The sequence below is a fragment of the Heptranchias perlo genome, chromosome 2 (assembly GCF_035084215.1).
Source record: "Heptranchias perlo isolate sHepPer1 chromosome 2, sHepPer1.hap1, whole genome shotgun sequence".
Taxonomy (NCBI): Eukaryota; Metazoa; Chordata; class Chondrichthyes; order Hexanchiformes; family Hexanchidae; genus Heptranchias; species Heptranchias perlo.
In genome coordinates, this window is record NC_090326.1 from 160,433,649 (window position 1) to 160,577,827 (window position 144,179).

Sequence of the window (144,179 nt, forward strand, 5' to 3'; positions counted from 1 at the left end):
GGTTAGACTGACTGGCCTGTAATTACTCGGTCTATCTTTTTCTCACTTTTTAAACAACAGTACAATGTTAGCAGTCCTCCAATCCTCTGGCACCACGCCTGTAGCCAGGGAGGATTGGAAAATGATGGTCAGAGCCTCTGCAATTTCCTCCTTTGCTTCTCTAAACAGCCTGGGATACATTTCATCCGGGCCTTGTGATTTATCTATTTTCAAAGATGCTAAACCTCTTAATACTTCCTCTCTCATTATGTTTATTCCATCCAATATTTCACACTCCTCCTCCTTAACTACAATCTCTGCATCGTCCTCTTCTTTTGTGAAGACAGATGCAAAGTATTCATTAAGAACCATACTCACATCTTCCACCTCCACACATAGGTTACCTTTTTGGTCTCTAATAGGCCCTACTCTTTCCTTAGATATCCTCTTGCTCTTAATGTATTTATAAAATATTTTTGGGTTTTCCTTAATTTTTACTGAGCAGTATTTTTTCATGCCCTCTCTTTGCTTTCCTAATTTCCATTTTAATTTCTCCCCTGCACTCTCTATAATCCTCTAGGCTTTCTGCAGTATTGAGCTCTTGGTGTCTGACATAAGCTTCCCTTTTCTGCCTTATCTTACCCTGTATGCTCCTTGTCATCTAGGAGGCTCTAGATTTGGCAGTCCCACCCTTTTTCTTTGTGGGAACATGTTTACTCTGAACCCCTTGAATCTCCCCCTTGAATGCCTCCCACTGCTCTGACACTGATTTACCTTCAAGTAACTGTTTCCAGTCCACTTTTGCTAAATCACTTCTCAGCTTAGTAAAATTGGCCTTTCCCCAATTGAGAACTTTTACTCCTGTTCTATCTTTGTCCTTTTCCATAACTATGCTAAATCTAACTGAATTATGATCTCTACCAGCAAAATGCTCTCCCACTGATACTCATTCCCGAAAACTAAATCCAGAACTGCCCCCCCACCTCTCTTGTTGGGCTTGCTATGTACTGGCTAAAAAAGTTCTCCTGAATGCAATTTAAGAATTCTGCGCCCTCTATAGCTTTTAAACTGATTGATCCCAGTTAATATTCGGGTAGTTGAAATCCCCTACTATTACTGCACTATTGTTTTTGCACTTCTCAGAAATTTGCCTGCATATTTGCTCTTCTATCTCCCTCTGTCTGTTTGGGGGTCTATAGTACATTCCCAGCAGTGTGACTGCCTCTTTTTTGTTCATTAGCGCAACACAAATGGCCTCATTTAATGATCCTTCTAAACATCCATCCATCCTCACAGACGTAATTGTTTCTTTAAACAAAATTGCCACCGCCCCTCCTTTTTTATCCCCCTCTCTATCTTCTCAGAAAACCCTGTAACCAGGAACCTTGAGCTGCCATTCCTGCCCCTGTTTAAGCCATGTTTCCGTAATAGCTAAGATATAGTATTGCCACGTGTCTATCTGTGCCCTCAGCTCATCTACCTTATTCACTATACTCCTTGCATTGAGGTATATACCATTAAGCACTGCCAAACTCTTTTGTTCATAGAATCATAGAAAGGTTATAGCACGGAGGGAGGCCATTCGGCCCATCGAGTCTGCGCCAGCTCTATGCAAGAACAATCCAGCTGGTCCCACTCCGCCCCCCCCCCCCCGCCTTTCCCCATAAACCCTGCAAATTTTTTCCTTTCAAGTACTTATCCAGTTCCCTTTTGAAGGCCATGATTGAATCTGCCTCCACCACCCCCTCGGGCAGTGCATTCCAGATCCTAACCACTCGCTGTGTAAAAAAGTTTTTCCTCATGTCACCTTTGGTTCTTTTGCCAATCACCTTAAATCTATTTCCTCTGGTTCTTGACCCTTCCACCAATGGGAACAGTTTCTCTCTATCTACTTTGTCTAGACCCTTCATGATTTTGAATATCTCTATCAAATCTCCTCGCAACCTTCTCTGTTCTAAGGAGAACAACCCCAGCTTCTCCAGTCTATCCACGTAACTAAAATCCCTCACCCCTGGAATCATTCTAGTAAATCTCTTCTGCCCCCTCTCTAAGGCCTTCACATCTTCCCTGAAGTGCGGTGCCCAGAACTGGACACAATACTCCAGTTGTGTCTGAACCAATGTTTTATAAAAGTTCATCATAACTTCCATACTTTTGTACTCTATGCCTCTATTTATAAAGCCCAGGATCCTGTATGCTTTTTTAACCGCTTTCTCAACCTGCCCTGCCACCTTCAACGATTTGTGCACATATACCCCCAGATCTCTCTGTTCCTGTACCCCTTTTAGAGTTGTGCCCTCTAGTTTATATTGCCTCTCCTTGTACTTCCTACCGAAATGTATCACTTCGCATTTTTCTGCGTTAAATTTCATCTGCCACGTGTCCGCCCATGCCACCAGCCTGTCTATATCCTCTTGAAGTCAATCACTATCCTCACTGTTTACTACCCTTCCAAGTTTTATGTCATCTGCAAATTTTGAAATTGTGCCCTGTACAGCCAAGTCCAAGTCATTAATATGTATCAAGAAAAGCAGTGGTCCCAGCACTGACCCCTGGGGGAACACTTTCCTCCAGTCCAAAAAACAACCATTCACCACTACTCTCTGTTTCCTGTTCTTTAGCCAATTCTGTATCCATGTTGTTACTGCCCACTTTATTCCATGGGCCGCAATCTTGATGCGGCACTTTATCAAAGGCCTTTTGAAAGTCCATATGCACCACATCAACTGCATTGCCCTCATCTACCCTCTCTATTACCTCATCAAAAAACTCTATCAGGTTAATTAAACACGATTTGCCTTTAACAAATTTGTTGACTAGTTTCTAACTTTTTTTTCCTCTGCCTTCCAAATTCACTCACTAATTTTCTGCCTTCCATTTCCAGCTCTGAATCTCTCCCTTCTGAATCTACGCTCAGGTTCCCATCCCCCTGCCAAGTTAGTTTAAACCCTCCCCAACAGCACTAGCAAACCTCCCCACGAGGATATTGGTCCCAGCCCTGCTGAGGTGCAACCCATCCGGCTTGTACAGGTCCCACCTCCCCCAGAACTGGTCCTAAAGCCCCAGGAATCTAAAGCCCTCCCTCCTGCACCATCTCTTCTGTCACACTTTCATCTGCACTATACTCCTATTTCTATACTCTCTATCGTGTGGCACCGGGAGTAATCCAGAGATTACTACCTTTGAGGTCCTGCTTATTAATCTCTTTCCTGACTCCTTAAAATCTGACGACAGGACCTCATCCCTCTTTCTACCTATGTCGTTGGTACCGATATGGACCACGACCTCTGGCTGATCACCCTCCCCCTCCAGAACGTTCTGCAGCCGCTCAGTGACATCCTTGACCCTGGCACCAGGGAGGCAACACACCATCCTGGAATCTTGTTTGCGGCCGCAGGAACGCCTATCTGTTCCCCTAACTATAGAATCCTCTATCAGTATTGCTCTCCTGACCTTTCTCCTCCCCTCCCCCCCCATACAGCTGAGCCACAGATAGGAACATAGGAACATAGGAACAGGAGTAGGCCATTCAGCCCCTCGTGCCTGCTCCGCCATTTGATAAGATCATGGCTGATCTGTGATCTAACTCCATATACCTGCCTTTGGTCCATATCCCTTAATACCTTTGGTTGCCAAAAAGCTATCTATCTCAGATTTAAATTTAGCAATTGAGCTAGTATCAATTGCCGTTTGCGGAAGAGAGTTCCAAACTTCCACCACCCTTTGTGTGTAGAAATGTTTTCTAATCTCGCTCCTGAAAGGTCTGGCTCTAATTTTTAGACTGTGCCCCCTACTCCTAAAATCCCCAACCAGCGGAAATAGTTTCTCTCTATCCACCCTATCTGTTCCCCTTAATATCTTATAATCTTCGATCAGATCACCCCTTAACCTTCGAAACTCCAGAGAATACAACCCCAATTTGTCTAATCTCTCCTCGTAACTTAACCCTTGAAGTCTGGGTATCATTCTAGTAAACCTACGCTGCACTCCCTCCATGGCCAATATGTCCTTCCGAAGGTGCGGTGCCTAGAACTGCTCACAGTACTCCAGGTGCGGTCTAACCAGGGTTTTGTATAGCTGCAGCATAACTTCTGCCCCCTTGTACTCTTGTCCTCTAGATATAAAGGCCAACATTCCATTTGCCTTCTTGATTATTTTCTGCACCTGTTCATGACACTTCAATGATCTATGTACCTGAACTCCTAAGTCCCTTTGGACATCCACTGTTTTTACCATTTAGAAAGTACCCTGTTCTATCCTTTTTTGATCCAAAGTGGATGACCTCACATTTGTTTACATTGAATTCCATTTGCCACAGTTTTGCCCATTCACCTAATCTATCAATATCGCTTTGTAATTTTATGTTTTCATCTACACTGCTTACAATGCCACCAATGGTGCTGTGGCCTTAGCTCTGGCTGCATTCTCCAGAGGAACCCTCTTCCCCACTAGTTTTCAGAACTGAATACTGGTTAGAGAGTGAGATGTCCTCAGGGGACTCCTACACTACCTGCCTGGTCCTCCTTGTCTGTCTGGCGGTCACCCAGTCCCTCTCTGCCTGCACTCTCTTAATCTGCGGGGTGACCACCTCCTGAAACGTGCAGTCCACGAAACTCTCAGCCTCATGAACACGCTGTAGTGACACCGACTGCTACTCAAGGTCCCAAACCTGGAGCTCGAGCTCCTCCAGCTGATGACACTTCCTGCACATGTGGTTATCCAGGACATGGGAAGCGTCCTGTAGTTCCCACATGGCACAGAATCTGCATTCAACGGGACTGAGCTGCCCTGCCATGCCCCGATTTATTAGATTACTAACTAAACTTAATAGAAATAAACTTAAAGTTTAAAAAAAAACTCACCAGAAAAAGAACATTCACCAGATACAAACCAATCAGCTCCTTCCCTTGTGCTGACGTCACTCTCTCCCCTCCTTTTATCGCTGGTCCCGCGCTCTGCTCTCTCTCTCTCTTCCTTTTATCGCTGGTCCCGCGCTCTGCTCTCTCTCTCCCCTCCTTTTATCGCTGGTCCCGCGCTCTGCTCTCTCTCTCCCCTCCTTTTATCGCTGGTCCCGCGCTCTGCTCTCTCTCTCCCCTCCTTTTATCGCTGATCCCGCGCTCTGCTCTCTCTCTCTCTTCCTTTTATCGCTGGTCCCGCGCTCTGCTCTCTCTCTCCCCTCCTTTTATCGCTGATCCCGCGCTCTGCTCTCTCTCTCTCTTCCTTTTATCGCTGGTCCCGCGCTCTGCTCTCTCTCTCTTCCATTTATCGCTGGTCCCGCGCTCTGCTCTCTCTCTCTCTTCCTTTTATCGCTGGTCCCGCGCTCTGCTCTCTCTCTCTTTTCCTTTTATCGCTGGTCCCGCGCTCTGCTCTCTCTCTCTCTTCCTTTTATCGCTGGTCCCGCGCTCTGCTCTCTCCCTCTCTTCCTTTTATCGCTGGTCCAGCGCTCTGCTCTCTCTCTCTCTTCCTTTTATCGCTGGTCCCGCGCTCTGCTCTCTCTCTCTTCCTTTTATCGCTGGTCCCGCGCTCTGCTCTCTCTCTCTCTTCCTTTTATCGCTGGTCCCGCGCTCTGCTCTCTCTCTCCCCTCCTTTTATCGCTGGTCCCGCGCTCTGCTCTCTCTCTCCCCTCCTTTTATCGCTGGTCCCGCGCTCTGCTCTCTCTCTCCCCTCCTTTTATCGCTGATCCCGCGCTCTGCTCTCTCTCTCTCTTCCTTTTATCGCTGGTCCCGCGCTCTGCTCTCTCTCTCTCTTCCTTTTATCGCTGGTCCCGCGCTCTGCTCTCTCTCTCTCTCTTCCATTTATCGCTGGTCCCGCGCTCTGCTCTCTCTCTCCCCTCCTTTTATCGCTGGTCCCGCGCTCTGCTCTCTCTCTCTCTTCCTTTTATCGCTGGTCCCGCACTCTGCTCTCTCTCTCTCTTCCTTTTATCGCTGGTCCCGCGCTCTGCTCTCTCTCTCTCTTCCATTTATCGCTGGTCCCGCGCTCTGCTCTCTCTCTCCCCTCCTTTTATCGCTGGTCCCGCGCTCTGCTCTCTCTCTCTTTTCCTTTTATCGCTGGTCCCGCGCTCTGCTCTCTCTCTCTTCCTTTTATCGCTGGTCCCGCGCTCTGCTCTCTCTCTCTCTTCCATTTATCGCTGGTCCCGCGCTCTGCTCTCTCTATCTTCCTTTTATCGCTGGTCCCGCGCTCTGCTCTCTCTCTCCCCTCCTTTTATCGCTGGTCCCGCGCTCTGCTCTCTCTCTCTCTTCCTTTTATCACTGGTCCCGCGCTCTGCTCTCTCTCTCTCTTCCTTTTATCGCTGGTCCCGCGCTCTGCTCTCTCTCTCTCTTCCTTTTATCACTGGTCCCACGCTCTGCTCTCTCTCTCTCTTCCTTTTATCGCTGGTCCCGCGCTCTGCTCTCTCTCTCTTCCTTTTATCGCTGGTCCCGCGCTCTGCTCTCTCTCTCTCTTCCATTTATCGCTGGTCCCGCGCTCTGCTCTCTCTATCTTCCTTTTATCGCTGGTCCCGCGCTCTGCTCTCTCTCTCCCCTCCTTTTATCGCTGGTCCCGCGCTCTGCTCTCTCTCTCTCTTCCTTTTATCACTGGTCCTACGCTCTGCTCTCTCTCTCTCTTCCTTTTATCGCTGGTCCCGCGCTCCGCTCTCTCTCTCCCCTCCTTTTATCACTGGTCCCGCGCTCTGCTCTCTCTCTCTCTTCCTTTTATCGCTGGTCCCGCGCTCTGCTCTCTCTCTCTCTCTTCCTTTTATCGCTGGTCCCGCGCTCTGCTCTCTCTCTCTCTCTTCCTTTTATCACTGGTCCCGCGCTCTGCTCTCTCTCTCTCTTCCTTTTATCGCTGGTCCCGCGACCTGCTCTCTCTCTCTCTTCCTTTTATCGCTGATCCCGCGCTCTGCTCTCTCTCTCTCTCTTCCTTTTATCGCTGGTCCCGCGCTCCGCTCTCTCTCTCCCCTCCTTTTATCGCTGGTCCCGCGCTCTGCTCTCTCTCTCTCTTCCTTTTATCGCTGGTCCCGCGCTCTGCTCTCTCTCTCTCTCTTCCTTTTATCGCTGGTCCCGCGCTCTGCTCTCTCTCTCTCTCTTCCTTTTATCACTGGTCCCGCGCTCTGCTCTCTCTCTCTCTTCCTTTTATCGCTGGTCCCGCGCTCTGCTCTCTCTCTCCCCTCCTTTTATCGCTGGTCCCGCGCTCTGCTCTCTCTCTCTCTTCCTTTTATCGCTGGTCCCGCGCTCTGCTCTCTCTCTCCCCTCCTTTTATCGCTGGTCCCGCGCTCTGCTCTCTCTCTCTTCCTTTTATCGCTGGTCCCGCGCTCTGCTCTCTCTCTCTCTTCCTTTTATCACTGGTCCCACGCTCTGCTCTCTCTCTCTTCCTTTTATCACTGGTCCCACGCTCTGCTCTCTCTCTCTTCCTTTTATCGCTGGTCCCGCGCTCTGCTCTCTCTCTCCCCTCCTTTTATCGCTGGTCCCGCGCTCTGCTCTCTCTCTCCCCTCCTTTTATCACTGGTCCCGCGCTCTGCTCTCTCTCTCTCTTCCTTTGATCGCTGGTCCCGCGCTCTGCTCTCTCTCTCTCTTCCTTTTATCACTGGTCCCGCGCTCTGCTCTCTCTCTCTTCCTTTTATCGCTGGTCCCGCGCTCTGCTCTCTCTCTCTTCCTTTTATCGCTGGTCCCGCGCTCTGCTCTCTCTCTCTCTCTTCCTTTTATCGCTGGTCCCGCGCTCTGCTCTCTCTCTCTCTTCCTTTTATCGCTGGTCCCGCGCTCTGCTCTCTCTCTCCCCTCCTTTTATCGCTGGTCCCGCGCTCTGCTCTCTCTCTCTTCCTTTTATCGCTGGTCCCGCGCTCTGCTCTCTCTCTCTCTTCCTTTTATCGCTGGTCCCGCGCTCTGCTCTCTCTCTCCCCTCCTTTTATCGCTGGTCCCGCGCTCTGCTCTCTCTCTCTTCCTTTTATCGCTGGTCCCGCGCTCTGCTCTCTCTCTCTCTCTTCCTTTTATCGCTGGTCCAGCGCTCTGCTCTCTCTCTCTCTTCCTTTTATCGCTGGTCCCGCGCTCTGCTCTCTCTCTCTCTTCCTTTTATCACTGGTCCCACGCTCTGCTCTCTCTCTCTTCCTTTTATCGCTGGTCCAGCGCTCTGCTCTCTCTCTCTCTTCCTTTTATCACTGGTCCCACGCTCTGCTCTCTCTCTCTCTTCCTTTTATCGCTGGTCCCGCGCTCTGCTTTCTCTCCTTCTTCCTTTTATCGCTGATCCCGCGCTCTGCTCTCTCTCTCTCTTCCTTTTATCGCTGGTCCCGCGCTCTGCTTTCTCTCCCTCTTCCTTTTATCGCTGGTCCCGCGCTCTGCTCTCTCTCTCTTCCTTTTATCGCTGGTCCCGCGCTCTGCTCTCTCTCTCTCTCTTCCTTTTATCGCTGGTCCCGCGCTCTGCTCTCTCTCTCTCTTCCTTTTATCGCTGGTCCCGCGCTCTGCTCTCTCTCTCTCTTCATTTTATCGCTGGTCCCGCGCTCTGCTCTCTCTCTCTTCCTTTTATCGCTGGTCCCGCGCTCTGCTCTCTCTCTCTCTTCCTTTTATCGCTGATCCCGCGCTCTGCTCTCTCTCTCTCTCTCTTCCTTTTATCGCTGGTCCCGCGCTCTGCTCTCTCTCTCCCCTCCTTTTATCGCTGGTCCCGCGCTCTGCTCTCTCTCTCTCTTCCTTTTATCGCTGGTCCCGCGCTCTGCTCTCTCTCTCCCCTCCTTTTATCGCTGGTCCCGCGCTCTGCTCTCTCTCTCTCTCTTCCTTTTATCGCTGGTCCCGTGCTCTGCTCTCTCTCTCTCTTCCTTTTATCACTGGTCCCACGCTCTGCTCTCTCTCTCTTCCTTTTATCGCTGGTCCAGCGCTCTGCTCTCTCTCTCTCTTCCTTTTATCACTGGTCCCACGCTCTGCTCTCTCTCTCTCTTCCTTTTATCGCTGGTCCAGCGCTCTGCTCTCTCTCTCTTTTCCTTTTATCGCTGGTCCCGCGCTCTGCTCTCTCTCTCTCTTCCTTTTATCGCTGGTCCCGCGCTCTGCTCTCTCTCTCCCCTCCTTTTATCGCTGGTCCCGCGCTCTGCTCTCTCTCTCTCTTCCTTTTATCACTGGTCCCACGCTCTGCTCTCTCTCCCTCTTCCTTTTATCGCTGATCACGCGCTCTGCTCTCTCTCACTTCCTTTTATCGCTGGTCCCGCGCTCTGCTCTCTCTCTCTTCCTTTTATCGCTGGTCCCGCGCTCTGCTCTCTCTCACTCTTCCATTTATCGCTGGTCCCGCGCTCTGCTCTCTCTCTCTCTTCCTTTTATCGCTGGTCCCGCGCTCTGCTCTCTCTCTCTCTTCCTTTTATCGCTGGTCCCGCGCTCTGCTCTCTCTCTCTCTTCCTTTTATCACTGGTCCCACGCTCTGCTCTCTCTCTCTTCCTTTTATCGCTGGTCCAGCGCTCTGCTCTCTCTCTCTCTTCCTTTTATCACTGGTCCCACGCTCTGCTCTCTCTCTCTCTTCCTTTTATCGCTGGTCCCGCGCTCTGCTTTCTCTCCCTCTTCCTTTTATCGCTGATCCCGCGCTCTACTCTCTCTCTCTCTTCCTTTTATCGCTGGTCCCGCGCTCTGCTTTCTCTCCCTCTTCCTTTTATCGCTGGTCCCGCGCTCTGCTCTCTCTCTTCCTTTTATCGCTGGTCCCGCGCTCTGCTCTCTCTCTCTCTCTTCCTTTTATCGCTGGTCCCGTGCTCTGCTCTCTCTCTCTCTTCCTTTTATCGCTGGTCCCGCGCTCTGCTCTCTCTCTCTCTTCCTTTTATCGCTGGTCCCGCGCTCTGCTCTCTCTCTCTCTTCCTTTTATCGCTGGTCCCACGCTCTGCTCTCTCTCTCCCCTCCTTTTATCGCTGGTCCCGCGCTCTGCTCTCTCTCTCTTCCTTTTATCGCTGGTCCCGCGCTCTGCTCTCTCTCTCTCTTCCTTTTATCGCTGATCCCGCGCTCTGCTCTCTCTCTCTCTCTCTTCCTTTTATCGCTGGTCCCGCGCGCTGCTCTCTCTCTCTCTTCCTTTTATCGCTGGTCCCGCGCTCTGCTCTCTCTCTCCCCTCCTTTTATCGCTGGTCCCGCGCTCTGCTCTCTCTCTCTCTTCCTTTTATCGCTGGTCCCGTGCTCTGCTCTCTCTCTCTCTTCCTTTTATCACTGGTCCCACGCTCTGCTCTCTCTCTCTTCCTTGTATCGCTGGTCCAGCGCTCTGCTCTCTCTCTCTCTTCCTTTTATCACTGGTCCCGCGCTCTGCTCTCTCTCTCTCTTCCTTTTATCGCTGGTCCAGCGCTCTGCTCTCTCTCTCTCTTCCTTTTATCACTGGTCCCACGCTCTGCTCTCTCTCCCTCTTCCTTTTATCGCTGATCCCGCGCTCTGCTCTCTCTCACTTCCTTTTATCGCTGGTCCCGCGCTCTGCTCTCTCTCTCTCTTCCTTTTATCGCTGGTCCCGCGCTCTGCTCTCTCTCACTCTTCCATTTATCGCTGGTCCCGCGCTCTGCTCCCTCTCTCTCTTCCTTTTATCGCTGGTCCCGCGCTCTGCTCTCTCTCTCTCTTCCTTTTATCGCTGGTCCCGCGCTCTGCTCTCTCTCTCTCTTCCTTTTATCGCTGGTCCCGCGCTCTGCTCTCTCTCTCTCTTCCTTTTATCGCTGGTCCCGCGCTCTGCTCTCTCTCTCCCCTCCTTTTATCGCTGGTCCCGCGCTCTGCTCTCTCTCTCTTCCTTTTATCGCTGGTCCCGCGCTCTGCTCTCTCTCTCTTCCTTTTATCGCTGGTCCCGCGCTCTGCTTTCTCTCCCTCTTCCTTTTATCGCTGATCCCGCGCTCTGCTCTCTCTCACTTCCTTTTATCGCTGGTCCCGCGCTCTGCTCTCTCTCTCTTACTTTTATCGCTGGTCCCGCGCTCTGCTCTCTCTCTCTCTTCCATTTATCGCTGGTCCCGCGCTCTGCTCTCTCTCTCTCTTCCTTTTATCGCTGGTCCCGCGCTCTGCTCTCTCTCTCTCTTCCTTTTATCGCTGGTCCCGCGCTCTGCTCTCTCTCTCCCCTCCTTTTATCGCTGGTCCCGCGCTCTGCTCTCTCTCTCTCTTCCTTTTATCGCTGGTCCCGCGCTCTGCTCTCTCTCTCTCTTCCTTTTATCGCTGGTCCCGCGCTCTGCTCTCTCTCTCCCCTCCTTTTATCGCTGGTCCAGCGCTCTGCTCTCTCTCTCTCTTCCTTTTATCACTGGTCCCGCGCTCTGCTCTCTCTCTCTCTTCCGTTTATCGCTGGTCCCGCGCTCTGCTCTCTCTCTCCCCTCCTTTTATCGCTGGTCCCGCGCTCTGCTCTCTCTCTCTCTTCCTTTTATCACTGGTCCCACGCTCTGCTCTCTCTCTCTTCCTTTTATCGCTGGTCCAGCGCTCTGCTCTCTCTCTCTCTTCCTTTTATCACTGGTCCCACGCTCTGCTCTCTCTCTCTCTTCCTTTTATCGCTGGTCCCGCGCTCTGCTTTCTCTCCCTCTTCCTTTTATCGCTGATCCCGCGCTCTGCTCTCTCTCTCTCTTCCTTTTATCGCTGGTCCCGCGCTCTGCTTTCTCTCCCTCTTCCTTTTATCGCTGGTCCCGCGCTCTGCTCCCTCTCTCTTCCTTTTATCGCTGGTCCCGCGCTCTGCTCTCTCTCTCTCTTCCTTTTATCGCTGGTCCCGCGCTCTGCTCTCTCTCTCTCTTCCTTTTATCGCTGGTCCCGCGCTCTGCTCTCTCTCTCCCCTCCTTTTATCGCTGGTCCCGCGCTCTGCTCTCTCTCTCTTCCTTTTATCGCTGGTCCCGCGCTCTGCTTTCTCTCTCTCTTCCTTTTATCGCTGATCCCGCGCTCTGCTCTCTCTCTCTCTTCCTTTTATCGCTGGTCCCGCGCGCTGCTCTCTCTCTCTCTTCCTTTTATCGCTGGTCCCGCGCTCTGCTCTCTCTCTCCCCTCCTTTTATCACTGGTCCCGCGCTCTGCTCTCTCTCTCTCTTCCTTTTATCGCTGGTCCCGCGCTCTGCTCTCTCTCTCCCCTCCTTTTATCGCTGGTCCCGCGCTCTGCTCTCTCTCTCTCTCTTCCTTTTATCGCTGGTCCCGCGCTCTGCTCTCTCTCTCTCTTCCTTTTATCACTGGTCCCACGCTCTGCTCTCTCTCTCTTCCTTTTATCGCTGGTCCAGCGCTCTGCTCTCTCTCTCTCTTCCTTTTATCACTGGTCCCGCGCTCTGCTCTCTCTCTCTCTCTTCCTTTTATCGCTGGTCCAGCGCTCTGCTCTCTCTCTCTCTTCCTTTTATCACTGGTCCCACGCTGTGCTCTCTCTCCCTCTTCCTTTTATCGCTGATCCCGCGCTCTGCTCTCTCTCTCTTCCTTTTATCGCTGGTCCCGCGCTCTGCTCACTCTCTCTCTTCCTTTTATCGCTGGTCCCGCGCTCTGCTCTCTCTCTCTCTTCCTTTTATCGCTGGTCCCGCGCTCTGCTCTCTCTCTCCCCTCCTTTTATCGCTGGTCCCGCGCTCTGCTCTCTCTCTCTTCCTTTTATCGCTGGTCCCGCGCTCTGCTCTCTCTCTCTTCCTTTTATCGCTGGTCCCGCGCTCTGCTTTCTCTCCCTCTTCCTTTTATCGCTGATCCCGCGCTCTGCTCTCTCTCACTTCCTTTTATCGCTGGTCCCGCGCTCTGCTCTCTCTCTCTTACTTTTATCGCTGGTCCCGCGCTCTGCTCTCTCTCTCTCTTCCTTTTATCGCTGGTCCCGCGCTCTGCTCTCTCTCTCCCCTCCTTTTATCGCTGGTCCCGCGCTCTGCTCTCTCTCTCTCTTCCTTTTATCGCTGGTCCCGCGCTCTGCTCTCTCTCTCTCTTCCTTTTATCGCTGGTCCCGCGCTCTGCTCTCTCTCTCTCTTCCTTTTATCGCTGGTCCCGCGCTCTGCTCTCTCTCTCTCTTCCTTTTATCGCTGGTCCCACGCTCTGCTCTCTCTCTTCCTTTTATCGCTGGTCCCGCGCTCTGCTCTCTCTCTCTCTTCCTTTTATCGCTGGTCCCGCGCTCTGCTCTCTCTCTCCCCTCCTTTTATCGCTGGTCCCGCGCTCTGCTCTCTCTCTCTCTTCCTTTTATCGCTGGTCCCGCGCTCTGCTCTCTCTCTCCCCTCCTTTTATCGCTGGTCCCGCGCTCTGCTCTCTCTCTCCCCTCCTTTTATCGCTGGTCCCGCGCTCTGCTCTCTCTCTCCCCTCCTTTTATCGCTGGTCCCGCGCTCTGCTCTCTCTCTCTCTCTTCCTTTTATTGCTGGTCCCGCGCTCTGCTCTCTCTCTCTCTTCCTTTTATTGCTGGTCCCGCCCTCTGCTCTCTCTCTCTCTTCCTTTTATTGCTGGTCCCGCGCTCTGCTCTCTCTCTCTCTTCCTTTTATCGCTGGTCCCGCGCTCTGCTCTCTCTCTCTCTTCCTTTTATCGCTGGTCCCGCGCTCCACTCTCTCTCTCTCCTCTCTCGCTCTTCCTTTCATCGCTGATCCCGCGGTCCATGCTCTCTCTCATCTCTCTTTCCCCTCTCCTCTCTCGCTCCTCCTTTTATCGCCGATCTCGTGCTCCACACTCTCATCTCTCTCTCTCCTTTCTCGTTCCTCCTTTTGTCGCTGACCCGCGCTCCTCTCTCTCTCTCTCTCCTCATTCGCTTTTCCTTTGTCGCTGATGCCGCACTCTGTATTTCTCATCACTTCTCCATTACTTTAGGTTGCTTTGGCGATAGTCGAGTAAAATCTCCCTCATTGGGCTATGGTGGAAGACTAGCAGAACCACCTCAAAATTTCAGTGCCATTCCCATCCCTTCTAAAGTACCCTACATGTAAATCACATGGAAAGAGAGGTGATTACCAATGCTCAAATAACCAGGTCCAGATTGGTGAGCTAGTGGGTAGCTCGGTGTAAGTCTGAGATACCTCCAGGAAACAATTGAAGTGGGCACTAATTTACAACAACATACAGGATCCTGGGCTTTATAAACAGCGGCATAGAGTACAAAAGCAAGGAAGTTATGCTAAACCTTTATAAAACACTGGTTAGGCCTCAATATTGTGTCCAATTCTGGGCACCACACTTTAGGAAGGATGTCAAGGCCTTAGAGAGGGTGCAGAGGAGATTTACTAGAATGGTACCACGGATGAGGGACTTTATTATGTGGAGAGACTGGAGAAACTGGGATTGTTCTCCTTAGAGCAGAGAAGATTAAGGAGGCGATGTTATAGAGGTGTTCAAAATCATGAAAGGTTTTGATAGAGTAGATAGGGAGAAACTATTTCCACTGGCAGGAGGGTCGGTAACCAGAGGATACAGAGTTAAGGTAATCGGCAAAAGAACCAGAGGGGGCGATGAGGAGCAATTTTTTTTAAGCTGTCATTTGTAATGTCTGTAAGGGCAGTGGAAGCAGATTCAATAGTAACTTTCAAAAGGGAATTGTGTAAATACTTGAAGGGGAAAAATTGCAGGGCTATGGGGAAAGAGCTGGGGAATGGACAGCTCTTTCAAAGAGCCAGCACAGGCACGATGGGCCAAATGGCCTCCTTCTATGATTCTATGAAAAGGCTAGTGGACATCGAGTTGCCGATCTCCCGGTATCATTAGCACTGTGAAATTTGTCAAGTGTCCCACTATGTACTTGTACACGAGAAGCTCTATATAAAGGTAAGTCATTGCTGCTTGCCCATCTGTCTCTCTTTGTCTTTCTTTCCCCCATTTTGTCTTTCTGCTTCCCTTTGCACAGTCGCTGTGTCCCTCCTTGTCATCCTCGCCTTTGGCCAACCCCTTCTCCGTCACAGTTTTGCAATCACCCCAAAAATGTGTGAGATTCACAATAAAGAGGATTATTGCTAATAATAAAACAAATTCCAGGCCCTGGTAAGTGTCTGGTATTAATAAACAAAACTACAAAAAAAAAATTAGTTTCATACAATATATATATATTTTCTTCAGCAGGTTGGAAGCCTATCTTCCAGCCCTTGCAGCTCTGCGATGGGGTGAGGTTAAAATTCCTCTCCACACTTTGTGCCGCGACATCGGGGTTAAATTCCGCCCGGGGAGAGGGGGAGAGGGCCCAAGTGCGTGGGCCCCGATGCATTTCCGGCACACAGAAGGAGACCTCCTGGGTTTTCCGAGACTAGATCTGTTTCTTGATAATTAGAATGAAACAAAAAGCAGAGGTGGGAAAACCACAGCCTGCAAGTTAGCATCTGAAAGAGGAAGGTTGGTTGACATTTTGATGGGGCTCTTTCATCAGAACTTAGGTAGTGATGATGAAACCTCTCGTTTCTCTTTCAGATACTGAATGATCTGCTGTACATTTTGACCATGTTCTGTTTTCCTTTTTATCTCAGCTGCCTTTTTTTGGCACTGATCTCCCCTTCTCTTCCCTCCTTCTCTCCTAAAGGTGTTAACTCCCGCTGATGTACAGTCCCACGGGCACTGGACCACCCCCCTCTGGTACCTTGCGCAGGTGTTTGTTCTCTGCGCTCGAGCCTTATATCCCTCCTATAATGTCAGCAGGCTCGTTCAACCATCTCAGCGGGCTATTCCTCTGTGAGAGGCTTCCTCTCCTTGCCCGTTGACCTTATGCGCGGGTTTTCCGGCGAGCCCTCGCTGAATAGTGACCAGGAGTGGAAATCAGGGCTGAATTTTTCTTTCTTATTCCAGGAGTAGTGAGGCCAACTTCAGCACCCTGATCGCCATCATCAGAGAGACCAGCTAACTTAGAAAGTGTCTGACTAACTTGATTGAATTTTTTCAGCAGGTAACAAGGAGGGTCGATGAGGGTAACGCGTTTGGTGCAGTCTACATGGATTTTAGCAAGGCTTTTGACAAGATCCCACATGGCAGACTGGTCAAAACAGTAAAAGCCCATGGGATCCAAGGGAAAGTGGCAAATTGGATCCAAAATTGGCTCAGTGGCAGGAAGCAAAGGGTAATGGTCGACGGGTGTTTTTGCGACTGGAAGGCTGTTTCCAGGGGGGTCCCGCAAGGTTAAGTACTAGGTCCCTTGCTTTTTGTGATATATATTAATGATTTGGACATAAATGTAGGGGGTGTGATCAAGAAGTTTGCAGATGATACAAAAATTGGCTGTGTGGTTGATAGTGAGGAGGAAAGCTGTAGATTACAGGAAGATATCAATGGACTGGTCAGGTGGCAGAAAAAAGGCAAATGGAATTCAATCCGGAGAACTGTGAGGTAATGCATTTGAGGAGGGCAAACAAGGCAAGGGAATACACAATAAATGGACGGATACTGAGAGATGTAGAGGAACAAAGGGACATTGGAGTGCATGTCCACAGATCCCTAAAGGTAGCAGGACAGGTAGATAAATAAGGTGGTTAAAAAGGCATATGGAATACTTTCCTTTATTAGCTGAGGCATAGAATATAAGAGCAGGGAGGTCATGCTGGGACTGTATAAAACATTGATTAGTCCACAGCTTGAGTACTGCGTACAGTTCTGGTCACCACATTACAGGAAAGATGTGATTGCACTAGAGAGGGTACAGAGGAGATTTACAAGGATGTTGCCAGGACAGGAGAATTTTAGCTATGAGAAAAGATTGGATAGGCTGGGGTTGTTTTCTTTGGAACAAAGGAGGCTGATGGGAGATTTAATTGAGGTGTATAAAATTATGACAGGACTAGATAGAGTGGATAGGAAGGACCTATTTCCCTTAGCAGAGGGGTCAGTGACCAGGGGGCATAGATTTAAAGTAATTGGTAGAAGGATTAGAGGGGAGCTGAGGAGACATTCTCTCACCCAGAGGGTGGTGGGGGTCTGGAACTCACTGCCTGAAAGGGTGGTAGAGGCAGAAACCCTCAACTCATTTAAAAAGTACTTGGATGAGCATTTGAAATGCCGTAACCTACAGGGCTACGGAACAAGTGCTGGAAAGTGGGATTAAGCTGGATAGCTCTTTTTCAGCCGGCACGAACATGATGGGCTGAATGGCCTTCTTCTGCACTGTAACTTTCTATGATTCTAACAGGAGTTTTGGCCCCTCGAACCTGTTTGGCCGTTCAATGGCTGACCTGTACCTTAACTCCATTAACCCGCCCTGGTCCCGTATCTCTCAGTATCCTTGCCGAACCAAAATCTATCAAGTTCTCCGATGAAGGGGCAGCTGGAATTATTGACATCAGTCAATATTTCACCTGGAGCTTGCTTGGTAGGCTGTGGTGGAGGAGGATGGATTTCCCAGTGTTTTTTCCCCCTAAATTGGCCCTTTTTTTGCCTCTCCCAGGAGATTGTTTAATGGAGGGTCCCCCGTGATGAAGGTGGCTGTATTGATGGTGCCCGTAAGGTTTATAAACATTCATTCATGGGATATGGGCATCACTGGCAAGGCTGGCATTTATTGCCCATCCCTAACTGTCCTTGAGAAGGTGGTGATGAGCCGCCTTCTTGAACCGCTGCAGTCCGTCTGGTGAAGGTTCTCCCACAGTGCTGTTAGGAAGGGAGTTCCAGGATTTTGACCCAGCGACCATGAAGGAACGGCGATATATTTCCAAGTCGGGATGGTGTGTGACTTGGAGGGGAACGTGCAGGTGGTGTTGTTCCCATGTGCCTGCTGCTCTTGTCCTTCTAGGTGGTAGAGGTCGCGGGTTTGGGAGGTGCTGTCAATGAAGGTTGTACCAGGTTTGGATGGGACAATCTTGAACTGCCAATTGTTCCTTTCCTCTCCCCATATGCTTGTACGTTCGGAGTAAAGGTGTACGCTGCTGAGCGGAATACATCTCCCGTTTAAAGCACTGTGCCTGCACTCCAGGAAATTCCGTGCCTCCAAGAATTGATGGATTTCCAATGTGTTTAATGCACCGGAACAATGTTATTTTCCAAATGGAAGCGGACTTGGCGCCGACAATTATACAGAACCACGTCAGTTAATGACACAAATACCGAATGGAGCATTAGATAAAAGGGGAACCAGTGGCTTTGGAGCCAAGTTATAAATTATCTTGACCCAACTCCTTCCTGAACTTATCCCGGCTCCGGGGGGGAGGAGAGATGTCGGGGATAGCGGTGTGCCAATATATTTAGAGCAGCAGCAAAAGACCAGAGTGGAAATTGTGACTCCTGCGATGGGCGGTGATTTTTGACCGGCTTCCATTAAAAATACTCAACAACAGGTCTCTCTCTCTCTCCACCCCCACCCTCCGATGTAATTTCATGTCAGTTTCTTCAACAGCCTGTCGATTTCACCAGTCTGGGCAGCGTTCAGAACAAGCACCAGCTCGGGAGACCAGAGCAACAGACCTTCATCCAGAGAGGCTGAGGGAAGAGATTGCCTCTTGCAGTTGAATTGCCGACTCACTCCCGGCGCTTAGAGCGCACGAACACGGCGCAATGCAACCCTTCACTTCCCTTCTCTCACTGTCCCTGGTCTTTTTCCCGCTGGTAAGTTACTTTTTAATACATTATTAATTATTGCTACGCCCTGGCTTTGAATGTGACCCCCCTTCTTTCTGCTGATTTCCACTCTTGTGTGGCGGTTCGGCCCGTCATTTGCTGTATATTTAACGAGCGAGTCAATACTTACAAAAAGGGAGCAAACATAACGGCACTTAATGCAACCTGGGAATAAAAGCTCACGGTGCCCTGACCCCGTGTTTGCCAACCTGTGCTGGCCTTAGGGACCCAAAACAGTGCAGGAATGTACCAGTTACTTTTGACTGCTTGTCCTGCGGTTGATAACTGCACACGCTGTAGGGTTGAAGCGGGGGAAGATTGGCACTACTCTGTTTTCCCTCTGTGACTCCTTTTGTGTGGGCTCAGACCCGAAAGATCAGAAATACCAAAACAAAAAGATGCGACTGGTTCTCCAAGAGGAGAGCCGGTTCTCCTTGTGTATCCGTAAGGAGTTGGTGTTCACACCGATGGCGCCTGTAGTAGTTAGGGTCAGTGCTAGCGAACTCTGCACATCGAGGATTAACCAACACCACAAGAGGCTTCACCGAGTCAGTACAGGCAGAGGCAGTGTTTCACAGTCAGTGGTGGAAGACAACTCTCGACTGGGTAAACTGACAGGGCGTCGAGGCAGAGCACAAACTGTAGTCTTGTGTAGAGTTACACAAATGATTAAGGAGGTAGTAACAGGACACTTAGAAAATCATAATATGGTTGGGCAGAGTGAACACGGTTTTATGAAAAGGATTGACAAATCTATTAGAATTCTTTCAGGGTGTAACTAGCAGGGTAGATAAGAGGGAACCAGTGGATGTAGTATATTTGGATTTTCAAAAGGCATTTGATAAGGTGCCACACAACATTAGGGCTCATGGGATTGGGGGTGATATATTAGCCTGGATTGAGGATTGGTTAATGGACAGAAAACAGAGAGTCGGAATAAATGGGTCATTCTCAGGTTGGCAGGCTGTAACTAGTGGGGTACCGCAAGGATCAGTGCTTGGGCATCAGCTATTTACAATCTATATTAACGACTTAGATGAAAGGACCGAGTGTAATGTATCCAAGTTTGCTGATGATACAAAGCTAGGTGGGAAAGTAAGCTGTGAGGAGGACACAAACCAGAGGACACAGATTTAAGGTGATTGGCAATAGAATCAGAGGTGATATGAGGAAAAGCTTTTCTACGCAGCGAGCGGCTATGATCTGGAATGCACTGCCCGAGGGGGTGGTGGAGGCAGAGTCAATCGTGGCTTTCAAAAAAGGAATTGGATAAGTACTTGAAGGGAAAAAATCTGCAGGGCCACGGGGAAAGGGCAGGGGAGTGGGATTAACTGGATTGCTCTTACAGAGAGCCGGCACGGACTTGATGGGACAAATGGCTTCCTTCTTGCGATAACTATTCTACGATTCTTCTAAGATTCTAAAGAGGTTAAGTGAGTGGGCAAGAATGTGGCAGATGGAGTATTAGTAACATTCGTGCCAGACAAAAGTGCCAGGCAATGACCATCGCCAACAAGAGAGAGTCTAACCACCTCCCTTTGATATTCAACGGCATTACCATCGCCGAATCCCCCACCATCAACATCCTGGGGGTCACCATTGACCAGAAACTTAACTGGACCAGCCATATAAATACTGTGGCTACTAGAGCAGGTCAGAGGCTGGGTATTCTGTGGTGAGTGACTCACCTCCTGACTCCCCAAAGCCTTTCCACCATCTACAAGGCACAAGTCAGCAGTGTGATGGAATACTCTCCATTTGCCTGGATGAGTGCAGCTCCAACAACACTCAAGAAGCTCGACACCATCCAGGACAAAGCAGCCCACTTGATTGGCACCCCACCCCAAACATTCACTCCCTTCACCACCGGTGTACCATGGCTGCAGTGTGTACCATCTACGGGATGCACTGCAGCAACTCACCAAGGCTTCTTCGACAGCACCTCCCAAACCCATGACTTCAACCACCTAGAATGACCACATAGAATAAACTGTCACTTGGAAAGGCATGGTTTAATCAGGGATAGTCAGCATTGATTTGTTCAGGGAAGGTCATGCCTTACAAATCTGATTGAATTCTTTGAGGAAGTGACAAGGAGGATTGATGAGGGTAGTGCAGTGGATGTTGTCTACATGGATTTTAGTAAGGCATTTGACAAGGTCCCACACGGCAGACTGGTCAGAAAGGTAAAGGCCCATGAGATACAGGGAAATGTGGCGAATTGGATCCAAAATTGGCTCAGTAACAGGAAACAAAGGGTGAAAGTCGATGGATGTCTTTGTGAATGGAAATCCGTTTCCAGTGGTGTGCCACAGGGCTCAGTGTTGGGTCCCTCGCTGTTTTTGGTATTTATTAATGATTTGAACTTGAATGCAGGGGGCATGATTGGCAAATTTGCAGACGACACAAAAATTGGCCGTGTAGTTGATAGTGAAGAGGATAGCTGTAGACTCCAAGAAGATATCAATGGGTTCGTGGAGTGGGCGGAAAAGTGGCAAATGGAGTTCAACCCGGAGAAGTGTGAGGTAATGCACTTAGGGAGGGCAAACAGTAAAAGGGAATATGCAGTAAACGGGAATATATTGAGAGGGGTAGAGGAAGTGAGAGACCTTGGAGTGCATGTGCACAGGTCCCTGAAGGTGGCAGTACAGGTAGATAAGGTTGTGAAGAAGGCATACGGAATGCTCTCCGTTATTAGCCGAGGTATAGAATACAAAAGCAGGGATGTAATGATGGAACTGTATAAAACGCTGGTAAGGCCACAGCTGGAGTATTGTGCGCAGTTCTGGTCACCACATTACAGGAAGGATGTAATTGCTCTGGAGAGAGTGCAGAGAAGATTTACAAGAATGTTGCCAGGGCTTGAAATTTGCAGCTACGAGGAGAGATTGGATAGGCTGGGGTTGTTTTCCTTGGAGCAGAGGAGGCTGAGGGGAGACTTGATTGAGGTGTACAAAATTATGAGGGGGCCTAGATAGAGTAGACAGGAAGTACCTGTTTCCCCCAGCGGAGAGTTCAAGAACTAGAGGACATAGATTTAAGGTGATTGGTGGAAGGATTAGAGGGGACATGAGGAAAAACTTTTTTACCCAGAGGGTGGTGGGTGTATGGAATTCGCTGCCAGAATTGGTGGTAGAGGCAGGGACCCTCAACTCTTTTAAAAAGTACCTGGACCTGCACCTAGAGTGCTGTAAGCTGCAGGGCTACGGACCGGGTGCTGGAAAATGGGATTAGAATGGGCACCTGGTTGTTCTTCAAGCTGGCGCGGACACGATGGGCCGAATGGCTCCCTTCTGTGCTGTATCTTTTCTATGGTTCTACAAGGGCAGCAGGCACATGGGAACAACACCACCTGCACGTTCCCCTCCAAGTCACACACCATCCCGACTTGGAAATATATCGCCGTTCCTTCATTGTCGCTGGGTCAAAATCCTGGAACTCCCTTCCTAACAGCACTGTGGGAGAAGCTTCACCACACGGACTGCAGCGGTTCAAGAAGGCGGCTCACCACCACCTTCTCAAGGACAATTAGGGATGGGCGATAAATGCCGGCCTCACCAGCGACGCCCACATCCCATGAACGAATGAAAAAAAATGTGGGCAAGTGTGAGGTTATTCACTTTGGTAGAAAAAATACAAAAGCAGAATATTTTTTAAAAGGTGAGAGATTAAGAAATGTTGGTCGTCAGAAGGGTTTTGGATGTCCTTGTAAATGAATGACCCAAAGTTAACATGCAGGTACAGCAAGCAATTAGGAAGAGAGAGAATACAAACTGCAAACTTGTGCAGAGTTAGACAAAGAAGACAAACTGCAGTCTTGTGCGTAGTTGCAGATAGAACACAAACTGCAGTCTTTTATGTAGTTAGACAAAGAACACAAACTATAGTCTTGTGCAGAGTTAGATATAGAACACAAACTGCAGTCTTGTGCGGAATCAGAGATAGAACACAAACTGCAGCCTTGTATGTTGTTGTGGATAGAACGCAAACTGCAGTCTCGTCCAGAATTAGAGATAGAACACAAACTGCAGTCTCGTCCAGAATTAGAGATAGAACACAAATTGCAGTCTCGTCCAGAATTAGAGATAGAACACAAACTGCAGTCTCGTCCAGAATTAGAGATAGAACACAAACTGCAGTCTTGCGTGTAGAGATAGATAGAACACAAACTGCAGTCTTGTGTGTAGTTAGAGATAGAACACAAATTGCAGTCTTGCGTGTAGTTAGAGACTGAACACAAACTGCAGTCTTGCGTGTAGTTAGAGATAGAACACAAATTGCAGTCTTGCGTGTAGAGATAAATAGAACACAAACTGCAGTCTTGCGTGTAGAGATAGATAGAACACAAACTGCAGTCTTGCGTGTAGTTAGAGATAGAACACAAACTGCAGTCTTGCGTGTAGTTAGAGATAGAACACAAACTGCAGTCTTGCGTGTAGTTAGAGATAGAACACAAACTGCAGTCTTGCGTGTAGAGATAGATAGAACACAAACTGCAGTCTTGCGTGTAGTTAGAGATAGAACACAAACTGCAGTCTCGTCCAGAATTAGAGATAGAACACAAACTGCAGTCTCGTCCAGAATTAGAGATAGAACACAAACTGCAGTCTTCCGTGTAGAGATAGATAGAACACAAACTGCAGTCTTGCGTGTAGAGATAGATAGAACACAAACTGCAATCTTGCGTATAGAGATAGATAGAACACAAACTGCAGTCTTGTGTGTAGTCAGAGATAGAACACAAACTGCAGTCTCGTCCAGAATTAGAGATAGAACACAAATTGCAGTCTCGTCCAGAATTAGAGATAGAACACAAACTGCAGTCTTGCGTGCAGAGATAGATAGAACACAAACTGCAGTCTTGCGTATAGAGATAGATAGAACACAAACTGCAGTCTTGCGTGTAGTTAGAGATAGAACACAAACTGCAGTCTTGCGTGTAGTTAGAGATAGAACACAAACTGCAGTCTTGCGTGTAGTTAGAGATAGAACACAAACTGCAGTCTTGCGTGTAGTTAGAGATAGAACACAAATTGCAGTCTTGCGTGTAGTTAGGGACTGAACACAAACTGCAGTCTTGCGTGTAGTTAGAGATAGAACACAAACTGCAGTCTTGCGTGTAGTTAGAGATAGAACACAAACTGCAGTCTTGCGTGTAGAGATAGATAGAACACAAACTGCAGTCTTGCGTGTAGTTAGAGATAGAACACAAACTGCAGTCTTGCGTGTAGTTAGAGATAGAACACAAACTGCAGTCTTGCGTGTAGAGATAGATAGAACACAAACTGTAGTCTTGCGTGTAGTTAGGGACTGAACACAAACTGCAGTCTTGCGTGTAGTTAGAGATAGAACACAAACTGCAGTCTTGCGTGTAGTTAGAGATAGAACACAAACTGCAGTCTTGCGTGTAGTTAGAGATAGAACACAAACTGCAGTCTTGCGTGTAGAGATAGATAGAACACAAACTGCAGTCTTGCGTGTAGTTAGAGATAGAACACAAACTGCAGTCTTGCGTGTAGTTAGGGACTGAACACAAACTGCAGTCTTGCGTGTAGTTAGAGATAGAACACAAACTGCAGTCTTGCGTGTAGTTAGAGATAGAACACAAACTGCAGTCTTGCGTGTAGAGATAGATAGAACACAAACTGCAGTCTTGCGTGTAGTTAGAGATAGAACACAAACTGCAGTCTTGCGTGTAGTTAGAGATAGAACACAAACTGCAGTCTTGCGTGTAGAGATAGATAGAACACAAACTGTAGTCTTGCGTGTAGTTAGGGACTGAACACAAACTGCAGTCTTGCATATATGTACATAAGTACATAAGAAAAAGGAGCAGGAGTAGGCCAATCGGCCCCTCGAGCCTGCTCCGCCATTCAATAAGATCATGGCTGATCTGATCGTAACCTCAAATCTAAGTTCATGTCCAATTTCCTGCCCGCTCCGCGTAAACCCCTAATTCCCTTTACTTCTAGGAAACTGTCTATTTCTGTTTTCAATTTATTTAATGATGTAGCTTCCACAGCTTCCTGGGGCAGCAAATTCCACAGACCTACTACCCTCTGAGTGAAGAAGTTTCTCCTCATCTCAGTTTTGAAAGAGCAGCCCCTTATTCTAAGATTATGCCCCCTAGTTCTAGTTTCACCCATCCTTGGGAACATCCTTACCGCATCCACCCGATCAAGCCCCTTCACAATCTTATATGTTTCAATAAGATCGCCTCTCATTCTTCTGAACTCCAATGAGTAGAGTCCCAATCTACTCAACCTCTCCTCATATGTCCACCCCCTCATCCCCGGGATTAACCGAGTGAACCTTCTTTGTACTGCCTCGGGAGCAAGTATGTCTTTTCTTAAGTATGGACACCAAAACTGTATGCAGTATTCCAGGTGCGGTCTCACCAATACCTTATATAACTGCAGCAATACCTCCCTGTTTTTATATTCTATCCCCCTAGCAATAAAAGCCAACATTCCGTTGGCCTTCTTGATCACCTGCTGCACCTGCAAACTAACTTTTTGATTTTCTTGCACTAGGACCCCCAGATCCCTTTGTACTGCAGTACTTTCCAGTTTCTTACCATTAAGATAATAACTTGCTCTCTGATTTTTCCTGCCAAAGTGCATAACCTCACATTTTCCAATATTGTATTGCATCTGCCAAATCTCTGCCCACTCACCCAGCCTGTCTATATCCCCTTGTAGGTTTTTTATGTCCTCCTCACTCTCTACTTTCCCTCCCATCTTTGTATCATCTGCAAACTTTGATACGTTACACTCGGTCCCCTCCTCCAAATCGTTAATATAGATTGTAAAGAGTTGGGGACCCAGCACCGACCCCTGCGGAACACCACTGGCTACTGGTTGCCAGTCCGAGAATGAACCATTTATCCCAACTCTCTGCTTCCTGTTAGATAACCAATCCTCCACCCATGCCAGAATATTACCCCCCAATCCAGTGATTCTTTATCTTGAGCAATAATCTTTTATGTGGCACCTTGTCAAATGCCTTCTGGAAGTCTAAATACACTACATCCACTGGTTCCCCTTTATCCACCCTGTACGTTATGTCCTCAAAGAACTCAAGCAAATTTGTCAGACATGACTTCCCCTTTGTAAAGCCATGCTGACTTTGCCCTATTAAATTATGTTTATCCAAATGTTCTGCTACTGTCTCCTTAATAATAGACTCCAAAATTTTACCCACCACAGATGTTAGGCTAACTGGTCTATAATTTCCAGCCTTCTGCCTACTACCCTTTTTAAATAAGGATGTTACATTAGCAGTTTTCCAATCTGCCGGGACCTTTGCCGAGTCCAGAGAATTTTGGAAAATTATTACCAAAGCATCCACAATCCCTGCTGCCACTTCCCTCAAGACCCTAGGATGTAAGCCATCAGGTCCAGGGGATTTATCCACCTTGAGTCCCATTATTTTACTGAGTACCAATTCCTTAGTGATTTTAATCGTATTTAGCTCCTCCCCCCCGAGAGCCCCCTGTTTGTCCAGGGTTGGGATATTCTTAGTGTCCTCTAGCGTAAAGACTGAAACAAAATATTTGTTCAGCATTTTTACCATCTCCATGTTTCCCACCATTAATTTCCCGGTCTCATCCTCTAAGGGACCTACATTTGCCTTAGCCACCCTTTTTCTTTTTATATAACTGTAGAAACTCTTGCTATCTGTTTTTATATTTTTTTGCTAATTTATTTTCGTAATCTATCTTCCCTTTCTCAATCAATCCTTTAGTTACTTTTTGCTGTCTTTTGAAGGCTTCCCAATCTTCTATCCTCCCACTAAGTTTGGCTACCTTATATGTCCTTGTTTTTAGTCGGATACTATCCTTAATTTCTTTACTTAGCCATGGATGGCTGTCATTTCTTTTACACCCTTTTTTCCTCAGTGGAATATATATTTTTTGAAAGTTGTAAAATAACTCCTTGAATGAACACCACTGCTCATGTACCATCTTACCCTTTAATCTATTTTCCCAGTCCACTTTAATCAATTCCGCTTTCATACCATCATAGTCTCCTTTATTCAAGCTCAGTACGCTTGTTTGAGAACCAACCTTCTCACCCTCTAATTGGATATGGAATGTAACCATGTTATGGTCACTCATTCCAAGGGGATCCTTAACTAGGACATTATTAATTAATCCTGGCTCATTGCACAGGACCAGGTCCAAGGTTGCTTGCCCCCTTGTAGGATCAGTTACATACTGCTCAAGAAATCCATCCCTAATACACTCAATAAACTCTTCCTCAAGGCTGTCCTGCCCAATTTGATTTGTCCAGTTAATATGATAGTTAAAATCCCCCATAATTATAGCTGTTCCCTTATTACATGCCCCGACTATTTCCTGATTAATACTTCTTCCAGCAGAGTTGCAACTATTAGGAGGCCTATATACTACGCCCACTGGTGTTTTTTTCCCCTTATTATTCCTTATCTCTACCCAAACTGTTTCATTATCCTGATCCTTTGTCCCAATATCATTTCTCTGTGTTACCGTGATTCCTTCCTTTATTAACATAGCCACCCCACCTCCCCTTCCTTTCTGCCTGTCCTTCCTGATTGTTAAATACCCTGGCATATTTAATTCCCAGTCGTTGTCACTCTGCAGCCATGTTTCTGTAATGGCCACAAGATCATACCCATACGTAGTTATTTGTGCCGTTAACTTGTCCATTTTTTTACGAATGCTACGTGCATTCAGATAAAGAACTTTCAAATATGTTTTGTGACACTTAGTTCCTGCTTTTTCCTTTTTTAACACTTTACCTTTTACTCCATACCTTCTGTCCCTTCCTGACACGCTTTCCTCTGTCTCCCTGCTCAGGTTCCCAACCCCCTGCCACAGCTTTGATGCTGGGTTAATCGCCTTACGCCTTCTAGTTTTTATTTTATCTGTCGTGCCTGAAGTACACTTTCTTTCCACTGCTCTACGCATTTCCCTCTCACTTGTTCTTGAACAACTGTTTGTACTATTTGTATTGTAGATTTCCCCTGGGTCTTCCCCACTCTTGCTGCTCTCAATTTTATTCCCTTCTGACTCCCCGCTCAGGTTCCCATCCCCCTGCCACTCTAGTTTAAACCTTCCCCAACAGCACTAGCAAGCACCCCCGCGAGGACATTGGTCCCGGTCCTGCTCGGGTGTAACCCGTCACGCTTGTACAGGTCCCCAGAACCGGTCCCAATGTCCCAGGAATCTAAATCCCTCCCTCCTACACCATCCCTGCAGCCACGCATTCATCCTGTCTATTCTCTTGTTCCTATACTCACTAGCACGTGGCACTGGTAGTAATCCTGAGATCACTACCTTTGAAGTCCTGCTTTTTAATTTATCTCCTAACTCCTTAAATTCACCTTGCAGGACCTCATCCCTTTTTTTACCTATGTCGTTGGTACCAATATGGACCATGACTACTGGCTGTTCACCCTCCCCCTCCAGAATGCCCTGCAGCCGCTCCGTGACATCCTTGACCCTAGCACCAGGGAGGCAACATACCATCCTGGAGTCACGTTTGCGGCCGCAGAAACGCCTATCTGTTCCCCTTGTATGTTTCAATGAGATCACCTCTCATTCTTCTAAACTCCAGAGTATTGGCCCATTCTACTCAACCTCTCCTCATAGGACAACCCTCTCATCCCAGGAATCAATCTAGTGAATGTTCATTGCACCGCCTCTAAGGCAAGTATATCCTTCCTTAGGTAAGGAGACCAAAACTGCACACAGTACTCCAGGTGCGGTCTCACCAAAGCCCTGCACAATTGTACTTAGACTTCCTTACTCTTGTATTCCAAACCCCTTGCAATAAAGACTAACATGCCATTTGCCTTCCTAATTGTTTGCTGTACCTGCATGCTAACTTTTTGTGTTTCTTGTACGAGGACACCCAAATCTCTCCGAACACCAAAATGTAATGGTTTCTCACCACTTAAAAAAATATTCTGTTTTTCTATTCTTCCTACTAAAGTGAATAACCTCACATTTCCCCACATTATACTCCATCTGCTACCTTCTTGCCCACTCACTTAACCTGTCTATATCCCTTTGCAGACTCTTGGTGTCCCCTTCACTGTAAGAATCTATTAAATATGAAATTGGCTATAAATGGGTTAAGTAGCAGGACCAGGCAGTGTGCAAGGCACAATCAGCTAGCAGCATGGAAAAACACTGGCCTTGTTCGAAGAAGGATGTGGATATGCAACAGAAACCTGTGGTCACCATACAACCTGCCGTGCTCAGCTTAGCTAAAGAAACCGTTGTACTGATTATACAAAGGCAGTTACCACAGGTTAGAGGAACCACTTCCACACTTGACCTATCACCTACAAGACAATCCGTGCAATAGTGTCTAAAAGATTGGCCCGTAGCCGCTGGACGCACAGTCGGAGGAACCAAGGACCAGACACATCCAGTGGATGTAAATATTGGCTGGAGCCTAACCCTGTGTAGTCTTAAGAAGTAGAAGGCTGTCTGTTCAGTCCTAAATGGGTAATATATTTGGGATTGTTAGTTACCGCTTCATAATATATCTGTATTATTTGGCTGTGTGTCAACAATAAAGTTCAGATCCTTTACCAATATGGTGTCAGGTCAAATTGATTACAAGAACCACTACACTTAGAGTGTAGGGGAATTCTTACATCACAGCTTACTTTCCCACCTAGCTTTGTACCGTCAGCAAACTTGGATACATTACACTCGGTCCCTTCATCTAAGTCATTAATATAGATTGTAAATAGCTGAGGCCCAAGCACTGATCCTTGCGGTACCCCACTAGTTACAGCCTGCCAACCTGAGAATGATCCGTTTATCCCTACTCTCTGTTTTCTATCCATTAACCAATCCTCTATCCATGCTAATATGTTACCCCCAACTCCATGGGCCCTTATCTTGCTTATGTGGCACCTTATTAAATGCCTTTTGGAAATCCAAATATACTACATCCACTGGTTCCCCTTTATCTACCCTGCTAGTTACATCCTCAAAAAACTCTAATGAATTTGTCAAACTCGTATTCCTTTCATGAAACCATGTTGACTCTGGCTAATCATATTGATTTTATAAGTTCCCTGTTACCACTTCCTTAATAATGGATTCCAGCATTTTCCCAGCGACTTAGCGTGATCGATCCCTTCTTATCTTTTATTTCAATCCTTATGGACTCTGTTTCTATCCTTCTGTTACTTATGTCCCTTTTTTCTATTGCCATTACGTTATCTCTAATTAATACACCTACCCCACCCCCTTCTTCAATCTCTATCCTTTCTGATTATGTTATAACCTGCAATATTTAGTTGCCAGTCCTGTTCTTTCTGTAGCCATGTTTCAGTTATTCCTACTACATCTGGTTCCTCACTACAGATTATTGCCTCCAGTTCCCTGGTTTTATTTTGGAAGCTGTGTACATTGCTGTACAGGCAGAATAGTTACTCCCTTCAGGGGAGGAGGGAGCTAGTTTCCTCTTGACCTTTCTTTTCATTAACCTTTTTTTTAATGAATTTTGCACTCAACGAGATGAAGGATTTAATGCTGACGAGTGAAATATTTACCATTTCAGGTACCCAGTGTCAGAATCAAGTGCCCCCATGTCAGATGTGGCAAGGTTAGACACATCTCCTTCCGTATTATCCCAACAGCAAGTCTCACTCCCACCTCAGAGTGGAACACCTTGCTGCAACCTTAGCTAATGAGTCAGAAGTTTGTGAGTTCAAGCACTTAATTCAAGCTGTTATATGAGTGCAATACTGAGGGAGTGCTGCATTGTAGGAGGTGCTGCTTTTTGGATGAGACGTTAAACCGAGGCCTTTTATATTAAAAAAAATCCCACGGCAAAGAAGAGCAGGGAAATCCTCCCGCTTTCCTGGCCAATATTTACTCCTCAACCAAATTCATTCAAAACAGATTATCCGGTCATGTATCTCATTGCTGTTTGTGGGACCTTGTGCACAAATTGATTGCTATGTTTCCCTGCATTACAACATGCTTCTTTAATCATCTTAAAGCCCTCAATTGTAACACCCCTTAATCTTCTTTACTCGGAGGAATACGGGTTTTTGTGTTCCATCTTAGTGTTCAAAGAGCTGATTACGGTTGTGGTTCCACTACAAATGAAGCTTTGGTGCGGAGTGATTTTGTTTGGACAGATTCTATATGTACTAAGGCCCCTTTTCCAAGCCCAGTCTCCACTGCTTATAGTGGGCACGTTCGTGAGGACGCGATTCGCCCGCTGCATGCAGCGGCCGGTGTAACCGGGTAACGTTAATAAAATTTAAAATCCTTTTCAATTGCAGTTTTGAAGACTGCCAGAGAGAGGAGACAGTTAAAATTCACACTGCAGCGTGTGCTAAAGAGAGCTGAAACGTCACTAAAAACATCAACGCTGAAAAAACACAGCAAGGCCAGCGGTACCTGAAAGAGAATAAATGGGCTCATATTTTGGATCTGGATATTACTAGCTTTATTGCAGATAGCAATGATTCAACAAGTGTCTTAATCTGTTTAATTTGAGAGATAAAGTACTTTCAACAACAGTTACTTGCATTTATATAGCGCCTGTTAATGTAGTAAAACGTCCCGAGGCGCTTCACAGGAGCGATTCTCAAACAAAATTTGACACCAAACCACATAGAGACATAGGACATAGGAACATGGGAATAGAAATAGGCCATTTCGCCCCTCGAGTCTATTCCACCATTCAATGGAATGGCTGATCTGTGTCCTAGCTCCTTCCATATACTCGCCTTAGCCCCATATCCCTTAATGCCATTAGTTAACAAAAATCTATCAATCTCATTTAAAATTAATATAAGGAGATATAAGGGCAGATTTGGTCAAAGAGATAGGTTTATATTTAACGTCTTGAAGGAGGAGAGAGAGGCGAAGACGTTTAGGGAGGGAATTCCAGTGCTTAGGGCCTAGGCAGCTGAAGGCACGGCCACCAATGGGGGAGTGATTAAAATCGGGGATGCTGAAGAGGCCAGAATTGGAGAAGCGCAGAGATCTCGGAGGGTTGTAGGGTTGGAGGAGGTTACAGAGATAGGGAGGGGTGAGGCCATGGAGGGATTTGAAAACAAGGATAAGAATTTTAAAATCGAGGCGTTACTGGACCGGGAGCTAATGTAGGTCAGCGAGCACAGGGGTGATAGGAGAACGGGACTTGGTGCGAGTTAGGAGACGGGCAGCAGAGTTTTGGGTGAGCTCCAGTTTATGGAGAGTGGAAGATGGGAGATCGGCCAGGAAAACATTGGAATAGTCTAGTCTAGTGGCAACAAAGGCATGGATGAGGGTTTCAGCAGCAGATGAGCTGAGGCAGGGGTGGAGACGGGCGATGTTATGGAGGAGGAAGTGGGCGGTCTTGGTGATGGAGCGGATATGTGGTTGGAAACTCATCTCAGGATCAAATAGGACACCAACGTTGTGAACCGTATGGGGGTTCAGCCTCAGACAATGGCCAGGAAGAGGGATGGATTCAGTGGCTAGGGAATGGGGTTTGTGGCGGGGACTGAAGACAATGGCTTCGGTCTTCCCAATATTTAGTTGGAGGAAATTTTTGCTCATCCAGTACTGGATGTCGGACAAGCAGTGTGACAAATGAGAGACAGTGGAGGGGACGAGGGAGGTGATGGTGAGGTAGAGCTGGATGCCTCAACCAACACCTTAAAAAAAACCCAGACGATCTGGCCATTTATATCATTGCTATTTGTGGGACCTTGTTGTGGTGCTGTGTTTCCTACATTTCCAGCCGTGATTACCCTTCAATAGCTTTGGGACTTTGTGAGGTCATGAAACGTGCAATATAAATGCAAGTCTTTCTTTCATCGCTGAGCATAAACCAGGCAGCAGTGGATCGGCCACCTGTTTTACAGCCCACCCCGTCTCCGTTGGAAACGAAAATCGTGTGGGATAAAAAACGGGTGGCTGACCCACCACTGCCCATTTTAGGCCCAGTGGTAAAAGTCCAAATTTACCCCCGCACCCCCACCCGGTGAACACTGGCAGGCTACTCAATCCTGGGAGACATCACAGCCAACGTGTCCACTGGAAACACTGATAATAGAGACAGGTTAAAAAAAAACCAAATCATTAACCGTCATTATGTGAATCATTTTATGAGTGTTTACAGAATCTCAGCTTCCATGCTGCTGCTAGTTTCCCAGCTGGGTGAAACCAGTTGCTGCAGCTTACCTTGGCTTGTTTGTGAACAAATAACATTATTGAGGTTGTAAATCTGCGCAGCATCAAACTGTCGTGATTCGAGATTACTTGGCTCATTTAACCTGGCGGAGAGTTTTGGTTTAAGTTATATGTTGCTGATATGAACTCCACATCTGTATCTTTAAAGGTTAAATGTCAAAGGTTCTCCATCATTGCTGTCATCTTTATGGAGGAGGACATGCCGGTGCCACCAAGACAAACAGGGGATTGACATTCCCAGTGCGGTACTCAGGGAGTGCCACACTGTTAGGGGTGCCGTCTTTCGGATGAGATGTTGAACTGATACCCCATCTACCCACTCAGGAGGACGTAAAAGATCCCACAGAACTATTTGAAGAAGAGCAGTGGTGTTCTGGCCAATATTTATCCCTTTACAAGTAAAACAGATTATCTGGTTATTATCATTTTGCTGTTTGTGGGATCCTGCTGCGTGCAAAATGGCTGCCGCCTTTTCCTGCATTACAACAGTGACTGCACTTCAAAAGTACTTCATTGGTCAGTAAGTGCTTTGGGACATCGTGAGGTCATGAAAGGTGCTATTTAAATGTAAGATTTACAGCCATAGCTGGGACTCTGTTCCAGGAATCCAATATTTATGACAGAAAAAAATTCCTTTAATCTCTGGACTTGCTGAAAGCTTGTCAGTTTGTGAGCAGTCCAATTAAAGTGACTAGCTTCTTCTCATAGAATCATAGACTTTTACAGCAAAGTGCTACCCCCTTCGTCCTATTCTACTGCCCTTTTCCCACACCCTTTTTAGATTTTTCTCTTTGAAATATTTACTCAATTTCCTTCCCAAAGCTATTATGGATTATCCTTGCAACACTGTTTCTGGTAGGGAATTCTATATCACGACAGTCTGCTTCTGCTTATTTTGTTTCTGTGTTGAAGTAAATGTATGGCTTTCTTCTCCGACCAGCCCCAAGTCTTGTTAGATGGGATCACAGGTCAATATTAGGGATACCACACTGTAACCCCAATTCTCCAGCCTGCGTCTAGCGAGACTCAGCACTGAGAGGACAGCTCCTTTTTACATATCCGCAAGAAAAAAAAGAAAGAACTTGCATTTATATAGCGCCTTTCACATCCTCAGGACATCCCAAAGCGCTTCGGAGCCATTGAAGTAGTTTTTGAAATGCAGTCACTGTGTAAAGGAGGTAAACGCAGCAGCTAATGTGCAGATAGTGAGGTCTCACAAACAGCAATGAGATGATTGACATGATAAATTGTTTTAATGGCGTTGGTTGAGATTAAGGAAATCCCGCCAGACTCAATGGGGGTAATTTTGACTTTGGGCGATAGTGTAAAACGGACGATATTGTTATCAGCCGCCCGTTGTCCATCTCTCCCGAGGTGCTCTCAGTGCTGAGTCCCACTGGACACAGACACAGGCGGGAAAATTGCTCAGTTCGAACCCGTACCGATGCCCTTGTTGGTTTCTGTGCTGGGACGGGTATCGCTTACAGCCTGCTGCTACCAGTGTTTATAACTCATGAACATAAGAACAATGACGCACAGGAGAAGACCCTCTGGTCCAGCCGGCCTGTCCCACCCTATTGTGATACCTTGTGCATCACAATATATACACTCCCCACCCCACCCGAAACCATATGATCTCTAGGGCGAGGCGTAAAACCAAATCAAAAACCCAGGCCAATTTGGGAAAAAAAAACCTGGGAAATTCTTCTCCGACCTCCCAAGGTGATTGAAACTAGCCCAGGAGACCACTCTGGCCCTGATTATTCTATGAAGCACCTACCTTTTGTATGAGGTGATCCCCGACTTTAATTAGCTGTTGCCTTTTGTTGCACCTCCCGTAAGCATCCCCTAGCAACTGAAAGCAGAGATCTCATACTCTCTAAGACTCACACAATCTTAGATTGCCAGTACACAGTAGTTTATTTCTCTCTAAGCCACTCTGTAAAAGTCTATTAGCAACATACTACATTGGAGTTTGGCTCAGATTCCGAATTCACTGACAATTATTTACAGAAATTAGATAGGATACGTACAGAACGGCAGTCCAATCTTTGAAGCAATGGAATCATAAAGCACAGGAGGAGGCTATTCGTCCCATCGTGGCTGTGCTGGCTCTTTGAAAGAGCTATCCAATTAGTCCCACTCCCCCCGCTCTTTCCCCATAGCCCGGCAAATTCGAGGATATATCCAATTGCCTTTTGAAAGTTACTACTGAATCTGCTTCCACCGCCCTTTCAGGCAGCGCATTCCAGATCGTAACAACTCACTGCCTAAAAATCGTAACCACTCGCTGCCAAGTATATGCTACATACTACACTCTGCCCTTGACAGCAGTGAATGCAAATAATGCCTTTACCGAGAGCCTGTAACATGTTCCAGCACTCGCTTTCACTTCAGATTCACTCAGGACCACTGTGGGCTTTTGTGGTTTGGTCCTTTTCTCTCTCTCTCTCTCGCAGGCCCCGAGTTTAAATGGGCCATTAGCCTTTGAACAGCCAGCAATGCACACCTATGGCTCAATGTTACCATTAGCACGTTCAATGATGGACAGGTGCTGTTCACACCATCCTGGTTTAATTAACACATTAATTAATACTGTATGAAAGGGGAAGCTAGATAAGTACATGAGGAAGAAAGGAATAGAAGGATATGCTGATAGGGTTAGATGAAGTAGGGAGGGAGGAGGCTTGTCTGGAGCATAAACACCGACATAGACCTGTTGGGCTGAATGGCCTGTTCCTCGGCTGTAAATACGAAGTAATTCTATGTAAAACAAGGGCCATCTTCAGGAGGCCATCTCAGACCTTCCTCAGCCTCATTTTTAGGGTCATACAAAATGCATATTTATTTATTATAAGCCTCTGTGTCCCTACACACTGTGACAATAACATGGAATTTGTCCGAATGGACATTCAGTTGCTGTAACGATTTTATTGTGAATGCACATTTTTTTTTTACAGACTAATTCAATCCATCCAAGTTGTAGTATATTGCAACATATCCAAGAAGCTACTGCCAGCTGTATGAGGATAAGCTCCAACCAGTCCACAGAATTCAACGGCACTGCTGCAGCTTCACCCGGTATGTGACTTTGCCTCCATTCTGTCACAGCAAACAAGTGGGTCAAGTCCACACAGCACGAAAGGACAAACACACACGGTAACACAAGGACGTGCAATTCTCTACCAAAAACATCAAGCCATTCATCTTATTTGTGGTTAAATAGTCACCATTAAAATAAAAGTCAGGTGTCATCCATGACTCAGTTGGTAACGGTCTCGCCTCTGAGTCAGAAGGTTACGGGTTCAAGTCTCACTCCAGAGACTCGAGCATGTAATCTGGGCTGACACTTCCAGTGCAGTACTGAGGGAATGCTGCACTATGTTAGAGGTGCCGTCTTTCGCATGAGACGTTAAATCGAGGCTCTATCTGCCCTCTCAGGTGGATGTAAAAGATCTTGTGGTGTTATTTTGAAGAAGAGCAGGGGAGTTCTGCCTGGTGTCCTGGTTAATATTTATCCCTCAATCAATATCGCTAAAAACAGTTTAATTGTTCATTTATCACATTGCTGTTTGTGGGACCTTGCTGTGCGCAAATTGGCTGCCGTGTTTCCTGCATTACAAAAGTATTTGATTGGTTGTAAAGCACTTTGGGATGTCCTGAGGTTGTGAAAGAAGCTACAAAAATACAAGTTTGTTCGTTCTTTCTCTTTCTTTCTCTCCCTTTCATTCTCTCTCTCGTTCTCTTTATTTCTTTCTCTCTTTATTTCTTTTTCTCTTTCTTTCTCTCTTTCTTATATCGCACAGCATGATTTCAGCCTGAAAGTTTGACATTATGAAGCCTATTTCTCAAGGCTGTGCTCCTGGCTTTGTTCGATGGGAACACTAAAAGAACATGGGGGGAAGCGATGGATTTCAAGTCTCGATCTCTTGCGCCCGATCTCCGACCCCCGACTCCCCCCCCCACCCCCCCCAGAAGTGGCTGCCGAATTGGAAGCCGCAACAACGTCTGAAACATGTGTTGGGCATCTTGAATATGCAATCCGGAATCCTAACACAGGTTTCTCCCTCCCCATCCCCGTGGTTTCATCACTGGGAAATTGGGAAGCAGCACGGATCATACAGACTGACCTCCATGCCCAGTTCTCCGATTCCCGTTCCTGTCAAGCGGGACTTTGTGCCAGAAGTACAGCCTTGCTGTATACCGGTGTCACCATTTACCAGAGCCTAATGTTCCACATAGCAGTTTACTAAACAATCCCAGAAACATAGGCTCCGACTCTTGTTACCATTGCACCTCGAACATTGGCGCAGATGGGAGTAACAGGCCGCAGAGTGGGTCTGAAATCAGATCCCTCTTGGATTTCCCAGTCGGCTCAGGGATGGGTGGTGGAAGCCCCTGCTCGAGACGAGCGGGGGCTTCGTGTACATATCGAAGTGCGGACAAGAATTGGCTAAATACTTGAAGGAAAAATATTTACAGGGCTATGGGGACTAATTGGATAGCTCTGGCATGATGGGCTGAATGGCCTCCTTCTGTACTGTAACATACCATGATACTATGATGCTATGTCATTTGGACACGATTTGGCCCAAAGAATGGAACATGGAAGAATAGACCTGCAACATGGTGCTGGGATTCTGCCCACTCACCTCCAGGTAACTCTGCAAGCCAACACCCCAACTGGTAGGATGCTCTTAGCTGAACACACAGCAGGCAGCTTACCAGCGACCTATACTGGTAACCTGCACAGTTCCAGCTAATTAAATGCACATGCCTGCAATTTCCCGATCGTAACTGGTGGAATATTGGCGAAAACCTCGGAGAAATGGCAGATGATCGGGAACCCGCATGGAAATTCCAACTCACACATGGGCACCAAACCTCAGGAAGGATATATTGGCCTTGGAGGGGGTACGGCACAGATTCACCAGAATGACACTGGAGCTTAATGGGTTACATAGAATTTACCACCCAGAATCAGGCCATTCGGCCCAACCGACCTATGCCGGTGTTGATGCTCCACACGAGCCTCCTCCCACTCTATTTACTTCAGCTCACCCTATCATTATCCTTCAATTCTTTTCGTTAGACCGCACCTGGAGTACTGAGCAGTTCTGGGCACCGCACCTTCGGAAGGACATATTGGCCTTGGAGGGAGTGCAGCATAGGTTTACTAGAATGATACCCGGACTTCAAGGGTTAAGTTACGAGGAGAGATTACACAAATTGGGGTTGTATTCTCTGGAGTTTCGAAGGTTAAGGGGTGATCTGATCGAAGTTTATAAGATATTAAGGGGAACAGATAGGGTGGATAGAGAGAAACTATTTCCGCTGGTTGGGGATTCTAGGAGTAGGGGGCACAGTCTAAAAATTAGAGCCAGACCTTTCAGGAGCGAGATTAGCAAACATTTCTACACACAAAGGGTGGTAGAAGTTTGGAACTCTCTTTCGCAAACGGCAATTGATACTAGCTCAATTGCTAATTTTAAATCTGAGATAGATAGCTTTTTGGCAATCAAAGGTATTAAGGGATATGGGCCACAGGCAGGTATATGGAGTTAGATCGCAGATCAGCCATGATCTTATCAAATGGCGGAGCAGGCACAAGGGGCTGAATGGCCTACTCCTGTTCCTATGTTCCTACGTTATCTTTCCATTCCTTTCTTAGGACAGGTGAGGACAGGTTGCATAAACTTGGCTTGTATTCCCCCGAGTTTAGAAGGTTAAGGGGTGATCTAATCAAGGTGTTTAAAATGATAAAAGGGTTTGATAGGGTAGATAGAGAGAAATTATTTCCTCTGGTGGGGGAATCCAGAACAAGGGGGCATAACCATAAACTTAGATTGAAGTCTTTCAGGAGTGACCTCGAGAAGCATTTTTTCACACAAAGGGGAGTGGAAATCTGGAACTCACTTCCCCCAAAAGGCTGTGAATGCTGGGGGTCAATTGGAATATTCAAGACTGAGCTCGCTAGACTTTTGTTGGATAAGGGTATTAAGGCATATGGAGCCATGGCGGGTAGATGGAGTTGAGGTACCGATCAGCCATGATCTAATTGAATGGCGGAACAGGCTCGAGGGGCTGAATGGCCTCCTCTTGATCCTATGCTTGCTAAGTTTTGGCTCGGCCAACCTTGGTCTAAGCTCTTTGGGCTTGGTTGAGTGGGATGAGACCTTACGGGGAGAGAGAGTCACCCCATGTTGGACAAACGGACAGCCTGCAGCCAGGTGAAGATATCTAAGCAGCTAGAATTGGAGACTCTACAGCGTGGGTTTCTGTGCTGGTCCCTCGGTTGAAAAACAAAAACAAAACCAATAGCGTCAGGACACATTGGTATTTGAAAGAGGATTGCAGGAGTGCCGAGTGTCCAATGAGCATCAGTGTAATAATTATATCACTCCAAGACTGTTCCTGATAATATCATGTTTCGAACATCATGACCATCAGCAACCCCAGTGGTTCTCCTAAACATTAGCTTCTAATTGGGAATGAACAGCTCCAGGTCCATTCATGATCATAATTCATTCCAAATTACATTAGTCCGCAAAATTAAATTAACCACATTAGCTTTCACAGAATGATTGGAGAAAGGATTTTGGCATGTAGGCCCTGATATGTCCAAACATATCGACTGTTGCCCAGTTGGCTTTGGAATTAAATATTCTACTCTTCCCTAGCTAATTACTCTTGCACCACATTGGAATATATAGCGCCTTTCATGTCCTCAGGATCTCCCAAAGTGCTTTGCAGCCAATGAAGTACGTTTGAAGTGTGGTCACTGTTGTAATGTAGGAAATGCAGCAGTCAATTTGCGCACAGCAAGATCCCACGAACCATGTGATAATGGCCAGATAATCTGTTTTTAGGTATTGGTTGAGGGATAAATACTGGCCAGAATGCCAGGGAGAACTCCCCTTCAAAATAGTGCCGGGGATCCTTTATACCCACCCGAGAGGGCAGACAAGGCCTTGGTTTATCGCCCCATCCGAAAGACGACAGTGCAGCGCTCCCTCAGTACTGCGTTGGAGCGGCAGCCTAGACTATGCGCTTAAGTCCCCGAAGTGAGACTTGAACCCACAACCTTCTGTCTGAGGCGAGAGTGCTACCTGCTGAATCACGGCTGACACACGTAGCGAAGGAAATTAGTGTCCCTAAAGCAGGGATCAACAGAGGATGGTAGAGGCTGAAGAGACTGGGCGGGAAAGGATAGGTTGATGATAGAATTATCATTAATAAAGAGTGCCAGTGTTGGAAATACAAAATATAAAGGAATGGAACATTCTGGTAATCTTTAGAAGGTCTGTCAGGATCTGTAAAAAGAAAATTCAGGTTTCAGGTGTAAACTCTTCATCAGAACCCTGGTGATAAATAGTCAGTGTGGCTCATTCGGGAGCGCTCTCACTTCTGGGTCCGAACGTTATGGCTTCAAGACCCACTCCATGACTTAAGCAAATAACCTGGGCTGATAGTCCAGTGTAGTAACGGTGCAGGTGCTATGGATGAGATGTTAAACCAAGGCCCTGTTCTGACAGTTCAAGTGGTTGTTAAAGAATCCGTGGTCACTATTTGGAGAAGCCCATGGAGTTCACCTGGCCACCATCCCTCTCTCAGCTAACACCGACCAAAAATAGATTGATTTAGTCATTTATCGCTTTGTTCTCTGTGGGATTTTGCTGTGCACAAAATGGCCGTCGTCTTTGCATTGCAGTACAAAGCAATTTTCTGTATGTGAAGTGGTTTAGATGTTTCTGGGAGAAGTGATAAAGTACTATATAAATTCATATATGGACACCTTTTGAAATAAATGGTCTTTTCTCGCTCAGAGGGCGATTAAGATTTAACCACGTTGAATACTGCTGTTTGTCTGTAGGTTTACCAATTAACAGCTCAGTTTACCATGGTCAATGTATTTCTCATCCCTCACTCATGTTTAAAACCTTGGTTTCTTACTCTTGCTTCTCCCTCTCAAACCCAGTATCAAATATTATGGTCACTTTTCGCAAGATGTTCCCTTACAGTCAGATTGTTAACTAATTCTGGTTTGTTACTCATCACAAAATCTAATATGCCTTTATCCCTTGTTATCCCTTCACAACCCCTAGTGTAACAGATTCGGAGGAGACACCAATTGGTAATCAATGTTTAGACAACAAAGATCAAAGCAATATTACCCCGTTTGATCTCTGGGCAGAGGTTGTAATTAAGTTGGCGATGTGGTCGTTTCACATGTTCCCGATAGTGAGGTAGTCATAGAATCATAGAGTGGTTACAGCATGGAAGGAGGCCATTTGGCCCGTTGAGTCCGTGCCGGCTCTTTGCAAGCGCAATCCAGCTAGTCCCACTTCCCCGCCCTTTCCCCGTAGCCCTGCAAATTTTTTCCCTACAAGTACTTATCCAATTCCTTTTTGAAGGCCATGATTGAATCTGCCTCCATCACCGCCTCGGGCAGTGCATTCCAGATCCTAACCACTTGCCGTGTAAAAAAGTTTTTCCTTATGTTGCCTTTTGTTTTTTTGCCAATCACCTTAAATCTATGTCTTCTGGATTCTATTTATCTCCCACTTGGCAGGAAACTCGCACCATATATGGAACAACACTCATAAGACTCTTATAGCTTAACAAAGTTGTTTTTCAAAGAATATCAGATAGTCAGCATGTTTTACCATTACTCATTTAACCACAAGTTCCTTTACAACGTAGCACTGTCCAGCTATCTCATCAAGGTCCTGGTCTTTTTGGGTCATTGTTCCCCTTTTATCATATAGCTGCTATGTCTAGCAAGGAGGGTGACACGGGTCAGTCACTGGTCAAAGGTTAACAGTTTACAATTTAGCAAAATAGCCGCACACTCAGCAAAATACACAGCACAGCCTGCAGAGCATGGTGGTTAGTAGCTTTAAGAAAAAGATGTCAAGTTTTTCCCATTTCCAATATTCTTACAGATTCCCCACCTTGAGGGAGAGAAGACTAAGTCTTCGACCCTTCACTTATTTAATCAATCTAGTCCAATGGGGAAATGGTCTGGAATGACGCACATTCTGTTTTAACTTGGAGACCCACCTGCGGACCCAGCAGGTAAATACCATTAGGGATATGGTAACCAGGACTTGTATGATCAGGAAAGCCTACAACTTGCTCATGGGGATTCACCATCATAATAGACATTTCCCCACCATGAATTAGCCCAAAGGGTTTGTATACCTTTCCTTGTTATCCTGATGCATTTTGACCAGATGTTTCTGAGAAGTAACACTCCTATCCAAGACACTCTCAAGACTGAACGATAATGGGGGGATGGGGTGCCCGAAACGAATTACTGCTTGTAATGCTTCCTCCATCAAGTCCCCACAGACCTTGAGTCTGGTGATGTCATGATCAATTATAGTTACCGGGGTGACCCGATGGTACCCTAGTTCGAACTCATGGGAGGGGCTTACACATTCTATTGACTGTGTTAGTGGACACTCCCTACCTCCATCTAATGTTCCTGATAGTGCACTTAATGCTTTCGCTGCCAAAATTTACAACCACTCATCAGCTTTCTGTCTGGAGGGTAATGTTTACTTGCATTTTTGTATCATTGTGGCCATGACAGGCACCAATATCTTAGCCCCAATTCAGTAATTCTAGTTGGTGCAAAGCAAGATGTTAACTGCCAAACTGGACACACGGTGTTGCCTTATGTGTAGTGTCTCTTGGTTGTAACGCATTACCTTCATCTCTCTGAATAAAAAAACATTGGTCCTTTTCAAATTCAATAATATAATTAGGGGATTCTTCATCCAGAGTCAAAACACAAGCTGACAGTTCACTTTGTAAAACGTCACATCTGCACAACCAGGATCCACTTTTCCAAGAACAGAACAAAGTGTTTGGTGCAATCCAGAACCCTTCTTTTCCCCTTTATTGATATCTTCAATCTTTGGATGATTTACAATTCCTTCTGTATCGTCCTCCAACAAGCCCATCGATTCCACTTTAAATACTTCCATCGGTTTTACATCAGCAGATAGCAGTGGTATTGCAACTACCACAGGAATTAGTCGTGAAACAATCTCACTCTGTTTGCAAGGCTTCCTGGCATGACACACCAATCCAAGTCTTCGTACTTTACACCAATCCACATTCCCATCTGATTTCCAGATTTTCATTTGTTTGTCCAATATCAAATTTGGGATCCAGTTGTTTTAGAGTCATAGAGTCATAGAGTTATACAGCACGGATAGAGGCCCTTCGGCCCATCGTGTCCGCGCCGGCCATCAGCCCTGTCTACTCTAATCCCATATTCCAGCATTTGGTCCGTAGCCTTGTATGCTATGGCATTTCAAGTGCTCATCCAAATGCTTCTTGAATGTTGTGAGGGTTCCTGCCTCCACAACCCTTTCAGGCAGTGAGTTCCAGACTCCAACCACCCTCTGGGTGAAAAAGTTCTTTCTCAAATCCCCTCTAAACCTCCCGCCTTTTACCTTGAATCTATGTCCCCTTGTTATAGTACCCTCAACGAAGGGAAAAAGCTCCTTAGTATCCATCCTATCTGTGCCCCTCATAATTTTGTACACCTCAATCATGTCCCCCCTCAGCCTCCTCTGCTCCAAGGAAAACAAACCCAATCTTCCCAGTCTCTCTTCATAGCTGAAGCGCTCCAGCCCTGGTAACATCCTGGTGAATCTCCTCTGCACCCTCTCCAAAGTGATCACATCTGTAACATTTAATCCCCTTTTGAACCCGAACATTGTAAAAACACTCCATACATAATTGCCTTTGAGATCAGTTATTCCATAGTCTTTGTTATTCTGAATGATTGCCAATATCCCATATCTGTCTCTCTGCCAGTCGTTCTATTAAAACCGGGAACACCCCTTATTCTGATACAACATCCCCCGTCTGCCTATTCATTCCTTTAAGTAATCCCTCTATTGCTCATTGTTTTATCATGCTCCCATTATCTCTGTGAGTTCACCTAAATCTCTTCCCAATTGCGCTTAGTAAAACTGTGTACCATTTCTGTTAGCATGATAAAAATCTACATACATTCAATTACATAAATCAGAAAACAAAAGATACAGAAGGAAAAATTGAACAGAGCAGGAATAATCTCGAATTGCAAATGATTACAAGGTTCTTGTGTTTGCGTCACCACAAGTTTCTTTGCATCTTTTCCTGCACCTCCCATTTTAAAGTTTTAGTCTCAATTTTAGATAACTGTCCTCACCGTCTGCACTCAGGCATGCGTGCAGGGAAACATTCACATCACCCGAGGTATCGGTTCCCCCATTTAACACAACAATCCTAATTGGGCACCTTCTATGATGCAGTTTTCCTGTCATACACCGTTGACTAAGGCGGGTTTAGCCTTTGCATCTCCCTCTAAATATCTCACAGAATGTGGTTCTGCCAATTCGGTAAATACTTGGGTCGTAACAGCTGCGATAGGTGGCGATAGGGTAAAAATCGAGGTCTATCCTTATCCCTAACTTGGGCCATTGGGTGAATAGGAGCGTTCCCCCAGATTGCAGATTGTTGATTCAGGTGGAACTTCAAACCTCACATTTGTTTCACTATTTCCCTTAGAATACCAACGGACGGTCGTAATCTCTTAACATATTCGGAACTTCACCTCGCATCAAAAACCTCAGTGTTTGATCAATAAACGAAAGCACATATGCTCCATATGCCGCACAACTGGTTACCCGTCCATTCCCTTTGCTCGCTCATTTCCCTTGTATATCATCTCATTGATGGCCCAACCATCTTCAGCTGCATCATCAATGACCTTCCCTCCATCATAAGGTCAGAAATGGGGATGTTCACTGATGATTGCACAGTGTTCAGTTCCATTCGCAACCCCTCAAATAATGAAACAGTCTGTGCCCGCATGCAGCAAGACCTGGACAACATCCAGGCTTGGGCTGATAAATGGCAAGTAACATTCGCGCCAGACAAGTGCCAGGCAATGACCATCTCCAACAAGAGAGAGTCTAACCACCTCCCCTTGACATTCAACAGCATTACCATCTCCGAATCCCCCACCATCAACATCCTGGAGGTCATAGTTGACCAGAAACTTAACTGGACCAGCCACATAAATACTGTGGCTACAAGAGCAGGTCAGAGGCTGGGTATTCTGTGGCGAGTGACTCACCTTCTGACACTCCAAAGCCTTTCCACCATCTACAAGGCACAAGTCAGGAGTGTGATGGAATACTCTCCACTTGCCTGGATGAGTGCAGCTCCAACAACACTTAAGAAGCTCAACACCATCCAGGACAAAGTAGCCAGCTTGATTGGCACCCGCACCACCACCCTAAACATTCACTCCCTTCACCACCTGCGCACAGTGGCTGCAGTGTGTACCATCCACAGGAGGCACTGCAGCAACTCACCAAGGCTTCTTCGACAGCACCTCCCAAACCCACGACCTCTACCACCTAGAAGGACAAGAGCAGCAGGCCCGTGGGAACAACACCACCTGCATGTTCCCCTCCAAGTCACACACCATCCCGACTTGGAAATATATCGCCGTTCCTTCATCGTCACTGGGTCAAAATCCTGGACTCCCTTCCTAACAGCACCGTGGGAGAACCTTCACCACACGGACTGCAGTGGTTCAAGAAAGTGGCTCACCACCACCTTCTCAAGGGCAACTAGGGATGGGCAATAAATGCTGGCCTTGCCAGCGATGCCCACATCCCATGAACGAATAAAGAAAAAAAACATTTTATCCTGTGTCTGAGTGAAAAACTTGCCAAATTGTGCATGTTATATACGGTATAGTGTTCTTCCTGCGCTAGCTCATTTATTGCGTTTCGGATTGGTGCATCGACCAGTTTGGCCCACGTATGTTCATAATGATGCGTCTGCTTCTTTATAGTCTCAACATCTACCCAATTCCAAATTGACATTCCTGTTCCGAATATCCCTGTTATCGCACCTACCCATCCCATGGTGTCCGACTGTCATTGTTATGTCCTGAAGATACGCTCCTCTGCTCTAGTTTCTACCTTTGTTATGTTATCTATCACTTGCTACCTCTCATTCCCATTTTATCTGCACATCTCTTGTGGGCATTTCTTACAGTTCTGTAAATTGGATGTAATTCACTTAGGCACATTTTACAGTTTCTAAGTTCCTGTCATATTATACTCCCCGATAATAAATGTAATTAATATCACATTGTCCATCTGTGGAGAAAACACAAAGAATTATTTCTTCCTGCTCCAGTTTCTTTGGAGACAATCTTGACCTGACGTCTCAACTGTCCGTGGTCTTGGACGCTCTGTACTTTGCTAACGACTAACTTCCCCCGTTGAATGGCTGTAGGCCCACAAGGTCAAAGTCGTCCCAAACATGGAGCTAACTCTGTGTAAGGCAACATGACTTTAAAACTTCTTTGCAGTACTGACTGAAAAGAAGGCGGAGCCAGCTTCATCACAGCAGCTCCATAGTCAGACAGATTTCAACTAAATTTAAAGAAACTTTCTAGAATTGAAAAGAAAACAATCGATTTCGATCTCAAATCTCACAGACATAAAATAGGACATAGTCCCGTAACTGTATAATAATTCTCCAGACTCTTTTGACAACTTCTTGCACATTTAACAGTGGTACTATGCTTAGATAACACAACGATTTGAAATGCTTATATTAAACGACCGGGACTACAAAGGGTGAACGCTGCTTCGGATTTGTGAATAAGGAAGAAATGGAGCCAGGTGCAGCCTGCATGCTGTAGTGTGCAATATAGTTAAAGAGACAGTACACTAAAAACTGAAGAAAAATCCAGTAGCTCGTAACAGTGGAAGAGACGGAATCTTCCCCATTCACCTTTTCCCCTTGTTTTAAATCATCTATTCTTTATCTCTCATCTGAATTTTCAAACCCTGATGTTTCCTACTTGACTCAATTATGTACCAATTTAAAATCTCATGTGGGAATGACGATTTATCAGGATTGTATCGGCTCTCCTGTTTAAAAGTTTTCTCCGACTCCTCCGTTGCTGGAAGGATGGTGTGTGGTGAACGGAGAGGGGGGTGTGGTGAACGGAGAGGGGGGTGTGGTGAACGGAGAGGAGGGGTGTGGTGAACGGAGAGGGGGGTGTGGTGAACGGAGAGGAGGGGTGTGGTGAACGGAGAGGAGGGGTGTGGTGAACGGAGAGGGGAGGGATGGTGAACGGAGAGGGGGGTGGTGAACGGAGAGGGGGGTGGTGAACGGAGAGGGGGGTGGGGAACGGAGAGGAGGGGGTGGTGAACGGAGAGGAGGGGGTGGTGAACGGAGAGGGGAGTGGGGAACGGAGAGGGGGGTGGGGAACGGAGAGGGGGGGGTGGTGAACGGAGAGGGGGGTGTGGTGAACGGAGAGGAGGGGTGTGGTGAACGGAGAGGAGGGGTGTGGTGAACGGAGAGGGGAGGGATGGTGAACGGAGAGGGGGGTGGTGAACGGAGAGGAGGGGTGTGGTGAACGGAGAGGGGAGGGATGGTGAACGGAGAGGGGAGGGATGGTGAACGGAGAGGGGGGTGGGGAACGGAGAGGGGGGTGGGGAACGGAGAGGAGGGGGTGGTGAACGGAGAGGGGAGTGGGGAACGGAGAGGAGGGGGGTGGGGAACGGAGAGGGGGGTGGGGAACGGAGAGGGGGGGGTGGTGAACGGAGAGGGGGGTGTGGTGAACGGAGAGGAGGGGTGTGGTGAACGGAGAGGGGAGGGATGGTGAACGGAGAGGAGGGGTGTGGTGAACGGAGAGGGGAGGGATGGTGAACGGAGAGGGGGGTGGTGAACGGAGAGGAGGGGTGTGGTGAACGGAGAGGGGAGGGATGGTGAACGGAGAGGGGAGGGATGGTGAACGGAGAGGGGGGTGGGGAACGGAGAGGGGGGTGGGGAACGGAGAGGAGGGGATGGTGAACGGAGAGGGGAGTGGGGAACGGAGAGGAGGGGGGTGGGGAACGGAGAGGGGGGTGGGGAACGGAGAGGGGGGGGTGGTGAACGGAGAGGGGGGTGGTGAACGGAGAGGGGGGTGGTGAACGGAGAGGGGGGGTGGTGAACGGAGAGGAGGGTGTGGTGAACAGAGAGGGGGGGGTGGTGAACGGAGAGGGGGGTGGTGAACGGAGAGGAGGGGTGTGGTGAACGGAGAGGGGAGGGATGGTGAACGGAGAGGGGGGTGGTGAACGGAGAGGGGGGTGGGGAACGGAGAGGGGGTGGGGAACGGAGAGGAGGGGGTGGTGAACGGAGAGGGGGGTGGTGAACGGAGAGGGGGGTGGGGAACGGAGAGGAGGGGGTGGTGAACGGAGAGGAGGGGGTGGTGAACGGAGAGGGGAGTGGGGAACGGAGAGGGGGGTGGGGAACGGAGAGGGGGGGGTGGTGAACGGAGAGGGGGGGGTGGTGAACGGAGAGGGGGGTGGGAACGGAGAGGAGGGTGTGGGAACGGAGAGGAGGGGGTGGTGAACGGAGAGGGGGGTGGGGAACGGAGAGGGGGGGGTGGTGAACGGAGAGGGGGGTGGTGAACGGAGAGGGGGGTGGAGAACGGAGAGGGGGGGGTGGTGAACGGAGAGGGGGGTGGGAACGGAGAGGAGGGTGTGGGAACGGAGAGGAGGGGGTGGTGAACGGAGAGGGGGGTGGGGAACGGAGAGGGGGGGGGTGGTGAACGGAGAGGGGGGTGGTGAACGGAGAGGGGGGTGGGGAACGGAGAGGGGGGGTGGTGAACGGAGAGGGGGGTGGTGAACGGAGAGGGGGGTGGGGAACGGAGAGGAGGGTGTGGTGAACGGAGAGGGGGGTGGTGAACGGAGAGGGGGGGTGGGGAACGGAGAGGAGGGGGTGGTGAACGGAGAGGAGGGGGTGGGGAACGGAGAGGGGGGTGGGGAACGGAGAGGAGGGGGTGGTGAACGGAGAGGAGGGGGTGGGGAACGGAGAGGAGGGGGTGGTGAACGGAGAGGGGAGTGGGGAACGGAGAGGGGGGTGGGAACGGAGAGGAGGGTGTGGGAACGGAGAGGAGGGGGGTGGGGAACGGAGAGGGGGGTGGTGAACGGAGAGGAGGGGGTGGTGAACGGAGAGGGGAGTGGGGAACGGAGAGGAGGGGGTGGTGAACGGAGAGGGGAGTGGGGAACGGAGAGGGGGGTGGGGAACGGAGAGGAGTGGGTGGTGAACGGAGAGGAGGGGGTGGTGAACGGAGAGGGGAGTGGTGAACGGAGAGGGGGGTGGGGAACGGAGAGGAGGGGGTGGTGAACGGAGAGGAGGGGGTGGTGAACGGAGAGGGGAGTGGGGAACGGAGAGGGGGGTGGGAACGGAGAGGAGGGTGTGGTGAACGGAGAGGGGGGTGGGGAACGGAGAGGGGGGGGTGGTGAACGGAGAGGGGGGTGGGGAACGGAGAGGGGGGGGTGGTGAACGGAGAGGAGGGGGTGGTGAACGGAGAGGGGGGTGGTGAACGGAGAGGGGGGTGGGGAACGGAGAGGAGGGTGTGGTGAACGGAGAGGAGGGGGTGGTGAACGGAGAGGGGGGGGTGGTGAACGGAGAGGGGGGTGGGGAACGGAGAGGAGGGTGTGGTGAACGGAGAGGGTGGTGGGGAACGGAGAGGGGGGGGTGGTGAACGGAGAGGGGGGTGGGGAACGGAGAGGGGGGGGTGGTGAACGGAGAGGGGGGTGGGGAACGGAGAGGGGGGTGGGGAAGGGAGAGGGGGGTGGGGAAGGGAGAGGGGGGGGTGGTGAACGGAGAGGGGGGTGGGGAACGGAGAGGGGGGGTGGTGAACGGAGAGGGGGTGGTGAACGGAGAGGGGGGTGGGGAACGGAGAGGGGGGTGGGGAAGGGAGAGGGGGGGGTGGTGAACGGAGAGGGGGGTGGGGAACGGAGAGGGGGGTGGAGAACGGAGAGGGGGGGGTGGTGAACGGAGAGGGGGGTGGTGAACGGAGAGGAGGGGGTGGTGAACGGAGAGGAGGGGGTGGTGAACGGAGAGGGGGGTGGGGAACGGAGAGGGGGGTGTGGTGAACGGAGAGGAGGGGGTGTGGTGAACGGAGAGGAGGGGGTGGGGAACGGAGAGGGGGGTGGGGAACGGAGAGGAGGGGGTGGGGAACGGAGAGGAGGGGGTGGGGAACGGAGAGGGGGGTGGGAAACGGAGAGGAGGGGGTGGTGAACGGAGAGGGGGGTGTGGTGAACGGAGAGGGGGGTGGGGAACGGAGAGGGGGGTGTGGTGAACGGAGAGGAGGGGGTGGGGAACGGAGAGGGTGGTGGTGAACGGAGAGGGGGGTGGGGAACGGAGAGGGGGAGAGGAGCGGGTGGGGAACGGAGAGGGGTGTCGTGAACGGAGAGGGGGGTGGTGAACGGAGAGGGGGGGTGGTGAACGGAGAGGGGGGTGGGGAATGGAGAGGGGGAGAGGAGGGGGTGGGGAACGGAGAGGGGGGTGGTGAACGGAGAGGAGGGGGTGGTGAACGGAGAGGGGGGTGGGGAATGGAGAGGGGGAGAGGAGGGGGTGGGGAACGGAGAGGGGGGTGGTGAACGGAGAGGAGGGGGTGGTGAACGGAGAGGGGGATGGGGATTGGAGAGGGGGAGAGGAGGGGGTGGGGAACGGAGAGGGGGTGGGGAACGGAGAGGGGGAGAGGAGGGGGTGGGGAACGGAGAGGGGGGTGGTGAACGGAGAGGAGGGGGTGGTGAACGGAGAGGAGGGGGTGGTGAACGGAGAGGGGGGTGGGGATTGGAGAGGGGGGTGTGGTGAACAGAGAGGTGAGGGGGGTGGTGAACGGAGAGGGGGGGGTGGGGAACGGAGAGGAGGGGGTGGGGAACGGAGAGGAGGGGGTGGGGAACGGAGAGGGGGTTGAGGTGAACGGAGTGGGGGGGGTTGTGGTGAACGGAGTGGGGGGGTTGAGGTGAACGGAGTGGGGGGGTTGTGGTGAACGGAGTGGGGGGGTTGAGGTGAACGGAGAGGGGGGGTTGAGGTGAACGGAGAGGGGGGGTTGAGGTGAACGGAGTGGGGGGGTGGTGAACGGAGTGGAGGGGGTGGTGAACGGAGTGGAGGGGGTGGTGAATGGAGTGGAGGGGGTGGTGAATGGAGTGGAGGGGGGTGGTGAACGGAGAGGAGGGGGGTGGTGAACGGAGAGGAGGGGGTGGTGAACGGAGTGGAGGGGGTGGTGAACGGAGTGGAGGGGGTGGTGAATGGAGTGGAGGGGGTGGTGAACGGAGTGGAGGGGGTGGTGAACGGAGTGGAGGGGGTGGTGAACGGAGTGGAGGGGGTGGTGAATGGAGTGGAGGGGGGTGGTGAACGGAGAGGAGGGGGGTGGTGAACGGAGAGGAGGGGGTGGTGAACGGAGAGGAGGGGGTGGTGAACGGAGAGGAGGGGGTGGTGAACGGAGAGGAGGGGGTGGTGAACGGAGAGGAGGGGGTGGTGAACGGAGAGGAGGGGGTGGTGAACGGAGTGGGGGGGGTGGTGAACGGAGTGGAGGGGGTGGTGAATGGAGAGGAGGGGGTGGTGAACGGAGTGGAGGGGGTGGTGAATGGAGAGGAGGGGGTGGTGAATGGAGAGGAGGGGGTGGTGAACGGAGAGGAGGGGGTGGTGAATGGAGAGGAGGGGGGTGGTGAACGGAGTGGAGGGGGTGGTGAACGGAGTGGAGGGGGTGGTGAACGGAGTGGAGGGGTGGTGAACGGAGTGGAGGGGGTGGTGAACGGAGAGGAGGGGGTGGTGAACGGAGAGGAGGGGGTGGTGAACGGAGTGGAGGGGGTGGTGAACGGAGAGGAGGGGGTGGTGAACGGAGAGGAGGGGGTGGTGAACGGAGAGGAGGGGGTGGTGAACGGAGAGGAGGGGGTGGTGAACGGAGTGGAGGGGGTGGTGAACGGAGTGGGGGCACTGCGGAACCAGTCGGGCGTTCTCGTCTCTTTCTCCATTCACTTTCTAGAACCTCTCCGACTACCTCTCTCCCTTCTGGTCTTTTACTCTGTAACACGCTTTGGGTTTGCTGAAATGATTCTTTGACTTCTGCAACTTCCAGCTCTCTCTTGTAATATTTTCTGACCCTGAAGTCTCTGCGCTGTTGCAATCTTAGCCACCAACAGCGAGCTCTCCAGCATCGTAAGGACATCGGTCAGACATTCTTTCAACCTTTCATTTTCCTCTGACTGTCTCTTAATTTCCCTGTCTCTTTCCTCTGACTGTCTCTTAATTTCCCTGTCTCTTTCCTCTGACTGTCTCTTAATTTCCCTGTCTCTTTCCTCTGACTGTCTCTTAATTTCCACTAACTGATTCCTATTTTCCTCCTTTAATTGTCTAATGTGTTCCTCACCCTTAAGAGGGAGAGAGAGCGGAGCGCAGGATCAGTGATAAAAGGAGGAGCAAGAGAGGAGATAGCAGAGCACAGGATCAGCGATAAAAGGAGGAGCAAGAGAGGAGATAGCGGAGCGCAGGATCAGTGATAAAAGGAGGAGCGAGAGAGGAGATAGCGGAGCACAGGATCAGCGATAAAAGGAGGAGCAAGAGAGGAGATAGCGGAGCGCAGGATCAGCGATAAAAGGAGGAGAGAAAGCGGAAAGAGAGAGAGCGCGGGATCAGCGATAAAAGGAGGAGAGAAAGCGGAAAGAGAGAGAGCGCGGGATCAGCGATAAAAGGAGGAGCGAGAGAGGAGAGAGAGTGGAGCGAGGGATCAGCGATAAAAGGAGGAGCGAGAGAGAGAGAGAGAGAGTGGACCCAATTAGTTTCTTTTTCTGTTTCTTTTCTAACATTTCATGGACACTTGCCATGATCAGTTATACTAAATGAAACGTCACTTCTGGAAGTTGAACAATTTGTGTCTTTTGTGATCAAATTATGTCTGTCACATTTTAAACATTTTTCCTTTAGGTGTTTGATTCTACATCAACACAAAACGTTGATTATCCCCTCCTGGCTGGCTCGCCAATTGTAACAGATTCGGAGGTGACAACAAACATCAAAACATTATTACCCCGTTTGACCTCTGGGCAGAGGTCGTAATTAAGTTGGCGACGTGGTTGTTTCGAGTTTTCCCACAGTGAGGCAGCCTTCTCACAGTCAGGTGTCCTTCTGACTGCGGTCTCATCTTCAGACAGCTAAGTGTTCTTCCGCCCGCCGGTGGTCTTCGCTGATTCCTCTGCCCTGAGCTCAAAAGGAGTTGGGTATTTATGCCCCACTTTGGCAGGAAACTCACACCATATATGGAACAACACTCATAAGACCCTTATAGCTTGACAAAGTTGTTTTTCAAAGACTATCAGATGGTCAGCATATTTTACCATTACTCATTTAACCAACATACCCTTTTCAAGGTTACACTGTCTAGCTATCTTGTCCAGGTCCTGGTCTTATTGGTTTCTTTGGATTATTGTTCTGCGTTTTGGGTCATTGTTCCTCTATCACCACGTGGCTGCTGTGTCTAGCAAGGAGGGTGACACAGGTCAGTCACTAGTCAAAGGTTAACAGTTTACAATTCAGCAAAATAGCCGCACACTCAGCAAAATACACAGCACAGCCTGCAGAGATGGTGGTTAGTAGCTTTAAGAAAAACATGTCAAGTTTTTCCCATTTTCAATATTGTTACACTAGGTAATATCGTAGCTAAAATCTATGCTGCACTTTTTCCATTGCTTTTATATCCTTCCATAATGAAATGCCCAAAACAGTGCACAATAGCCCAACTGTGGCCTAACTACAGTCTTATCCAAGTTCGACGTTACCTCCTTGCTTTTGTATTCTATAGATTTAGATACATAGATGCATTTAAGGGGAAGTTAGATAAGTATATGAGGGAGAAAGGAAAAAGAAAGAAAGACTTGCATTTATATAGCGCCTTTCACAATCTCAGGACGTCCCCAAGAGCTTTACAGCCAATGAAGTACTTTTTTTGAAGTGTAGTCACTGTTGTAATGTACGAAACGCGACAGCCAATTTGTGCACAGCAAGATCCCACAAACAGCAATGCAATAATGAGCAGATAACCTGTTTTAGAAGGATATGCTGGAACAGAAGGATATGCTGATAGGGTGAGATGAAGCACAGTGGCTCATGTGGAGCATAAACACCGCCATTGACCAGTTGGGCCAAATGGCCTGATACTGTGCTATAAATTCTAAGTAATACTATGTAGATACAAAACCAAGGATTCTGTTTTAGCCTTTTTATGGCCCTAACGATTTGTGTTGCCATCTTTGACGACCTGTATATCTGCAAACCAAGATCCCTCTGCTTCTTTAATAAATGCTACCATTTAGGGTGTATTTCTTTCCCTCTATTTCTACTTATTTTTATGCCTACCCTTTACTTTGTGTCCCCTGAGCTTTTTGAAAATCCACCTGAACCAAACTCACTGTGTTTCCTTGTATTTATTTCTTCAATGACTGGCCCTATTTCTGTGGTCCGATCAACTTGCTTGAATGGCCAATGGAATGGAAAGTCCATTCTGTCGGCCATTCAGTTCATGATGCTGGACTGAATAGAATAGCCTTTAATGTTGAGCCTGCTCAGTCGACCATCTACCATCCTATACTTCTCAGAAGGCTGATGGCCATGCTGGGTTTGGGTTTGGGAGCGGCAGTAGGAGCAATGAACGGTAGCAGTGGTGGCTCTTACTGAGTTTTTTTGTTGGCTCTGCTTCTCTCTGTCAGCTGGATCTATCTCAGCGATCTCCAAACATTGAGTCTGGCGATCCAAACAGATCCCTACTGCAGCGTAACTATCACTCCTAATTTTAAATCGGGCTTTATTTTAAAGGTTTACCTCCATCGGGTAAAACATCTTATCATTTTTGTTTTTGGCTAAATCGAGGAACCCAGCCGACAGACCCCAAGGCCCACAGTGCTGGACACCACCAAGGTTAAAAAGAATAGGTGAGAAGATGAGGTAAATTAAGAAGTAGAGATTGAAGGACAGCAAGCTTATGTTATAGAGGTCTGCACTGGAATTTCCCTGGGGCTTCTCCTAATCGGCTGTTGTAACTACAACAGTAATATCAACAAAAACCCCAGATGGACATGTAGATGGGGTTCCCACTGGAATTACGGTGGCCGATTGGGAGGAAATTCCCGGTGGTGTATTGTTGGAGGAAGGGAAGACTATTGGAGATAAGAGGGATGATTCCCTGATCAGGCACTCCCAGCAAGGAGCACCACTCGTAGGGGTTGCAGGTTAGGATATCACAGGCCCTGGCCCATGATATACTGAACAGCAATTTGTGCAAGTACTGCTTCTCATTGGACCATGGTACCCTCCCTTAAGATGTCATGGTTCTGATGAAGACCAGTAAATCCTGGGTCCATTTGATAAATGGAAGTCTGAAAAAAAAAAGGGTTTATTTGTTCTCGTTGTACACGCCCTCTTTAATGATTTATTTAGTTCTCTACGTGACTGACACTCCAATCCATTTCATCCAAAAGACAGCACAGCACTCCCTCAAATTCTGCACTGGAGTGTTAGCCTAGATTATGGGCTTAAAGTGTCTGGAGTGGGGCTTAAACCCACAACCTTCTGACCTGAGAGGTAAGAATGCCACCAACTGAGCCATGGATCAACAAGGTCTTTTGGCTTCTTTTCATTCATATTCAGCATTGATTATGGTTTTATCCCTGCTTTTAACATTTTAAGTATCTGTTTTTGTTGAAATGTTATTTGTTCATTATTATTCATATCAATATCCAGAGAGTGCTTAGAATGAGGAACTTGCTACCACAAGGAGTAGTTGAGGCAAATAGCATGGATGCCTTTAAGGGGAAGCTAGATAAGTAAATGAGGGAGAAAGGACTCGAAGGATATGCAGATAGGGTTGGATACAGTAGGTGGGAGGAGGCTCGTGTGGAGCATAAACACCGGCATAGACTAATTGGGTCGAAAGGCCTGTTTCTGTGCTGTCAATTCTATCTAATGACAAGAGGGTCACAACTTCTGGGTTGTGAAGGATAAATTTAAGATAAATGCCAGGAAGTTATTTACGCTGAGGGTGATCAATTGTTGGAACGAGTTAGCCAGGAAGGATGTTTGAGACCGGGGCACTGGGGTCATCCAAGAAAGAGTTATATGTTGGAGTGGGAGGATAAGATCAAATGGACCAAAGGGCTTCCTTCATTTGAATTTATTTTGTGACGTGGGATTACGGAAGAAATGACGGTGTTGCTGAATGTGATTTGGCAAACCGAAGAAGTCCTTTTTTTTCCCAGCAAGCTATTGCCAAATATAAGAGGGACAACATTGGACTCCAGGTCAAAGTCAGTTCTAACTGGTTACAAGCTGGAGCAAATCGCCCCTGAAAGGTCAAGTGTGAATGGCACTCAATTCACTGGCGTGAGCTCATTTGCACAACTATTCACTGCAACAAGTGTAGAATTAGATGGATCTGGGGAGGAGACCAGTAGTGGGAGAGGATAATTGTGATTGAGGCAGATTTAAAGGGATGGGGCCAATTAAAGGGGAGTGTCCCAATAGGATGACAAAAATTCTAAAAGCCTTTGGAAAACCTCGTAAAGCATCTTATAAAAGGTTTTGATGGAGTAAATAGGGAGTAACTGTTTCCACTGGCAGAAGGGTCGGTAACCAGAGCGCACAGATTTAAGATAATTGGCAAAAAGAACCAGGGAGGAGATGAGGAGAAATCTCTTTACGCAACGAGTTGTTATGATCTGGAATGCACTGCCTGAAAGGGTGATAGAAACACATTCAATAACAACTTTCAAAAGGGAATTGGAAAAAATTTGCAGGGCTGTGGGGAAAGAGCATGGGAGTGGGACTAATTAGATAGCTCTTTCAAAGGGCTGGCACAGGCACGATGGGCCAAATGGTCTCCTTCTGTGCTGTAAGATTCAATGATTCTATGATCTCAATCCATTAGCAACCTTTTCTGAAGCTGCCTGTCCATAAGGCCAGTGATTTTCCAAGGGAAACTTTGCACTCAAAAAAAAATCATAGGACATTTGCACACGGGCGATTCATTCTCATCGTTGGCCACGATCTCAGCTTTCCGCTGGGCTAGTGATTGTCAAGACATAATCCTACTCTAGTGGAGAGCCTGCAGGACTTTATGAAGAGCTTTTGCTTTCAAAGATCTGCCGTTATCAACCAAGTTTGCTTGTTAAAGTGATGCCTTTCACATCGCTGGGAAGCCTACAGGTGAGCACGCAGCTCTGCCCCCGTAACTTGGCTGAATGCCATCAGACAGCTGGTGCAGTACAGTGCCGCGGCCAAACCTAGTGCTCCACATTAAGAAACATAAGCAATAGGAGTAGGCCATACGGCCCCTCGAGCCTGCTCCACCATTCAATAAGATCATGGCTGATCTTCGACCTCAGCTCCACTTTCCTGCCTGATCCCCATATCCCTTGATTCCCCTAGAGTCCAAAAATCTATCGATCTCAGCCTTGAATATACTCAACGACTCAGCATCCTCAGCCCTCTGGGGTAGAGAATTCCAAAGATTCACAACCCTCTGAGTGAAGAAATTCCTCCTCATCTCAGTCTTAAATGGTCGACCCCTTATCCTGAGACTATGCCCCCTAGTTCTAGACTCTCCAGTCAGGGGGAAACAACCTCTCAGCATCTAAGTTATCCACAGCATCTACACTTATCTCCAGGTCAGTTGAAGCCCAACTCCAGAACTAAGCACAGAATCTAGGCTGACACTTCACTGTGGTTAAGTCTTTCAGTGGAGCTTGAACCCCTGCAGCACGGCCTCAGTACTACGTACTCTGGCTGGACCAATACTAAAGGAGTACGGCATGATTAGAGGAGCTGTGCGTCCTTTGAGACACTAAACCGAGGCCCCATTTGCCTGTTTCGTTCAATGTTAAAGATCCCATGGCACCAAGTGAAGAGCACAGATTTCTTCTTGTATCTTGGCCAACATTCCTCCCTCACCAAAAAAAACAGATTAACTGGTCATTCATTTCAATGCACTGTTGTTTATGGGATATTTCTTGGTACTGAATAGCTATTGTGTTTGCCTACATTACAGCCATTAAGCTCCAAAAGTAACCCACTATGTGAAGGGCCTCGAGATGTCTTGACAATGTGGTGAGGCACTATTTTCTCATCATTGTTTTCAAATCACTCCACGGCCTCAACTCTCCCTATCTCTGTAACTTCCTCCAGCCCAACGAATCCTCTGAGATCTCTGCACTTCCCCAATTCCATCGCTCCACCATTGGCGGCCGTGCCTTCAGCTGTCTAGGCCCTAAGCTCTGGAATTCCCTCCCTAAACCTCTCGGCCTCTCTTTCCTTCTTTAATGCTCCTTAAAACCTACCTCTTTGACGAAGCTTTTGGTCACCTGCCCTATTATCTGCTTACATAGCTCGGTATCAAATTTTGTTTGATAATCGCTCCTGTGATGTGCCTCGGGATGTTTTACTACGTTAAAGGCGCTATATAAATGCGCGTTGTTGTTGTGGTCGTCTTGATGATGCGTTGGAGTTCATTGAAGTAAGGGAACGTCTATAAATGCTCACACGCTATCATTCAAAAAAAGAGACATGTCCTCTGTACATTGATGCTCTGTTTGTGTTTTATCTGCTTCCTTCTGTGCAGGTTGCCCGTGGCAATGGAATGCCATGATCTGCTGGCCTGCAGCCGCCGTCGGAGAAGTGGTCAACAGGACTTGTCCCAGTTTTTTGGATCCTCTTTTAGCTAAGAAAGGTAAACACTTTCTTCTTTCGCGACTGTTACCGAGAATTAAAACTCGTCTCATTATGTTTGCGACGAATTGTCAAACTTTCAGCACAAAAGGAAAAACGTTTGTAGGGCAATGGGGAAAGAGTGGCACTGATTGGACAGCTCTTTCAAACGAGCTGCCACAGGCTCGATGGGCCGACTGGCCTCCTTCTGTGCTGTATGATTCCATGATTCAGCCCATCGTGCCAGTGCCAGCTCCGCACCGGAACAATATTCTGCAATCCAATTTTTTGCCTGTTTCTCTTTTTCCTGTAATATTTCAGTTGCCCTGTTTATTTAACTTCCATTTAAATGTTGTGATTGACAGAGCTTCAGTGGCCCATTGTGGTAATGTATTCCATATTCCAATAACCTTTGCGTCAAAACAATTTCTCTAAACCTCTTTCTCTTTCGCAACTAATGTGCTCCCAGTCACGAAAGATGAGATTGTGCTGGAACATTCCTTTTCATTTCCATTTTGGTCCTTTGTAGTATAGGATGAAAGGAAGCTCTTAGAATCATAGAAAGTTACGACACACGAGGAGGCCATTCGGCCCATCGTGTCCATGCCAGCCAAAGAAGAGCTATCCAGCTTAATCCCACTTTCCAGCACTTGGTCCGTATCCCTGTAGGTTATGGCACTTCAGGTGCACATCCAAGTACTTTTTAAATGAGTTGAGGGTTTCTGCCTCTACCACCCTTTCAGGCAGTGAGTTCCAGACCCCCACCACCCTCTGGGTGAAAAAAATTCCCCTCAACTCCCGTCCAATCCTTCCACCAATTACTTTAAATCTATGCCCCCTGGTCACTGACCCCTCTGTTAAGGGAAATAGATCCTCCCTATCCACTCTCTCTAGTCCCGTCATAATTTTATACACCTCAATTAAATCTCCCCTCAGCCTCTTTTGTTCCAAAGAAAACAACCCCAGCCTATCCAATCTTTCCTCATAGCTAAAATTCTCCAGTCCTGGCAACATCCTCGTAAATCTCCTCTGTACCCTCTCTAGTGCAATCACATCTTTCCTGTAATGTGGTGACCAGAACTGTACACAGTACTCAAGCTGTGGCCTAACCAATGTTTTATACAGTTCTAGCATAACCTCCCTGCTTTTATGCCTCGGCTAATAAAGGAAAGTATCCTGCATGTCTTTTTAACCACCTTGCATTTATATAGCACTTTTCACATCCTTTCATTGCTCCGCCATTGGTGGCTGTGCCCTCAGCTGCCTAGGCTCTTGGCTCTGGAATTCCCTCCCTAAACCTCTCCGCCTAGCTACCTGTCTCTCCTCCTTTAAGACGCTTTTTAAAACCTACCTGTTTGACCAACCTGTCCTGTTGGGCCAGAAATCGCTCCCGAAATAACAGAGGAGCTCATCAGCACTCTCCGTTTTTAGTGGCGTATTGAAGGAGCAAGTTCCCGCGTTCGCACACGCGCAGTGAAACGCGGAAATCCAGAGCTTGCTCCTAGTGGTTCGCTGGCGATATGACAGCTTCGAATTAAAGGGCCATCGCACGCTGCAATCAGGGAAATGATTGAAAAAGCGCCAACTTGCTTATCTGCCCAGCTGGAAAGTAACTAATTACGTCACCAAACAGGTACACTTAAAAATACAGGTCTAAACTAAGTTTTAAAAGCACGGTCAGTCTTAATGACTTCCAAACAATTAAAAATTAACTTTAAAAATGTGGAGTCTCATATTACTCCTTATTTTAATAGTTTTTGGTCATTAAAAAAAGTTTAAAATAAAAAAAAATCCTTTTTTTACTTTTCCCTCCTGTCTCTTTAATTTAATTCAATTATTTCTTTGGCTTTTTATATATAAAAAAAAATTTATTATTTACAATGACATCCAGATTACTAACTTTAAATGAATGAAGTCTGCTTGCCTGCTTGAGCAATGCAGCCTGAATCTGTGGGTGGGACTTCTCTTCCTGACAGATTTTGTGGGCGTGTCTTCTTCTCTCACAGACTTTTCCAGCCGCGTCAACTCACGCTGCTCAGAGGCTGGGTCGATAGCGCACATTTTATTTAAAGTTCAATTTCAAGCAATTGGACACCACAGAGCCCGCAGTAAGTATTTTCGTTAATTAGACTCGCAGGAGCTGCGGTGAGCATTGCCTCATCGCTCTGCCCCATTTCTGGCCCACTATCTCTTTTATGTGGCTCGGTATCAAATTTTGTTCCTGTGAAGCGCCTTGGGATGTTTTATTACGTTTAATGGCACTATGTAAATGCCACTTGCATTTGTCATTGTGTCCCAGCCAATATTTATCCCTCAAAGAACACCATTAAAAGAAGCAGATGATCTGGTCATTATCACATTGTCGTTTGTGGGATCTTGCTGTGCGTAAATTGGCTGCTGCGTTTCCTACATTACAACAGTGATCACACTTCAAAAGTACTTCATTGGCTGTAAAGCGCTTTGGGACATCCTGAGGTTGTGAAAGGTGCTGTATAAATGGGAGTTCGTTCTTTCTTTCCAATCATTTCCACAGGCGATAGAGAAGAGGCCCAGTCAAGGTAACGTTGATACTAATTTTGTGGGGCCAGGTGGAGTAGGAGTGGTTTGATGTTAATGAGGCCGCGGTTACAAACACTGCCGCCTCTTGGCTTCAAGTGCGAGCGACAGGCTGGCACGCGCTGCCAATCGGTCGCCAAAACCCAAAACCGACCCCTCTGCATGCTGTTGATAGCAGGTCAAATTCAGCTTACAAAGGGTTAACTCCCAGAGATCCACAAGCCATTTCGAATATGGATTAGGATGGGTCGGAGGTAGAATACCAGATAGGCCAGCCATCTTAGACTGTTTACATTTGCGTACTATATTAGATTTTGAGAGAGTGCAGTCGTTAATGCTTGGTCCTCGGTATTTCATGCCAGTATGATAGAAGGAGATATCATTCATTAAGCCTAGCCGGTGGCTTGAGCTGAGTCGACAAGCCTGGTACTGCAAACTTCCACACCAAGAGGGTGGGAGTTCGTTCAAGGCAGTAACTTTGACTGGCAGCTTAGTGGACCAATCCTCGACACCATGAGATGAGGATGGGGTCAGAAGACAGATTTCCCTCTTGCTCGCGCCCTCTGGAGGGACTGTCTGAAATAGTGAGAGACACGGAGAGATCTTGCTCTCTCGTCAAGCAAGGAGATTCAGAGAACCCAGGCCCAGGTATCAGCATAATGAGCCTGTAAAATATGATGGTTAGCTCAGGGATAGTTAATCTGTTAAGTGAGTTTAGCCTATAATAGTGATAGGGATGCCTGTCATAGTGTGAGGCGTTTTAGGAAATAGATTTATCTCACTGGAAAACTGTATTCTGTTCACTGTTGTATTCCATGTACATAGAAACATAGGAGCAGGCCATTCAGCCCCTCGAGCCTGCTCCACCATTCAATTCCAACATGGCTGACTTGTATCTTAACTCCATCTTACCCGCCTTGGTTCTGTAATCCTTAATACCCTCGCCTAACAAAAATCTATCAATCTCAGTTTTGACATTTTCAATTGACCCCCAGCCTCAACAGCTTTTTGGGGGAGAGAGTTCTAGATTTCCACTCCCCTTCGTGTGAAGAGGGGCTCCCTGACATCACCCCTGAACGGCCTGGCTCTAATTTTAAGGTTACGCCCCCTTGTTCTGGACTCCCCCCACCAGAGGAAATAGTTTCTCTCTATGTACCCTATCAAATCCTTTAATCATCTTAAACACCTCAATTAGATCACCCCTTAATCTTCTACATTCAAGGGAACACAATCCCTGTCTGTGCAAAAATCATTACATATGAAAAATCAAAAATCTATACCTAAAATCATATTTGATCCTTACCTTTGTACCTTCCCCAGGGCAATTTGAACCTCGGTGTTGTTGTATACTTAACACAGTTTGTTCTTCTTTGTATTTTGCAGGGATTATATACCGAAACTGTACAGAACAGGGGTGGAGTAAATTTATGCCCCCCTTCAAAGTAGCTTGTGAATTTCTGAACATTTCTTCTCAAGAATCTGACATCGATCTGGTGTGTGTTAACACATGTTATTCAAGAAACCACAGTCTTTATTATACAGATATAGTTAGTGAAATCTGGGCAAGAACAATGGAAGAACAGAATCAGAAGAGTTTAGAATCACAGACATTACAGCACAGAAGTGTCGATTTCACCCCTGGGGCTGGTATTGGCTGCACACTGGACCGATCTAATCCCAATTACCTGCTCTACACTAATCCCTGCTCTCTGCTCTCTAATCCCATTTCCCTGCTCCCTGCTCACTAATCCCATCTCTCTGCTCTCTAATCCCATTTCCCTGCTCCCTGCTCACTAATCCCATCTCTCTGCTCTCTAATCCCATCTCCCTGCTTTCTACTCTAATCCCATCTCCCTGCTCTCTAATCCCATCTCCCTGCTCTCTAATCCCATCTCCCTGCTCTCTAATCCCATTTCCTTGCTCTCTACTCTAATCCCATCTCCCTGCTTTCTACTCTAATCCCATCTCCCTGCTCTCTAATCCCATCTCCCTGCTCTCTAATCCCATCTCCCTGCTCTTTAATCCTATTTCCCTGCTCTCTACTCTAATCCCACCCCCCTGCTCTCTACTCGAATCCCATCTCCCTGCTCTCTACTCTAATCCCACCCCCCTGCTCTCTACTCGAATCCCATCTCCCTGCTCTCTACTCTAATCCCATCTCCCTGCTCTCTAATCCCATCTCCCTGCTCTCTAATCCCACCCCCCTGCTCTCTACTCGAATCCCATCTCCCTGCTCTCTACTCTAATCCCATCTCCCTGCTCTCTACTCTAATCCCACCCCCCTGCTCTCTACTCGAATCCCATCTCCCTGCTCTCTACTCCAATCCCATTTCCCTGCTCTCTAATCCCATCTCCCTGCTCTCTAATCCCATTTCCCTGCTCTCTACTCTAATCCCATTTCCCTGCTCTCTACTCTAATCCCATTTCCCTGCTCTCTACTCTAATCCCATCTCCCTGATCCACTCTAATCCCATCTCCCTGCTCTCTACTCTAATCCCATCTCCCTGATCCACTCTAATCCCATCTCCCTGCTCTCTAATCCCGTTTCCCTGCTCTCTAATCCCATTTCCCTGCTCTCTACTCTAATCCCATTTCCCTGCTCTCTACTCTAATCCCATCTCCCTGATCCACTCTAATCCCATCTCCCTGCTCTCTACTCTAATCCCATCTCCCTGATCCACTCTAATCCCATCTCCCTGCTCTCTAATCCCATCTCCCTGCTCTCTACTCTAATCCCATCTCCCTGATCCACTCTAATCCCATCTCCCTGCTCTCTAATCCCATTTCCCTGCTCTCTAATCCCATTTCCCTGCTCTCTACTCTAATCCCATTTCCCTGCTCTCTACTCTAATCCCATTTCCCTGCTCTCTAATCCCATTTCCCTGCTCTCTACTCTAATCCCGTTTCCCTGCTCTCTAATCCCATTTCCCTGCTCTCTAATCCCATCCCCGTGCCCTCCACTCTAATCCCATTTGCCCCTATTTTCCTCTGATATTCAAGTGTTATTGTAAATCCCTTTTAAATTTCACAATTGACTTGGATTCAGTGGTCACCTGTGGTAATGCAGTCTAATAATCCTCCGCATAAACACATTTATTCCATTTTATGCTTCTTGTTCTGGAGTTAAATTTGTGCCAATTTGCTACCAATTCCAGTGGAAATAATCTTCCACTATTTGTCCTTTCACAGCTTTTCATAATTTCAAACACATCTAATAGATCTTTCTCTGCTCCAGTAACTAAATTATTGAATTTTTAAGATTCTCATTGTAACTATATCAGCTCATGGCTGGTATTAATCCAGTGAATTTACATTGTACCTTTTCTATATAGCATTGGTGGCAGACTGTGTGTGTACGTACATGTGTGGGTGTGTTTACGTGTGTGCATAAGCGTCCATGGATTTGTGTGTGCGTGTGTGCATGCGCACATCTGTTTGTGTGTGCGCATGCATGAGTAGTGTGTGCGCTTGTGTGTGCATCCATGTGTTTGTGTGTATGTGCATGTGGGCGCATTTGTGTGTGTTTTTTTTATTCGTTCATGTGATGTGGGCGTCACTGGCGAGGCCGGCATTTATTGCCCATCTCTAATTGCCCTTGAGAAGGTGGTGGTGAGCCGCCTTCTTGAACCGCTGCAGTCCGTGTGGTGACGGTTCTCCCACAGTGCTGTTAGGAAGGGAGTTCCAGGATTTTGACCCAGCGACGATGAAGGAACGGCGATATATTTCCAAGTTGGGATGGTGTGTGACTTGGAGGGGAACGTGCAGGTGATGTTGTTCCCATGTGCCTGCTGCCCTTGTCCTTCTCGGTGGTAGAGGTCGCGGGTTTTGGAGGTGCTGTCGAAGAAGCCTTGGCGAGTTGCTGCAGTGCATCCTGTGGATGGTACACACTGCAGCCACTGTGCGCCGGTGGTGAAGGGAGTGAATGTTTAGGGTGGTGGATGGTGCACATGCTCGCATGTTTGTGTGTGTGTGTGTGTGTGTGTGTGTGTGTGTGCGTATGTACACTCTTGTGTGTGTTTGTGTGCGTGTGTACTTGTGTGCGAGTGTACACTCGTGTGTGTTTGTGTGCGTGTGTACACTCGTGTGTGTTTGTGTGCGTGTGTACACTCGTGTGTGTTTGTGTGCGTGTGTACACTTGTGTTTGTGTGCGTGTGTACACTCGTGTATTTGTGTGCATGTGTTTGGGCAAAACTACAGAATGTTCAATGTATCTTTGCTATTGGCACTAGCAATAACAATATATATCACAACGGACATTGTATAGAATGAATTGAAAAGGGCACAATGCCCTAATCACAGACAGTCAGCCCAAAGTTCACCTTTCTTGAAAAGAATAAGAGAGAAGGGGGAAAATCTTCAACTTGCTGCCTGGCTGTAAAACTGGCGGAGCGGGTCAATGAGGCCGGGCGGTTCCAATAGCGGGTGGCTGATGCCAGTTTTGTGCCCAGGCCAAGTTTTGCAGTAATTGAAAATTCTACCCCAGGAGTAACGGTTAGGTGAGGCTAAGATTTGGCTCTGAGACCCCATAGATCGTAGAATGACTGCTGGGGGAACAGAGCTCGCAGACTTTCAGCTGCTGGAAAAAGAAGTTGGAGTAGGAAACTATGCGACAGGTCCTGATTTCAAGAAACTGAGGAGGTAGAGCATTTTTAAAATTCATTCATGGGATGTGGGCGTTGCTGGCGAGGCCGGCATTTATTGCCCATCCCTAATTGCCCCTTGAGAAGGTGGTGGTGAGCCGCCTTCTTGAACCGCTGCAGTCCGTGTGGTGAAGGTTCTCCCTCAGTGCCGATAGGTAGGGAGCTCCAGGATTTTGACCCAGCGACAATGAAGGAACTGCGATATATTTCCAATATATATCAGGCGGCATTCTTGGATCTTAAGAGGAGCAAAGGATGGAGGACATTCAGTTCCTGCTCCTGATCACCGCCCAGCTGTACAGTGCATGTGTACAGATGTCGAGTAAGGACAGGATTAGGCTCGAGGACCGCAATGGCCTCCACAGTCAAATAGCTTACCAATTCTCACACATGAAGAAAAGCCCAAAGAACTGTACCACTACCCCATGAACCAGTACCTTCAGGAGAGAAGGAGGAAAGATGTAAATAATGCCCGAATCAGTGGAGGCCATGTCATTAGATGTATTCAAGAAGGAGATAATGCTAAAGGGATCAAGGGATATGGGGAAAAAGCGGGAACAGGGTACTGAGTTAGATGATCAGCCACAATCATTTTGAATGGCGGAGCAGGCCCGAAGGGCCGAATGGCCTACTCTTGCTCCTATTTTCTAATACTGTAAAGTCATTAGAGCTAGGCCGTTCAGGGGTGATGTCAGGAAGCACTTCTTCACACAAAGAGCAGTGGAAATCTGGAACTCTCTTCCCCAAAAAGCTGTCGAGGCTGGGGGGTCAATTGAAAATTTCAAAATTGAGTTTGATCGATTTTTGTTGGGCAAGGGAATTAAGGAACCAAGGCGGGAAAATGGAGTCAAGATACAGATCAGCCATGATCTAATTGAATGGCGGAACAGGCTCGAGGGGCTGAATGGCCAACTCCTGTTATTATCTTCCTAAAACAAAGGTCTATTTGACACTCAGTTCAAAGTGGGAACTTGTGCTTAAAGGTCATCACTCCTGCAACATGCAATGCGTGTACTCGGCACGACTAATGTTTGCACTTTTTAAAACATTTTTCTTTTCTCTTTATATTAAATCAGAAATCCTATTATATCGCTCTTAAGCAAGTGTACACTGCAGGATATGCGACATCCCTGATTGCCCTGGCAACCGCTATCATCATCTTTGCAGCCTTCCGGTACGAGATTTGACGTATTAAAGATTTGCTCAGTTGCTTGTTTGATGTCTTGCGCGTGTGACTAATTATCTGTCGCTCCACCCAGGAAATTCCACTGCACTCGGAATTACATCCACATCAACCTCTTCATGTCCTTCATCCTCCGCGCCACTTCTGTCTTCACCAAAGACACCATTTTCTTTTCGGACGCAACAATAAACCACTGCTCCATGTCAACGGTAGGAAATCCTCGAGCTTCTTTTGGATGGCAATGAATTTTGTGCTCCTCGGATGAGACGTTAAACCGAAGCCTCTCAGGCAGACGTAAAAGATCCTACGGCCACTATTGGAGGAAGAGCAGGGGGAGTTCTCCCCGATGTCCTGGCCAACATTTATCGTAGAATCATAGAAAATTTACGGCTCAGAAGGAGGCCATTCGGCCCGTCGTGTCCGCGCTGGCCGAAAATGAGCCACCCAGCCTAATCCCACTTTCCAGCACTTGGTCCGTAGCCCTGTAGGTTACGGCACTTCAAGTGCACATCCAGGTACTTTTTAAATGAGTTGGGGGTTTCTGCCTCTACCACCCTTTCAGGCAGTGAGTTCCAGTCCCCCACCACCCTCTGGTGAAAAAATTTCTCCTCAGCTCCCCTCTAATCCTTCTACCAGTCACTTTAAATCTATGCCCCCTGGTTATTGACCTCTCTGCTAAGGGAAATAGGTCCTTCCTGTCCACCCTATCTAGGCCCCTCATAATTTTATACACCTCAATTAAATCACCCCTCAGCCTCCTTTGTTCCAAGGAGAACAACCCCAGCCTATCCAATCTTTCCTCTTCGCTAAAATTCTCCAGTCCTGGCAACATCCTGATAAATCTCCTCTGCACCCTCTTTAGTGCAATTACATCCTTCCTGTAATGTGGCGACCAAAACTGTACACAGCACTCAAGCTGTGGCCTGTACAGTTCCAGCATAACCTCCCTGCTCTTATATTCTATGCCTTGGCTAATAAAGGAAAGTATCCCGTATGCCTTCTTAACCACCTTATCTACCTGTCCTGCTACCTTCAGGGATCTGTGGACATGCACTCCAATGTCCCTCACTTCCTCTACACCTCTCAGTATCCTTCCATTTATTGTGTATTCTGTTGCCTTGTTTCCCTCCCCAAATGTATTACCTCACACTTCTCTGGATTGAATTCCATTTGCTACTTTTCTGCCCACCTGACCAGTCCATTGATATCTTCCTGCAGTCTACAGCTTTCCTCCTCACTATCAACCACACGGCCAACTTTTGTATCATCTATAAACTTCTTGATCAAGCCCCCCACATGCAATTCAAAATCATTAATATCTACCTCAAAAAGCAAGTAACCTAGTACTGAGCCTAACGGAACCCCACTGGAAACAGCCTTCCATTCGCCAAATTCACCCATCGAACTTTACCCTTTGCTTTCTGCCACTGAACCAATTTTGGATCCAATTTGCCACTTTCCCTTGGATCCCATGGGCTTTTACTTTTTTGATCAGTCTGCCATGTGGGACCTTGTCAAGAGCCTTGCTAAAACCCACGTAGACTACATCAAGCCCATTACCCTCATCGACCCTCCTTGTTACCACCTCAAAAAATTCAATCAAGTTAGTCCCAGCCTGTTTAGTATATCTTCTCAGGTATTATCCGAGAATCATATCTTCCTCCAGTCTCCAGTCTATTATCAACCAATTGTTGTATCATCTGCAAACTTCTTAATCATGCCCCCTACGTTTAAGTCCAAATCATTAATATATATCACAAAAAGCAAAGGGACCTAGTACTGAGCCCTCAACCAACATCGGTAAAACGGATTATCTGGTCATTTATCGCACTTGTTCGTGGGATCTTGCTGTGCGCGAATTGGCTGCCACGTTTCCTACATTACAACAGTGACGAAACTTCAACAGGCATTTAATTGGCTACAAAGTGCCTTGAGATGTCCTGAAGCCGTGAAAGGCGCCATGTCGGCATGCCTTCTGGAGTGGTTGAGGCAAATAGAATAGATGCATTTACCACTCCAAAAGGGGAGTGAAGTTGGGGGGGGGGGAGAGGTGCTGCAAAGAGGCAGGCAATAGGTGGGTTGATTTGTCTGGGGTTAGAAAGAGCATTCATGGCCCCCACAAAAATCAGTGCCACAGTGCTCTTTTCTTTGTGTTTTCGGAGCGTTCCGCAGCAGTACCCTTAAGGACTCCTGATTTGGCTGCTCAGCGCTCAGTTGTGATGGGCAGAGTGCAGAGTACGTGCATCGCCCAGTGGGAATCAATATTGCATTGTGGTCCTACACAAAGAAAGAAAGACTTGCATTTGTATAGCGCCTTTCATGACCTCAGGACGTCCCAAGGCGCTTTACAGCCAATGAAGTATTTTTGACGTGTAGCCATTGTTGTAATGTAGGAAACACGGCTGTCAATTTGCGCACAGCAAGGTCCCACAAACAGCAACGTGATAATGACCGGATCATCTGTTTTTCAGTGATTTTGGTTGAGGGATAAAAATTGGCCAGGACACCAGGGAGAACTCACCTGCTCTTCTTCGAATAGTGTCATGGGATCTTTTACGTTCACCGGAGAGGGCAGGAGGTGGCTCAGTTTAATGTATGATCCGAAAGGTGGCACCTCCGACACTGCAGCACTCCCTCAATGTGGCACTGAGAATGTCAGCCTAGATTATGTGCTCGACGCTGGAGTGGGACTTGAACCCACAAATTTCTGACTGGAGTAGAATCCTAATTTTCATGTCATAAGTAGGCTCAGTGGGTAGCACTCTCACCTCAAACACAGAAGGTCGTCTGTTTAACTCCCACTCCAGAGACTTGAGCCCATAATTTAGGCTGAGAAGTTACACCGAGGCCCTGCCTGCCCTTTCAGTTGGATGTAAAAAAACCCATTGCACTATTCGAAGAAGAGCAGGGGAGTTTTCCCCAGTGTCCTGGACGATATTTATCCCTCAACCAACATCACTAAAACAGATTATCTGGTCATTATCTCATTGTTGTTTGTGGGATCTTGCTGTGCACAAATTGGCTGCTGCGTTTCTTACATTACAACAGTGACTACACTTCAAAAGTACTTCATTAGCTGTAAAGTGCTTTATGACATCCTGAAGTTATGAAAGGCGCTATTTAAATGCAAATCTTTCTTACATTGCTTAACTCAAATTGTTGAAAAAAGATCGAGTTTTTTTTTTAACCTGACTTTGAATTATCGGGAATGGGCTCTAAATAGGCCGCTGCCTGGTACGCTGAACTTTTGCGTGATTAACCCTACGTAGGAGGGATTGATGGAGATCTTCCCTACCTCTTTCCTAGAGGTCGTAAATATAAGATAGTCACGAATAAATCCAATAGGGAATTCAGGAGAAACTTCTTTACCCAGAGAGTGGTTAGAATGTGGAACTCGCTACCACAAGGAGCAGTTGAGGTGAATAGCATAGATACATTTAAGGGGAAGCTAGATAAACACATGAGAGAGAAGGATTAGAGGGTGCTGATAGCGTGAGATGAAGAGGGGTGGGAGGAGGCTCGTGTGAAGAATAAACGCCGGCATAGAGCAGTTGGGCTGAATGGCCTCTTTCTGTGCTGTAGACTTGATGTAATTGTTTTTGATCTGCAGGTGACCTGTAAAGCCGTGATCACTTTCTTCCAGTACTGCATCCTAGCCAATTTCTCGTGGCTCCTGGTGGAAGGACTGTACCTACAAACGCTGCTCAGCCTAACGTTTGTATCAAACAAAAAGTACTTCTGGTGGTACTGTTTAATTGGTTGGGGTTGGTATTTCCTGTCTTGTTTCCTGCACTAAGAGCTGGGCAGGGTCATAGGCGATCGCAGGTAGCTAGCTTTGTTGGCGTTTTTGCGAACGGGGGGGGGGAGGCAAGTGATTTTGCTAACATTCCGATGCGTCCCGGAACTTTTTCCGTGAAGCTACGGTAGTCGGGTAGCGAATCGTGCAGCACGCAGTCGGGTTAGAGAGTCTCGCATCATTGAAAGATAATTGGCAAAAGAACCAGAGGGAGAGCCGGGGAGAATTTTTTTTTACGCAGCGAGTTGTTATGATCTGGAATTCACTGCCTGAAAGGGCGGTGGAAGCAGATTCAATAGTAACTTTCAAAAGGGGAATTAAATAAATACTTGAAAAGGAAAAATTTGCAGGGCTATGGGGAAAGAGCAGGGGAGTGGGACTAATTGGATAGCTCTTTCAAAGAGCAAGCACAGGCACGATGGGCTGAATGGCCTCATTCTGTGCTGCATGGTTCTATGTTCTAAAGATCATTTGCATTAAATATAATTTACGCACTGATCATATTATTTTCCACTAATTAAATTTTGGCCATTACTCAATAAACAACTGGACCATGTAACTCTTCACCACAACCAGCGCACTTTAAGGCCGAGCAGTCTGGCTCATCGTGAGAGGAAAATCGGAAACTGGACAAAATGGGCCCTGTGATGTTCACTAGATATTTATAGATTATCTAGGGGGGTCATTCCAGTGCTGTGATCTCATCTCAGAGGCTGAGATGCAGGTTGTATACCTGTCTTGCATCATTCCTACAGTCAATCCCTAGTCCTGAGGATGAGATTGTCACTTTGTACGGTAATCGGAATGATACTGGGGCTAAAAGGGTTAAATTATGAGGACAGTTTACACAGACTAGGCTTGTATTCCCTTGCGTATGGAAGATTAAGGGGTGATCTAATTGAGGTGTTTAAGATGAATAAAGAAGTTGATGGGGTAGATAGAGAGAAACTATTTCCTCTGATGGGGGGAGTCCAGAACAAGGGGGCATAATCTTAACATTAGAGCCAGGCCGTTTAGGGGTGATGTCAGGAAGCACTTCTTCACACAAAGGTTAGTGGAAATCTGGAACTCTCTCCCCCAAAAAGCTGTCGAGGCTGGGGGTCAATTGAAATTTCAAAACTGAGATTGATGGATTTTTGTTAGGCAAGGGTTACAGATCAGCCATGATCTAATTGAATAGCGGAACAGGCTCAAGGGGCTGAATGGCCTCTTCCTGTTCCTATGTTTCAATGTAATCGCTCCTGGGTCACCATTACTACCGATGATCTGATTGTTTCACACACTTTACCACTCGTGCTGTACTGCTGATAACAGGAGTGTGTTCAGTAATATCAGTATTACACCGTCTTCCTGATTTTAGTTCATATTTTCTTACTTGATAGAAATTATGTTTTGCTTTTTACTTCGTTAGCATCTACGAACATACAAGGCAGCTGACGGCCAGGCAAAGACCAGCTGGTCCATCAAGCCTGCCCCATGCTCATGATGGTCGAAGCATCCTGACAAGACACTTCCCACGCCCTCTCCCTCCTCCCCCAAAGTCTTGTAATCTCCTGGGAGAAGCAAAAAAAATAAACAGAGCAAAACCCAAGGCCAGTAAGGGGAAAAAAAATACTCTGGAAAATTCCTCTCACACAGCCATGAGATGGCTCCATGCACCATTTTGATGAAACTTTGCAAAACAACCCCAGTAGATATCATCTAAGCCCATTTGCTTTCATGCTCTAAATTGCAGTTAATGATGGAGCCTCTTACACGCGAACGCAGGAAGAAAGCTGGAAAAGACCAACGTGCCCATGAAGTCTACCCTATAATGGCGCCAGCCTGCACCCCACTCATGGTCTCCCTAACCTTGCAGTCTCCGAGGAGAAGCAAAATCAAACCGAGATAAGAACCTGCCGCCAATTCCAGGAAAAACTCTGGCAAATGCCCCTCTGGTTCCGCAAGGGCAGTCAGGTTCCAGGAGTGCCATGGTTGCCCGTGACTCCTCACTATCTCGGCTACCCACCAATTCAACCCCATCACTGGAAATATCTTTCTTCCCTCAGGAACTCCCGTCAAATTCCCTCCTGAAGGACAGTAGCTGCTCGATACTCACACACATCTCGGAAATTGGTCCCAGTGGGTGATGAGATGCTCCCTGGTATCTGATCTAACTCTTGGCTTTGTTTTTTTTTTATCAGAACGGCCTCTAATTCTAACGACCCCATTCAACCATCTCAATAACCCCTCCATCATTTAAAAATGTTCCAATCATATCCCCGAAAGTAATTAACCCTAACTCTTGGAACGTAGAAATGTACAGGTCTGGAGAACATTGCAGCCCACCGGCCAGCTCTAAAGTTTTGAAAATACAATGTAGTGATGAGTCTGTTGTATCCACACAATCCCTCTCTCTGACGACCTTCCCTTTCGAATACACCAATACTACACCCACTGCCCCCAAGGTAGTCTGTACCACATATTCAGCATCCTCTGTGTGTGAAGTAATTAAATCTAAATTGTCTGCTCATCTTCACTCCTAACAGGATTGCCCTTCTGGAAAGTAGCATGACCCCTCAAATTCCTCCGGAAAGGGGGTTGGGGGTTTGGGGGCGTCTGCTGATCTCCAGCCGTAACTCCGGTGGGAGGCTAGCGGTACACCCATGGAGATGGGGGAGGTGGGGGGATCTCCCAAGTATAGTGGGCCACCACTGTTTCTGGGAGTTTCCACATGGACTTGTAAGTATGGTCGCCAACCTACTCCCAGATGGTCCTGGAGCCTCCAGGAATAATCTTTGCTATGAGCAACTCGGGAAATGAATACACCTATTTTGGGGGGGGGGGGGCGGGTGGGGTTTGAGGACCACTGCCTGGCAGAAACAGGGCGGTGACGCCCCGAAAATGATGGGGTACAGCTTCCCTCCGACGCTATCTTCCCAAGGGCCTACCGCCGGGCAGCTGAAGCAACTGCCTGAGTCAGGGGGTAGGCCCTTTTACTGTGCAGATCGGGAGGGTCCTTTACATAGATAAGGCCCCGGTGACCATTTTAGGACGCAACTGGCCCTATGTTAAGTGGCTCGGCCCTCAAAATGGATCCGTCATCGGAAAATCTCCCGGAATACGTCCAGCCCAACTTGTAAAGGGGCGGAACGTGACATCACAGGGACATTATGGATATCTGCCGCCAACAGAGAACCGTTTTACAGCCAGCCTAGGACCGCGATTTGCGTCGGCAAGCAGCCAGCTGCCTGAATCAGGCGGACTTTATTTGCAGGCCCACCTGAAAATTTCAGCCCGCCGCCCATTTTTCAGGTGAGAAACGGACGGCCGGGAGGTTGAAAATCCCCCTCCCTTCCTCCATGAACATTTAAGGATAGGTGGTTGAAGGAAAGGGAAATAAAGGGATTTGGGAATAGGACTACTGCTTGTGTGGAGGATAAACGCCAACACTGGCTGTTTACATAGGAAACTCCCATTATAAGTGATTACATGGCCGATTTTTAACAGTGAATGTTGACGTAAAGAGTGTGGCCAAATAAAAGAGGTGAAGTTTGTGTCTACAGTAGGTTTTCAATATAATATATGGATAAGTAAGTGTTGCCTTAAAGTGTTTGAATGGCAGTTTCCCATAACCGTTTTGCTTATCCATCTCCCGTAGGTGCACCAGGCATTGTATTAGCAATTTGGATCTTTATAAAGCTGTACTTTGATAACAAAGGGTAAGTATGAATCATTTTTGTAATCTAGAATCAACCAATGGCTTATACTTCTCAGCTTTTTTTGTTTGTTTTTGTGAGGACATGTTGCACCTTCAAGTGCCTAAAAAGTGATTTAAAAGCAAATCTATGGTAAAATCCTATGATGTATGATTCTGTGATTCTCTAATGTATTGTGAAATGCTTATTTTTGTCAACTGTTTTGATTGCTTTCCAGATGTTGGGATGATAATGAGAATGAATATATCTGGTGGATTATAAGAGGTGCCATATTGCTTTCAGTCTTAGTAAGTAAAAACAATTCTGTTTTTGATCAATTGATTGGAGCGCATTGAGTTACATCGAGTCTACAGCACAGAAACAGGCCATTCGGCCCAACTGGTCTATCCCGGTGTTTATGCTCCGCACGAGCATCCTCCCACTCTACTTCATCGCACCCTATCAGCATATCCTTCTATTCCTTTCTCCCTCAAGTGCTTTTCTAGCTTCCCCTTAAACGCGTCTATGCTATTCGCCTCAACTATTCCTTGTGGTAGCGAGTTCCACATTCTCACCACTCTCTGGGTAAAGAAGTTTCTCCTGAATTCCCTATTGGATTTATTGCTGACTATCTTATATTTATGACCTCTAGTTTTGGATTTCCCACAAATGGAAACATCTATCAGGTCACCCCTCAGCCTTCTTTTTATAGGATCATAGAAAGTTATGGCACAGAAGGAGGCCATTCGGCCCATCGTATCCGTGCCAGCTGAAAAAGAGCTATCCAGCTTAATCCCACTTTCCAGCACTTGGTCCGTAGCCCTGTAGGTTACAGCACTTCAAATGCACATCCAAGTACTTTTAAATGAGTTGAGGGTTTCTGCCTCTACCACCCTTTCAGGCAGTGAGTTCCAGACCCCCACCATGCACTGGGTGAAAAAATGTCTCCTCAGCTCGCCTCTAATCCTTCTACCAATTACTTTAAATCTATGCCCCCTGGTCACTGACCCCTCTGCTAAGGGATATAGGTCCTCCCTATCCACTCTATCTAGTCCCATCATAATTTTATAGACCTCAATTAAATCTCCCCTCAGCGTCCTTCGTTCCAAAGAAAACAACCCCAGCCTATCCAAACTTTCTTCATAACTAAAATTCTCCAGCCAATGCAACATCCTTGTAAATCTCCTCTGTACCCTCTCTAGTGCAATCACATCGTTCCTGTAATGTGGTGACCAGAACTGTACGCAGTACTCAAGATGTGGCCTAACCAATGTTTTATACAGTACTAGAATAACCTCCCTGCTCTTATAGTCTATGCCTCGGCTAATAAAGGAAAGTATCCCATATGCCTTTTTAACCACCTTATCTATTGCCCGGCTACCTTCAGGGATCTGTGGACATGCACTCCAAGGTCCCTCACTTCCTCTACACCTCTCAGTATCCTCCCATTTATTGTGTACTCCCTTGCCTTGTTTGCCCTCCCCAAATGCATTACCTCACACTTCTCTAGATTGAATTCCGTTTGCCACTTTTCTGCCCACCTGACCAGTCCATTGATATCTTCCTGCAGTCTACAGCTTTCCTCCTCACTATCAACCACATGGCCAATTTTTGCATCATCTGCATACTTCTTGATCAAGCCCCCCACATACAAGTCAAATTCATTAATATCTATCATAAAAAGCAAGGGACCTAGTACTGAGCCTTGCAGAACCCCACTGGAAACAGCCTTCCAGTCGCAAAAACACCCGTTAACCATTACCCTTTGCTTCCTGCCACTGAGCCAATTTTGGATCCAACTAGTCACTTTCCCTTGGATCCCATGGGTTTTTACTTTTTTGACCAGTCTGCCATGTGGGATCTTTTCAAAAGCCCTGCTAAAATCCATGTAGATTACATCAAATGCGTTATCCTCATCAACCCTCCTTGTTACCTGCTCAAAAAATTCAATGAAGTTAGTCCCAGGCTGTTTAGTATATCTTCTCAGGTATCATTCTAGAATCATAGAAAGGTTACAGCATGGAAGGAGTCTACTTGCCCCATCGAGTCCATGTCGGCTCTATGCAAGAACGATCCAGTTAGTCCCACTCCCCCGCCCTATCCCTGTAGCTCTGCAAATTTTTCCCTTTCAAGTTCTTATCCAGTTCCATTTTGAAGGCCATGATTGAATCTGCCTCCACCACCCCCTCGGGCAGTGCAATCCAGATCCTAACCACTCGCTGTGTAAAAAGGGTTTTCCTCATGTCACCTTTGGTTCTTTTGCCAATCACCTTAAATCTATGTCCTCTGGCTCTTGACCCTTCCACCATTCTCTCTATCAACTCTGTCTAGACCCTTCATGATTTTGAACACCTCTATCAAATCTCCCCTCATCCTTCTCTGTTCCAAGGAGAACAACCCCAGCTTCTCCAGTCAATCCACGTAACTAAAGTCCCTCATCCCTGGAATCATTCTAGTAAATCTCTTCTGCACCCTCTCTGAGGCCTTCACATCTTTCCTAAAGTGCGGTGCCCAGAACTGGATACAATGCTCCAGTTGTGGCCGAACCAGTGTTTTATAAAGATTCATCATGACTGCCATACTTTTGTACTCTATGCCTCTATTTATAAAGCCCAAGATCCCGTGTGCTTTTTTAACCACTTTCTCAACCTGCCCTGCCACCTTCAACGATTTGTGCACATATACCCCCAGATCTCTCTATTCCTGTTCCCATTTTAGAGTTGTGCCAGATGAAATCAGAATATTAATTATACATTAAAGGAACAACAAGGATCAGCCAGTTGAGTAGCTGAGCCACACAATCCAGGAAGATCCCGGATTTGATCTGTGGTCCATGCTGAGTTGCCCGATCTCAGGCAGGGGGAGTGGGCAAGGCTGCTACAGTTGGCATCAAAGCCCAGATGGGTTTAATGTGGCCAAACGTAAAGTAACACACGCACAGTGGTGCAGAAAGCCTGGCACATGTGCAGGTAACAAACGAGTATCCATAGGGAAAAAGGGGGAATAAAATGGAATCGCTAGTCACAAAAGGATCCAGTCAGCAAGAGGCTGTGGCAAAAACGATTAATCAAACATCTGGAGGATATTGAGACAGATTTTCTTGTTCCTGTGTCTGGCCATAATGCATTGAGAAAAATCGGACAGCGCTGAATTGCTTGCTCGGTCCTGTTTTCCTCTACCTGCTGCTCCCCGGCTGCACAATTGATTGCTGAATGCTGTACTTCTGCCAGGAATTCGCCCTGACATGCACCAAGCCTGCTTCTTGCGATTATGTAGCGTGCCAGGGGAAACTGAGGCAGGATTGGCGGGATTTAGAATGGCAGATGTCACCCCGCCTGTTCAGTGTCTTCCAGTGTTGTCACGGCCAGGAGGGTGGCGGGGGGGGAGGGTGAGGACATCTACCACCCTTGGTACCAACTGGGAGGGTGAGGGAGTGAGGACATCTACCACCCTTGGTACCGACCGGGAGGGTGAGGAGGGTGAGCACATCTACCACCCTTGGTACTGACTGGGAGGGTGGGGGGAGTGAGGGCATCTACCGCCCTTGGTACTGACTGGGAGGGTGGGGGGAGTGAGGACATCTACCACCCTTGGTACCAACTGGGAGGGTGAGGGGGGTGAGGACATCTATCGTCCTTGGCACTGACCGGGAGGGTGAGGAGGGTGAGGACATCTACCACCCTTGGTACCAACTGGGAGGGTGAGGGGGGTGAGGACATCTATCGTCCTTGGTACCGACCAGGAGGGTGAGGGGGGTGAGGACATCTACCACCCTTGGTACTGACTGGGAGGGTGAGGGAGTGAGGACATCTACCACCCTTGGTACCAACTGGGAGGGTGAGGGGGGTAAGGACATCTACCCCCTTTGGTACCGACCGGGAGGGTGAGGGGGGTGAGCACATCTACCGCCCTTGGTACTGACTGGGAGGGTGAGGGGGGTGAGCTCTTCTTCCGCCCTTGAATCCACAACTTGTTGTCTCAGAGGTTACTTAGGTGATGTGGGTTAAGGAGAGTCCAAAACATCTTAGATTTGAAGAGGTCCATTGGAGAGTAGGCTCAGTGGGCCAAAAGGTCTTTTTCTCGTTCTGTTCATGATCTCAGACAGCTTGGTTGACACATAGATCAAAGAAAACATACTAAGAGTAAACAGGGAAAAGAGTGATCGTTTTCACCCCAAGGGCCATAGAGTTTTGGAATAGGAAAGATCCTAGGGTCTTTGCTAAAAGACCAGATAACAAAACATCTAGAGAGGGAGACTATAATAAAAAATAGTCAGCGTAGATTTCTAAAAGAAAGGTCACGTTTAACCAACTTTATTGAATTCTTTAGGAAGATAGGAAACAGGAGTAGGCAATTCAGCCCCTCGAGCCTGTTCTGCCATTCAATTAGATCATGGCTGATCTGTATCTTAACTCCATCTACCCACCTTGGTTCCATAACCCTTAATACTCTCGCCTGACAAAAATCGATCAATCTCAGTTTTGATATCTTCAATTGACCCCCCGGCCTCGACAGCTTTTTGGGGGAGAGAGTTCCAGATTTCCACTTCCCTTTGTGTGAAGAAGTGCTTCCTGAACGGCCTTGCTCTAATTTTAAGATTATGCCCCCTTGTTCTGGACTCCCCCACCAGAGGAAATAGTTTCTTTCTATCTACCCTATCAAATTCTTTAATCATCTTAAACACCTCAATTAGATCACCTCTTAATCTTTTATACTCGAGGGAATACAAGCCTAGTCTGTGCAACCCGTCCTCCTAATTTAACCCTTTTAGCCCCGGTATCATTCTGGTGAATCTACGCTGCACCCCCTCCAAGGCCAACATATCCTTCCTGAGGTGCGGTGCCCAGAACTGAATGCAGTATCTCCAGATGGGATCTAACCAGAGCTCTGTACAGCTGTAACATAACTTCCACCCTTTTATATTCCAGCCCTCTTGAGATAAAGGCCAACATTCCATTAGCCTTTTAAATTATTTTTGTGCCTGTCCACTCACTTTTAGAGACTTCTGTACTCTTTGAAGAAGTAATAGAAAGAATAGACAAGGGCAATGCAGTGGATGTGTTATACATGGACTTTCGGAAGGCCATGGAGTGGAATTGACTCTGGAGTAAACTTTAATTGCATTTATAAACAATTTTAGAATAGGAAAAAGTTTTCATTGTCTGCAATCTAATATTAAATTCAAATCTACAAATGCTTGATGACAAAGGGTTCAAATTAACAGAGTGTTCGGTTTTTATATTTATTGTACAGATGAACTTCCTGATATTTCTGAATATCATCCGTATTCTGGTGCAGAAGCTGAGATCACCAGACATAGGAGGGAACTCCTCCACCCATTTCTCGTGAGTAACTATTCTCGACAGGATGGTGGATCAATGTTGAGTATAAGTTTCTTATTTCATGGAATCATAGAATCAGAGAATGGTTACAGCACAGAAGGAGGCCATTTGGCCCATCAAGCCCGTGCCGGCTCTTTGTAAGAGTAGTCCAGTTCGTCCCATTCCTCTGCTCTTTCCCCGTAGCCCTGTAAATTTTTTCCCTTCAAGTATTTATCCAATTCCTTTTTGAAAGCCACGATTGAATCTGCTTCCACCACCCTCTCAGGCAGCGCATTCCAGATCATAACTACTCGCTGTGTAAAAAAGTTTTTCCTCATGTCGCCTTTGGTTCTTTTGCCAATCACCTTAAATCTGTGTCATCTGGGAACAGTTTCTCTTTATTTACTTTATCGAAACCCTATTTGGGCTATCGCGGCAGAGAAAATGATAAACGTAAACCTTCCTCATGGTAAGGTGCGTATACAGTTTCCTACTGGAATGTATCAGGCCCTTATAGAAACATCTCCCCCTCTAGTAAAACATGACACTGTATTTCATCGCAATAAAGCAAGCCCCGAACACCGATTAAAATATTGGGGTGCAAAGAATAGACCCGAAGAGTGTGTCAGCTTGGCTCAGTTGGGATCACTGTTGCTTCTGGTTCAAACCATTCTGGGTGCTGCCCACATCAAGAGTTTGTGCTCCTAATCTGGACTGATAATCCAGAGTACCTGAGTTCAGGCACCTGAGATCACGTACGATATCTTAGCTATTACAGAAACATGGCTTAAAGAGGGGCAGGAATGGCAGCTCAATGTTCCTGGTTACAGGGTTTTCAGACGAGATAGAGAGGGGGATAAAAAAGGGGGGATGGTGGCAATATTGGCTAAAGAAATAATTACGGCTGTGAGGAGGGATGATATAGAATCATAGAAGTTACAACATGGAAACAGGCCCTTCGGCCCAACATGTCCATGTCGCCCAGTTTATACCACTAAGCTAGTCCCAATTGCCTGCACTTGGCCCATATCCCTCGATACCCATCTTCCCCATGTAACTGTCCAAATGCTTTTTAAAAGACAAAATTGTACCCGCCTCTACTACTGCCTCTGGCAGCTCGTTCCAGACACTCACCACCCTTGAGTGAAAAAATTGCCCCTCTGGATCCTTTTGTATCTCTCCCCTCTCACCTTAAATCTGTGCCCCCTCGTTATAGACTCCCCTACCTTTGGGAAAAGATTTTGACTATCGACCTTATCTATGCCCCTCATTATTTTATAGACTTCTATAAGATCACCCCTTAACCTCCTACTCTCCAGGGAATAAAGTCCCAGTCTGTCTAACCTCTCCCTGTAAGTCAAACCATCAAGTCCCGGTAGCATCCTAGTAAATCTTTTCTGCACTCTTTCTAGTTTAATAATATCCTTTCTATAATAGGGTGACCAGAACTGTACACAGTACTCCAAGTGTGGCCTCACCAATGCCCTGTACAACTTCAACAAGACATCCCAACTCCTGCATTCAATGTTCTGACCAATGAAACCAAGCATGCTGAATGCCTTCTTCACCACCCTATCCACCTGTGACTCCACTTTCAAGGAGCTATGAATCTGTACTCCTAGATCTCTTTGTTCTATAACTCTCCCCAACGCCCTACCATTAACGGAGTAGGTCCTGGCCCGATTCGATCTACCAAAATGCATCACCTCACATTTATCTAAATTAAACTCCATCTGCCATTCATCGGCCCACTGGCCCAATTTATCAAGATCCCGTTGCAATCCTAGATAACCTTCTTCACTGTCCACAATGCCACCAATCTTGGTGTCATCTGCAAACTTACTAACCATGCCTCCTAAATTCTCATCCAAATCATTAATATAAATAACAAATAACAGCGGACCCAGCACCGATCCCTGAGGCACACCGCTGGACACAGGCATCCAGTTTGAAAAACAACCCTCGACAACCACCCTCTGTCTTCTGTCGTCAAGCCAATTTTGTATCCAATTGGCTACCTCACCTTGGATCCCATGAGATTTAACCTTATGTAACAACCTACCATGCGGTACCTTGTCAAATGCTTTGCTGAAGTCCATGTAGACCACGTCTACTGCACAGCCCTCATCTATCTTCTTGGTTACCCCTTCAAAAAACTCAATCAAATTCGTGAGACATGATTTTCCTCTCACAAAACCATGCTGACTGTTCCTAATTAGTCCCTGCCTCTCCAAATGCCTGTAGATCCTGTCCCTCAGAATACCCTCTAACAACTTACCCACTACAGATGTCAGGCTCACTGGTCTGTAGTTCCCAGGCTATGTTAGAAGGATCATCAAATGAGGCCATGTAGGGTGAGCGAAAGAACAAAAAAGGGGCAGTCACACTGCTGGGGTGTACTATAGACCCCCAAACAGTTAGAGAGAGATAGAAGAGCAAATATGTCGGTAAATTTCTGAGAAGTGCAAAAACAATAGGGCAGTAATAGTGGGATTTCAACTACCCTAATATTAACTGGGACACAAATAGTGTAAAAGGTATAGAGAGTGCAGAATTCTTAAATTGCATTCAGGAGAACTTTTTTAGCCACTACGTAGCAAGCCCAACAAGAGGGGGGGGGGGGAGTTCTGGATTTAGTTTTAGGGAATGAAGCTGGGCAGGTGGAAGGAGAATCAGTGGGAGAGCATTTTGGTGGTAGTGATCATAATTCAGTTAGATTTAGCATAGTTATGGAAAAGAACAAAGATAGAACAGGGGTAAAAGGTCTAAATTGGGGAAAGGCCAATTTTACTAAGCTGAGAAGTGATTTAGCAAAAGTGGACTGGAAACAGTTACTTGAAGGTAAATCAGTGTCAGAGCAGTGGGAGGCATTCAAGGGGGAGATTCAAGGGGTTCAGAGTAAACATGTTCCCACAAAGAAAAAGAGTGGGACTGCCAAATCTAGAGCCTCCTAGATGACAAGGACCGTACAGGGTAAGATAAGGCAAAAAAGGGAAGCTTATGTCAGACACCAAGAGCTCAATACTGCAGAAAGCCTAGAGGATTATAGAGAGTGCAGGGGTGAAATTAAAAAGGAAATTAGAAAAGCAAAGAGAGGGCATGAAAAAATACTGGCAAGTAAAAATTAAGGAAAACCCAAAAATGTTTTATAAATACATAAAGAGCAAGAGGATCACTAAGGAAAGAGTAGGGCCTATTAGAGACCAAAAAGGTAACCTATGTGTGGAGGCGGAAGATGTGAGTGTGGTTCTTAATGAATACTTTGCATCTGTCTTCACAAAAGAGGGGGACGAGGCAGAGATTGTAGTTAAGGAGGAGTGTGAAATATTGGATGGGATAAAGATAGAGAGAGAGGAAGTATTAAGGGGTTTAGCATCTTTGAAAGTAGATAAATCACCAGGCCCGGATGAAATATATCCCAGGCTGTTAAGAGAAGCAAGGGAGGAAATAATGGAGGCTCTGACCATCATTTTCCAATCCTCCCTGGTTACAGGCATGGTGCCAAAGGATTGGAGGACTGCTAACGTTGTACTGTTGTTTAAAAAGTGAGAAAGAGATAGACCGAGTAATTATAGGCCAATCAGTCTAACCTCGTGGTGGGCAAATTATTGGAATCAATTCTGAGGGACAGGATAAATTGTCATTTAGAAAGGCACGGGTTAATCAAGGACAGTCAGCATGGATTTATTAAGGAAAGGTCCTGTCTGACTAACCTGATTGAATTTTTTGAGGAGGTGACAAGGAGGATCGATGAGGGTAGTGCAATTGATGTAGTCTACATGGATTTTAGAAAGGCTTTTGACAAAGTCCCACATGGCAGACTGGTCAAAAAGGTAAAAGCCCATGGGATCCAAGGGAAAGTGGCTAGTTGGATCCAAAATTGGCTCAGTGGCAGGAAGTAAAGGGTAATGGTTAACGGGTGCTTTTGCGACTGGAAGGCTGTTTCCAGTGGGGTCCGGAAAGGCTCAGTACTAGGTCCCTTGCTTTTTGTGGTAGATATTAATGAATTTGACTTGAATGTGGGGGGGCTTGATCAAGAAGTTTGCAGATGATACAAAAATTGACCGTGTGGTTGATAGTGAGGAGGAAAGCTGTAGACTGCAGGAAGATCTCAATGGACTGGTCAGGTGGGCAGAAAAGTGGCAAATAGAATTCAATCCGGAGAAGTGTGAGGTAATACATTTGGGGAGGTAAACAAGGCAAGGGAGTACACAATAAATGGGAGGATACTGAGAGGTGTAGAGGAAGTGAGGGACCTTGGAGTGCATGTCCACAGATCCCTGAAGGTAGCAGGACAGGGAGATAAGAGCAGGGAGGTTATGCTAGAACTGTGTAAAACACTAGTTAGGCCACAGATTGAGTACTGTGTACAGTTCTGGTCACCACATTATGTGATTGCACTAGAGAAGGGACAGAGGAGATTTACGAGGATGTTGCCAGGGCTGGAGAATTTTAGCTATGTGAAAAGATTGGATAGGCTGGGGTTATTTTCTTTGGAACAAAGGAGGCTGAGAGGAGATTTAATTGAGGTGTATAAAATTATGACGGGACTAGATAGAGTGGATAGGAAGGACCTATTTCCCTTAGCAGAGAGGTCAGTGATCAGGGAGCATAGATTTAATGTAACTGTAGAAGGTTTAGAGGGGAGCCGAAGAGAATTTTTTTCATCTAGAGGGTGGTGGGGGTCTGGAACTCACTGCCTGAAAGGGTGGTAGAGACAGAAACCCTCAACACATTTAAAAAGTACCTGGATGTGCATTTGAAGTGCCGTAACCTACAGGGCTACGGACCAAGTGGTGGAAAGTGGGATTAAGCTGGATGGCTCTTTTTCGGCCAGCACGGACACAATAGCTGAATGGCCTCCTTCAGTGCCGTAAATTACTATGATTTTATGTTTCTATGATTCATATTCCACCAAGGCAGTTTGAGAACTTGAATTCAGTTTGTTAAAAAAATCTGGAAATATAAAGCTGGTATCAGTAAAAGTGACCATGAAGCTGTCGGATTGCCGTTAAAAAACCCAACTGGTTCACTAATGTGTTCAGGGAAGGAAATCTGCTGCCCTTACCCAGTCTGGCCTATACGTGCCAACGTGTTTGACTCTTAATTGCCCTCGGAAGTGGTCTCGCTAGCCACTCAGTTACCACCACCTTCTCAGGGCAACTAGGGATGGACGTTAAATGATGGCTTTGCCAGCACCGCCCACATCCCGAGAATTGATGTCACTCGAGTACAGTGCAGTATTGAGGGAGTACTGCACTGTTAGGGTCGCTGTCTTTCGATGGTCATTCATCTCACCATCGTTCGTAGGTTCTTGCTTTGCAAATGCAGAGTGGCCCAGGTTTGGGGAAGTGATTTGCTACTTGATTAAAAATGATTTGTAAATAAAAGCCTTTGTTTTAATGGTGTGAGGTGTTTTCATTGGATATTACTGGTCTGAGACTGGTACCTGCTTAGAGCAACATGAGATCAGCTGACCTGAGATATACCGTCAGCTTTGTGCTGCTCTCTCTAGGCTGCTTCAGCATCCAGGCAGCAGTTAAATGTGACTGTTAACAGCAGATTTGGCTGCTAGAGATTCCAACGCGTTGCCTGGGATCGTTTTAAACTTCTCTTCATAGCGCTTCGAGTTTGCAGTCAACTTAAAGCTTGAAGTTATGTGGGGCTATTTTATCAAGATGGACTCACACTGCTTGCCCAAGTCCCTTAAATTCAAGTGACTTGACCTCAAAGCCGGAGTATAACCAGGCTATTCAACTGAGGGGGCATAATGGTCGAGCCCAATCCATTCGACATCACGCCGTGAACATTGGATAGAGCTCAGGGACAGTAAGACTGGTTGAGTTTTTCCCCCGTCCCTGGCCCAGAATGGGTAAAGCCAATAACTGTACGCCCCGTCCCCCATCTCCTTTGGCGTGTAACAGGGAGACGATCTGGGGCCTTCCGAGTGCTGAAGAGAAGAGAACAGAAATAGAACGGAAAATGCTGGACATGAACAAAATGGAGAAACATTAATGCTCGAAGTTTGGACCCTTTCTCAGAACCGGAAAAAAGGACCACAGGCAACTCCTGTTAAAAACCCAACTGGCTCACTGACGTCCTTCTGCTGTCCTTTCCCGGTTCGGCCTATATGTGACTCCAATCCCACACCAACGTGGTTGACTCTTAACTGCCCTCAGAAATGGTCTGGCAAGCCACTCAGTTACCATCACCTTCTCAGGACAACTAGAGATGGACCTTAAATGGTGGCTTCGCCAAAGGAAAGAGGGGAGAGCAGCAGGTAAAGACTGGTGGTCAAATATACTAAATACTTGCACATCGTCACAGCTCATGGGATTAATAGCAGATTTGTTCAAAAAGCTGGAAAGAGATGGAACTTCTTCATGATGCCCATAGAAGTTACAACATGGAAACAGGCCATTCGGCCCAACCAGCTTGTGTTGTTGTTTATCCTCCATGTGAGCAAATGGTTCTAATCACATTTACCCTCCCTGTTCCCATATCCCTTCATCCCCTTTTCCTTCATCCACCTATCCAATCTAGTCTTGAATGTTGACATAGTTTCTGCCTCAACCACTAACCCAGGAAGTGAATTCCACCTCCTCACAACTCTCTGTGTGAAGAAGTTTCTCCCGCCCTCTGTTCTGAATCTCTTACATTTAATCTTGTATCAATGGCCCCTCATTCTTAACCCCTGAACTATTGCAAACAGTCTGTTTCTACCTATCCTGTCCCATCCTTTCATAATTTTAAACACTTCTATTATATTGCTCTGCAATCTGTGTTTTATGAAAAAACCACAATTTTTCAAGCCTTTCTTCATATTTGTATTTCCTCGTACCAGGCAGCCTCCTGCTGATTACCACCTACCGTCCTCCCTCAGCTGATGAATCAGTCCTCCTCCATGTTGAACACCACTTGGAGGAAGCACTGAGGGTAGCAAGGGCACAAAATGTACTCTGGGTGGGGGACTTCAATGTCCATCACCAAGAGTGGCTCAGTAGCACCACTACTGACCGAGCTGGCCGAGTCCTGAAGGACATAACTGCTAGACTGGGCCTGCGGCAGGTGGTGAGCGAACCAACACGAGGGGAAAACTTACTTGACCTCGTCCTCACCAATCTACCTGTCGCAAATGCATCTGTCCATGACAGTATTGGTAGGAGTGACCACCGCACAGTCCTCGTGGAGATGAAATCCCGTCTTCGCACTGAGGACACCATCCAACGTGTTGTGTGGCACTACCACCGTGCTAAATGGGATAGATTCAGAACAGATCTAGCAGCTCAAAACTGGGCATCCATGAGGCGCTGTGGGCCATCAGCAGCAGCAGAATTGTATTCCAGCACAATCTGTAACCTCATGGCCCGGCATATTCCTCACTCTACCATTACCAACAAGCCAGGGGATCAACCCTGGTTCAATGAGGAGTGTAGAAGAGCATGCCAGGAGCAGCACCAGGCGTACCTAAAAATGAGGTGCCAACCTGGTGAAGCTACAACTCAGGACTACATGCATGCTAAACAGCGGAAGCAACATGCTATAGACAGAGCTAAGCGATTCCACAACCTATGGATCAGATCAAAACTCTGCAGTCCTGCCACATCCAGTCGTGAATGGTGGTGGACAATTAAACAACTAACGGGAGGAGGAGGCTCTGCAAACATCCCCATTCTCAATGATGGCGGAGTCCAGCACGTGAGTGCAAAAGACAAGGCTGAATCGTTTGCAACCATCTTCAGCCATAAGTGCCGAGTGGATAATCCATCTCAGCCTCCTCCCGATATCCCCACCATCACGGAAGCCAGTCTTCGGCCAATTCGATTCACTCCACGTGATTCAAGAAACGGCTGAGTGCACTGGATACAGCAAAGGCTATGGGCCCCGACAACATCCCAGCTGTAGTGCTGAAGACTTGTGCTCCAGGACTAGCTGCGCCTCTAGCCAAGCTGTTCCAGTACAGCTACAACACTGGCATCTACCCGACAATGTGGAAAATTGCCCAGGTATGTCCTGTCCACAAAAAGCAGGACAAATCCAATCCGGCCAATTACCGCCCCATCAGTCTACTCTCAATCATCAGCAAAGTGATGGAAGGTGTCGTCGACAGTGCTATCAAGCGGCACTTACTCACCAATAACCTGCTCACCGATGCTCAGTTTGGGTTCCGCCAGGACCACTCGGCTCCAGACCTCATTACAGCCTTGGTCCAAACATGGACAAAAGAGCTGAATTCCAGAGGTGAGGTGAGAGTGACTGCCCTTGACATCAAGGCAGCATTTGACCGAGTGTGGCACCAAGGAGCCCTAGTAAAATTGAAGTCAATGGGAATCAGGGGGAAAACTCTCCAGTGGCTGGAGTCATACCTAGCACAAAGGAAGATGGTCGTGGTTGTTGGAGGGCAATCATCTCGGCCCCAGGGCATTGCTGCAGGAGTTCCTCAGGGCAGTGTCCTAGGCCCAACCATCTTCAGCTGCTTCATCAATGACCTTCCCTCCATCATACGGTCAGAAATGGGGATGTTTGCTGATGACTGCACAGTCTTCAGTTCCATTCGCAACCCCTCAGATAATGAAGCAGTCCGAGCCTGCATGCAGCAAGACCTGGACAACATCCTGGCTTGGGCTTATAAGTGGCAAGTAACATTCGCGCCAGATAAGTGCCAGGCAATGACCATCTCCAACAAGAGAGAGTCTAACCACCTCCCCTTGACATTCAACGGCATTACCATCGCCGAATCCCCCACCATCAACATCCTGGGGGTCACCATTGACCAGAAACTTAACTGGACCAGCCATATAAATACTGTGGCTACGAGAGCAGGTCAGAGGCTGGGTATTCTGCGGCGAGTGACTCACCTCCTGACTCCCCAAAGCCTTTCCACCATCTACAAGGCACAAGTCAGGAGTGTGATGGAATACTCTCCACTTGCCTGGATGAGTGCAGCTCCAACAACACTCAAGAAGCTCGACACCATCCAAGATAAAGCAGCCCGCTTGATTGGCACCCCATCCACCACCCTAAACATTCACTCCCTTCACCACCGGCGCACTGTGGCTGCAGTGTGCACCATCCACATGATGCACTGCAGCAACTCGCCAAGGCTTCTTCGACAGCACCTCCCAAACCCGCGACCTCTACCACCTAGAAGGACAAGGGCAGCAGGCGCATGGGAACAACACCACCTGCACGTTCCCCTCCAAGTCACACACCATTCCGACTTGGAAATATATCGCCGTTCCTTCATTGTCGCTGGGTCAAAATCCTGGAACTCCCTTCCTAACAGCACTGTGGGAGAACCGTCACCACACGGACTGCAGCGGTGAGGGCAATTAGGGATGGGCAATAAATGCCGGCCTTGCCAGCGACGCCCACATCCCGTGAACGAATAAAAAATAAAATTAAAAAAAATCCTAGTGAATCTGCCCTCCACCCTCTCTAAAGCCTCAATACCCTTCCTGTAGAGTGGAGCCCAATACTGCACACTGTACTCTAACTGAGGTTCTATTAAGGCTTTATAAAGACTCGCCATTACTTCATGGTGTTTATATTCTGTACCTCTTGTAATAAAACCTAGAATTCCATTGGCTCTTTTTTAACTGCCTGATCAACTTGAGGTGCTGCCTTTAATGTCTAAAAACGTGCTGTGTCTTTGTGACAAGAATGAGACAGACATGGGGATAGGAATCTCTCTGGCGACTCTGCACAGCAACACCGTAAATCCCTTTGTTTCTCGTGAACTTCTAAACCGGTTCTAAAGCAAGGTTGCCTATGAGAGATATTGAACTGAGGAAAGCTTCACAAACACATTCCCAGTGGCACTCCACACAACCCTTACCACATATTAGTTCTCACTGTTTGCCCTTTCCAGAGATAAAGACAGCACTTCAAGCTCACTGTATTTAAAAAAAAAAATCCCTATTTTTTTTTTTCAGGAGACTGACGAAATCGACTCTGCTCCTCATCCCGCTCTTTGGCGTCCATTATATAGTGTGCGTGTTTTTCCCGGATCACATAGCGGAAGATCTAAGACTTCACATCGAGCTTGGGATAGGATCGTTTCAGGTACAGACCTCGCCTCTTCGACCGCCCATACTCAGCTCGGACAGCTGCCGATATCAGGCAAATGGCACTGACCGTTTGCCAGTACCATAGGGAGTCAATTATAAAGGCGCCGCTTATAACGTATTAGGTAGCAGCTATTTCGGGCAGATCAGTAAGTACTAACCCTGTACTTACCCATTTAAAAGGCTGTGCTGATTTCAGGCAAAGCCGGGTCATCAAGCAGTTTCAATCATCTCGATAAAGTGCGGTTAGCTTAGTGATGAGATTCTGGATACAACTGTTAACAGTTAGGAGAGGCAGTTGCTAAGTGAGATTTGACTAGTTTTTTACAGTGTGTTGGTTACTTACCTTGATGGTTTTACTGTCCACCGTGTATAGAGGGCAAATCATGTCAACACCAACCTGCCCCCTATAAGCAGTGGGTTCTGTACGTGCTGACAGACACTCAGGGTGAGGGTAGGTACAAAGGTTAATAGGATGCACAGCATTGCAAGAGGGCATTATGGACCATTTGGGCATCTAAGCTTTGTGACTTAACGGGCTGTAGAGCTAATACCTCGGGGACACATATAAAGTTTAAATCCACACGCCCATTAATTTATGTATGTCTCAAATTATTGAGCACAGGGTCAAAAGATACTTAAAGATTGAGGGAGGCCTTTCAGCCCATCCTAATGCATCCATTTAGTACAACCCTATACTCTCCTGCCCATTGCTGCATCCAATTGTTTCTTAAAGGCGAATGGCAATCAGTCCCAGAACTGATTGTTAAAGAAAAAGAGAAAATTTCACAGCCCCTGTGAGTTGGCGTACCCCCATTACGCTGCTAAAGGGCATGGGTGCCCACCCCCATTATGTAAGTGAACCCCCATTATGTAAGTGAGTCCCCATCCCCAGGATTTGGGACAGAGTCAGTAGCAGATCAAGGTGGCGAGCAGATGTTCTGCCCCATCACACTTCCGTGGATGCAATGGTGCTGCGGAATTTATCTCTATCTCTGTACACTTCAATCACCGTCGCTGCCAAATATCTATCTATTTGACCCTGAGATGAGTTTCCGATCCACTATCCGCTCCACCACCAAGACCGCCTACTTCCATCTCCGTAATATCGTCCGTCTCTGCCTCTGCTCCAGCTCCTCTGCTACTGAAAACTTCATCTATGCCTTTGTTACCTCTTGACTGGACTATTCCAATGCTCTCCTGGCCGGCCTCCCATCTTCCACCCTCCATAAACTTGAGCTCATTCAAAATTTTGCTGCCCCTATCCTAACTCGCACCAAGTCCCGTTCACCCATCACCCCTGTGCTCGCTGACCTACATTGGCTCCTGGTCCAGTAATGCCTCGATTTTAAAATTCCCATCTTCATGTTCAAATCCCTCCATGGTCTCACCCCCTCCCTATCTCTGTAACCTCCTCCAGCCCTACAACCCTCCGAGAACTGAGCGCTCCTCCAATTCTGGCCTCTGATTTTCTTCGCTCAATCACTGGCAGCTGCCTAGGCCCTAATCTCAGGAATTCCTTCCCTAAATCTCTCCACCTCTCTATCTCTCCTTTAAGACGCTCGTTAAAACCTACCTCTTTGTCCAAGCTTTTAGCCACCTGTCCTAATATGTCTTCATGTGCCTTGGTGTCAAATTTGTCTGATTACGCTCCTGTGAAGTGCCTTGGGACGTTTTACTGCGTTAAAGGCGCTATATAAATGCAAATTGTTGTTATTACAACTCCTGAATTTGCTAACTCTCTCTGCCTCCAATGGCTTGGAGGACATTTTGCCCCCACATATAATCACCGCCCTCTGTGTAAATCTTTACTCTAAAAGAATATAGATAATGTTGCAGGGAGGTTATGTAAGAACATAACAACTTGGAATAAGGAAAAGCCATTCAGTGGATTTTTTGACTGCCTCAGTCGCTGACACCTCCTACCTGCTGGTCTACATACTCTCTTCCTTAATTCCCATCTGAACTGCTTCAATCCAATTGATTGCTGTTAACCCATTATGTAGAGTCAAGAGGGTAGACTTGAACTTGCGGGCGGCTGAACGGTGGAGCCTATTTCGGGGTAGGCCGCTTGCCTGTTCTATTTAAATGAGGCCTGTGAAATGGCTCCTGCCTCTTGGCTCCCAATATAGGCTGGCAGCTGGTGGGCACTTCCAGTCAGCCACCCGAGAGTTAAAATCTACCCCCCCCACAACTCCGGAATCCACATATTGGGATAACAGCAAACAATTTTCAACTCCTCTTTCTGCCAACAAGAACAGCAATCTGCATTTATGTAGCGCCTTTAATGTAATAAAAGGTCCCCAAGGTGCTTCACAGGAGTAATTATCAAACACCGAGCCAAATAAGGAGATATTAGAACTGCCGACCAAAAGTTTGGTCAAAGAGGTAGGTTTTAAGGAGCGTCTTAAAGAAGGAGAGAGAGAGGCGGAGAAGTTAAGGGAGGGAATTCCTGAGCTGAGGGCCTAGGCAGCTGAAGGCACGGCCGCCAGTGGTGGGACGAAGGGAATCAGGGATGCGCAAGAGGCCAGAGTCAGAGGAACGCAGAGATCTCGTAGGGTTGTAGGGCTGGAGGAGGTTACAAAGATAAGGAGGGGCGAGGCCATGGAGGGAGTTGAACCCAAGGATGAGAATTTTAAATTCGGACCGGGAGCCAATGTAGGCCAGCGAGCACAGGGGGTGATGGGTGAACGGGACTTAGTGTGAGTTAGGATACAGACAGCAGAGGTTCGGATGAGCTGAAGTTTATGGAGGGTGGAAGGTAGGAGGCCGGGCAAGGGAGCAATGGAGTAGTCGAGACTGGAGGTAACAGAGGCATGGATGAAAACTATTCCCTACAAGCTCAGTGCCCATTTTTGAAAGGAAATGATTGATTTTATTTTTAAAGGTGTTAACTAACCCAGAATTTATTACTTTATCTGAGTCCCACTGAATACGCAGTGATGAAGGCTAGGTCTTATCCTGAAGTATTGATTCAGTAATCAGATTTCCAAACAAGACTGAGAGTGGAAAACCTTTGTTCAAGTGAAATCATACAAGCAACAAACATTCTAAATACTCTGTGAGACACAATGGGCCTTTTATGTTCATACTGCTTTATGAAGCATAATGATAACTTTCACAGGTATCCGGGAACAAACCAGATTAAATGGAGCGTAGGTACCATTTGATACTTTGGGTGAACTCAACTGAGTAATACAGAAACAACAAAGGCACAAAGGTGTTGTGAATAATGGGCCATGAATTAATTTCAAAGTAGCTGGGGCAGGGGATGATCACATTGTTGGAAATATCTCTGACTCTTTAATAGTACTGGTGCTTGAAACAGTTGTGGCATGAAGAAAGAACTTCCATTTATATAGCACCTTTCACAACCTCAGGACATCCCAAAGCACTTTACAACCAATGAAGTACAGTCACTGTTGTAATGTAGGGAAACACATCAGCCAATTTGTGCACAGCAAGGTCCCACAAACAGCAATGAGATAATAAGCAGATAATCTGTTTTGGCAATTGTTAGTTGAGGAATTATATTGGCCAGAACACCTCTACTCTTCTTTGCAATAATGCCCTGGGAGGCCTCAGTTTAATGTCTCATCTAAAGGACAGCATCTCCAGCACTGCACTGAAGTGTCAGCCTAGATTACAGGCTCAAGACTCTGGAGAGGGAGACTTGAACCCACAACCTTCTGACTCAGAGGCCAGAGTGCTAACCACTGAGCCACGGCAGACACATAATCACGTACAACCTCCCACTCCTAAAACCATGTTCTCATAACACTTTCACATACTCTCCCTATAATGCGCTCTATACTGAGAAACTCTCACAAGATCACAAGGTAGGTTTGGGTAAAGAAGGTCCTTTGGCCTTTGTGATCTGCCCCAACCAGAACATCAACCCTATCGTCATCCCATTACAGCATCTAGCTATTTCTTAAATGAGTCCAGTGTCTCTTTCAACACATACACACACAAACTCATAGCAATATTGAATAACTGGATATAATTGTAAGGTTCTAAGTTAACTGAAACTATTCCTTTTTTTTGAACAGGGCTTTGCTGTGGCTCTGCTGTATTGTTTCTTGAATGAAGAGGTAAGGACTCCAAATGTATTTGCTGGTGGGAATGCATGGAGGAGGCATGATTGGGGCAGAGCCCCCACCGATTGTCAGGAGCAGGCTGGTCTGTTGTGTTTTCTTAGGACTCCCTCCTGATTCTACGGCTGCCAGTCATGCCTGTTAGAACATGGGGCAGAATGTTCAGGAGAAGGTATTAGAACAGAGGTGTATTCTTTGTATAAACTACCTGAACCCCTTGGTTAGATTCAAGTCTGTAACTCACTCCCAGGCATCCATGATATTCTGAACCTTTTGGTTAGATTCCAGAGTGTAACTCACTGTCAGGTATCTATTATATTCTTTATATGAACCATTTGAATCCCCTGGTTAGTTTCCACTGTATCCAGCTTCTATCTGTAAATCCCTTCAATGTCTCGATTAAATTCCAGTCTGTAACTGACTCCAAGGGTATGACTTTAGCTCAGAGCTGGGAGACTAGCGCGCGGGTAGGTGTCCGCACGGGGAACCCGGAAGTCAAGTGAGTGCGCCACATTCTGCGATCGCCACTCAATTATAGGTAAGTAATGGTGCTTCCGGGTTTCCCATTCGACAGCCAGCTGGCTGCCTTTCAGGAGGGAAACGGAGACGTGAATTGGAGAGGAGGGAGGGAGAGATCGTGGGCTGTAGACGACATTGGTGGGTGTGGGGGGTCGGGGGCTGGGCGTGAGGAGATCGGAGGGCGTCGGAGGAACGGAGGTCAGGAGGAGCTGGAGGTCGCCAGTAGATCGGAGGTGGTGAGGGGGTCGATCATCGAGGGGAGGGGTGTCGGCCGATCAGGGGGGTCTGAAAGGCACTCACCTCATGGATCTGACCCTTCCCGCCTGCTTTCACCTGATGTGAATCAGAAGCAATGGGAAACCTGTGCTGGTGAGGTTGAACTTGTTTTACATACACTTAATACACAAAATATTAAGTGTCTCAACTATCACAATGAGGTACATTGCCACTTTAAGTATCGGCCCGCCGGTATTAAGTGGGGACAGGACTTCCGGGTTTTGATTGCAGCCGTACATCCAAAACATGCCTGGGTTAAACCCGGAAGTGGGCAGTTGGAGCCGGGTTGCGGTCCCACTTCAAAAAGAAATGTAATTTTTACCTCCCACCGGCCCCCAATCCTCCCATTCCTTGGGGTTAAAATTACTCCCCAAGTGTCCTTCATAAAATGAAGTCATTCCTTAAATAAAGTCAAAGAAAAGCACCACAGTTTCACTACTTAAATAACAAATAATGGATACCTCGGAGTGAGTCCAAAGCTGGAGTCTAATCGAGGAGTTCAGATGGTTTATATATAGAATATAACTGAGGCCCAGGAGTGAGTTCAGATGGTTTATATATAGAATATAACTGAGGCCCAGGAGTGAGTTCAGATGGTTTATATATAGAATATAACTGAAGCCCAGGAGTGAGTTCAGATGGTTTATATATAGAATATAACTGAGGCCCAGGAGTGAGTTCAGATAGTTTATATATAGAATATAACTGAGGCCCAGGAGTGAGTTCAGATGGTTTATATACAGAATATAACTGAGGCCCAGGAGTGAGTTCAGATGGTTTATATATAGAATATAACTGAGGCCCAGGAGTGAGTTCAGATGGTTTATATACAGAATATAACTGAGGCCCAGGAGTGAGTTCAGATGGTTTATATACAGAATATAACTGAGGCCCAGGAGTGAGTTCAGATGGTTTATATATAGAATATAACTGAGACCCAGGAATGAGATCAAATGGTTTGTATATGGAATATGACTGAGGCCCAGGAGTGAGTTCCAAACTGGAATCTAAACAAGAGAATCAAGGGGTTTATATAGATGAAGGGATACCTCAAATAATCGTAGGTTATTGATCTAATTAAGGAGTTGATAAGTTTATATATGAGTAATGTTTGGGGGTTTACATAGAGTAATGTTGGAGGTTTATAAATAATAATGCTCAGAGGTTTATTCACAGGAATAATGCTCAGGGATTTATATATAGTCATGTCCAGAGGTTTATATATAGGAATGGTGTCCAGAGGTTTATATATAGGAATGGTGTCCAGAGGTTTATATATAGGAATGGTGTCCAGAGGTTTATATATAGGAATAGTGTTCAGATGTTTAGATATAGGAATAGTGTCCAGAGATTTATATACAGGAGTAGTGTTAAGAGATTTATATATAGTAGTGTCCAGAGGTTTATATATAGTCGTGTCCAGGGTGTATATAGGGTAGTGTTCAGAGGTTTAGGTAGTGGAGTAGTGTCCAGAGGTTTATATGTAGGACGAGTGTCCAGAGGTTTATATGTAGGACGAGTGTCCAGAGGTTTATATGTAGGACGAGTGTCCAGAGGTTTATATGTAGGACGAGTGTCCAGAGGTTTATATATAGGAATGGTGACCAGAGGTTTATATATAGGAATAGTGTTCAGATGTTTAGACATAGGAATAGTGTCCAGAGATTTATATGTAGGTCGAGTGTCCAGAGGTTTATATGTAAGATGAGTGTCCAGAGGTTTATATATAGGACGAGTGTCCAGAGGTTTATATGTGGGACGAGTGTCCAGAGGTTTATATGTAGGACGAGTGTCCAGAGGTTTATATGTAGGACGAGTGTCCAGAGGTTTATATGTAAGATGAGTGTCCAGAGGTTTATATGCAGGTCGAGTGTCCAGAGGTTTATATGTGGGACGAGTGTCCAGAGGTTTATATGTAGGACGAGTGTCCAGAGGTTTATATGTAGGACGAGTGTCCAGAGGTTTATATGTAAGATGAGTGTCCAGAGGTTTATATGTAGGTCGAGTGTCCAGAGGTTTATATGTAGGACGAGTGTCCAGAGGTTTATATGTAGGACGAGTGTCCAGAGGTTTATATATAGGAATGGTGTCCAGAGGTTTATATATAGGAATAGTGTTCAGATGTTTAGATATAGGAATAGTGTCCAGAGATTTATGTACAGCAGTAGTGTTAAGAGATTTATATATAGTAGTGTCCAGAGGTTTATATATAGTAGTGTCCAGGGTGTATATAGGGTAGTGTTCAGAGGTTTATGTAGTGGAGTAGTGTCCAGAGGTTTATATGTAGGACGAGTGTCCAGAGGTTTATATGTAGGACGAGTGTCCAGAGGTTTATATGTAGGACGAGTGTCCAGAGGTTTATATGTAGGACGAGTGTCCAGAGGTTTATGTATAGGAATGGTGTCCAGAGGTTTATATATAGGAATAGTGTTCAGATGTTTAGATATAGGAATAGTGTCCAGAGATTTATATGTAGGTCGAGTGTCCAGAGGTTTATATGTAAGATGAGTGTCCAGAGGTTTATATGTAGGACGAGTGTCCAGAGGTTTATATGTAGGACGAGTGTCCAGAGGTTTGTATGTAGGACGAGTGTCCAGAGGTTTATATGTAAGATGAGTGTCCAGAGGTTTATATGTAGGACGAGTGTCCAGAGGTTTATATGTAGGACGAGTGTCCAGAGGTTTATATGTAGGACGAGTGTCCAGAGGTTTATATATAGGAATGGTGTCCAGAGATTTATATGTAGGTCGAGTGTCCAGAGGTTTATATGTAGGACGAGTGTCCAGAGGTTTATATGTAGGACGAGTGTCCAGAGGTTTATATGTAGGACGAGTGTCCAGAGGTTTATATATAGGAATGGTGTCCAGAGGTTTATATATAGGAATAGTGTTCAGATGTTTAGATATAGGAATAGTGTCCAGAGATTTATGTACAGGAGTAGTGTTAAGAGATTTATATATAGTAGTGTCCAGAGGTTTATATATAGTAGTGTCCAGGGTGTATATAGGGTAGTGTTCAGAGGTTTATGTAGTGGAGTAGTGTCCAGAGGTTTATATGTAGGACGAGTGTCCAGAGGTTTATATGTAGGACGAGTGTCCAGAGGTTTATATGTAGGACGAGTGTCCAGAGGTTTATATGTAGGACGAGTGTCCAGAGGTTTATATATAGGAATGGTGTCCAGAGGTTTATATATAGGAATAGTGTTCAGATGTTTAGATATAGGAATAGTGCCCAGAGATTTATATGTAGGTCGAGTGTCCAGAGGTTTATATGTAAGATGAGTGTCCAGAGGTTTATATGTAGGACGAGTGTCCAGAGGTTTATATGTAGGACGAGTGTCCAGAGGTTTATATGTAGGACGAGTGTCCAGAGGTTTATATGTGGGACGAGTGTCCAGAGGTTTATATGTAGGACGAGTGTCCAGAGGTTTATATGTAGGTCGAGTGTCCAGAGGTTTATATGTGGGACGAGTGTCCAGAGGTTTATATGTAGGACGAGTGTCCAGAGGTTTATATGTAGGACGGGTGTCCAGAGGTTTATATGTAAGATGAGTGTCCAGAGGTTTATATGGAGGTCGAGTGTCCAGAGGTTTATATGTAGGACGAGTGTCCAGAGGTTTATATGTAGGACGAGTGTCCAGAGGTTTATATGTAGGACGAGTGTCCAGAGGTTTATATGTAGGATGAGTGTCCAGAGGTTTATGTGTGGGACGAGTGTCCAGAGGTTTATATGTAGGACGAGTGTCCAGAGGTTTATATGTAGGACGAGTGTCCAGAGGTTTATATGTAAGATGAGTGTCCAGAGGTTTATATGTAGGTCGAGTGTCCAGAGGTTTATATGTAGGACGAGTGTCCAGAGGTTTATATGTAGGACGAGTGTCCAGAGGTTTATATGTAGGACGAGTGTCCAGAGGTTTATATGTGGGACGAGTGTCCAGAGGTTTATATGTAGGTCGAGTGTCCAGAGGTTTATATGTAGGACGAGTGTCCAGAGGTTTATATATAGGAATGGTGTCCAGAGATTTATATGTAGGTCGAGTGTCCAGAGGTTTATATGTAGGACGAGTGTCCAGAGGTTTATATGTAGGACGAGTGTCCAGAGGTTTATATGTAGGACGAGTGTCCAGAGGTTTATATATAGGAATGGTGTCCAGAGGTTTATATATCGGAATAGTGTTCAGATGTTTAGATATAGGAATAGTGTCCAGAGATTTATGTACAGGAGTAGTGTTAAGAGATTTATATATAGTAGTGTCCAGAGGTTTATATATAGTAGTGTCCAGGGTGTATATAGGGTAGTGTTCAGAGGTTTATGTAGTGGAGTAGTGTCGAGAGGTTTATATGTAGGACGAGTGTCCAGAGGTTTATATGTAGGACGAGTGTCCAGAGGTTTATATGTAGGACGAGTGTCCAGAGGTTTATATGTAGGACGAGTGTCCAGAGGTTTATATATAGGAATGGTGTCCAGAGGTTTATATATAGGAATAGTGTTCAGATGTTTAGATATAGGAATAGTGCCCAGAGATTTATATGTAGGTCGAGTGTCCAGAGGTTTATATGTAAGATGAGTGTCCAGAGGTTTATATGTAGGACGAGTGTCCAGAGGTTTATATGTAGGACGAGTGTCCAGAGGTTTATATGTAGGACGAGTGTCCAGAGGTTTATATGTGGGACGAGTGTCCAGAGGTTTATATGTAGGACGAGTGTCCAGAGGTTTATATGTAGGTCGAGTGTCCAGAGGTTTATATGTGGGACGAGTGTCCAGAGGTTTATATGTAGGACGAGTGTCCAGAGGTTTATATGTAGGACGGGTGTCCAGAGGTTTATATGTAAGATGAGTGTCCAGAGGTTTATATGTAGGTCGAGTGTCCAGAGGTTTATATGTAGGACGAGTGTCCAGAGGTTTATATGTAGGACGAGTGTCCAGAGGTTTATATGTAGGACGAGTGTCCAGAGGTTTATATGTAAGATGAGTGTCCAGAGGTTTATGTGTGGGACGAGTGTCCAGAGGTTTATATGTAGGACGAGTGTCCAGAGGTTTATATGTAGGACGAGTGTCCAGAGGTTTATATGTAAGATGAGTGTCCAGAGGTTTATATGTAGGTCGAGTGTCCAGAGGTTTATATGTAGGACGAGTGTCCAGAGGTTTATATGTAGGACGAGTGTCCAGAGGTTTATATGTAGGACGAGTGTCCAGAGGTTTATATGTAGGATGAGTGTCCAGAGGTTTATATGTGGGACGAGTGTCCAGAGGTTTATATGTAGGTCGAGTGTCCAGAGGTTTATATGTAGGACGAGTGTCCAGAGGTTTATATGTAGGATGAGTGTCCAGAGGTTTATATGTAGGACGAGTGTCCAGAGGTTTATATATAGGAATCGTGTCCAGAGGTTTATATATAGGAATAGTGTTCAGATGTTTAGATATAGGAATAGTGTCCAGAGATTTATGTACAGGAGTAGTGTTAAGAGATTTATATATAGTAGTGTCCAGAGGTTTATATATAGTAGTGTCCAGGGTGTATATAGGGTAGTGTTCAGAGGTTTATGTAGTGGAGTAGTGTCCAGAGGTTTATATGTAGGACGAGTGTCCAGAGGTTTATATGTAGGACGAGTGTCCAGAGGTTTATCTGTGGGACGAGTGTCCAGAGGTTTATATGTAGGACGAGTGTCCAGAGGTTTATATGTAGGACGAGTGTCCAGAGGTTTATATGTAGGACGAGTGTCCAGAGGTTTATATGTAGGACGAGTGTCCAGAGGTTTATATGTAGGACGAGTGTCCAGAGGTTTATATACAGGAATGGTGTCCAGAGGTTTATATATAGGAATAGTGTTCAGATGTTTAGATATAGGAATAGTGTCCAGAGATTTATATGTAGGTCGAGTGTCCAGAGGTTTATATGTGAGATGAGTGTCCAGAGGTTTATATGTAGGACGAGTGTCCAGAGGTTTATATGTAGGACGAGTGTCCAGAGGTTTATATGTAGGACGAGTGTCCAGAGGTTTATATGTGGGACGAGTGTCCAGAGATTTATATGTAGGACGAGTGTCCAGAGGTTTATATGTAGGACGAGTGTCCAGAGGTTTATATGTATGATGAGTGTCCAGAGGTTTATATGTAGGTCGAGTGTCCAGAGGTTTATATGTGGGACGAGTGTCCAGAGGTTTATATGTAGTACGAGTGTCCAGAGGTTTATATGTAGGACGGGTGTCCAGAGGTTTATATGTAAGATGAGTGTCCAGAGGTTTATATGTAGGTCGAGTGTCCAGAGGTTTATATGTAGGACGAGTGTCCAGAGGTTTATATGTAGGACGAGTGTCCAGAGGTTTATATGTAGGACGAGTGTCCAGAGGTTTATATGTAGGATGAGTGTCCAGAGGTTTATATGTGGGACGAGTGTCCAGAGGTTTATATGTAGGACGAGTGTCCAGAGGTTTATGTGTAGGACGAGTGTCCAGAGGTTTATATGTAAGATGAGTGTCCAGAGGTTTATATGTAGGTCGAGTGTCCAGAGGTTTATATGTAAGATGAGTGCCCAGAGGTTTATATGTAGGTCGAGTGTCCAGAGGTTTATATGTGGGACGAGTGTCCAGAGGTTTATATGTAGGACGAGTGTCCAGAGGTTTATATGTAGGACGAGTGTCCAGAGGTTTATATGTAAGATGAGTGTCCAGAGGTTTATATGTAGGTTGAGTGTCCAGAGGTTTATATGTCGGACGAGTGTCCAGAGGTTTATATGTAGGACGAGTGTCCAGAGGTTTATATATAGGAATGGTGTCCAGAGGTTTATATATAGGAATGGTGTCCAGAGGTTTATATATAGGAATAGTGTTCAGATGTTTAGATATAGGAATAGTGTCCAGAGATTTATGTACAGGAGTAGTGTTAAGAGATTTATATATAGTAGTGTCCAGAGGTTTATATGTAGTAGTGTCCAGGGTGTATATAGGGTAGTGTTCAGAGGTTTATGTAGTGGAGTAGTGTCCAGAGGTTTATATGTAGGACGAGTGTCCAGAGGTTTATATGTAGGACGAGTGTCCAGAGGTTTATATGTAGGACGAGTGTCCAGAGGTTTATATGTAGGACGAGTGTCCAGAGGTTTATATATAGGAATGGTGTCCAGAGGTTTATATATAGGAATAGTGTTCAGATGTTTAGATATAGGAATAGTGTCCAGAGATTTATATGTAGGTCGAGTGTCCAGAGGTTTATATGTAAGATGAGTGTCCAGAGGTTTATTTGTAGGACGAGTGTCCAGAGGTTTATATGTAGGACGAGTGTCCAGAGGTTTGTATGTAGGACGAGTGTCCAGAGGTTTATATGTAAGATGAGTGTCCAGAGGTTTATATGTAGGACGAGTGTCCAGAGGTTTATATGTAGGACGAGTGTCCAGAGGTTTATATGTAGGACGAGTGTCCAGAGGTTTATATGTAGGACGAGTGTCCAGAGGTTTATATGTAGGACGAGTGTCCAGAGGTTTATATGTAGGATGAGTGTCCAGAGGTTTAAATGTGGGACGAGTGTCCAGAGGTTTATATGTAGGACGAGTGTCCAGAGGTTTATATGTGGGACGAGTGTCCAGAGGTTTATATGTAGGACGAGTGTCCAGAGGTTTATATGTAGGACGAGTGTACAGAGGTTTATATGTAAGATGAGTGTCCAGAGGTTTATATGTAGGTCGAGTGTCCAGAGGTTTATATGTGGGACGAGTGTCCAGAGGTTTATATGTAGGACGAGTGTCCAGAGGTTTATATGTAGGACGGGTGTCCAGAGGTTTATATGTAAGATGAGTGTCCAGAGGTTTATATGTAGGTCGAGTGTCCAGAGGTTTATATGTAGGACGAGTGTCCAGAGGTTTATATGTAGGACGAGTGTCCAGAGGTTTATATGTAGGACGAGTGTCCAGAGGTTTATATGTAGGATGAGTGTCCAGAGGTTTATGTGTGGGACGAGTGTCCAGAGGTTTATATGTAGGACGAGTGTCCAGAGGTTTATATGTAGGACGAGTGTCCAGAGGTTTATATGTAAGATGAGTGTCCAGAGGTTTATATGTAGGTCGAGTGTCCAGAGGTTTATATGTCGGACGAGTGTCCAGAGGTTTATATGTAGGACGAGTGTCCAGAGGTTTATATGTAGGACGAGTGTCCAGAGGTTTATATGTAGGATGAGTGTCCAGAGGTTTATATGTGGGACGAGTGTCCAGAGGTTTATATGTAGGTCGAGTGTCCAGAGGTTTATATGTAGGACGAGTGTCCAGAGGTTTATATGTAGGACGAGTGTCCAGAGGTTTATATGTAGGACGAGTGTCCAGAGGTTTATATATAGGAATGGTGTCCAGAGGTTTATATATAGGAATAGTGTTCAGATGTTTAGATATAGGAATAGTGTCCAGAGATTTATGTACAGGAGTAGTGTTAAGAGATTTATATATAGTAGTGTCCAGAGGTTTATATATAGTAGTGTCCAGGGTGTATATAGGGTAGTGTTCAGAGGTTTATGTAGTGGAGTAGTGTCCAGAGGTTTATATGTAGGACGAGTGTCCAGAGGTTTATATGTAGGACGAGTGTCCAGAGGTTTATCTGTGGGACGAGTGTCCAGAGGTTTATATGTAGGACGAGTGTCCAGAGGTTTATATGTAGGACGAGTGTCCAGAGGTTTATATGTAGGACGAGTGTCCAGAGGTTTATATGTTGGACGAGTGTCCAGAGGTTTATATGTAGGACGAGTGTCCAGAGGTTTATATGTAGGACGAGTGTCCAGAGGTTTATATATAGGAATGGTGTCCAGAGGTTTATATATAGGAATAGTGTTCAGATGTTTAGATATAGGAATAGTGTCCAGAGATTTATATGTAGGTCGAGTGTCCAGAGGTTTATATGTAAGATGAGTGTCCAGAGGTTTATATGTAGGACGAGTGTCCAGAGGTTTATATGTAGGACGAGTGTCCAGAGGTTTATATGTAGGACGAGTGTCCAGAGGTTTATATGTGGGACGAGTGTCCAGAGGTTTATATGTAGGACGAGTGTCCAGAGGTTTATATGTAGGACGAGTGTACAGAGGTTTATATGTAAGATGAGTGTCCAGAGTTTTATATGTAGGTCGAGTGTCCAGAGGTTTATATGTGGGACGAGTGTCCAGAGGTTTATATGTAGGACGAGTGTCCAGAGGTTTATATGTAGGACGGGTGTCCAGAGGTTTATATGTAAGATGAGTGTGCAGAGGTTTATATGTAGGTCGAGTGTCCAGAGGTTTATATGTAGGACGAGTTTCCAGAGGTTTATATGTAGGACGAGTGTCCAGAGATTTATATATAGGAATGGTGTCCAGAGGTTTATATATAGGAATGGTGTCCAGAGGTTTATATATAGGAATAGTGTTCAGATGTTTAGATATAGGAATAGTGTCCAGAGATTTATGTACAGGAGTAGTGTTAAGAGATTTATATATAGTAGTGTCCAGAGGTTTATATATAGTAGTGTCCAGGGTGTATATAGGGTAGTGTTCAGAGGTTTATGTAGTGGAGTAGTGTCCAGAGGTTTATATGTAGGACGAGTGTCCAGAGGTTTATATGTAGGACGAGTGTCCAGAGGTTTATATGTGGGACGAGTGTCCAGAGGTTTATATGTAGGACGAGTGTCCAGAGGTTTATATATAGGAATGGTGTCCAGAGGTTTATATATAGGAATAGTGTTCAGATGTTTAGATATAGGAATAGTGTCCAGAGATTTATATGTAGGTCGAGTGTCCAGAGGTTTATATGTAAGATGAGTGTCCAGAGGTTTATATGTAGGACGAGTGTCCAGAGGTTTATATGTAGGACGAGTGTCCAGAGGTTTATATGTAGGACGAGTGTCCAGAGGTTTATATGTGGGACGAGTGTCCAGAGATTTATATGTAGGACGAGTGTCCAGAGGTTTATATGTCGGACGAGTGTCCAGAGGTTTATATGTAAGATGAGTGTCCAGAGGTTTATATGTAGGTCGAGTGTCCAGAGGTTTATATGTGGGACGAGTGTCCAGAGGTTTATATGTCGGACGAGTGTCCAGAGGTTTATATGTAGGACGGGTGTCCAGAGGTTTATATGTAAGATGAGTGTCCAGAGGTTTATATGTAGGTCGAGTGTCCAGAGGTTTATATGTAGGACGAGTGTCCAGAGGTTTATATGTAGGACGAGTGTCCAGAGGTTTATATGTAGGATGAGTGTCCAGAGGTTTATATGTGGGACGAGTGTCCAGAGGTTTATCTGTAGGACGAGTGTCCAGAGGTTTATATGTAGGACGAGTGTCCAGAGGTTTATATGTAAGATGAGTGTCCAGAGGTTTATATGTAGGTCGAGTGTCCAGAGGTTTATATGTAGGACGAGTGTCCAGAGGTTTATATGTAGGACGAGTGTCCAGAGGTTTATATATAGGAATGGTGTCCAGAGGTTTATATATAGGAATGGTGTCCAGAGGTTTATATATAGGAATAGTGTTCAGATGTTTAGATATAGGAATAGTGTCCAGAGATTTATGTGCAGGAGTAGTGTTAAGAGATTTATATATAGTAGTGTCCAGAGGTTTATATATAGTAGTGTCCAGGGTGTATATAGGGTAGTGTTCAGAGGTTTATGTAGTGGAGTAGTGTCCAGAGGTTTATATGTAGGACGAGTGTCCAGAGGTTTATATGTAGGACGAGTGTCCAGAGGTTTATATGTAGGACGAGTGTCCAGAGGTTTAAATGTAAGATGAGTGTCCAGAGGTTTATATGTAGGTCGAGTGTCCAGAGGTTTATATGTAGGACGAGTGTCCAGAGGTTTATATGTAGGACTGGTGTCCAGATGTTTATATGTAGGTCGAGTGTCCAGAGGTTTATATGTAGGACGAGTGTCCAGAGGTTTATATGTAGGACGAGTGTCCAGAGGTTTATATGTAGGACGAGTGTCCAGAGGTTTATATGTAGGACGAGTGTCCAGAGGTTTATATGTAGGATGAGTGTCCAGAGGTTTATATGTGGGATGAGTGTCCAGAGGTTTATATGTAGGACGAGTGTCCAGAGGTTTATATGTAGGACGAGTGTCCAGAGGTTTATATGTAAGATGAGTGTCCAGAGGTTTATATGTAGGTCGAGTGTCCAGAGGTTTATATGTAAGATGAGTGCCCAGAGGTTTTTCTGTGGGACGAGTGTCCAGAGGTTTATATGTAGGACGAGTGTCCAGAGGTTTATATGTAGGACGAGTGTCCAGAGGTTTATGTGTAGGACGAGTGTCCAGAGGTTTATATGTAGGATGAGTGTCCAGAGGTTTATATGTGGGACGAGTGTCCAGAGGTTTATATGTAGGTCGAGTGTCCAGAGGTATATGTGTAGGACGAGTGTCCAGAGGTTTATATGTAGGACGAGTGTCCAGAGGTTTATATGTAGGACGAGTGTCCAGAGGTATATATGTAGGACGAGTGTCCAGAAGTTTATATGTAGGACGAGTGTCCAGAGGTTTATATGTAGGTCGAATGTCCAGAGGTTTGTTTCCTTTTGTCTCGATCTGTCTATCGTTCTTTCTACATATCTATCTTTCTCTCTATGTCTCTGTGTATATCAGAGATCTCTTTGTTTCTGTTTTTCTCTTTTTGTCTCTGTATGTCTCTCTGTGTCTATTACTTTCAGTATGTATGTCTCTGTCTCTCTTTCTATACATCTATCTTTCTCTATGTCTCTCTTTCCCTCTGTATGTTTCTCTATGTCTCTCTCTCTGTACGTCTCTCTATGTCTCTCTCTCTTAGTGTCTATCTTTCTCCGTATGGCTCTCTTTCTCGCTATAAGTCTCTCTTTCTATCAATATTTCTCTCTGTAAGTCTCTCTTTCTGTCTGTATATCTAGATTACTCTCTATAACTCTCTCTTTCTGTCTGTATATCAGTATTTCTCTGTCTATATTTCTTTCTATAAGTCTCACGTTCTGTCTGTATATCTATATTTTTTCTGTATGTCTATCATTCTGTCTGTATGTCTATATTTCTGTCTGTATGTCTATCATTCTGTCTGTATGTCTATCATTCTGTCTGTATATCTATATTTTTTCTGTATGTCTATCATTCTGTCTGTATGTCTATATTTCTGTCTGTATGTCTATCATTCTGTCTGTATGTCTATCATTCTGTCTGTATATCTATATTTTTTCTGTATGTCTATATTTCTGTCTGTATGTCTATATTTCTGTCTGTATGTCTATATTTCTGTCTGTATATCTGTATTTTTTCTGTATGTCTATCATTCTGTCTGTATGTCTATATTTCTGTCTGTATGTCTATATTTCTGTCTGTATGTCTATATTTCTGTCTGTATGTCTATCTTTCTGTCTGTATGTCTATATTTTTTCTGTATGTCTATCATTCTGTCTGTATGTCTATATTTCTGACTGTATGTCTATCATTCTGTCTGTATGTCTATATTTCTGTCTGTATGTCTATATTTGGGGCATTTGTAGCATTTGGGGAACAGTGATCATAATATCATTAGGTTTAGAATAGTTATGGAAAAAGACAAGGAACAATCAAATGTGAAAATGCTTAACTGGAGGAGGGCAAATTTCAGTGAGTTAAAAAGGGATCTTGCCCAGGTGGATTGGAATCAAAACTTGGCAGGCAAAACAGTAATTGAACAATGGGAGGCCTTCGAGGAGGAGTTGGTTCGGGTACAAAGTAGACACATCCCTACGAGGGGGAAAGGAAGGGCATCCAAAGTTAGAGCTCCCTGGATGACTAAAGATATAGAGATTAAAATGAAACAGAAGGAGGCTTATGATGAATGTAAGGTTCATAATACAGTAGAGAACCAGGCTGAATACAGAAAGTACAGATAAGATCTAAAAAAAGGGAATAAGAGGGGCAAAGAGAGAGTATGAGAATAGATTAACAGCTAACATAAAAAGGAACCCAAAAGTCTTTAATAAAGATATAAATAGTAAAAGGGTTATCAAAGGAAGCATGGGACCGATTAGGGACAAAAAAGGAGATCTTGTGGAGGCAGAGGGCAAGGCTGAGATACTAAATGAATACTTTGCATCTGTCTTCACTAGAGAAGAGGATGCTGCCATTGTAATAGTAAAGGAGAAGGTAGCAGCGATATTGGATAGGATAAAAATAGATAAAGAGGAGGTACTTAAAAGATTGGCAGTGCTCAAAGTAGAAAAGTCACCCAGTCCGGATGGGATGCATCCTAGGTTACTGAGGGAAGTAAGGGTGGAAATTGCAGAGACTCTGGCCACAATCTTCCAATCCTCCTTATATATGGGGACGGTGTCGGATGACTGGAGAATTGCAAGTGTTACACCCTGTTCAAAAAAGGAGAGAGGGATAAACCCGATAATTACAGGCCAGTCAGCCTAACATCGGTGGTGGGGAAACTTTTAGAGACAATAATCCGAGACAAAATAAATTGGCACTTGGAAAATTATGGGCTAACAAATGAAAGTCAGCACGGATTTGTTAAAGGAAAATCGTGTTTGACTAACTTGATTGAGTTCTTTGATGAAGTAACAAAGAGGTTTGATGAGGGTAATGTGGTTGATGTATATATGGACTTACAAAAGGCACTTGATAAAGTACCACATAATAGACTTGTTAGCAAAAATAAAGCCCATGGGATTAAAGGGACAGTGGCAGCATGGATATAAAATTGGCTAAGGGACAGAAAGCAGAGAGTAGTGGTGAACGGTTGTTTTTCAGACTGGAGGGAAGTATACAGTGGTGTTCCCCAGGGGTCAGTATTAGGACCACTGCTCTTTTTGATATATATTAATGACCTTGACTTGGGTATAGAGGGCATAATTTCAAAGTTTGCAGATGACGCAAAACTTGGAAATGTTCTAAACAATGTGTAGGATAGTAACAGACTTCAGGAGGACATAGACTGGTGAAATGGGCAGACACATGGCAAACGTAATTTAACACAGAAGTGTGAAGTGATACATCTTGATAGGAAGAATGAGGAGAGGCAATATAAACTAAATTATACAATTTTAAAGGGGGTGCAGGAACAGAGAGACCTGGGGGTTCACATACACAAATCTTTGAAGGTGGCAGGACAAGTTGAGAAGGCTGTTGAAAAAGCATATGGGATCCTGGGCTTTATTAATAGAGGCATAGAGTACAAAAGCACATAAGTTATGCTAAATCAGTATAAAATACTGGTTAGGCCTTAGCTGGAGTATTGTGTTCAATTCTGGGCACCACAGTTTAGGAAGGATGACAAGGCCTTAGAGAGGGTGCAGAAGAGATTTACTAGACTGGTACCAAGAATGAGGGACTTCAGTTATGTGGAGCGACTGGAGAAGCTGGGGTTGTTCTCCTTAGAACAGAGAAGGTTAAGGGGAGATTTGATAGAGGTGTTCAAAATCATGAATGGTTTTGATAGAGTAAATAAGGAGAAACTGTTACCAGTGGCAGAAGAGTCGGTAACCAGAGGACGCAGATTTAAGGTGATCGGCAAAAGAGCCAGAGGTGACATGAGGAAACATTTTTTTACGCAGCGAGTTGTTATGATCTGGAATGCACTGCCTGAAAGGGCGGTGGAAGCAGATTCAATCGTAACTTTCAAAAGGAAATTGGATAAATACTTGAAGTGAAAAAATTTACAGGGCTATTTGAAAGAGCAGGGGAGTGGGTGTAATTGGATAGCTCTGTCAGAGCCTGCAAAGACACGATGGGCCGAATGGCCTCCTCCTGTGCTGTTGTTACTATGATTCTATGATTTTTCTCTATAAGTCTCTTTTTGTCCATCTATATTTTTCTATATTTCTATCTTTCTGTCTGCATATCTATATTTCTCTCTGTACATCTATCTTTCTGTCTGTTAGTCTATCTTTCTCTCCTTTTGTCTTTGACTCTCTCTGTATGTCTCACTTTCACTCTGTATAGCTCTGTTCCTCTGTATGTGTGTCTCTCCTCCACTCTGTGTATCTCTGTTTCTTTCTGTGTGTCTCTCCTCCACTCTGTGTATCTCTGTTTCTCTCTCTGTTTCTCTCTGTGTGTCTCTGTTTCTCTCTGTGTATCTCTGTTTCTCTCTCTCTGTGTCTCTGTTTCTCTCTCGCTGTGTCTCTCTTTCACTCTGTGTCTCTCTGTTTCTCTCTCTGTGTGTCTCTGTTTCACTCTGTATATCTCTTTTTGTGTTTCTCTCTTTCACTCTGTGTATCTCTGTTTCACTCTGTGTGTCTCTCTTTCTCTCTGTGTGTCTCTCTTTCTCTCTGTGTGTCTCTCTTTCACTCTGTGTATCTCTGTTTCTCTCTGTGTGTCTCTCTTTCTCTCTGTGTGTCTCTCTTTCACTCTGTGTGTCTCTGTTTCTCTGTGTGTCTCTCTTTCACTCTGTGTCTCTGATTCTCTCTATATGTCTCTTTCTTTCTGTGTGTCTCTCTTTCACTCTGTGTGTCTCTGTTTCGCTGTGTGTCTCTCTTTCACTCTGTGTCTCTGATTCTCTCTAAATGTCTCTTTCTTTCTGTGTGTCTCTCTTTCACTCTGTGTATCTCTGTTTCACTCTGTGTATCTCTGTTTCTCTCTCTGTGTCTCTCCTCCGTTCTGTGTATCTCTCTTTCACTCAGTGTATCTCTGTTTCTCTCTGTGTGTCTCTCCTCCGTTCTGTGTATCTCTGTTTCTCTCTGTGTATCTCTCTTTCACTCAGTGTGTCTCTGTTTCTCTCTGTGTATCTCTCTTTCACTCTGCGTGTCTCTCTTTCACTCTGTGTATCTCTGTTTCTCTCTGTGTATCTCTCTTTCACTCAGTGTGTCTCTGTTTCTCTCTGTGTATCTCTGTTTCTCTCTGTGTGTCTCTCCTCCGTTCTGTGTATCTCTCTTTCACTCTGTGTATCTCTGTTTCTCTCTCTGTGTCTCTCTTTCTCCTTCATGTCTCTGACACTCTCCTTTTTTCCTTCACCTATCATGGACACCTGGAGCCTGACTTGTGGCTTTGTTCCTCTGTCATCCAAAGAAATGTCCTTGTCCCTCTCTGGGGTGGGAGGGCTCCCCGGCCTGTATGTAATTTCGATGCATTAGCACCTGTGCCTCTACAATGGCTCTCAGCTCGGCGTGCTGCATCCCTCAAATAAAAGTGCAATTTAAAAATAAGGCGGTTCGTAATAAGAGAGTAAGAAAGCGAGGAATTAGGAAAGGCCATGTCGGCTACTCAAGTCCACGCTTTCGACAGACTCGTTCAATCCGCCCTCTCATGGGCTCAGTCCATTTAATCTCAGGAAAGTTGGGCCCACTGAGGCCTTCTCTCACTCACTTCTTTTCAAACCTGTAGAGTCCAACTTCCTCCAGTCTTTCCTCCCAGTTCAATCCTCCGTCGCCAGGGTCCAGCCTCGTAAAACCAACGGCTGTGAGCACACAGTTTAACAGTGTTTTCATCGTGTTTGCCGTATCAGTGCACCGTTACATATCAATTTCTATTAAGATTTCATCGATGTTTATATAAAGGGTGTTTACGCTATTCATATTTTTTCCGCCATTGTTAAACACATCACAGAAGGCAAGGATTCTTTTAACGCTTCATATAATTTCTTATGGCGGAAATCAGGATAAAATATAATATTTTGATGCTGCCTGTTTCTTGGCCAATTTAATTTTCAATGCAATTGTTTTTGAGAGAATTGCTCCTAATCCAGTTCCAGGTGTGCACTGTTTGTTAATCAAAACGCTGAAATTAATATTACAAAATCTGATGAAAGTAATAGTTGAAAGTGACTGGTTGGTTAGCGGGTTTAGATTTCTCATTTTTAAATGAAAGTCTCCACTTTCCGATTGGGTCTGTCAGTTATTGCATCCCCTACTCTTCAAACCTCTCTCCCAAAACCCATCTCGTATTTCTCTGTCTTCCTTCAAAACCCTCTTAAAATCCCACCTCTTTGACCACTTCCCGGGTTCCCTTCTCGAATTTGAAGTTCTCAACCTTGCGTTCAAATCCCTCCATGGCCTCGTCCCCCTCACTATCTCTGTAACCTCCTCCCGCCCTACGACCCTCCGAGATCTCTGCACTCCAATTCTGGCCTCTTGCACACCCACCGATTTCCTTTGCCCCTCCATTGGCGGCCGTGCCTTCAGCTGTCTAGGCCCTAAGCTCTGGAATTCCCTCCCTAACCCTCTCCATCTCTCCACCTCTCCTCCTTTAAGATGTTTCTTAAAACCTCTTTGTCCAAGCTTTTGGTCACGTGTCCTAACATCTCTTCATGTGTCTCGGTGTCAAATTTTGTCTTGATTACGCCCCTGTGAAGCGCCTTGGGATCTTTTACTACGTCAAAGGCGCTATATAAATGCAGGTGGTTGTTGTTGTCTCCTCCTCGGTGTCCTCTGTCAACCTCGTTAAGGTTTCTGAGTGGTTCTCCTGGTGCTGTACACGTGCAAGTTGATGTTGGTACTGTTGCTGCTATGATTGATGATAGTCTAGATATTCTCAACCAGCGCCCAGGGACATTAGCCCACACGAAATAAGGTCCAAATTTGCTAAGTCGGCACCAAATATCTCAGTCCGAGGATGACTTATATTTGTGCAGTAGGTGTTTAAACCTGGGTTAAAACACCTAGAAAATCGGGAGTGTCTGGGCACTCGGTGGGTTAAAGGGTAGATACCCCGTGCCAGAATGGTGAGGTCTGAGACGCACCTGATATTGGGCCTCGGACCTCATTGTCAGAGAGCCAGCATGGGGCTTCAGCCCGCGATCGGGGGTGGGGTGGGGGAGGAGGGGGAGGGGCGTCGGGTGTAAAGGCGCTGGGCGGTGGGGGGGGGGTTCCGAAGGCTGCGATTGGATCCTTTAATGTGGGGTTGCGACGGCGCTGGCTGTCTATGGGCAAACCAATCTGGAGAGGGAACCTTAATCAGGCTTTAGGACCCTTACGTGCGTAGGCAAAGGGTCCAACCCCCTGCTTCGGGCATGGGTAAAGGACATCTCTTCTTTATCCTTACCCGGTATAGCGGGTGGCACACTTCCGAATGGAAATTTGCGGGGACTTCCTCCCTACCATTTTGGGGACTTATCAGGCTGCATAACGGCTGAAAAATGGGTGCTTGGCGGGCCAATTTCGAGGCCGTTAAGGTGACTGCTTACAGACAGGATTACGATGCTTCTGGCTAGTGCTGTAACCAACTTGGGAGCACTTCATGGGTGTCAAAGGTGAAAGGAAAAACGTCCCATTCTATTGAAAGTCTACAAATGGAAGCCTACCTGGTGTTAATGTAAATCATCATGAAACAACTCTTGTAATTCTTTGAGAACAATCGATGAAGAAGTGCAATTTATCTAATGTCAGAAATCAGGGGGGTTAAATTGTTTTTTAAAATTTATTCATGTGATGTGGGCGTCGCTGGCGAGACCAGCATTTATTGCCCATCCCTAATTGCCCTTGAGAAGGTGGTGGTGAGCTGCCTTCTTGATCTGCTGCAGTCCGTGTGGTGAAGGTTCTCCCACTGTGCTGTTCGGAAGGGAGTTCCAGGATTTTGACCCAGCGACGATGAAGGAACGACGATATATTTCCAAGTCGGGATGGTGTGTGACTTGGAGGGGAACGTGCAGGTGGTGTTGTTCCCATGTGCCTGCTGCCCTTGTCCTTCTAGGTGGTAGAGGTTGCGGGTCTGGGAGGTGCTGTCGAAGAAGCCTTGGCGAGTTGCTGCAGTGTATCCTGTGGATGGTACACACTGCAGCCACAGTGCGCCGGTGGTGAAGGGAGTGAATATTTCGGGTGGTGGATGGGGTGCCAATCAAGCGGGCTGCTTTGTCCTGGATGGTGTCGAGCTTCTTGAGTGTTGTTGGAGCTGCACTCATCCAGGCAAGTGGAGAGTATTCCATCACACTCCTGACTTGTGCCTTGTAGATGGTGGAAAGGCTTTGGGGAGTCAGGAGGTGAGTCACTCGCCGCAGAATACCCAGCCTCTGACCTGCTCTTGTAGCCACAGTATTTATGTGGGTGGTTAAACCCCAAAATGAGGCGTGGGTATCGCGATCCGCGATTAACCCGCACCCGGTGCTTCCTGTGCAGGCCGAGCGAGACATTTGCCCGGCCTGAGGACTTACCTACAGGCAGCATTGAAAACCAGGCCCAACACGAGGATTCAAGGAAATGCGCACTTTCCACCAGCAGGGGGAGCCCCAATCTCTTAAACGGGGGATGTCTCTTAAAATCTTTTAAAGGTAGCTGGTACCTGTTATTTGCTAAAAATAACAGTCTGCTGTCTGCACGAGGTCTGAACGAAGAACAAACATCGCAAACGTAAAACACAGATGCAGCTCCCGTCCCTATGTTTACAAACTGATGAGTTATGTTAAAACATTGAATAAAGGTTGCGCACTGCTAAATCCCACATCCTCCAATCTGCATGCCAGACCTCACCAATCTGCCGATCTGAGTTTGTACCAGGCCTGTGAGAGTGCATGCACCAAGGTTCTCTGTTGATGCACTAGAGGCCTTGGTGCATAAGGTGGACAGAAGGAGGGACATCCTATATCGGTGGGGGGAGGGGGGAGGGCAAGAAGCCCTCCAGATATATGCCCACAAGGCAGTGGGAGGCAGCGGGGGACGAAGTTAATGCCAGGCGCACAGCACCATGAACATGGTAAAGTCCAGGAAGAAGTTCAATGTTTTGACATGAATGGTCAAGGTGAGTGAGGTCAACTGTCAAGTGGTGTCTCCCACCAACTGCTCCACACACTACACCCCCATCACCCACCTACCAATAAACTCTTTCCATCAGTACTCAACTCTTCCAATCAGATGCTTCCTCCCACCCTCACACATTACCACTGGTGCAAGCCGCCCACCCACAACTCACAGGCCACATACACTGGCAGCTATTCAACCATGACAGGCACATCACCCAGACACACGTCCCGCTTTCTTGCAGGAGAAGGTGGTGCATAACAGGAGGCAGCAAGCGGCAGTAGCATTTAGCCCCTTGAGCCTGTTCTGCTATTCAATGAGATCATGGTGGATCTGTGACCTAATTCCATATACCCAACCATATATCCCTTAATACCCTTGGTTCAAGAAATATAGCAATCTCAGATTTAGAATTCACAATTGAGCTTGCATCAGCTGCCGTTTGCAGAAGAGCGTTCCAAAATTCTTCCCCCCTCTCCCCCCCCCACCCCCCCCCATGTATGTAGAAGCATTTCCTAACTTCACTTCTGCACGTCCTGGCTCTAAATGTTAGACTATGTCCCCGCGTTCTAGTATTGAAGTCTAGGAGACCTCTAAAAATGGTTACAAATGCATCAGCAGCCAGGAAATATATCGCCGTTCCTTCATCGTCGCTGGGTCAAAATCCTGGAACTTCCTTCCTGACAGCACTGTGGGAGAACCGTCACCACACGGACTGCAGCGGTTCAAGAAGGCGGCTCACCACCACCTTCTCAAGGGCAATTAGGGATGGGCAATAAATGCCGGCCTCGCCAGCGACGCCCACATCCCGTGAACTAATAAAAAAAAAGAAGAAATAATCCAGCCACTAACCTGTAAATCCTGCATGGTCCCTTTAAATAGCACTGGTCGGGGGTGCTCCAGGCCTTCTTAAGACACGTTCAGTGGTCGGGGTTAAGACTGATGTGGAGATGCCGGTGATGGACTGGGGTGGACAAATGTAAGGAGTCGCACAACACCAGGTTATAGTCCAACAGCTTTATTTGAAATCACAAGCTTTCGGAGCTTTGCTCCTTCGTCAGGTGAAGTGAGGGGGAGGACTGTGTGTTGAGTTGAGTGTTAAGTTCTAAAATGGTGTTTATCACTTTAACTCAGCGTTGAACTCTGATTGTATCCATTTTCTCCCTACTTTCCATGCTGCTGGCGTTCGGTATTTGTGCATGCGTTACTACCTATGCCAAGATGGGGTCCAGCCAAGACGCCATCTCAGTACTTCAAGAGGTCGCGTAGCGCCGAGATAACAGGTGCTCGACAGCCCAATTTCTAGCTCCAGGTTCCTCACAAGAGACTTTTGGATAAAATGAAAGCTGTTAGGATAAAGGAGGGTGTAAAATTGGATAGTAAATTACATAGTAACATAATTTTTAGGAGGCCACTCAGCCCCTCGAGCCTGTTCCGCCATTCAAATAGATCATGGCTGATTTGTATCTCAACTCCATTTACCCGCCTTGGTTCCGTAACCCTTAATAACCTTGCCTAACAAAAAGCTATCAATTTCAGATATGACATTTTCAACTGACCCCCAGCCTCAACAGCGTTTAGCGGGTAAGAGTTCCAGGTTTACACTACTCTTGTGAGAATAAATGCTACCTGGTTAGGAAATTGGCTGAGCGGCAGGAGACAGAGAGTAGGGATAATGGGCAGGTACTCAAATTGGCAGGATGTGACTAGTGGTGTCCCACAGGGATCTGTGTTGGGGCCTCAACTATTCACTGTATTTATTAATGATGTGGAGATGCCGGTGATGGACTGGGGTTGACAATTGTAAACAATTTTACAACACCAAGTTATAGTCCAGCAATTTTATTTTAAATTCACAAGCTTTCGGAGGCTTCCTCCTTCGTCAGGTGAACGATGTGAAAATGAAAACCTCGAAATGAAATCGCATTTATAATTCACAGAACAATGCTTGGTGAGTGCAGACAGTTTTTTCAACTGCCCGTTGCCAAGGCAATCAGTGTGCAGACAGACAGGTGTTACCTGCCAGGTCTCACAGAATATACAAATCACCAAAAAAAAACAACAAACAAAAAAAACAGAAGCTTTCGGAGGCTTCCTCCTTCGTCAGGTGAACGATGTGAAAAATCGTTCACCTGATGAAGGAGGAAGCCTCCGAAAGCTTGTGAATTTAAAATAAAATTGCTGGACTATAACTTGGTGTTGTAAAAGTATTTATTAATGACTTAGATGATGGGATAGAGAGCGACATATCCAAGTTTGCCGATGACACAAAGATAGGCAGCATTGTAAGCAGTGTCGATGGAAGCATAAAATTATAGAGAGATATTAATAGATTAAATGAATGGGCAAAACTGTGGCAAATGGATTTCAATGTGGGCAAGTGTGAGATCATCCACTTTAGACCTAAAAAGGATAGATCAGAGTATTTTCTAAATGGTGAAAAGCTTGAAACAGTGGGGGTCCAAAAAGACTTAGGGGTCCATGTGCATAAATATTAAAATGTCATGGACAGGTACAGAAAATAATCAAAAAGGCTAATGGAATGCTGGCCTTTATATCTAGAGGACTAGAATATAAGGGGGTAGAAGTTTATTTGCTGCCCCAGGAAGCTGTGGAAGTTACATCATTAAATAAATTTAAAACAGAAATAGACAGTTTCCTAGAAGTAAAGGGAATTAGGGGTTACGGGGAGCGGGCAGGAAATTGGACATGAATTTAGATTTGAGGTTAGGATCAGATCAGCCATGATCTTATTGAATGGCGGAGCAGGCTCGAGGGGCCGATTGGCCTACTCCTGCTCCTATTTCTTATGTTCTTCTTATGTAAGTTATGCTACAGCTACACAAAACCCTGGTCAGACCACACCTGGAGTACTGTGTTCAGTTCTGGACACCGCACCTTAGGAAGAATATATTGGCTTTGGAGGGAGTGCAGCGTAGATTTACTAGAATGATACCTGGACTCCAAGGGTTAAACTACGAGGAGAGATTACACAAACTGGGGTTGTATTTCATGGAATTAAGAAGATTAAGAGGTGATTTGCTTGAAGTTTTCATGATATTAAGTGGAACTGATAGGGTGGATAGAGAGAAACTATTTCTGTTGGTTGGGGAGTCCAGGACTAGGGGACATAGTCTAAAAATTAGAGTCAGGACTTTCAGGAATGAAGTTCGGAAACACTTCTACACGCAAAGGGTGGAAGAAGTTTGGAACTCTCTTCTGCAAACGGCAGTTGATGCTAGCTCAATTGTTAATTTTAAATCTGAGATTGATAGATTTTTGTTACCCAAAGATATTAAGGGATATGGGGCTAAGGCGGGTATATGGAGTTAGGTCACAGATCAGCCATGATTTTATTGAATGACGGAACAGGCTCTAAGGGCTAAATGTCCTACTCCTGTTCCTATGATCCTATGTTCCTGGTGTCACCCCTGAACGGCCTGGCTCTAATTTTAAGGTTATGCCCCCTTGTTCAGGATTCTCCCACCAGAGGAAATAGTTTCTCTCTATTTACCCTATCAAATCTTTAATCAACTTTAACCACCTCACTTACATCACCCCTTAATCTTCTCTACTCAAGGGAATACAAGCCCAGTCTATGCAACCTTTCCTCATAATTTAACCTCTTTTAGCCTCGGTACCATTCTGGTGACTTGGTGTGCACCCCCTCCAAGGCCAATATGCCCTTCCTGAGGTGCGGTGCTTAGAATAGGACGGGGTCATTAGGCACTTGGCTGAATGAACGGTAGGAAGGACAGTGCACTAGTTCTAATTGAACAGCAGTGATCACCAGAGTAGGAATCGGTTCTGGGACCTCTGCTGTTCACCAAAAATGATGATCTAGATGAAGGTACTGAAAGTGGAATGTGTAAGCCTTAGGGTAAAGACTGGATGCTCAGAGAGACTTAACTGAGGTACAGAGAGATTCGGGAACAGGGCCAATGAATCAAAAATGGCATTTTTTTGTTGAGGAGCGTAATAACGGGTGATGAAGATGGCACATTGAATAAGAGAGTTGACCACCTCATTGGCTCACTTGCCAATAGTAGCCTGGGTAATGCCCACCTGGGTTCTCTCAAAATGAATGCCCGACTGGAGGAGGAGGCATCCACCAGCATGAGTTGGTGCCCTGAAAAAAAAAGGGAAAATAATTGCTGGGGATATGGGGGAAGTGAAAGCAAATGCCGCAGTACCACTTAATCCACTAACCAACCTCCTCTAAAGTGTAGTCAGTCCTTGTACACTTTGCACTTGATGGTAGAGTAAGGCCTGTGCTTATTGAATCAAGGCTCTGCTTTCCGCAGCAGAAAAGGTTAAGGGGAGATTTGATAGAGGTGTTCAAAGCCATGAAGGGTTTTTTTTTATTCGTTCATGGGATGTGGGCGTCGCTGGCGAGGCCGGCATTTATTGCCCATCCCTAATTGCCCTTGAGAAGGTGGTGGTGAGCCGCCTTCTTGAACCGCTGCAGTCCGTGTGGTGAAGGTTCTCCCACAGTGCTGTTAGGAAGGGAGTTCCAGGATTTTGACCCAGCGACGATGAAGGAACGGCGATATATTTCCAAGTCGGGATAGCGTGTGTGACTTGGAGGGGAACGTGCAGGTGGTGTTGTTCCGATGTACCTGCTGTTCTTGTCCTTTGACAGAGTAAATAAGGATAAGCTGTTTCCACTGACAGGAGTGTCGGTAACCACAGGGCACAAATTTAAGGTAATTGGCAAAAGACCCAGAGGTGAGATGAGAATTTATTTTACGCAGTGAGTTGTTATGATCTGGAATGCACTGCATGAAAGGGTGGTAGAAGCAGATCCAATAGTAACTTTCAAAAGGGAATTGGATAAATACTTGAAGAGGAAAAATTTGCAGGGCTATGGAGAAAGAGTAGGGGGATGGGACTAATTGGGTAGCTCTTTCAAAGAGCGAACACAGACATTAGTGATGGGCCGAATGGCCTCCTTCTGTGCTTTAAGATTCTATGGCAATTGATCCGTGTGGGAAAACAGTGACTATATAAAAGGCTGATTTGGATTATAAACAGCCTGCAGAGAATTAGAAAAAAGGCGAATGATATTTTAGTGATAATTTTCTTTTGGCTCCTTCTGTGCGATAAGATTCTACGATTGTACGTGTGCATTGTATGAGTAACAATTTCCAACCAGACTTCTTCTCTCGCAAGGTCCTCATGGAGCTGAGGAGGCATCTGAGGCGGTGGCACTCGAAGAGACACCTGCACTTCAATAGAAGACACGACCGGAACCTATCGATCGAGAGCAGCGCCATCACCGTCGTCATCCAAACCTCCTTGCTTGGGAAATTTAGTCCGAAACGGAAGTCATCGGACCTCAAAAGCAGCCTTTGACCTGCGTGAAAAGGGGCCTCGTGCGGTGTGTTTAATGAGCTAGTTATAAAGAAGGACGGTAAAATTCTCAGCTGTGCGAGTTATATTTCTTTGTGAAGTCGCTTCAGTTTTTGTTTCATGCCCCGGATTTCAACAAAATTGTGGCCAATTGTTAAATCTGTGGCACAGTGAGAGGTCTCGCTTCCACTGCAAGGATGGCGAAGACATGTGAGCAAGAAATTTACAAAACTAAAGCCCCTCATAAGAGACTGTTAGCTAAAGTTGAAGCTCATGGAACTGAGGGCAAATTATTGACCTGGTTAGGAAATTGGCTGAGCGGCAATAGACAGAGAGTAGGAATAATGGTCAGGTACTCAAATTGGCAGGATGTGACTAGTGGTGTCCCACAGGGATCTGTGTTGTGCCTCAACTATACACTGTATTTATTAATGACTTAGATGACTGGATAGATGGACTTGATTCTAGGGAATGAGGTGGGCCAAGTGGAGCAAGTGTCAGTGGGGGAGCATTTATATCATAGAAGTTACAACATGGAAACAGGCCCTTCGGCCCAACATGTCCATGTCGTCCAGTTTATACAACTAAGCTCGTCCCAATTGCCTGCACTTGGCCCATATCCCTCTGTACCCATCTTACCCATGTAACTGTCCAAATGCTTTTTAAAAGACAAAATTGTACCCGCCTCTACTACTGCCTCTGGCAGCTCGTTCCAGACACTCACCACCCTTTGAGTGAAAAAATTGCCCCTCTGGACCCTTTTGTATCTCTCCCCTCTCACCTTAAATCTATGTCCCCTCGTTATAGACTCCCCTACCTTTGGGAAAAGATTTTGACCATCTACCTTATCTATGCCCCTCATTATTTTATAGACTTTTATAAGATCACCCCTTAACCTCCTACTCTCCAGGGAAAAAAGTCCCAGTCTGTCTAAACTCTCCCTATAGGGAGCAGCGATCATAGTACCATAAGGTTTAGAATAGCTATGGAAAAGGGCATGGACCACTCTAAAGTAAAAATACTCATTTGGAGGAGGGCCAAATTCAATGGGATGAGAACAGATTTGGCCCCGGTAAATTGGAATCAAAGATTGGCAGGCAAAACTGTAATTGAACAGTGGGCAGCCTTTAAGGAGGAGATGGTTCTGGTACAGTCTAGGTACGTTCCCACGAGGGAGAAAGGTAGGGCAATTAAAACCAGAGCTCCCCGGATGACAAAAGAAATAGAGAATAAGATGAAACGGAAAAAAAGGGCATATGACAGATGTCAGGTTGATAACACAAGTGAGAAGCAGGCTGAATACAGAAAGTTCAGAGGGGAAATAAGAGGGGCAAAGAGAGAGTATGAGAATAGACTGGCGGCCAACATAAAAGGGAATCCAAAGTCTTCCACCGCCATGTAAACAGTAAACCGGTAGTAAGAGGAGGGGTGGGGCCGATTAGGGACCATAAGGGAGATCTATTCATGGAGGCAGAGAGGATGGCTGAGGTACTAAATGAGGACTTTACCAAGGAAGAAGGTGCTGCCAGAGTCTCAGTAAAGGAAGATATAGTTGAGATAGTGGATGGGCTAAAAATTGATAAAGAACAGGTACTAGAAAGGCTAGCTGTAGTTAAAGTAGATAAGTCACCCGTTCCGGATGGGATGCATCCTAGGTTAATCCATGGCTAACTAAAGAAGTTAAAGATAGTATCAAATTGAAAGAAAAAGCATACAATTCCGCAAAGATTAGTGGCAGGTCAGAAGATTGGACAGAATATAAAAAACAGCAAAGAATGACTAAAAGAATAATAATGAGGGAGAAATTAGAGTGCGAGAGAAAGCTAGCTAGAAATATAAAAAGATAGTAAGAGTTTCTACAGGTACTTAAAAAGGAAAAGAGTAAGTAAAGTGAGCGTTGGTCCTCTAGAGAGAGAGTCTGGGGAATTAATAATGGAGAATAAAGAAATGGCAGGTGAATTGAACAGATATTTTGCATCCGTCTTCACTGTCGAGGATACAAATAACATGCCAGAAATAATTGTGAATCAAGAGGTGAAAGGGAGGGAGGAACTTAAAACATTTACAATCACCAGGGAAAGGGTTCTGAAAAAATTATTAGAACTAAAAGCTGACAAGTCCCCAGGTCCTGATGGACTTCATCCTCGGGTCTGAAAAGTGGCTGCAGAGATAGTAGATGCATTGGTATTAATTTTCCAAAATTCCCTAGATTCTGGAAGGGCCCCATCAGATTGGAAAATAGCGATTCAAGAAAGGAGGGAGACAGAAAGCAGGAATCTACAGGCCAGTTAGCTTAACATCCGTCATAGGGAAAATGCTAGAATTTATTATTAAGGAGGTTATAGCAGGGCACTTAGAAAATCTCAATGCAATCAGGCAGAGTCAACACGGCTTTGTGAAAGGGAAATCGTGTTTGACTAATTTATTAGAGTTCTTTGAGGAAGTAACAAGCAACGTGGATAAAGGGGATCCTGTGGATGTGGTGTACTTGGATTTCCAGAAGGCTTTTGACAAGGTGCCACATCAAAGCCTACTGCACAAAATAAGAGCTCATAATGTACGGGGTAACATATTAGCATGGATAAAGGATTGGTTAGCTAACAGGAAACGGAGAGTAGGCATAAACGGGTCATTTCCAGGTTGGCAAGATGTAACAAGTGGAGTGCCACAGGGATCAGTGCTTGGGCCTCAACTATTTACAATCTATATCAATGACTTGGATGAAGGGACTGAATATATGGTTGCTAAATTTGCTGATGACACAAAGGTAAGTAGGAAAGTAAGTTGTGAAGAGGACATAAGGAGTCTGCAAAGGGATATAGACTGGTTAAGTGAGTGGGCAAAAATTTGGCAGATGGAGTATAATGTGGGAAAATGTGAACTTGTCCACTTTGGCAGGAGGAATAGAAAAGCAGTATATTATTTAAATGGAGAGAGATTGCAGAACTCTGAGGTACAGAGGGATCTGGGTGTCCTAGTACATGAATCGCAAAAAGTTAGTATGCAGGTACAGCAAGTGATTCGGAAGGCAAATGGAATGTTGTCATTTATTGCAAGGGGAATGGAATAAAAAGTAGAGATGTTTTACTACAGTTGTGCAGGTCATTGGTGAGACCACATCTAGAATACTGTGTGCAGATTTGGTCTCCTTATTTAAGAAAAGACATAATTGCTTTAGAGGCGGGTCAGAGAAGATTCACTCGACTGATTCCTTGGATGAGGGGGTTATCTTATGAGGAAAGGTTGGACAAGTTGGGCCTGTATACATTGGAGTTTAGAAGAATGAGAAGTGATCTTATTGAAACATATAAGATCCTGAGGGGACTAGAAGGGGTTGATGCTGAGAGGATGTTTCCCCTGGTGGGAGAGACTAGAACTAGGGGCCACAGTTTAAAAATAAGGGGTCTTCTATTTGAGAAGATGAGAAGAAACTTTTTCTCTCATAGGGTCGTGGGTCTGTGGAACTCCCTTCCCCAGAGAGCGGTGGAGGCAGGGTCATTGAATATTTTTAAGGCTGAGTTAGATAGATTCCTGATTAACAAGGGAGTTAAAGATTATAGTAGGTAGACAGGAAAGTAGGGTTGAGTCACAACCAGATCAGCCATGATGTTATCATATGGCAGAGCAGGCTCGAGGAGCCGAATGGCCTTCTCCTGCTCTTAATTCGTATGCTCGTACGTATGTTCATAGGTTGCTGAGGGAAGGGTGGAAATTGCGGAGGTACTGGCCATAACCTTCGAAATATCTGTTGATATGGGGATGGTGCCAGAGGACTGGAGAATTGCAAATGTTATACACTTGTTCAAAAAAGGGTTTAATGATAAACCCAGCAACTATAGGCCAATCAGTTTAACCTCAGCAGTGGGGAAACTTTTAGAAATGATAATCCGGGACAGAATTAACAGTCACTTGGATGAGGGTTGATTGATAAGGGAAAGCCAGCACGGATTTGTTAAAGGCAAATCATTTAACTCACCTGATAGTGTTTTTTGATGAGGTAACAGAGAGGGTAGATGAGGGCAATGCAGATGATGTGGTGTATATGGACTTTCACAAGGGGTTTGATAAAGTGCCGCCCGGTAGGCTTATCATCAAGATTACAGCCCATGGGATAAAGGAGGCAGCAGCAACATGGATACAGAATTGGCTAAGTGACAGGAAACAGAGAGTAGTGGTGAACGGTTGTTTTTCGAACTGGAGGGAGGTGTACAGTGGTGTTCCCCAGGGGTCGGTGCTGGGACCACTGCTTTGCTTGATATATATTAATGACTTGGACTTGGGTGTACAGGGCACAATTTCAAAATTTGCAGATGACACAAAACTTGGAAGGGTAGTAAACAGTGAGGGGGATAGTGATTGACTTCAAGAGGATATAGACAGGCTGGTGGCATGGGTGGACACGTGGCAGATGAAATTTAACGCAGGAAGGTATATTGGCCTTGGAGGAAATGCAGCGTAGATTTACTAGAATGATCCCTGGACTCCAAGGGTTCAATTACAAGGAGAGATTACACAAACTGGGGTTGTATTCCCTGGAATTTAGAAGATTAAGGGGTGATTTGATCAAAGTTTTCATGATATTAAGTGGAACCGATAGGGTCGATAGAGAGAAACTATTTCCGCTGGTTGGGGAGTCTAGGACTAGGGGACATAGCCACATAAGGAGATATTAGGATACGTGTCAAAGAGGTAGGTTTTAAGGAGCATTTTGAAGGAGAAGAGAGCGGCGGAGAGGTTTAGGGAGGGAATTCCAGAGCTTGGGGCCTAGGCAGCTGGGCCACGATCGCCAATGGTGGAGTGATGAAAATTGGCGATGTCCAAGTGGCAGAAATGTCCAGTGGTGATGAAATGCAAGCTACTTTTTTACTCTGTAGGGGAGTTGCAGGTGCAGATCCACATCCCATAAATCCAGTGCTGCAGCATTCTGGGGCATTGCCGTCGAGCAAGTCATTTGTTAGTGCTGTGACTCTTAACACAACCTTGGAGGCTAACACTGTCAAGAGAGAAAGGCTCTTGGAATTGTGACTATAAAAACATTCCTATTGTGTAAATAATATGCAATTTGAAAAATGCAAATACTGAATTGCTGAATCCTCTAGTGCTTTTGTCTATCTGTGTACATGGCTGATTGCTGTAAATACTTTGTTTTTGATACATAATTCTGTCATTTCTAAAGACTTTGTAAAGACTGTGAGCAGTAAGATGCTAAATAAACATGTTGTTTTCACTTAGTAATTAATTGAATGCTTGATTTTCTCACAAACACAAACTAGGGTTGTTTTACTTGGAATTTAGAAGATTAAGTGTAGGTTTGATCGAAGTTTTCAAGATATTAAGGGGAACTGATAGGGTAGATAGAGAGAAACTATTTCCACTGGTTGGGGAGTCCAGGACTAGGGGACATAGCCTAAAAATTAGAGCTAAGACTTTCAGGAATGAAGTTAGGAACACTTCTACACGCGAAGTTTGGTAGAAGTTTGGAACTCTCTTCCCCAAACGGCAGTTGATGCTAGCTCAATTGTTAATTTTAAATCTGAGATTGATAGATTTTTGTTAACCAAACATATTAAGGAATATGGGGCTAAGGTGGGTATATGGAGTTAGGTCACAGATGAGCCATGATAATATATTTGGTATATTTGGATTTTCAAAAGGTATTCGGTAAGGTGCTACATAAAAGGTTGTTATGCAAGATGAGGGCTCATGGAATGGGGGTAACATATTAGCATGGATAGAAGATTGGTTGGGACAGAATACAAAGAGTAGGGATAAACGGGTCAATTTCAGGTTGGCAGGCTGTAACTAGTGGGGTGCCACAAGGATCAGTGCTTGGTCCTCAGCTATTTACAATCTATATTAATGACTTGGATGAAGGGACCGAGTGTAATGTATCCAAGTTTGCTGATGATACAAAGCTAGGTGGGAAAGTAAGCTGTCAGGAGGACACAAAGATTCTGCAAAGGGATATAGACAGGTTAAGTAAGTGGGTAAGAAGGTGGCAGAGGGAGTATGATGTGGGGAAATGTGAGGTTATTCACTTTGGTAGGAATAATAGAAAAACAGAATATTTTTTGAATGGTGAGAAACTATTAAATGTTGGTGTTCAGAGAGATCTGGGTGTCGTTGTATAAGAAAAACAGAAAGTTAGTATGCAGGTACATCAAGCAATTAGGAAAGTAAATGGCATGTTGGCCTTTATTGCAAGGGGGTTGGAGTACAAGAGTAAGTAAGTCATACTACAATTGTACAGGGCTTTGGTGAGACCTCACCCGGAGTACTATGTACAGTTTTGGTCTCCTTATCAAAGGAAGGATATATTTGCCTTGGAGGCGGTGCAATGAAGATTCATTAGATTGATTCCTGGGATAAGAGAGTTGTCCTATGAGGAGAGGTTGAATAGAATAGGCCTATACTCCCTGGAGTTTAGAAGAATGAGAGATGATCTCATTGAAACATATAAGATTCTAAGGGGGCTTGACAGGGTAGATGCTGAGAGGTTGTTTCCCCTGGCTGGAGAGTCTAGAACTAGGAGGCATAGTCTCAGGATAAAGGGTCGGCCATTTAAGACTGAGATGAGGAGGAATTTCTTCACTCAGAGGGTTGTGAATCTTTGGAATTCTCTACCCCAGAGGGCTGTGGACGCAGAGTCATTGAGTATATTCAAGACTGAGATCGATAGATTTTTGGACTCAAGGGGAATCAAGGGAATGGGCACGGACTAGCCATGGTGTTATTGAATGGCGGAGCAGGCTCGAGGGGTCTTATGGCCTCCTCCTGCTCCTATTTCTAATGTTCTTATGTTCTTAATTAATTGATGACAATTAGACGTGGTTCTGCAGAATAAGGGATTGAGGAATGTGGTGAGAAGTTGGGTAAGTGGGGTTCATCTATCAGAGAGGGACAGGCTTTTTGGACCGAGAGCTATTTTTCTGTTGCAAAATAATTTTGGAGGGACATCGTGAGAAGGCGAGTAGTTAGGGTTGAGCTGTCCAAAAGGGAAAGGAAAGTGGGGCAAGCAAAAGTATTTAAATGTTTGTATTGTCATTCAAAATTATTTGTGTAGTATAAAGTGAATATTACAGTAATAAAGCTCAATCTGACATTTGAGAAGCTTTATTGAGGTAATATTAGGAATTGATTCAGCGTCAGTGTGTGAACTGGAAAGCAGAAAAAAAATCAGCCCAGGGAGTGTGAAATGCTCGGGAAATAAATCTTGAAGGGATTCACAAAATTTCACATGTTCCCCCCGCTCTGAAGATTTATTGGAGTTATTAAAGAAACCCTGGTGTGACTGTGTTTTAAAAAATCCAGGGTCTTTCAAAATGGCTGCGGTCAGACACATGGCCAAGGGCCTGCAGCGTTTGAAATTGGATTCTCTGACAGCTTGGCAGGCTCCGTGTTTCAGACAGGGCTCTTTGAACAATGCAGTTGCATTCACGCCCTGAGGCAAGCCATCAACATTGCCTGTCTACACAATCAAACTAACACGGGACGCAACCAACAGAGTACCCTTTGTCGTCCAGTACTTCCCCGGAGCGGAGAAACTACGCCATGTTCTCCGCAGCCTTCAACATGTCATCAATGACGACGAACACCTCGCTATGGCCATCCCCACACCTCCACTACTCGCCTTTAAACAGCCACCCAACCTCAAACAGACCATCGTTCGCAGCAAATTACCCAGCTTTCAAGAGAACAGCGTCCACGACACCACACAACCCTGCCGCGGTAACCTCTGCAAGACATGCCAGATCATCGACACAGATACCACCATCACACGAGAGGACACCACCCACCAGGTGCATGGTTCATACTCCTGTGACTCGGCCAACGTTGTCTACCTCATACGTTGCAGGAAAGGATGCCCCGGAGCATGGTACATTGGCGAGACCATGCAGACACTGCGACAACGGATGAACGGACACCGCGCAACAATCGCCAAACAGGAGGGTTCCCTCCCAGTCGGGGAACACTTCAGCAGTCAAGGACATTCAGCCACCGACCTTCGGGTAAGCGTACTCCAAGGCGGCCTACGAGACACACGACAACGCAAAATCGTAGAGCAGAAATTGATAGCCAAGTTCCGCACCCATGAGGACGGCCTCAACCGGGATCTTGGGTTCATGTCACGCTACACGTTACCCCACCAGCGAACAAATGTTATCTGTTTTTAATATAACGGGAAAGGATGCCCCGGAACATGGTACATTGGCGAGACCATGCAGACACTGCGACAACGGATGAACGGACACCGCGCAACAATCACCAAACAGGAGGGTTCCCTCCCAGTCGGGGAACACTTCAGCAGTCAAGGACATTCAGCCACCGACCTTCGGGTAAGCGTACTCCAAGGCGGCCTTCGAGACACACGACAACGCAAAATCGTCAAGCAGAAATTGATAGCCAAGTTCCGCACCCATGAGGACGGCCTCAACTGGGATCTTGGGTTCATGTCACGCTACACGTTACCCCACCAGCGAACAAATGTTATCTGTTTTTAATATAACGGGTCAGTTGCTGTCTTTTCTATGTTTCTACCTCTCTATCTCTGTTTTTTTTTGGTGATTTGTATATTCGGAGACCTTGTAGGTAACACCTGTCTGTCTGCACACTGATTGCCTTGGCAACGGGCAGTTGAAAAAACTGTCTTGTAATCACCAAGCATTGTTCTGTGATTTATAAATGCGATTTCATTTCGAGGATTTCATTTCCAACAACGTTCACCTGAGGAAGGAGGAAGCCTCCGAAAGCTTGTGAATTTAAAATAAAATTGCTGGACTATAACTTGGTGTTGTAAAATTGTTTACAATACACAATCAAAATTCGAGCAGGAGTAATCTATTAAGGAACATTCGGAACAATGGAAAGCAGTTATGGAACAGATCAGTACAGGTACCGGTCATTAATGTAAATGGGCCAAGATCGGGGCCCTTTTGTCTTACGTTTTCACGCCCAAATCGGACAATGGAGCAAACTGATGAGGCGCGAAAATAACCTGTATAACTGGGGTGTCCCAGAACCTCTCTCTCTCTTCGCCTCGGTCCAGCGTCCTGCTTGCCTGCTAGCAACCAAGAAGGAAGGCCGTCCAGTAAACATCGCAACCACTTAATACCTTTGGGTAACAAAAATCTATCGATTGCAGATTTAAAATTAACTATTGAGCTAGCATCTACTGCCGTTTGTGGAAGAGAATTCCAAACTTCTACCACCCTTTGCGTGTAGAAGTGTTTCCTAACTTCACTCCTGAAAGTCCTGGCTCTAATTTTTAGGCTATGTCCCCAATACAACCCTACTTTGTGTAATCTCTCCTCGTAATTTAACCCTTGGAGTCCTGGTATCATTCTAGTAAATCTACGCTGCACTCCCTCCAAGGCCAATATATCCTTCCCAAGGTGCAGTGCCCAAAACTGAACACAGTACTCCAGGTGTGGTCTAACCAGGGCTTTGTATAGCTGTAGCATAACTTCTACCCCCTTGTATTCTAGTCCTCTGGATATAAAGGCCAGTATTCCATTGATTATTTTCTGTACCTGAACATGACATTTTAATGATCTATGCACATGATCCCCTCGAGTCTCTTAGGACCTCCACTGAATCGAGCTTTTCACCATTTAGAAAGTACTCTGATCTATCCGTTTTAGGTCCAAAGTGAATGATCTCACACTTGCCTACATTGAATTCCATGATAAGGAGTGGGGGGATGGGGGACAGTCTTATGTCCTTCACCAGGCTCTTTGTTTCTTAAGTCCCCAAAGCAAGGAGATAACGGGGCAAGTGGAATTTTTAGTGCCTCGCGTAGAAGTTAAAATGCTTTGTTCCCCGACCGTGATTCACAATAGACCCAGGCAAATGTGTTGACTGCCTAAGAAGGGCCTCTGCGATCACCTGTGTACCAATCACGTGCAACATCCAGAGACCGTTAGAACATTAACATAGAGGAACATTTAATGAAATCTGCACAGTAGTTTCATCACCATAAAAAAACTCTCTAATATGTACATCTATGCATATTGATTATATCCCACCCATTGTAAAATAGCAAACAATAAATAACTGCTCAAGACAGCTCCCAATAGTAATATTATCACAACAGACTTGAGTAACAAACTATGGTCTTCATTACCCCTAAAGTTCTTGTTATCCTTCAGGACTAATCAAGACCATCATTCACATAACAAAATTATCACTAATAGTATCAATTTATGTAGCCTTTTTTCCAATTCTCTGCAGTCTGTTTATAATCCAAACCAGCCTTTTTTATAGTTACTGTTTCCCAACGAGGATCAACTGTCATAGAATCTTACAGCACAGAAGGAGGCCATTTGGCCCGTCACTCATGCCTGTACTGGCTCTTTGAAAGAGCTATCCAATTAGTCCCACTCCCACCTACTCTTTCCCCATAGTCCTGCAAATTTTTCCTTTTCAAGTATGTTTCTGCAATTCCCTTTTGAAAGTTACTATTGAATCTACTTCCACCGCCCAGTGCATTTTAGATCATAACAACTCGCTGCGTAAAAATAATCCTCCTCATCTCCCCTCTGGTTCTTTTGCCAATTATCTTAAATATATGTCCTCTGGGACTGGAGGAAAAAATCAGTGTAAAGGGCAAGGAGGGGGAGGAATTCTTGAAAAGTGGACAGGAGAACTTTCTTGATCAGTATGTTTCCAGCCCAACGAGGAAGCAATGCTGGATCTAGTTCTGGGGAATGAAGTAGGGGCAAGGGGAGCGTGTTTCACTGTTACAGCATTGCAACAGGAGTAGGCCATTCAGCCCTTCAAGCCTGTTCCACAGTTCAATTAGATGATGGCTGATCTGTATCTTAACCCCATTTACCTGCCTCTGCTTCATATCCTTTGATACCCATACCTAACAAAAAATCTATCGATCTCAGTCTTGAAAGCTTTAACTGTCCTCCAGCATCCCCAGCCTTTTGGGGTGGAATGAGTTCCAGATTTCCACTACCCTTTGTGTGAAGAAGTGCTTCCTGATTTCCCTCCTAAATGGCCTGGCTCTAATTTTAAGATTATGTCCCCTTGTTCTGGACTGCCCCCCACCAGAGGAAATAGTTTCTCAGTATCTACCCTATCGGATAGCTTCATCATTTTAAACACCTCGATTGGATCACCCCTCAATCTTCCAAACTCGAGGGAATACAAGCCAAATTTATGCAACCTGGCCTCATAATTTAACCCTTTAAGCCCCATGTAAATGTAGATGTCCTCTATTGGGGCACTCCCTCCTGCGCAAATGCTGATTGGATTAGGAAACCCAAATCTGTTTCTGACCTTTTCGTGACCCTCCTCGCTACTTTGTTGCAATCCTACCTGGGCGGGGTTATGATACTGGACTAGCCAATCAGAGGTTGTGAACTCCAAATGGCAAGTTGTGAATGAAATCTGGTAGTTTGTGGACTGGCACCAGATAATGACCTTGAACGCTACTGGGTTGTTGTAGAAACCCGACTGCCGCCACTATTTATGACTCCAGTGTGGTCGACACTTACTGCCCTCAGGGCAAGTGAGGATGGGTGATAAATACTGCCCACATCCCAAAGCCAAATTAAAAAACACACTAACTCAATTAGGGTTGCCAACTCTGGTTGGAGGTATTCCAGGAGGTTGCATCACATGACTTCCCACCTTCAACCGCTCTGCTCCCCTCCCCCATGCTCCCACCATTGGTTGCCTGACACACGCCCGCCTTCACCATGCCCCGCCTTCCCCCGCGCCAATTGGAAAGTGAACAGACTCTTTGTTACCTGATTGGATGATTCCTGACTGTCGGTCAAACAGCCTTTCCTCCCCCATCTCTAATATTTTTATAAGAAGCGTTCAAATAAAATGAAAAAACAATTTTTCTCCAGGATGCTGCTCGCAGCAGTGTCCAGGAGATTAATCTTTAATTTCTTGGAGACTCCAGGACAATCTTGGAGGGTTGGCGAGCCCTAAACTCAATCCTTCCCAGGACCTCAAAACTATGGAACATCTTGCTTTCCCTCCCGCAATGTTCCCTTCCTTCTAAAATCTACAGGCTTTTAAAACCCAAGCTTGGTATTGCCGAACCATTCATTCACGATTTACCTGGTCCTGTCTCTTTTCAATCTTGATGGTGTCCTGCACTGACTTGTACAGTGGATGTCTCAATAATAATTTTAAAAAGTGATCTTTCAAAACCCTCTGTCCTTTGACAGCCTGGTAGAAGGCTGTGGTGTTCTTTTTGTACTCTGGTTGATTGCGCTGTTCACCTCGAATTTTAAATTAACTGAAACAGTTTGGCCGTTAATCCCACAGAGAATTATCATTTGGCTCCACAGATTGATAACAACTTTGGATCACATTTGCATTACCAGCATGGCTAATACAGCTAAAATAATTTGGGCTGCTAGACACGAGTTACATACATGTTACATAAAGCACTTTGCCTAATCATTTCAGCTGACATTGTTTTTTTTAAAGAGATTGGATGCCACTTCAAATAACCACTGCATCACTTAATTATTTGCGTTACAAACTTTCAGGTATAAAAATAACTCAACAGAGTTTAACCCGAATAACAGGCCTTGGAACCAAGAGAAAGTGTGGAACAACAATGGGCCATTTAGCCATCCAATGGACCATGCACTGAGTAGGATTCTCCATGACTTTATTCAATCTCCCAAATAGAAGGTCCACGGAGAGAAAATTCTGCATAAAACTTCTGTCTGATGCTTGAACAGTAACAGGGAAGAGCTCAAGGATAATAAGTGAACATTCTAAGCTTCATGATTCACAACCCCTCCCATCAATAAACATTCTCACAGTCTCGATGAGATTCCGCTAGGGCGATACGAGGAAGAAGATTTGCTGTCCACCACTTTAACGGGAGTTGACATCTTCATTAAAGTGGTGGGTCAAGGGAATTCATGCACAGTCACTGATCCGTTCATTAACTAATGCCGTGTTGTGCAACTTCAACCCAACGGCACTTACTGGGAGCTTGGCTTAATACCTTCTCTCTCTCCTACTTATTGAATAAACATCAGCTTCATGCTCTGAAAGGATTTCAGTCGTGTTTCACGTTCCCAGTGAGCGATAGAGCGAAAAGTGTTGAATCTGAACCTGAAACTGCATCCCAATTACTAACCTGCTACCACATCTGCAAACTAAGAATGGAAACACCCATTACTGACTGGTTTCGGTAAGTTCTTTCAAGAACACTAATTAGGGGGGCAATTTTAACCTAACCCGCTCGTCGGGAAACTGACGGGATCGGGTGCAATGCTGGTTTTACATCCCGCCCGGTTTCACTCTCCATCGAAGTCAATAGAGATTAATATTGGGCGGGGGTGTGAAACGAGGGTTCCACCCGAGCTCGTGGGTTTTCCGACAGGTGGGTTGCCCGCTAAGTCTTTCCCTAACTGGTTCTATTGTTTCTGTAACTGCCCATCATAGCTTAGGGCGAATGGATATCATTCTTTATGATAAAACAAATATCAGTTCATTAAAAAAAGGGAAAGATGCACCAAGACTTTACATCATTCTGATACCAAACTTGGAGGTACATACTAATGGGTCATTGATCATTTCCAATTAGCAAGACCCTTCAGCTTTTATATTAAACAGACTTGCTCTGTTTTAATCGCCAGTTATTTTGACCTCAAATCCCACTTGAAGAGTTTTGGCAGCATTACGTAGCCAGCTTAATTCCTGTTTTTCTGTCTAAACTATTATTCATAACAAAAGGCTGTTTATACAATACAATGAGTACATAAATTCCCAGTTCTGACTACATAACAGTCACTGTGCTTCAAACATTGTGTGTGAAGCCCTTTGAGGTTTTGCCAAGGGGCGCTTTGTGACGCAGGTCTTTCTAGTTTCTGTTGGACCCATCACGCGAACCCCCTTAGGCACATTCAGTCCATTAGGGTAGCACTCTCGCCTCTGAGTCAGAAAGTTGTGCTTTCAAGTCCTACTCCACAGACTTGAGCACAAAATCTAGGCTGACACGTCCAGTGCGGCACTGAGGGAGTGCTGCACTGTTGGAGGTGCCGTCTTCCAGATAAGACATTAAACCGAGGCCCCTGTCTACCCTCTCAGGTGGACGTAAAAGATCCCATGGGACTATTTTGAAGCAGAGCAGGGGAGTTCTCCCCGGTGTCCTGGCTGACATTTATCCCTTAAACTAGCATCATTAAAAAACAAATGATCTGGTCATTATCACATTGCTGTTTGTGGGACCTTGCTGTGCGCAAATTGGCTGCCGCATTTCCTACATTACAACAGTGACTACACTTCAAAAGTACGTCACTGGCTGTAAAGCGCTTTGGGACATCCTGAGATCATGAAAGGCGCTATAGAAATGCAAGTCTTTCTTTCCTTTTCTGTTTTAATACTTTTGTCCCGATGAGTAGGCGCCATCCGTTCCATTGACTTAAAGTAGGTCAAATTGTAAAATGTCAATTGGACAATGAGCTTTTGGAACATAGGAACAGGAGTAGGCCATTCAGCCCCTCGAGCCTGTTCTGTCATTCAATTAGATCATGACTGATCTGTATCTTAACTCCATCTACCCGCCTTGGTTCCGTAACCCTTAATACCCTCGCCTAACAAAAATCTATCAATCTCAGTTTTGAAATTTACAATTGACCCCCAGCCTCAACAGCTTTTTGGGGAAGAGAGTTCCAGATTTCCACTACCCTTTGTGTGAAGAAGTGCTTCCTGACATCACCCCATCACCATTTTAAGGTTATGTCCCCTTGTTCTGGACTCTCCCACCAGAGGAAATAGTTTCTCTCTATCTACCTTATCAAATCCTTTAATCATCTTAAACACCTCAATTAGATCCCCCCTTAATCTTCCCTACTCGAGGGAATACAAGCCCTTACAATTTAATCTTTTTAGCCCTGGTATCATTCTGGCGAACCTGCGCTGCACTCCCTCCAAGCCAAATATATCTTTACTTTGCGGCAGATGAATTTCTTCCAGGAACCTCTCCCACTCTGCTCCTCCATAACTCTGACGGATTTCGGGAGGAAAGCCCGTTACCGACGGGATTATAGCAGCAAGGCAGGAGCAGCTCCGAGGGAATCCACCCACGCGCTCCCCCCCACCCCACGAACGCTTTTCACATGACCCACGTAAACGAACCACCAGGCTCTCAATTAGTCTGCTGCCCCGTATCCTAACTCAAGTCCCTTTCACCCATCACCCCCTGTGCTCTCTTAAAATAGACTCCGTTTGCTCAGTAAATAGACTTTGTTTGTTGTAAAATAGACTGTTTGCTGTGAGTCCTGCCGTAACTCCCTCCCCGCTCCCAACTCATTGGCTGACACATTTCCCATTTTAAACCCCTTCGAACCTCCGCAGTGTGACATCATGAAGGCAACAGCTGAATGTACACAACGCCATACGTGAGATGCCTTGTGAAATGAAGAAAGACTTATTGCAAGGGTTATATAAAAAAAAAGATGTGTCTTAACTCTTAATCCTCTTTAATAAATCAGGGCTTTGCTCAGAGAAGCAGGATAAAGCGATGTCAAGCATGCAGCACAGAATCAGGCCATTTGGCCCAACTGGTCTATGCTGGTGTTTATGCTCCACATGAGTCTCCTCTCACCCTACTTCATCTAACCCCATCAATTCCTTTCTCCCTCATGTGTTTATCTAGCATCCCCTTAAATGTATCTACGTTATTCACCTCAATTACTTCCCGTTGTAGCAAGTTCCACATTCTAACCGCTCTCTGGGTAAAGAAGTTTCTCCTGAATTCCCTATTGGATTTATTAGTGACTATCTTATATTCATGACCCCTAGTTTTGGACTCCCCCACAAGTGGAAACATCTTTACCTCTTGTCGATGGGTACAACATGTGTACCCGAGATGCTTGTGTTGTTGCTGCCATACTGCGGTCAACCCTTTAAAAGAGAGGGCGCAGTAACTTCTAGAACAATGTTGCTCATCTCCGAGCAAAGAGAATCGGGCTCCCTTACAGCAATTAAATATCGTGCAGCTTTTCTCTTTGAATCTATTTTTTTGTCTCGATCTGCCAGTTCAAAAATAAATCTTTAAAAACCGTGCGATATTTTTTTAGCAAGCAGCCCGGGTGAAAAAGGGTTAACTCTGTTGGTTTGACTTTGGCACTGCACCACCTCATTTGTGCGAAAACTAAAATCGGGGTGAATTCGCACTGTGAGACATCAGTTAACGTGACAGCATGAAACTCCTCCGAGGGCCCCTTTTGAATGGAAGTTGTGAGCCCATTCATCTTATACTGTCAGCGACAGGAATTTCATACAGACGCTTCAGCCCCGTACACGCGCTAATTCTACGATTTCGCTCCGTAACACACTCTTCATCTGCCCTGAAAAAATCATTTACACGCACTGGGAGAAAACGTCACCTGCTCGCATTGTTCCATCTTCTAGTGACAGAAAATAATGGCTCTTTCGATGCAGACAGGCTCACATCCCACCAGGTTATTTGCGAGAAGCTTGTCACATATTTTCGCAACGACAAAGATTGACGACACCGCTTCTAGTCAAAACAAATGCCACTTCACAATAGCCAACGTTGCTGCATTTATGTCAAACGTAGTAACAACCCACCCAAATACAACAGCCAACTAGACAAAGAAGGGAACTTTGCCCTGCATTTTTTTTTACACAGTTTTCATCGAATGACTTCCTTCAGGGATCACGGTCTATCCTACGGAGTCCTAATACCCTTCCAGTTAAAATCAAGCGCTGTGTATAGCCTCCACTGATAGAGTAGAAGCAAGCTTGAGTCTTCAATGTGCATCTAACACATATAGGATTTGACCATTTTGAGATAAAGAACACGTAAGGAGGGAGATCTCAGATCTCTCTTCATATCTGACCTTGGTACAATCCTCTCCTCTGGAAACCAAATTACTTCTTAGTCAGATTCTGTGGCCAAAAGTCAAACTTTTAGACCCCGGGCCTAGAGGCCTTGATGCTATTAATTTAGACAATGTTAAGAGACAGAAACGGTGACCTTTGGCATTCAGGTCTCTTTTTGGGGCGTAAATACATGTCTCAATGATGGTTACAACTTGTGAAGAAGGTTTTACTCAGTCAATGCAGCGTTACTGGCAAACCTCTTACCATTAATCAGGAGCTTGTAACCATTCCAGCAAGCTGACACTTAATTCCGTCAGAAGTAGCAACCAAGGAAGGAGTTTGAAGTACCTTTGCTTCACTTAATAGAAAGCAAAGTGTTTTTTTTCAATATAGACCTATCCCTCTCTCCTTTGAGCAATCTACTGCATCTTACAGTGAGACATTGCAGGCTGAAAGTTTGCTTCTTTTGCCAGTTGCGATAGTTCATGAAGCAGAAGGTTTTATATATATATATATGTATATATATTGATCAGCAGTTGTCAGCCAAAACATTGGTCTGGAATGAAGACAAAAGGCAGACTCTGGTTTGAGGATTAATGAGTATGTGCGTTCAGCCCCAACATAAAATGCGGTTATTTTGTTTTCAAAGCAGGCGGTCACGTGGCTGCAGCAAAGCTCACAACAAACACCACCAAAACACCGAAGATACACAAGCTGCAATATTTCCTCGGCGTTTCTTCTTACATTGGCTTCCAAGACAATTGCATTGCTTCTCTTTTCTTTCCCCATGTAAGGTTGCGTGTCACTGTATAAGGTTACATTTCACCCTATAAGGTTACGTATCACCGTAGGAGGTTGCATGTCACCATATAAAGTTACATATCACCCTGCAAAGGCGACAGCCGTTGGAAGAGGCCAAACGTCTTGTTTTCGCAGGCGTCGAACACCGGAAAAATGTCACCCCTTAATGAGGCTGACTGCTAACACTAAAAGCAACACATCGGCGAACCGACTCGTTATCTGAGAGACGTGAGTCAAATTAGGCCCCGACCGTCAGATGTCGCAGGCAGGCGGGAGGAAGTCAAGTCCCACAGCATCAAAATACCGTGCCATTGATACGAGCCATTCACAGGGACGCCTACGATGGGCAGTAGGAGTTCACTAAAGACAGCGAGCTACCAAAGCTCTAAAAAGTTAACGTTTTAGGCCCAGTCCATGACGTCTAATTATGGTTTTTTTTTTAAAAAGAGATGGCTCGCTGGGGGGGCGGGGCGGTGACAATATCGGGACTCTTTTAACCAAAACATTGCGCGATGGCCAAGAAAGCAACATCTTTACCTGTCGGGCAATAGAAATGTCATGACTTTAAATTGCGGCCTTGTTTTGCACGGGCGATGGCAAGAAGGTGTCTTGAGAAGGTAATTCTTTTGAAGCTTCTTACGATAAAGGTGGGGTGGTGAGGGAGGGGGGGAAAAAGGGGGGCAGGGGGTGGGGGTCTTCATGTGGCCAGGTTTTCAGCGTTGACACTGGACATCCGGATTTGCGAGCTGCTCTTGCTGAGTACGGAGAGCTGGGTGCCGCCATTGACCCCGCTGCTGGCCAGGGACGGGTGTCGGTGCTTGAAGTCAACAGCAAAGTACCGGTTTACTTTCCAGCTCCTCCATTTCCTCTTGATCTCCGACTGTACCTTGGGGAAGAAACTTAAAAATGTCATTTGAAATGTACTCAGCTGCATCGGAATTGAAAGGGATCACAAAGCAAACACAGAGAGAGAGAAAAATAAAAGTTTAATTTTTTTATTCTCTTTTTTTTATCTTTTCAGGAAGAAGAAGATTTGAAGAAGAAAGCAACTTACCTCTCCGTTGAGGAAACAATACAGAACTGCTACAACAAAACCCTGCAAAGAATAAACAAGTCACATCTGGAATTAGTGCAGTAAAACAAAAGAAAGATTCGCATTAAATGGGGGTTCTCAGCAAGCGCTGGGCTCCAAACATCCAGTGGCCGGTTGCTTGCCAGCACCATTTTGTTTTCCCAATTTTTCTCGCTAGCCCCTCTCCCTTGAGTGTGATTGAACTAGGTGCTGGCGGCCTATTGCCCTCCTCCACCTCGTGCAACTTATTGAGCCTCGCAAGATGAGCGGCTATTTGACTGCAGGAGGCGTGAAGGCCAAGCTGGATCTTGTAGTCGCCAAGGGGCGAAGTGGTGGTGGTGGTGGTGGGCGAAGGGGGGGGATGAATTTCTGTTCGGTCCCTTTTGTGTTAATGACATTGTAAACATGGCGGCAAGATCCCCTCTGATTCTCGTTTCTCGCCAACCCATTCTTTCGGAAAGTGTTTAGGAGGTCGCCAACGCGTAGCCCACCAGAGGAAATTCTCCCCCTTCCCCCCCCCCCCACTGACCGATGTCGGCACGGAGGAATTTTCCGGAAGGGGAGGCACTAATCAGGAATAGGAACTCTGCCTAATTGTTTTCTCCTTCCTTGTCCCCCCGAAACAGATGGTACCATCCACACAACCCCTGACAAAATCAGCTCTCCCAGGCAGGCCACGAACAGCAATTCGAAATCAATCATTTCCTTTATATTTTCTCAAGGAAGCTTTTTTTTTCTCAGCTTTTTCTTCAGGGTCAAAGTTTTTACCAATTTTCTCCCCTCCTCTCATCTCTTCTCTCCTCTCCTCTCTTCCCCTTCCCTCCCCTCCCCTCTCTTCCCCTCCATACCCTTCCTCTCCTCCCCTTCCCTTCCTCTCCTCCCCTTCCTCCCCTCTCTTCCTCCGTCCTCCTCCCCTCTCTTCCCCTTCCTTCTCCTCTCCTCTCCCCTCCCCTCTCTTCCCCTTCCTTCTCCTCTCCTCTCCCCTCTTCTCTCCTCTCCCCCCCTTCCCTTCCCTTCCCTCCCCTCTCTTCCCCTCCTCTCTCCTCTCCTCTCCCCCCTTCCCTTCCCTCCCTTCTCTTCCCCTCCTCTCTCCTCTCCTCTCCTCCCCTTCCCTTCCTCTCCTCCCCTTCCCTTCCTCTCCTCCCCTTCCTCCCCTCTCTTCCTCCCTCCTCCTCCCCTCTCTTCCCCTTCCTTCTCCTCTCCTCTCCCCTCTTCTCTCCTCTCCCCCCCTTCCCTTCCCTTCCCTCCCCTCTCTTCCCCTCCTCTCTCCTCTCCTCTCCCCCCTTCCCTTCCCTCCCTTCTCTTCCCCTCCTCTCTCCTCTCCTCTCCTCCCCTTCCCTTCCTCTCCTCCCCTTCCCTTCCTCTCCTCCCCTTCCTCCCCTCTCTTCCTCCCTCCTCCTCCCCTCTCTTCCCCTCCCCTCTCTTCTCCCCCCTCTCCTCTCCTCTCCTCCCCTTCCCTTCCTCTCCTCCCCTTCCTCCCCTCTCTTCCTCCCTCCTCCTCCCCTCTCTTCCCCTCCCCTCTCTTCTCCCCCCTCTCCTCTCCTCTCCTCCCCTTCCCTTCCTCTCCTCCCCTTCCTCCCCTCTCTTCCTCCCTCCTCCTCCCCTCTCTTCCCCTCCCCTCTCTTCTCCCCCCTCTCCCCTCCTCTCTCCCCTTCCCTTCCTCTCCTCCCCTCTCCTCCGTTCATTTTTAAAATTCCGTTTCCCACAAAGCAGCCGGCCAGATTGACAGGCGGTCCAGGTGGGAAAGCCAGCAGTTAATGGCCGTTGGGGATGGTCCCCGGCAATCGGCAAAGATCGGGGGGGTGGGGGGGGGGGGGTTTGTTTGGGGTGGGAGGGTTTGGTGGGGTGGGAGGGTTTGGTTGTGGGGGGGGGGGAGGGTTTGGTGGGGTGGGGGAGTTGGAGCCCAGCAATTGGGAGGGAGATAGAGAAAGATTGGAGGTTGGGGGGTAGGTGGGTCGGCCAATCGCGACAGTGAGGTGAGGCTGCGATCGGCAGAAGGTTTGTTTGAGGGGCCTGGGGGGGGGGTAAACACTCCATGCTCCTCCTGGCCCACCAGCAGTGCTGGAGAAAGCACTTACCGGCTGGATCCAGCATCTCCCGGCTCCATTACGCTGCTGGGTTTCCCCGAGCCAGCGTTAAATTTAAGTCAGGCTCCAAAACCACAGTGTGGGCTGGGGTTGCGTTTCGTGATTTTTAATTATTAATAAACCCCCCCACCCCCCACACACCCCACCTAGCCATCGGGGCTGAGGAGGAGGGGGAAGGGGTTAATATCGACCCTGAAGAGACTGTTCGCTTTCCAAGTGGTGTAGGAAAGCAGTGTGAATGGACCAATGGCAGGAGTGTGGGGGGGGGGGGGGGGGAGGTGCAGAAGGACAGAATCATAGTAATTTACAGCACTGAAGGAGGCCATTCGGCCCATCGTGTCCGTGCTGGCTGAAAAAGAGCCATCCAGCCTAATCCCACTTTCCAGCATTTGGTCTGTCGCCCTGTAGGTTACGGCACTTCAAGTGCACATCCAAGTATTTTTTAAATGAGTTGAGGGTTTCTGCCTCTACCACCCTTTCAGGCAGTGAGTTCCAGACCCCCACCACCCTCTGGGTGAAAAAATTTCTCCTCAGCTCCCCTCTAATCCTTCTACCAATTACTTTAAATCTATGCCCCCTGGTCACTGACCCCTCTGCTAAGGGAAATAGGTCCTTCCTGTCCACTCTCTATAGGCCCCTCATAATTTTATACACCTCAATTAAATCTCCCCTTAGCCTCCTGTGTTCCAAAGAAAACAACCCCAGCCTATCCAATCTTTCCTCATAGCTAAAATTCTCCAGTCCTGGCATCATCCTCGTAAATCTCCTCTGTACCCTCTCTAGTGCAATCATATCTTTACTGTAATGTGGTGACCAGAACTGTACGCAGTTCTCTAGTTGTGGCCTACCTAGTTATAGCAAAACCTCCCTTCTCTTATATTCTATGCCTCGGCTAATAAAGGAAAGTATCCCATATGCCTTCTTAACCACCTTATCTGCCTGTCCTGCTACCTTCAGGGATCTGTGGACATGCACTCCAAGGTCCCTCTGTTCTTCTACACCTCTCAGTATCCTCCCATTTATTGTGTGTTCCCTTGCCTTATTTTCCCTCCTCAAATGTATTACCTCACACTTCTCCGGATTGAATTCCATTTGCCACTTTTCTGCCCACCTGACCAGTCCATTGATATCTTCCTGCAGTCTACAGCTTTCCTCCTCACTATCAACTACACGGCCAATTTTTGTATCATCTGCAAACTTCTTAATCGTGCCCCATACATAAAAGTCATGTGATGAAACCTCCAGGAATACGATCAACCTATCACAGGGGATCCCCTCCTATCATCGCTTGACAGCCATATTTTGCAACAGGGATTATAAGAACATAAGAAATAGGAGCAGGAGTAGGCCATACGGCCCCTCAAGCATGCTCCACCATTCAATCAGATCATGGCTGATCTTCGACCTCAACTCCACTTTCCTGCCCGATCCCCATATCCTTTGATTCCCTTAGTGTCCAAAAATCTATCTATCTCAGCCTTGAATATATTCAATGACTCAGCATCCACACCCCTCTGGGGTAGAAAATTCCAAAGATTCACAACCCTCTGAATGAAGAAATTCCTCCTCATCTCAGTCTTAAATGGCCGACCCCTTATCCTGCGACTATGCCCCCCTGTTCTAGACTCTCCAGCTGGGGGAAACAATCTCTCAGCATCTACCCTGTCAAGCCCCCTCAGAATCTTATATGTTTCAATGAGATCACCTCTCATTCTTCTAAACGCCAGAAAATATAGGCCCATTCTACTCAACCTCTCCTCATAGGACAACCCTCTCATTCCATGTATCAATTTAGTGAACCTTCATTGCACCGCCTCCAAGGCAAGTATATCCTTCCTTAGATAAGGAGACCAAAACTGTACACAGTACTCCAGGTGAGGTCTCACCAAAGCCCTGTACAATTGTAGTATGACTTCCTTACTCTTATACTCCAACCCCCTTGCAATAAAGGCCAACATGCTATTTGTCTTCCTAATTGCTTGCTGTACCTGCATGCAAACTTTCTGTGTTTCTTGTACAAGGACACCCTTGTACAAGGGGACCAACATCTAATAGTTTCTCACCATTTAAAAATATTCTATTTTTGTATTCCTAACAAAATGAATAACCTCACATTTCCCCACATTATAATCCATCTGACACCTTCTTGCCCACTTAACCTGTCAATATCCCTTTGCAGACTCTTTGTGTCCTCCTCACACCTTACTTTCCCACCTAGCTTTGTATCATCAGCAAACTTGGATACATTACACTTGGTCCCTTCATCTAAATCATTAATATAGATTGTAAATAGCTGAGGCCCAAGCACTGATCCTTGCGGTACCCCACTAGTTACAGCCTGCAAACCTGAGAATGACCCACTTAACGCTACTCTTTGATTTCTGCTAGTTACATCCTCAAAAACTCTAATAAATTTTTTAAACACGATTTCCCTTTCATAAAACCACATTGACTCTGTCTAATCCTATTATGATTTTCTAAGTGCCCTGTTACCACTTCCTTAATAATGGATTCCACCATTTTCCCGATGACTGATGTCAGGCTAACTGACCTGTAGTTCCCTGTTTTCTCTCTCCCTCCTTTCTTGAATAGCGGGGTAACATTTGCTACCTTTCAATCCGCTGGGACCGTTCTAGAATCTAGGGAATTTTGGAAGATCAAAACCAATGCATCCACTATCTCTGCAGCCACCTCTTTTAGAACCCTAGGATGTAGGCCATCAGGTCCAGGGGATTTGTTGGCTTTTAGTCCCATTAGTTTCTTAAGTACTTTTCCTCTACTGATTGTTCTAAGAAACGTATTGTTTTAAGAAACTGTCTCAAATGCATTCCATGAACTCGTCCTCCAGACTACATTTGCAAATTTGATTTGCTTAGTCTATATGAAGATTAAGGTCCCCCATGATTATTGCATTACCTTTGTTACAAGCTCCTATTATTTCTTGATAATACTCTGTCCAACGGAATAGCTACTGGTAGGGGGCCTATAAACTACTCCCACCAGTGTTTTCTGTCAGGTGGTATTGGATGGTGAGCTGGAGCAGGACTTTGTCCAGGGACCCTGGGGTCAAAATCATTGGAGCAAATGAGGAGAAATCGTTTCCACTGACAGGAGGGTCAGTAACCAAAGGCTCACGATTATTGGCGAAAGCACCAGAGAGGAGATGAGGAGAAATCTTTTTACGTAGCGAGTTGTTACAATCCGGGGCTGCACTGCCCGAAAGGGTGGTGGAAGACTCAATAGTACCTTCAAAAGTGAATTGGATAAATATTTGATAAGGAAAAACATTTCGGGCTATGGAGAAAGAGCGGGGGTGTGAGACTAATTGGACAGCTCTTTCAAAGAGCCGGCATAGGCATAATGGACTGAATGGCCTCCTTCCTGCTGTATGATTCTATAATTCTATGAAAACAGCTCCAGCAAAGGTCAGTGGATTGTAATCGGGAATAGGAACTGTTCCCCCAGTGAGATCAGTGGATTGTAATCGGGAATAGGAACTGTTCCCCCAGTGAGGTCAGTGCATTGTAATTGGGAATAGGAACTGTTCCCCCAGTGAGGTCAGTGGATTGTAATCGGGAATAGGAACTGTTCCCCCAGTGAGGTCAGTGCATTGTAATCGGGAATAGGAACTGTTCCCCCAGTGAGGTCAGTGGATTGTAATCGGGAATAGGAACTGTTCCCCCAGTGAGGTCAGTGGATTGTAATCGGGAACAGGAACTGTTCCCCCAGTGAGGTCAGTGGATTTTAATCGGGAACAGGAACTGTTCCCCCAGTGAGATCAGTGGATTGTAATTGGGAATAGGAACTGTTCCCCCAGTCAGGTCAGTGGATTGTAATCGGGAATAGGAACTGTTTCCCAGTTTGATCAGTGGATTGTAATTGGGAATAGGAACTGTTTCCCAGTGAGATCAGTAGATTGTAATCGGGAATAAGAACTGTTCCCCCAGTGAGATCAGTGGATTGTAATCGGGAATAAGAAATGTTCCCCCAGTGAGATCAGTGGATTGTAATTGGGAATAGGAACTGTTCCCCCAGTCAGGTCAGTGGATTGTAATCGGGAATAGGAACTGTTTCCCAGTTTGATCAGTGGATTGTAATTGGGAATACGAACTGTTTCCCAGTGAGATCAGTGGATTGTAATTGGGAATAGGAACTGTTTCCCAGTTTGATCT

At 46.2% G+C, this 144,179-nt stretch overlaps 2 protein-coding genes across 2 annotated transcripts in view; one reads left to right on the forward strand and one right to left on the reverse strand.

Moving 5' to 3' along the window:
- The first annotated feature begins 18,149 nt into the window (after positions 1–18,149).
- LOC137332486 (vasoactive intestinal polypeptide receptor 1-like) lies at positions 18,150–119,350 on the forward strand. The gene is made up of 14 exons (XM_067996377.1): positions 18,150–18,332; positions 35,508–35,628; positions 58,031–58,138; positions 60,123–60,224; positions 62,056–62,165; positions 66,389–66,486; positions 66,572–66,704; positions 70,106–70,259; positions 73,932–73,992; positions 74,207–74,276; positions 79,222–79,313; positions 89,225–89,354; positions 93,409–93,450; positions 119,029–119,350. The coding sequence occupies exons 1-14, from the start codon at positions 18,282–18,284 to the stop codon at positions 119,209–119,211; spliced, it is 1,455 nt and encodes a 484-aa protein (XP_067852478.1). The 5' UTR covers positions 18,150–18,281; the 3' UTR covers positions 119,212–119,350.
- A 17,757-nt stretch (positions 119,351–137,107) lies between these two features.
- LOC137334602 (pituitary adenylate cyclase-activating polypeptide type I receptor-like) overlaps positions 137,108–144,179 on the reverse strand; it is a 231,867-nt gene continuing 224,795 nt past the window's right edge. The window contains exons 14-15 of the mRNA XM_067999414.1: positions 137,903–137,944; positions 137,108–137,734 (exon numbers count right to left, since the gene is read on the reverse strand). Of these exons, the coding sequence (XP_067855515.1) occupies positions 137,546–137,734; positions 137,903–137,944 (231 nt within the window). The 3' untranslated portion in view covers positions 137,108–137,545. The remainder of the gene's footprint in view (positions 137,735–137,902; positions 137,945–144,179) is intronic.

Bases quoted from the DNA above. Each gene is read 5' to 3' on its own strand.
- LOC137332486 (XM_067996377.1), top strand. From the start codon at position 18,282: ATGCAACCCTTCACTTCCCTTCTCTCACTGTCCCTGGTCTTTTTCCCG. The intron at 35,629-58,030 runs GTATGTGACTTT...CCTTCTGTGCAG, and splicing joins CACTGCTGCAGCTTCACCCG to GTTGCCCGTGGCAATGGAAT. The intron at 89,355-93,408 runs GTACAGACCTCG...TTTTTTGAACAG, and splicing joins TTGGGATAGGATCGTTTCAG to GGCTTTGCTGTGGCTCTGCT.